Here is a 144,179-nt window from a genome sequence, read left to right as displayed (position 1 = left end):
AAAAGGTTTTCCTTCCAGAGGAAAAAGCCAAGGAGTTATCCGATCTGGTCAGGAACCTCCTAAAACCAGGAAAGGTGTCAGTACATCAATGCACAAGAGTCCTGGGAAAAATGGTGGCTTCTTACGAAGCAATTCCATTCGGCAGATTCCATGCAAGAATATTCCAAAGGGATCTGTTGGACAAATGGTCAGGGTCGCATCTGCAGATGCACCTGCGAATAACCCTGTCACCAAAGACAAGGGTGTCACTTCTGTGGTGGTTGCAGAAGGCTCACCTATTAGAAGGCCGCAGATTCGGCATTCAGGATTGGATCCTGGTGACCACGGACGCCAGCCTGAGAGGCTGGGGAGCAGTCACACAAGGAAGAAACTTCCAGGGAGTATGGACGAGTCTGGAAAAGTCTCTTCACATAAACATTCTGGAACTAAGAGCAATCTACAATGCTCTAAGCCAGGCGGAACTTCTCCTGAAAGGAAAGCCGGTGTTGATTCAGTCGGACAACATCACGGCGGTCGCCCATGTAAACAGGCAGGGCGGCACAAGAAGCAGGAGTGCAATGGCAGAAGCTGCCAAGATTCTTCGCTGGGCGGAGAATCACGTGATAGCACTGTCAGCAGTGTTCATCCCGGGCGTGGACAACTGGGAAGCAGACTTCCTCAGCAGACACGATCTTCATCCGGGAGAGTGGGGTCTACATCCAGAAGTCTTCAACATGTTAATAGACCGTTGGGAAAGACCAATTGTAGACATGATGGCGTCTCGCCTCAACAAGAAACTGGACAAATATTGCGCCAGGTCAAGAGATCCACAGGCAATAGCTGTGGACGCACTGGTAACTCTTTGGGTGTACCAGTCAGTGTATGTGTTTCCTCCTCTGCCGCTCATACCAAAGGTATTGAAGATCATACGGCAAAGAAGAGTAAGAACAATACTAGTGGTTCCGGATTGGCCGAGAAGGACTTGGTATCCGGAACTTCAAGAGATGCTCACGGACGAACCGTGGCCTCTACCTCTGAGAAGGGACCTGCTACAGCAGGGTCCCTGTCTTTTTCAAGACTTACCGCGGCTGCGTTTGACGGCATGGCGGTTGAACGCCAGATCCTAAAAGGGAAAGGCATTCCAGAAGAAGTCATTCCTACCTTGATTAAGGCACGGAAGGAAGTCACCGTGAAACATTATCACCGCATTTGGCGAAAATATGTAGCGTGGTGCGAGGATCGGAGTGTTCCGACGGAGGAATTCCAACTGGGTCGTTTCCTACATTTCCTGCAATCAGGATTATCTATGGGTCTCAAATTGGGATCCATTAAGGTTCAAATTTCGGCCCTGTCAATATTCTTCCAAAAAGAATTGGCCTCTGTCCCTGAGGTCCAGACTTTTGTCAAGGGAGTACTGCATATACAGCCTCCTGTGGTGCCTCCGGTGGCACCGTGGGATCTAAATGTAGTTTTAGATTTCCTCAAATCCCATTGGTTTGAACCATTGAAAAAGGTGGATTTGAAATATCTCACATTGAAAGTGACTATGTTACTAGCCCTGGCCTCTGCCAGGAGAGTATCTGAATTGGCGGCTTTATCTTATAAAAGTCCTTATCTAATCTTCCATTCGGATAGGGCAGAACTGCGGACTCGTCCGCATTTTCTCCCTAAAGTGGTATCAGCATTTCATCTGAACCAACCTATTGTGGTGCCTGCGGCCACTAGCGACTTGGAGGACTCCAAGTTGTTGGACGTTGTCAGAGCCTTAAAAATATACATTTCAAGGACGGCTGGAGTCAGAAAATCTGACTCGCTGTTTATATTGTATGCACCCAACAAGTTGGGCGCACCTGCTTCTAAGCAGTCGATTGCTCGTTGGATTTGTAACACAATTCAACTTGCACATTCTGTGGCAGGCCTGCCACAGCCTAAAACTGTAAAAGCCCACTCCACAAGGAAGGTGGGCTCATCTTGGGCGGCTGCCCGAGGGGTCTCGGCATTACAACTCTGCCGAGCAGCTACGTGGTCGGGGGAGAACACGTTTGTAAAATTTTACAAATTTGATACCCTGGCAAAGGAGGACCTGGAGTTCTCTCATTCGGTGCTGCAGAGTCATCCGCACTCTCCCGCCCGTTTGGGAGCTTTGGTATAATCCCCATGGTCCTTTCAGGAACCCCAGCATCCACTTAGGACGATAGAGAAAATAAGAATTTACTTACCGATAATTCTATTTCTCGGAGTCCGTAGTGGATGCTGGGCGCCCATCCCAAGTGCGGATTATCTGCAATACTTGTACATAGTTATTGTTAACTAATTCGGGTTATTGTTAAGGAGCCATCTTTAAGAGGCCCTTTCTGTTATCATACTGTTAACTGGGTTTAGATCACAAGTTGTACGGTGTGATTGGTGTGGCTGGTATGAGTCTTACCCGGGATTCAAAATGCCTCCCTTATTGTGTATGCTCGTCCGGGCACAGTACCTAACTGGAGTCTGGAGGAGGGTCATAGGGGGAGGAGCCAGTGCACACCACCTGACCTAGTAAAGCTTTACTTTTTTGTGCCCTGTCTCCTGCGGAGCCGCTATTCCCCATGGTCCTTTCAGGAACCCCAGCATCCACTACGGACTCCGAGAAATAGAATTATCGGTAAGTAAATTCTTATTTTTCAGTCAGGGAATCCGACCACGCCACTCCAGCACTGCACATCCTGGCTGATGCGATTGCTGGTCGCAGTATAACACCAGTATGTGTGTATATACCCTTCAGGATATTTTCCAGCCTTCTATCCGCTGGTTCTTTGAGGGCGGCCGTATCAGGAGACGGTAACGCTACTTGTTTAGATAAATGTGTGAGCGCTGTATCTACTCTAGGGGGTGTTTCCCAACGCGCCCTAACCTCTGGCGGGAAAGGGTATAGTGCCAATAATTTATTAGAAATTAGCACTTTTTTATTGGGGGAAACCCACGCTTTATCACACACCTCATTTAATTCATCTGACTCAGGAAAAGCTACTGGTAGTTTTTTCACTCCCCACATAATACCCTTCTTTGTGGTACTTGTAGTGTCAGAAATGTTCAATGCCTCCTTCATTGCCGTGATCATGTAACGTGTGGCCCTACTGGACATTACGTTTGTCTCCTCACCGTCGACACTGGACTCAGTATCCGTGTCTGGGTCTGTGTCGACCCACTGAGGTAACGGGCGTTTTATCGCCCCTGACGGTGTCTGAGACGCCTGGACAGGCACTAATTGATTTGTCGGCTGTCTCATGTCGTCAACAGTTTTTTGTAAAGTGCTGACATTGTCACGTAGTTCTTTTAATACAACCATCCAGTCAGGTGTCGACTCCCTAGGGGGTGACATCACTAACACAGGCAATTGCTCTGCTTCCACATCATTTTCCTCCTCATACATGTCGACACAATCGTACCGACACCCAGCACACACACAGGGAATGCTCTGATAGAGGACAGGACCCCACTAGCCCTTTGGGGAGACAGAGGGAGAGTTTGCCAGCACACACCAGAGCGCTTTATATATATATAGGGATAACCTTATATAAGTGTTACTCCCTTTTATAGCTGCTGTTTATAATTTAGCTGCCAATAGTGCCCCCCCTCTCTCGTTTTTACCCTGATTCTGTAGGGACTGCAGGGGAGAGTCAGGGAGCCGTCCTTCCAGCGGAACTGTGAGGGAAAATGGCGCTTGTGTGCTGAGGTGATAGGCTCCGCCCCTTCACGACGGCCTTATCTCCCGCTTTTTTCTGGAAAACTGGCAGGGGTTAAATACATCCATATAGCCCAGGAGCTATATGTGATGTATTTCTTTTGCCATCCTAAGGTATTTCTGTTTTTATTGCGTCTCAGGGCGCTCCCCCCCAGCGCCCTGCACCCTCAGTGACCGGAGTGTGAAGTGTGCTGAGAGCAATGGCGCACAGCTGCAGTGCTGTGCGCTACCTTAGTTGAAGACAGGAACGTCTTCTGCCGCCGATTTCACCGGACCTCTTCGTTCTTCTGGCTCTGTAAGGGGGCCGGCGGCGCGGCTCCGGGACCCATCCAGGCTGAACTTGTGATCGTCCCTCTGGAGCTAATGTCCAGTAGCCTAAGAAACCCAATCCACTCTGCACGCAGGTGAGTTCGTTTCTTCTCCCCTTAGTCCCACGATGCAGTGAGCCTGTTGCCAGCAGGACTCACTGAAAATAAAAAACCTAAAATAAACTTTTACTCTAAGCAGCTCAGGAGAGCCACCTAGCATGCACCCTTCTCGTTCGGGCACAAAAATCTAACTGAGGCTTGGAGGAGGGTCATAGGGGGAGGAGCCAGTGCACACCAGCTAGTTCAAGCTTTTACTTTTGTGCCCAGTCTCCTGCGGAGCCGCTATTCCCCATGGTCCTTACGGAGTCCCAGCATCCACTTAGGACGTAAGAGAAAGATTAGGTACTATCTGGTGTGCACTGGCTCCTCCCTCTATGCCCCTCCTCCAGACCTCAGTTAGAATCTGTGCCCGGCCAGAGCTGGGTGCTCCTAGTGGGCTCTCCTGAGCTTGCTAGAAAGAAAGTATTTGTTAGGTTTTTTATTTTCAGTGAGATCTGCTGGCAACAGACTCACTGCTTCGTGGGACTGATGGGAGAGAAGCAAACCTACCTGCTTGCAGCTAGCTTGTGCTTCTTAGGCTACTGGACACCATTAGCTCCAGAGGGTTCGAACACAGGGCCTGACCTCGATCGTCCGTTCCCCTTGCAGAACCAGAAGACAGAAGAAAGGAGATAAAATCGGCGGCAGAAGACTCCGGTCTTCATTAAGGTAGCGCACAGCACTGCAGCTATGCGCCATTGCTCCCACTGCACACCACACACTCCGGTCACTGTAGGGTGCAGGGCGCTGGGGGGGGGGCGCCCTGGGCAGCAATAAGAGTACCTTTTGGCACATTATGCACATGATACAGTCTGGAAAACTGTATATGTGCAAAAACCCCCGCCATTAAGATATACAAAACGCGGGAGATGCCCGCCGCTGAGGGGGCGGGGCCTTCTTCCTCAGCACACCAGCGCCATTTTCTCTTCACAGCTCCGCTGGAAGGACGCTCCCCAGGCTCTCCCCTGCAGTATCCTGTACATGAAGGGTAAAAAAGAGAGGGGGGGCACATAAATTTAGGCGCAAATAAGATTATAAGCAGCTATTGGGAAAAATCACTCAGTATAGTGTAAATCCCTGTGTTATATAGCGCTGTGGTGTGTGCTGGCATACTCTCTCTCTGTCTCCCCAAAGGACTTTGTGGGGTCCTGTCCTCAGTCAGAGCATTCCCTGTGTGTGTGTGGTGTGTCGGTACGGCTGTGTCGACATGTTTGATGAGGAGGGTTACGTGGAGGCGGAGCAAGGGCAGATAAGTGTGGTGTCGCCCCCGACGGGGGCCGACACCGGATTGGATGGATATGTGGAAGGTCTTAACCGACAGTGTCAACTCCTTACATAAAAGGTTCGATGACGCAGCAGCCTTGGGACAGCCGGGATCTCAGCCCGCGCCTGCCCAGGCGTCTCAGAGGCCATCAGGGGCTCATAAACGCCCGCTAGCTCAGATGGTAGACACAGATGTCGACACGGAGTCTGACTCCAGTGTAGATGAGGATGAGACAAATGCACAGTCTACAAAAGCCATCCGATGCATGATTACTGCAATGAAAAATGTATTGCACATTTCTGATACTAACCCGGTTACCACCAAGAAGGGTATTATGTTTGGGGAGAAAAAGCAGCCAGTGACTTTTCCCCCATCTGATGAATTAAATGAATTGTGTGAGGAAGCGTGGAGTTCCCCCGATAAGAAACTAGTGATTTCTAAGAGGTTACTGATGGCGTACCCTTTCCCGCCAACGGACAGGTTACATTGGGAAACATCCCCTAGGGTGGACAAGGCGCTCACACGCTTATCAAAAAAGGTGGCACTGCCGTCTCAGGATACGGCCGCCTTAAAGGAGCCTGCGGATAGAAAGCAGGAAGCTATCCTGAAGTCTGTGTATACACACTCAGGTACTATACTGAGACCTGCTATTGCTTCAGCATGGATGTGTAGTGCTGGTCTGGTCTGATTCCCTGTCAGACAACATTGATTCCCTCGACAGGGATACTATTTTGCTAACCATAGAACATATAAAAGACGTCGTCTTATATATGCGGGATACACAGAGGGACATTTGCCTGCTGGCATCTAGAATTAATGCAATGTCCATTTCTGCCAGGAGAGTATTATGGACTCGGCAGTGGACAGGTGATGCTGATTCTAAAAGACACATGGAGGTTTTGCCTTATAAGGGTGAGGAATTGTTTGGGGACGGTCTCTCGGACCCCGTATCCACGGCAACAGCCGGGAAGTCAACTTTTTTACCTCAGGTTCCCTCACAGCCTAAGAAAGCACCGTATTATCATGTACAGTCCTTTCGGCCTCAGAAAGGCAAGTGGATCAGAGGCGCATCCTTTCTGCCCAGAGGCAGGGGTAGAGGAAAGAAGCTGCACCAGGCAGCCAGTGCAAAAATCCTCCCCCGCTTCCTCTAAGTCCACCGCATGACGCTGGGGCTCCACAGGCGGAGCCGGGTGCGGTGGGGGCGCGTCTCCGAAACTTCAGCAACCAGTGGGTTCGCTCACAAGTGGATCTCTGGGCTGTACAAATTATCTCAGGGATACAAGCTGGAGTTCGAGGCGACTCCCCCTCGCCGTTACCTCAAATCAGCCTTGCCAGCTGCTCCCAGGGAAAGGGAGGTAGTACTGGCGGCAATTCACAAGCTGTACCTCCAGCAGGTGATAATCAAGGTTCCCCTCCTTCAACAGGGACGGGGTTACTATTCCACAATGTTTGTGGTACCGAAACCAGACGGTTCGGTGAGACCCATTCTGAATTTAAAATCCTTGAACACTTATATAAGGAAGTTCAAGTTCAAAATGGAATCGCTCAGGGGGGTTATTGCAAACCTGGAAGAGGGGGATTTTATGGTGTCGCTGGACATCAAGGATGCTTACTTGCGCTTCCGGTTCCGGCATGGCGGAGTAAGCAGCAACTCCAGTGTGCTCCTCCGTTGCCATCAGCCTTTACCGCCCAACGCACAACGAGGGATCATCCGGACTCTCAGCCCTGGCCACCGGCATTAGACACCTCCTGCAGAAGGCCCCTGCCAGATCAGATCGCCACCCGTCACCCGCACACGCGGTGAGTAGTTACACGGCGTGCTGAGGACCGGGCCTACGCGGCGGCTGGTAGTGGCGCCCCGGTGGCTGAAATTACCGCAGCACAAAATACAGGCTCCCTAATAGCTGCCTCCCACAGCGGACTCTCTCTCTCACGACCAGCTCGTCACCCGTACACGCTGGGCGCGTTAGCACGGCGTACTGAGGATCAGGCCTACGCGGCGGCTGGCAGCGGCGTTCCGGTGGCTGAGATCACCGCAGTATACCACACAGGCTGACAGATACCTCCCGCAGCGGGCTCTCTCCCGTCCAGCTCGTCACCCGCACACGCTGTGAGTGCTAAGGAGCGGGCCTACGCGGCGGCTGGCAGTGACGACCCGGTGGATGAGAGCACCACAGCATAGCAAACAGGCTCCCTGCACAGTGCTAGGCACCTTAATACTATTACGGTCATTCCGTTTATAGCGCTCCCTGACCTCCTGTCCTAATATCGTTAACGACGGAGAGAACGGAGGCGACAGGAGAAACCTAATACCCTGCCTGTAATATAATACAGGACCAGATACCAGCGGCAGCCCCATTAGGTTACACGATCTACAAGCATCATGGAGAAATTCCTGGGCCCACCAGCTACTGCTAAGATTCATCCCCCAGCACTACCCCCTAGGCAGGACAAAAGGAGGGCGGACCAGACTCCCCCGTCCAGTTCGGACTCTAGCCCAGTAAAACCTGCAGCAAAAAAAGCAAGCAAAGACACCTCTGACGTCTCCCAAATACAGGTACATGACAATGTTGCAACTCCGGGCACCCCCCTAACTTATAAAGACATGGTAACCGCAATACAGGATACGATGGCCCCTCTGCTGAAGAAAGCGGTGGGGGACATTACTCTACAATTGCAGCAACTCTCAAGCAGAGTTTCTACCACGGAGAATAGCTTAGGAGTCACCATAGATGAAGTTGAACAACTAAAAGCCACGGTAGGGCGTCTGGAGAAAGACAATAGGCTTCTCATCGACAAAATGGACAATATAGAAAACCGCACGCGTAGGTGCAACTTACGAATAATTGGCCTACCCGAATTTTTTAAAGGTCCCAGTCTGGAGCAATTTGTCAGGAATACACTTCCTAAAATGCTTAACGTGGAAGGCGTTTGTGCTGACATGGTGATAGAACGTGTGCATAGGATGGGGGACCATGTTGGTATAGTGCGATGGATCGATACCATAGGTGTGCAGTGGGGAGCCTTAGATAAAGTATTACCTCAGGAGTTACCTTGTATACAGACAGAACGAGACTTGAGATGTATATCTTGTTTATATAGTACTGAAATAGCAGGATCAATACAACAGGTTTCAGTATCATCAGCTTATGTCCTTCTCCCTCAGAGACTCTTCTAGACTAACACATGTGAGGTAAAACAAACAAGTACATAACATATGCAACAGACAAACACTACATCTCTGTAACTATACAGCGCCATCTGCTGCCCCTGTACGGTAACTACATGCATATAAACAAAACCATAGTCTGTTGTCCATATTTCAACACCCCTTCTCAACAGACTGGGTTTCTTCAGTTAGACCCATCTTTGACGTAAGTCTCCAATGTCTCTCTCTGGTAAGAGGCTTAGTCATGATATCAGCTGTCATATCTTCTGTTGGGCAATAGTTCAACTCTATAAGACCTTGTTCCTGTAGATCCCTCAGGAAGTGATGCTTGACATCAATGTGCTTGGTTCTTGGGTTCACTCTTTCTGTTTGCGCTAATGCAATGCATCCTTGATTATCCTCATATATCTTGATAGGTTCTTCTTGAGGCATTCCTAGGTCTGATAGTAGTTGCATTAACCATACCACTTCTTGACTTAGTGTGAATGTTCCATCACCTTCTCTTGAGATTTGCATTCCCAAGTAATGCGTTGTGTGGCCGAGGTCTTTTGTTTCAAACTGACGGTTTAGTTCTTGTAACAGTTCAACTTCGTCCCCTTCTTGTTCGAAACAAACTAGCAAATCGTCCACGTAAATTAATACATAAAACCATCTTCCCTCTATCAACTTCGTATAGAGACATGGGTCTGCTTTGCTTCTAATGAATCCCTTTTCTGTCAGAACTCCATTTATCTTTGTATTCCATGCTCTTGCTGCTTGTTTAAGACCATATATACTCTTGTTCAGTTTACATACGTGATCTGGGTTCTGAGAATTCACGAAGCCTGGTGGTTGTTCCATGTATATATCTTCCTTTAGTTCACCATGTAGGAAAGCCGTCTTTACATCGAAATGTTTCACTTGCATACCCTTTATGGCTGCTGTTAGGAGTAAGGTTCTAATGGTAGTGTGCTTCACAACTGGAGCAAACGTTTCATCATAATCTTCTCCAAATTTCTGTGAATATCCTTTAGCAACTTCTTCTTGTGATGCAGGTTCTTGCATGTTAACGGCTTTTGCTTTGTAAGATAAACGTGTAGGTGCTTTTCCCTTATTTTCTCTTGAAGAGCGTCTCACACCCTCGGATGCACTCTCATGAGTGTCGCTGGTATTTGTCTTGTGTTGTACTTCAACTTCTTGAATGATCTCTACTTCATCTGTTTCTTTGAATTTGGTGCTTTCTTCTTCTTCAGTAGAGTCTACTGGAATTATGACATCATCTCGTGTTTCTTCTATGAATGTCACACTGTTGCTTATAACTACTTTTCCAGTTCTTGGATTTAAGATTCTGTAGCCTTTTGAATGTTCACTATAGCCGACTAGAACTCCCTCTTCTGCTCGGTTCTGCAACTTGCTTCGTCTTTCAGCAGGAATGTAAACGAAGGCTCTGCATCCAAAAACTCTAATGTGCTTTAAGCTGGGTTTCTTACCGTGCCACAGCTCATATGGTGTCTTCCTTACTGCTTTGGAAAGTAGTCTGTTTTGAAGATAGGTGGCTGTTGCTGCTGCTTCACCCCAATATTTATCAGGTAGTCCTGAATCTGTAAGCATGCACCTTATCATTTCTGTTAGTGATCTGTTTTTCCTCTCAGATACGCCATTTTGCTCTGGTGTATATGGTACTGTCTTCTGATGCTCAATACCGAGTCCTCTTAAGTACCGTTCTATTTTCTGTCCTGTGAACTCGCCTCCATTGTCGCTGCGAAGAGTTAGCATATTCCTCTTGAACCTGTTTCTGGTCATGTTCACATAGTCTTGCAGCTTTTCAAAGACTTCATCTTTACTTTTTATTAGATAAGTGACTGTGAACCTGGAGTAGTCATCAATGAATGTCAGCATATACCTTTTGTCTCCTACGGTTCGCGTTTTCATAGGTCCGCATACATCACTATGTACCAGGTCTAGTGGTCTGGAAGCTCTGTTTTCACTTTTCTTAGGAATTGTAATCCTCGTTGCTTTTGCTTTTATGCAGCATTGACACTTCATCATTTCTGAACAGTCTGACACTTTGAGATCCCTGGCTAGGTCTCTCTTCTGCATTTCCTTTATGCAATCTGGGTGTCTGTGTCCTAATCTTCTATGCCACTTGTGAATACAGTCAGCGTGTTTCTGTGTACTCAGCTTTGCCTGCTGTGCTGCAATATCCAGACAGTATAAATGTTCTTTTATTCTGGCTGTAGCTAGTGTTTCTCTTCCGTTTTGGATAAAACACTTATTATTCTGAAACTTTACAGTAAGTCCTTTTTCTACTAGATTCTTTACTGATAGCAGTGCTCCCTCAAGCTTGGGAACATATAGCACATCTGTTACGGGTATTTCTGTATAGCTGCCATTACCCTTGGAGCATAGGAATTGACCATTCCCTTTCCCTTCTGCAATGATATTTGTTCCATCTGCTAGGTAGATTGTTTCTTTATGGTTCAAATCAAGTTCAGTAAAGAAGTCCTTGTTATTTGTCATGTGACTAGTCGCTCCTGAGTCTACATACCACTTTTCTGATAATTGGTTTACTGTCGCTTTAAATGTTCCATTCCACTTGTGTGCTCCTGTATCTGTAAGTGTGGCTTTGGCTCTTTGTTTGTGTAATCTTTCTGGTGGTTTGTGCTGCTCTGTCTTCCATATGGTGCAATCTCTTTTCAGGTGACCCACTTTCTTGCATCTGAAACATGCTCTTGTTTCCCTGGTGTGTGGCTTAGTGTCCACCATTTTAAGTGCTTTCTCTGTGTCACTTTCAGTATTGCACTCTGTAAGCTCCTTTCTGCGTTGATACTCCTCTATGAGCCTGTTCTTCACAAAGTCTGGTGTGATTTCTGCTTCAGGTCTCATTTCTAGTGCGTTTATTAGTGCACTGTATGTATCTGGTAAACTGCAAAGGAGGATGGCTACTATGTGGTTGCTTTTGATTTCTTCTCCCATTGACCTGAGTTGTATGGTTATCTCTAGTAGTGCACTGATGTGTTCTTGCATTGTCTTGCCTTTATTAAATCTCATTTGATATAATTTTCTTAATAGGAATAGTTTGCTGTTCAAACTTGCTCCTTCATGCACTCTCTGCAAAGCACACCACATGCCTTTAGCTGTACTCTCTTGTCTTATGTGTATAAGCTGTTCATCTTCCACTAGTAAACTTATAGTGGCTCTTGCCTGTCTGTCCTTCTTAATCCACTGCTGATCCTCTCCTTCAGGTCTGTCTGCATTTATAACATCCCATAAATCATCTCTGGTTAATAGCATTTCTACTTTAAACTTCCATGTTTGATAGTTCTCATTAGAAAGCTTGCTTGCAGCTAGTCTGAGATCTGTGTAATTTGTCATAACCCTTCCTTGTATAGATCTCTCTATTCTTCTGTGGTATTAAACTTGTTTTACTCACAGTTTTCTTTCCAAGGTTCTCCTGGGTTGTTTCTTGTGCGTTACACAGTCTGCTGTCTGCGCCTGCTGGGACTTGCAGTGCGACTCGTGATCTGGATGCTGCTTGGGATGCACTCCTGAAAACTTTATCTTATACAGACTCCAGTCTGGGCCCATAACCTGTTGGTATAGTGCGATGGATCGATACCATAGGTGTGCAGTGGGGAGCCTTAGATAAAGTATTACCTCAGGAGTTACCTTGTATACAGACAGAACGAGACTTGAGATGTATATCTTGTTTATATAGTACTGAAATAGCAGGATCAATACAACAGGTTTCAGTATCATCAGCTTATGTCCTTCTCCCTCAGAGACTCTTCTAGACTAACACATGTGAGGTAAAACAAACAAGTACATAACATATGCAACAGACAAACACTACATCTCTGTAACTATACAGCGCCATCTGCTGCCCCTGTACGGTAACTACATGCATATAAACAAAACCATAGTCTGTTGTCCATATTTCAACAGACCAGACACGTGCAGGAATTAATAAACCACGTGTGGTCATCTTTAAAACCTTGAACTTTCTTCACAAAGATGCTATATGGAGGGCCTCGCGTAAAGTAGATCTCCAATGGGAGGGCACCCCTATGAGGATCTTTCAAGATTACTCGGCTGAACTCTCTCGCCTCCGCAAAGCTTTCAACCCTGTTTGTGCCTTTCTAGCCAAAGATAAACGGAAATTTGCTATGCTATACCCAGCTCGACTCAGAATTTTTCAGGGATCCTCTTTCAAGGATTTTACTAATCCCGCTGATGCTGAAGCATATCTCAAAGAAGAAGATGATTCGCTGGCGCAGGATATTACAGATGATCCACCTGGGTGACTCTTTAATAGTTTTTGTCTTAATACCCCATTCAGGTTTCAGTTATGCTAACTAATATGGTGATCTCTAGCTAGAGTAAAGCCTAGGAGATACACTCAGAGGTGCCGTATAATATATGGTTTGGTGATCTTTTGGTGAGCTTGGAAAAATATTTCAATAATGTTACGGTATGTTAAAAAGTTGCTGGTGGCAGCGGAGAAGCCCCCGCCGCCATTTCGTTTTCCTATCATTGTAACCAGTTTCTGTTACAGTTTCACCCGAAGTCGGTTATTGTTACTAGTTCTATATATTTTTGTAATGTTCTATTCATTACACGTGTTTTTGCTGTCTAATATTATTTTTTCCATATTCTTTAAGTCTGTCGCCCCTGTCATTGTCATTGTCTTTTTTCCTCATGTGTTTCCCCCTCCCCCCCATTTACCTTCTACTCCTTCAGAGATGAGAAATGATGTTATAATCTATATGTGCCAGACGATATACCCTTCTTACTTGTTAGATGGCTACGATTAAGGTATGTACACTTAATGTAGGAGGCATTAATACACCTGCCAAAAGGAGAAAAATTTTGTCTTATCTGAACAAAAAACATATTGACATTGCATGTTTACAAGAGACGCACCTGGTTCTAAATGAAACTAAAAAATTACAGATGCTGAATTGGTCCTTATTAGGAGCAGCATCTCTGAACTCAAAATCTTGTGGTGTAGCAATTTTAGCAAGACGCTCCCTCCCAATCGAAGTACTGTCGATGGAGGCTGACCCAGAGGGCAGGTATGTGCTAGTGCAATGTAAATTGGGCAATACAAGTTATCACATATGCTCCGTTTATGCTCCTAATATTTATAAAAAAATCTTTTTTACAAAAATCATGGCCAGACTCCACTCCTGTGACCTCTCTTCCCTGATATTGTGTGGGGATTTAAATTTAGTATCCTCCCTATATCTTGATAAATCCCACCCTACAAGTAGATCTCGACCTCTTCCCACGTTAGGTGTGCCGTGGCTAACCAAAAGGCTAAGCCTGGTAGATGCCTGGCGAGCCCTAAATCCCACAGAAAAAGAGTTTACATGCCTTTCCATGGTGCACAACTCTTGGTCACGCATAGACTATGTATTGGTTGCTTCCCTATTATTCCCTAATATTCGCCAGGCCTCCATTGAACCGACTGTTATCTCGGATCATGGACTGGTCTGGGTTGAATTGGCTTATACTGTGGAAAAGTCTTCCCCCCCCCTTTGTGGAAATTCCCTTCGCATTTAGCGAAATCTGATAAATTCAAAAGTAAATGCGAAGAAGTCTGGGAGAATTTTCGACAAGATAACTCAATGCACGAAATAGAGAATCCTTCTCTTTTCTGGCAAACCGCCAAAGTAGTTCTTAGAGGCGAAGTGATTTCTTACTACTCACATCTTAAGAGAAAGCTTAACCAGTCATTCTTGGAAGCCCAAAACAATCTAACAGCGACGTATCAGTCTTTTAAAACAAAACCCTCGCTGGAATCCAGAACAGCTTATAATTTAGCTAAAACTACCTTTAATGACATCTTACATTTAAATGGGGAAAAGTATCAGTTTAATGTTAGCTATAAATTTCACCGATACGGAAACAAAGCAGGCAAACTCCTCACCTCACTATTGCAGGGAACCAGGAAGCCAATGGTGGTCCATCCCCTAAAAAATCCGGATAACTCTCATACCTCCTCTAATGCCCAGATTGCAGCCATTATGCGTGAATATTACATATCCTTGTATTCTTCGCCTGATCAAAGAGATGCACTTTCTCCACATGATAAATACCCCCCACATTTTTGGGATAGTCTCCCATTACCCCAAGTACCAGAGACAATGATTCATGCATTAACTTCTCCTATTACTCTTTCTGAAATCCTAACGGCTATAAAAAGGCTTAAACCTTGCAAAGCCCCAGGCCCAGATGGCTACACAAACGAATTCTACAAATTTCTGTCACATAAGATTAGTCCCCTCTTACAGGCGGTTTTTAACAAAATCATGACCGAGGGGATTCTTCCTGACAGATTCACTGACGCAGTAATCAAGGTGTTACCTAAAACTGGTAGAGACCTCTCCTTACCAGGCTCATATAGGCCGATTTCATTATTAAATGTGGATTTTAAAATTTTTACATCTATCCTCACGCAGAGACTAAAGCCAGTCATGCCTATACTTATCCACAAAGACCAAACAGGATTTATAAATGGTCGACACTCGGTAGTGAATCTGAGGAGGGTCCTCTCGGTCATCCAACAATCCAACATCCAACATGCCAACTCTTCTTCAACCTCTCCTCCAGCGCTTATCTTATCGATAGACGCAGAAAAGGCTTTCGACCTTTTACTATGGCCCTATCTCTTCCAAATATTACACAGATTTGGTTTCCCCGATTCCTTCATTTCTGTTATCCGTACACTGTACACAACTCCGTCTTCCTCCATTTCTTGCAATGGCCTTCTCTCAGATGCCTTTGTTTTACAGAGGGGGACGAGACAAGGCTGTCCTCTTTCCCCACTCCTTTTTGATCTGTCAATAGAGCCTCTCGCTATAGCTGTTCGTAATTCCCCACTTATAAATGGTATCACAATCGGATCACAAGTTTTGAAAATAGCATTATTTGCGGATGACACACTTTTGTTTTTATCAAACCCAGAACAATCTCTACCGTCCCTATTACAATTGATTTACTCCTTTGGAAAATTGGCAGGTTACAGAATAAATGTTAGTAAATCGGAACTCCTGTTACTAGGCAATTTAACTCCTTCTATATTGTCCCATCCTGATATCCCATCCTTTAAAATAACCCTTTCCCATTTTAAATATCTAGGTATTAACATTTGCTCTGATCTCCTTAATCTCTACAAAATTAATTACTCTCCTATCATAAAGAACCTGGCCCTGAAGTTAGATTCCTGGATGGATTTACCATTATCTCTCATGGGTAGGTTAGAAGTGTTAAAAAGTGTCATCTTCCCCAAGTTATTTTATTTAATGCAAATGCTTCCTATTTCATTGACTGGTAAAGATACCCTCAGGCTTGAAGCACTTTTTTCTAAGTTTCTTTGGCAAGGCAAGAGACCACGTATAGCCAGACAGAAATTAAAATACCCTAAAGCAAAAGGAGGTTTTGCGGCCCCTGATATTCAAGCATATTCTTTATCTGTCCAGTTTCGCTATATTGTTGATTGGCTCCATGCAACATCCCACTATGTGGACTACGATCTTGACTTAGCAATATTCTCTCCATACGCCCCTAGTGCGCTAATACTTACGCATCACTCCCAGATACCTCCCCAATTAAAAAACCATATACTATTCAAAGACACTTACTATGCATGGTTGGCCATTAACAAAAAATGTCACCGAGACCCTCATTTCTCTAAATTTATCCCGTTGTGGGGCAACCCAAATTTTCCGCCCTTGCTCCACAATGCCACGTACTCCCTCTGGAAGGAAAAAGGTCTTGATTCCTTTCACAAGGTGTTTGACCCAGGAGGAGTCTTGCTCTCCTTCTCTGCGCTGTGTCAAAAATACGATTTATCTCCTCGACACTTATACATGTACTTCCAGGTGCGTCACTTTGTTCTTTCATATGATGCCTCGACCCATGCAATATCTCCCTCTAAGGTCAACTCTGCATCTCAAGATATTGAAACTCTCCTGCATTCCTCCCAGTCGCGTCCATTTAGGATAAAATATCTCTATGCCATTTTGATATCCTGCCTACCCACTGCGCAATGGGATAACTTAATGCTGAAATGGAAAGGCGACATTCCTGATTTAGTTTCCATTTCTGACATTACACAACCCTGCGAAAAATCATTGAAATTTTTGTCATCAGCTTACTTCCAGGAAGTCCACCTGCGATTTTTACACAGGGCTTACATAACACCGGCACAACGATCACATATGTTAATTGCCGAATCTGGTGACTGCCTTAAATGTGGGAAAGCCTCTGCTTCTTTTGCACATTGCGTGTGGGAATGCAGAAAAATCAGAAAATTCTGGTGCAAACTTTTTGCATATATTAATAGTATATTTTTAATAAACGTAGCACCAGATCAGCTAGCCTGCCTCACATTAAACTTCACAAACTGGCAGATCACTGCTGAACATATCCCTCTCCTCAGTGTGATCCTCACACTTGGGAAAAAATGCATACTGATTAGGTGGGTCAAACGTTCTGCTCCTTCCCTTGCGGAAGTCAAGCAGAAGCTTTTACAGTTATTGTTTTATGATAGAAAATCGGTTTTATCATCTCCATCTTTCAATACGCGAAAGTTTTGTCGCAAATGGAGCCCACTCATAGAATCGCTGGCAGTATCTACCAAACAACATATCTTGGAAACCTTGGACTGCTCTATGCTAGCTTATGAATCATTTATTAAGGTTTAAGTACACTATTATATCTGGCTAACCTTACAATTTACATATCATAATAACTTTATTTCTTTTATCTATTATTTTTTAACTTTAATGGCACTAGCAACATGATGTGGTTAGGAGTGTTATGGGCAGGCCCTAATACTCACCCTCTGCTGGTCTCATCTCCCCACCCCCCCCCTCCCATCTCGGTTACCCTTATGTGTTTCCCCTCCCCACGCGCATATTTCTCAGGCCTAATACGTATTACTCATTTGTTGTATGTACATTTCTTCTTGCATTTTATGTATTTACATGTATATGCTTGAAAACTCTTCAATAAATATATTAAAAAAAAAAAAAAAGGATGCTTACTTGCATGTCCCCGTTTACCCACCTCACCAGGAGTACCTCAGGTTTGTGGTACAGGATTGTCATTACCAATTCCAGACGTTGCCGTTTGGTCTGTCCATGGCACCGAGAGTATTTACCAAGGTAATGGCCGAAATGATGATACTCCTTCGGAAGAAGGGAGTTATAATTATCCCGTACTTGGACGATCTCCTTATAAAGGCGAGGTCCAGAGAGCAGTTGTTAGTCAGCGTAGCACTCTCTCAGGAAGTGTTGCAACAGCACAGCTGGATTCTGAATATCCCAAAGTCGCAGCAGATTCCTGCGACGCGTCTGCTCTACCTGGGCATGATTCTGAACACAGAACAGAAGAAGGTGTTTCTCCCGGTGGAGAAGGCCCAGGAATTGTCATCTCTGGTCAGGGACCTCCTGAAACCAAAACAGGTGTCGGTGCATCACTGGAACTAAGGGCCATTTACAACGCCCTGAGTCAAGCAGAGCCCCTGCTTCAAAACCAACCGGTGCTGATTCAGTCAGACAACATCACGGCGGTCGCCCATGTAAACCGCCAGGGCGGCACAAGAAGCAGGATGGCAATGGCAGAAGCCACAAGGATTCTTCGATGGGCGGAGAATCACGTGCTAGCACTGTCAGCAGTGTTCATTCCGGGAGTGGACAACTGGGAAGCAGATTTCCTCAGCAGGCACGACCTCCACCCGGGAGAGTGGGGACTTCATCCAGAAGTCTTCACGCAGATTGTAAACCGTTGGGAATGGCCACAGGTGGACATGATGGCGTCCCGCCTCAACAAAAAGCTAAAAAAATATTGCGCCAGGTCAAGGGACCCTCAGGCGATAGCTGTGGACGCACTAGTGACACCGTGGGTGTACCAGTCGGTTTATGTGTTCCCTCCTCTTCCTCTCATACCCAAGGTACTGAGGATAGTAAGAAAGAGAGGAGTAAGAACTATACTCATCGTTCCGGATTGGCCAAGAAGAACTTGGTACCCAGAACTACAAGAAATGATCTCAGAGGACCCATGGCCTCTGCCTCTCAGACAGGACCTGTTACAGCAGGGGCCCTGTCTGTTCCAAGACTTACCGCGGCTGCGTTTGACGGCATGGCGGTTGAACGCCGGATCCTAACGGAAAAGGGCATTCCAGATGAAGTGATTCCTACGCTAATAAAAGCTAGGAAGGATGTGACAGCAAATCATTATCACCGCATATGGCGGAAATATGTTGCTTGGTGTGAGGCCAGGAAGGCCCCAACAGAGGAATTCCAGCTGGGGCGATTTCTGCACTTCCTACAGTCAGGAGTGACTATGGGCCTAAAATTGGGGTCCATAAAGGTCCAGATTTCGGCCCTATCTATTTTCTTTCAAAAAGAACTGGCTTCACTGCCTGAAGTTCAGACGTTTGTTAAGGGAGTGCTGCATATTCAGCCCCCTTTTGTGCCTCCAGTGGCACCTTGGGATCTTAACGTTGTGTTGGATTTCCTGAAATCCCACTGGTTTGAGCCACTTAAGACCGTGGAGCTGAAATATCTCACGTGGAAAGTGGTCATGCTATTGGCCTTAGCTTCGGCTAGGCATGTGTCAGAATTGGCGGCTTTGTCATGTAAAAGCCCTTATCTGATCTTCCATATGGACAGGGCAGAATTGAGGACTCGTCCCCAATTTCTCCCTAAGGTGGTATCAGCGTTTCATTTGAACCAACCTATTGTGGTGCCTGCGGCTACTCGGGACTTGGAGGACTCCAAGTTACTGGATGTAGTCAGGGCTTTAAAAATCTATGTAGCCAGGACGTCTGGAGTCCGGAAAACTGACTCGCTGTTTATCCTGCATGCACCCAACAAGCTGGGTGCTCCTGCTTCAAAGCAAACTATTGCGCGCTGGATCTGTAACACGATTTAGCAAGCTCATTCTGCGGCAGGGTTACCGCATCCTAAATCGATAAAAGCCCATTCCACAAGGAAGGTGGGCTCTTCTTGGGCGGCTGCCCGAGGGGTCTCGGCTTTACAGCTTTGCCGAGCTGCTACTTGGTCGGGTTCAAACACATTTGCTAAGTTCTACAAGTTTGATACCCTGGCTGAGGAGGACCTTGCCTTTGCTCATTCGGTGCTGCAGAGTCACCCGCACTCTCCCGTCCGTTTGGGAGCTTTGGTATACTCCCCATGGTCCTTACGGAGTTCCCAGCATCCACTAGGACTTTAGAGAAAATAAGAATTTACTCACCGGTAATTCTATTTCTCTATCGTCCTAGTGGATGCTGGGGTTCCTGAAAGGACCATGGGGAATAGCGGCTCCGCAGGAGACAGGGCACAAAAAGTAAAGCTTTAGGATCAGGTGGTGTGCACTGGCTCCTCCCCCCATGACCCTCCTCCAAGCCTCAGTTAGATTTTTGTGCCCGGCCGAGAAGGGTGCAATCTAGGTGGCTCTCCTAAAGAGCTGCTTAGAAAAGTTTAGCTTAGGTTTTTTATTTTACAGTGAGTCCTGCTGGCAACAGGATCACTGCAACGAGGGACTTAGGGGAGAAGAAGTGAACTCACCTGCGTGCAGGATGGATTGGCTTCTTTGGCTACTGGACATTAGCTCCAGAGGGACGATCACAGGTACAGCCTGGATGGTCACCGGAGCCTCGCCGCCGGCCCCCTTGCAGATGCTGAAACGAGAAGAGGTCCAGAATCGGCGGCAGAAGACTCCTCAGTCTTCTTAAGGTAGCGCACAGCACTGCAGCTGTGCGCCATTTTCCTCTCAGCACACTTCACACGGCAGTCACTGAGGGTGCAGGGCGCTGGGAGGGGGGCGCCCTGGGAGGCAAATGAAAACCTTTTTTGGCTAAAAATACCTCACATATAGCCTCCGGGGGCTATATGGAGATATTTAACCCCTGCCAGAATCCGTTAAGAGCGGGAGACGAGGCCGCCGAAAAAGGGGCGGGGCCTATCTCCTCAGCACACAGCGCCATTTTCCCTCACAGAAAGGCTGGAGGGAAGGCTCCCAGGCTCTCCCCTGCACTGCACTACAGAAACAGGGTTAAAACAGAGAGGGGGGGCACTAATTTGGCGTTAGAAATATATAAAAAAGATGCTATAAGGGAAAACACTTATATAAGGTTGTCCCTATATAATTATAGCGTTTTTGGTGTGTGCTGGCAAACTCTCCCTCTGTCTCTCCAAAGGGCTAGTAGGTCCTGTCCTCTATCAGAGCATTCCCTGTGTGTGTGCTGTGTGTCGGTACGTGTGTGTCGACATGTATGAGGACGATGTTGGTGAGGAGGCGGAGCAATTGCCTGTAATGGTGATGTCACTCTCTAGGGAGTCGACACCGGAATGGATGGCTTATTTAGGGAATTACGTGATAATGTCAACACGCGCCAAGGTCGGTTGACGACATGAGACGGCCGACAAACAATTAGTACCGGTCCAGACGTCTCAAAAACACCGTCAGGGGTTTTAAAACGCCCGTTTACTTTAGTCGGTCGACACAGACACAGACAGGGACACTGAATCCAGTGTCGACGGTGAATAAACAAACGTATTCCTTATTAGGGCCACACGTTAAGGGCAATGAAGGAGGTGTTACATATTTCTGATACTACAAGTACCACAAAAGAGGGTATTATGTGGGATGTGAAAAAACTACCGTAGTTTTTCCTGAATCAGATAAATTAAATGAAGTGTGTGATGATGCGTGGGTTCCCCCCGATAGAAAATATGGGCGGTATACCCTTTCCCGCCAGAAGTTAGGGCGCGTTGGGAAACACCCCTTAGGGTGGATAAGGCGCTCACACGCTTATCAGAACAAGTGGCGGTACCGTCTATAGATAGGGCCGTCCTCAAGGAGCCAGCTGACAGGAGGCTGGAAAAATATCATAAAAAGTATATACACACATACTGGTGTTATACTGCGACCAGCGATCGCCTCAGCCTGGATGTGCAGAGCTGGGGTGGCTTGGTCGGATTCCCTGACTAAAAATATTGATACCCTTGACAGGGACAGTATTTTATTGACTATAGAGCATTTAAAGGATGTATTTCTATATATGCGAGATGCACAGAGGGATATTTGCACTCTGGCATCAAGAGTAAGTGCGATGTCCATATCTGCCAGAAGATGTTTATGGACACGACAGTGGTCAGGTGATGCAGATTCCAAACGGCACAAAGGTGTATTGCCGTATAAAGGAAGAGGAGTTATTTGGGGTCGGTCCATCGGACCTGGTGGCCACGGCAACTGCTGGAAAATCCACCGTTTTTACCCTAAGTCACATCTCTGCAGAAAAAGACACCGTCTTTTCAGCTTCAGTCCTTTCGTCCCTATAAGAGTCATATCTGCCCAGGGATAGAGGAAAGGGAAGAAGACTGCAGCAGGCAGCCCATTCCCAGGAACAGAAGCGTTCCACCGCTTCTGACAAGCTCTCAGCATGACGCTGAGACCGTACAGGACCCCTGGATCCTACAAGTAGTATCCCAGGGGTACAGTTTGGAATGTCGAGACGTTTCCCCTGCGCAGGCTCCTGAAGTCTGCTTTACCAAGGTCTCCCTCCGACAAGGAGGCAGTATGGGAAAAAAATTCACGAGCTGTATTCCCAGCAGGTGATAATTAAATTACCCCTCCTACAACAAGAAAAGGGGTATTATTCCACACTATATTGTGGTACTGAAGCCAGAAGGCTAGGTGAGACCTATTCTAAATCTAAAAAAATTTGAACACTTACAAAGGTTCAAATCAAGATGGAGTCACTCAGAGCAGTGATAACGAACCGGGAAGAAGGGGACTATCTGGTGTCCCGAGACATCAGGGATGCTTACCTCCATGTCCCAAATTTGCTCTTATCACTAAGGGTACCTCAGGTTCGTGGTACAGAACTGTCACTATCAGTTTCAGACGCTGCCGTTTGGATTGTCTACGGCACCCCGGGTCTTTACCAAGGTAATGGCCGAAATGATGGTTCTTCTTCGAAGAAAAGGCGTCTTAATTATCCCTTACTTGGACGATCTCCTGATAAGGGCAAAGTCCAGGGAACAGTTGGAGGTCGGAGTAGCACTATCTCGGATACTGTTACAACAGCAGGGGTGGATTCTAAATATTCCAAAATCGCAGCTGATCCCGACAACAAGTCTCCTGTGCTTAGGGATGATTCTGGACACAGTCCAGAAAAAGGTGTTTCTCCCGGAAGAGAAAGCCAGGGAGTTATCCGAGCTAGTCAGGAACCTCCTAAAATCAGTGCATCATTGCACAAGGGCCATGGTAAAAAAAATGGTGACTTCCTTCGAAGCAATTCCAGTCGGCAGATTTCATGCAAGAACTTTTCAGTGGGATCTGCTGGACAAATGGTCCGGATCGCATCTTCAGATGCATCAGCGGATAACCCTATATCCAAGGACAAGGGTGTCTCTCCTGTGGTGGTTACAGAGTGCTCATCTTCTAGAGGGCCGCAGATTCGGCATTCAGTTTTGGATGTTGGTGACCACGGAGGCCAGCCCGAGAGGCTGGGGAGCAGTCACACAAGGAAAAAATTTCCAGGGAGTGTGATCAAGTCTGGAGATTTTTCTCCACATAAATATAGCTAAGGGTAAAATTATAATGCTCTAAGCTTAGCAAGACCTCTGCTTCAAGGTCAGCCGGTATTGATCCAGTGGGATAAAACATCACGGCAGTCGCCCACGTAAATAGACAGGGCGGCACAAGAAGCAGGAGGGCAGTGGCAAAAACTGCAAGGACTTTTCGCTGGGCGGAAAATCATGTGATAGCACTGTCAGCAGTGTTTCATTCCGGGAATGGAAACTGGGAAGCAGACTTCCTCAGTAGGCACGACCTCCACCCGGCAGAGTGGGAACTTCATGGGGAAGTTTTCCACATAATTGTAAACCGTTGGGAATTACCAAAGGTGGACATGATGGCGTCCCGTCTGAACAAAAAACGGGACAGGTATTGCGCCAGGTTAAGAGACCCTCAGGCAATAGCTGTGGACGTTCTGGTAACACCGTGGGTGTACCAGTCGGTGTATGTGTTCCATCCTCTGCTTTTCATACCTAAGGTACTGAGAATTATAAGACGTAGAGGAGTAAGAACTATACTCATGGCTCCGGATTGGCCAAGAAGGACTTGGTACCCGGAACTTCAAGAGATGCTCACAGAGGACTTATGGCCTCTGCCGCTAAGAAGGGACTTGTTTCAGCAAGTACCATGTCTGTTCCAAGACTTACCGCAGCTGCGTTTGACGGCATGGCGGTGGAACGCCGGATCCTAAGGGAAAAGGCATTCAGGAAGAGGTTATTCCTACCCTGGTCAAAGCCAGAAAGGAGGTGACCGCACAACATTATCACCACATGTGGCGAAAATATGTTGCGTGGTGTGAGGCCAGGAAGGCCCCACGAAGAAATTTCAACTCGGTCGATTCCTGCATTTCTTGCAAACAGGAGTGTCTATGGGCCTCAAATTGGGGTCCATTAAGGTTCAAATTTCGGCCCTGTCGATTTTTCTTCCAGAAAGAATTGGCTTCAGTTCCTGAAGTCCAGAAGTTTGTCAAGGGAGTATTGCATATACAACCCCCTTTTGTGCCTCCAGTGGCACTGTGGGATCTCAACGTAGTTCTGGGATTCCTCAAAACACATTGGTTTAAAACCAGTCAAATCTGTGGATTTGAAGCATCTCACATGAAAAGTGAACATGCTCTTGGACCTGGCCTGGACCAGGCGAGTGTCAAATTGGTGGTTTTTTTCTCAAAAAAGCCCATATCTGTTTGTCCATTCGGACAGGGCAGAGCTGCGGACTCGTCCCCAGTTCTCTCCCTAAGGTGGTGTCAGTGTTTCACCTGAACCAGCTTATTGGGGTGTCTTGCGCCTACTAGGGACTTGGAGGACTCCAAGTTGCTAGATGTGGTCAGGGCCCTGAAAATATAGGTTCCAGGACGGCTGGAGTCAGGAAAACTGACTTGCTGTTATCCTGTATGCACCCAACAAACTGGGTGCTCTTGCTTTTAAGCAGACTTTTGCTAGTTGGATGTGTAATACAATTCAGCTTGCACATTCTGTGGCAGGCCTGCCACAGCCAAAATATGTAAATGCCCATTCCACAAGGAAGGTGGGCTCATCTTGGGCGGCTGCCCGAGGGGTCTCGGCTTTACAACTTTGCCGAGCGGCTATTTAGTCAGGGGCAAACACGTTTGTAAAATCCTACAAATTTGATACCCTGGCTAAGGAGGACCTGGAGTTCTCTCATTCGGTGCTGCAGAGTCATCCGCACTCTCCCGCCCGTTTGGGAGCTTTGGTATAATCCCCATGGTCCTTTCAGGAACCCCAGCATCCACTAGGACGATAGAGAAAATAAGAATTTACTTACCGATAATTCTATTTCTCGGAGTCCGTAGTGGATGCTGGGCGCCCATCCCAAGTGCGGATTATCTGCATTACTTGTACATAGTTACAAAAATCGGGTTATTATTGTTGTGAGCCATCCTTTCAGAGGCTCCGCTGTTATCATACTGTTAACTGGGTTCAGATCACAGGTTGTACAGTGTGATTGGTGTGGCTGGTATGAGTCTTACCCGGGATTCATAAATCCTTCCTTATTGTGTACGCTCGTCCGGGCACAGTACCTAACTGAGGCTTGGAGGAGGGTCATGGGGGGAGGAGCCAGTGCACACCACCTGATCCTAAAGCTTTACTTTTTGTGCCCTGTCTCCTGCGGAGCCGCTATTCCCCATGGTCCTTTCAGGAACCCCAGCATCCACTACGGACTCCGAGAAATAGAATTATCGGTAAGTAAATTCTTATTTTCTCGTAGTCCGTAGTGGATGCTGGGCGCCCGTCCCAAGTGCGGACTCTCTGCAATACATGTATATAGTTATTGCTTAACTAAAGGGTTATTGTTATGAGCCATCTGTTACTGAGGCTCAGTTGTTGTTCATACTGTTAACTGGGTATGGTTATCACAAGTTGTACAGTGTGATTGGTGTGGCTGGTATGAGTCTTACCCTGGATTCCAAATCCTTTCCTTGTTGTGTCAGCTCTTCCGGGCACAGTTTCCTTAACTGAGGTCTGGAGGAGGGGCATAGAGGGAGGAGCCAGTGCACACCAGATAGTACCTAATCTTTCTTTTAGAGTGCCCAGTCTCCTGCGGAGCCCGTCTATTCCCCATGGTCCTTACGGAGTTCCCAGCATCCACTACGGACTACGAGAAATAGAATTACCGGTGAGTAAATTCTTATTTTCTCCACGCTTCTACATACGCTAGTTACAAAACTAACACCCCCTATAGGACCTCCTATGCCGGTGCAACCGTATGTGGTCCCCGCAGCTAACCCGCCGTGGGCGGACAATTTATCTGCTCAATTGAAGAAGTTGAACCAGTCCTTGACTACTAAAAAGTCTGACCCTCGCTCGCCTAAGACCAAGGGGTCCTCTAAGCGAGTTCTTATCTCCTCACAATCCACTGCTGTCACTGACACCTCGTCTGATGAAGATGGCGCTTACACTGACCCCACAGATTCTGACACAGATACTGCTGATGGGGAGGGTAGTTCACATGTGGATGTTCCTGATCTTTTGGAGGCTATTAAGTTAATTTTACAGATTACGGATGATCCCGAGCCATCCGCCCCTTCTAAGAAACCAGATAGGTTCAAGCGTCAGAAGGTGATTAAACAAGTTTTACCTCACTCTGACCACCTAGTGGATATACGTCAGGAACCCTGGGGAAACCCGAGAAAGAAGTTTGTGCCTCAAAAGAAGATGCTGGCTTGCTATCCTCTCGCGCCAGAGCTGTCTAAAAATTGGCAAACGCCTCCTCCAGTAGACTCACATGTGGCTAGGATGGTGGTTTCCTCAGCTCTACCTGTCACTACCGTCACATCTCTAAAAGAGCCTACGGATAAACGTGTGGAGGGTTGTCTGAAAGTGATTTACACCCTCACGGGTGCTGCACAAAGGCCCACTATTGCAGCAACATGGGCTGCAGAGGCTATTGAAGCATGGGCCCTAGAGTTATAAGCTGAAATCTCTTCTGACCATGCTAGACAATGCTTGTCATATATTGTCACAGCTTCTCACTATATTAAAGAGACGGCTTCTGATGCCGGTATCCTAGCAGCCAAGGCCTCTACTACATCAGTCCTGGCTCGTCGGATATTGTGGCTGAGATCCTGGTCTGTGGATCTGGACTCTAGAAAAACCCTGGAGGTACTCCCTTTTTCAGGGAGATATTCTGTTATGGGAGGACTTAAATTAGATAGTGGCTGACTTGGCTACTGCCAAAACTGCCTGTCTGCCAAGTACCGCTCCTTCTGTGTCGAAGGCTAAAGGTACTTCCTTTCTCCCCTTTCGTCCTTCAGGTAAAGCAAAAGGTCAGGCGTACAACAAGCAGGCCCGCACTTCCAAACCTGGTAAGCCGAAGCCCAAGCCTGGGCTGCCCGTCAGCCAGCTTCCCAGACTGATAAGCCTGCCACAAGACGGGGCGGGCCTCCCCCTGGGGGATCCCAGGGTGGGGGGCCGGCTTCTAGGGTATACCCAGGAATGGTTGAAGACCACTTCAGATGCCTGGGTACGGGAAGTCGTCACTTGAGGTTACGCCATAGCCTTCAAAAACCGACCCCCTCATCGATTTTGACGGACAGACGTCCCATTGGACCAGACAAAGGCAAACACTCTACATTCAGTGGTACAGACCCTCCTGGATACAGGAGTCGTAGTACAGGTGCCTCTTGCTCAGAGGGGCCAGGGGTACTATTCTCTGCTGTTTCTGGTCCCGAAACCTAATGGGTCCTCCCAGCCCATTCTCAACCTCAAGGCATTGAACAGGTTTGTGAAAGTTTCCAAGTTCCGTATGGAAACCCTTCGCTCTATAGTTCTGGCCTTGGAACCTGGGGACTACATGGTCTCCCTGGACATACAGGATGCTTACCTGCATATTCCTATAGCAGTGTCACATCAGCAATACCTGGGGTTTGCGATTGGAATCCTCCATTACCAGTTTCGGGCGTTACCTTTTGGTTTAACTACGGTTCCGCGAGTCTTCACCAAAGTTATGGCGGTGGTACTCCGCCGTCAAGGGGTCAGGATACTGCCGTATCTGGACGACTTGTTAATCCTGGCAAATTCCCCAGACCTTCTCCTATGTCATCTGGATATGACTGTCCAGTTTCTACAAGCCCACGGGTGGCTCATCAACTGGAAGAAATCCTCCCTGGTCCCTGCTCAGAGCATGGTGCACCTGGGAGCGCTATTGGACACTCACAACCAGCGGTTGTTCTTGTCTCAGGAGAAAGTCCTGAAACTTCAGGACAGGATTTGTTGCTTCCTTTCTCGTCCGCAAGTGTCGATACATTCGGCGATGCAGGTGCTGGGCCTCATGATATCAACATTCGACATGGTGGAGTATGCTCAATTACATTCTCGCCCCCTCCAGAGGCTGATTCTAGCCAAGTGGGACGGCCTGCCTCACCGGATCAGGTCTCACATGATCTCATTGACTCCGGAGGTCCATCTGTCTCTGCACTGGTGGCTCCAGGACCAACGATTGTGCAGGGGCCGTCCCTTCTGGATATCCGACTGGGTCCTGTTGACGACAGATGCCAGTCTAAGCGGTGCTGGAGCAACATGCCCTTCAGGGTCGGTGGATCGAGGAGGAATCTCTCCTCTCGATCAACATTCTGGAATTGCGGGCGGTCTTCAATGCGTTGAACCTGGCCCAGCATTTAATTCAGAACCTTCCAGTTCAAGTACAGTCGGACAAACGCCACCACAGTGGCTTACATAAATCATCAAGGCGGCACTCGAAGCCGTTTGGCAATGAAGGAAGTCTCACGGATTCTACATTGGGTGGAACGCCATCTACCGGCCATATCGGCAATATTCATTCCGGGAGTCCTGAATTGGGAAGCGGATTTTCTCAGTCGTCAGGACGTACACGACGGAGAGTGGGGCCTCCATCCAGAAGTGTTTCAACTCCTAGTGGAAAAGTGGGGCCTTCCAGACGTAGATCTGATGGCGTCTCGACACAATCACAAGGTTTCGGTCTTCGGAGCAAGGACGAGGGATCCTCAAGCAGCATTCGTGGATGCGCTGGCGGTGCCGTGGAGGTTTCGGCTGCCATACGTGTTTCCTCCGGTGTCACTCCTGCCCAGGGTAATTCGGAAGTTCAAGCAAGAAAGAGGAATTCTGCTTCTCATAGCTCCGGCGTGGCCCAGACGGCACTGGTTCTCAGACCTGCAGGGCCTATCGTCAGAGAGTCCAATTCTACTTCCACAACGCCCAGACCTCCTCGTTCAGGGCCCCTGTGTCTACCAGGACCTAGCCCGGCTGTCTTTGACGGTGTGGCTCTTGAAGCTTCCATCTTAAGGGCTAAAGGGTTTTCTGAGGCGGTCATTAAAACTATGTTGCGGGCCCGGAAACCGGCTTCTGCTCGGATTAATTATAGGGTCTGGCATTCTTAATTTGGTGCGCATCTAACAATTATGACGCTTCCAAGTTTAGTATAGCCAAGTTGTTGGCCTTTCTTCAGCAGGGCCTGGACTTAGGCTTGCATCTGGCCTCCCTCAAGGTTCAAATATCTGTCTTGTCGGTGTGGTTTCAGAGAAAGATTGCGACCTTACCTGATGTGCATACCTTTACTCAGGGTGTGTTGCGTATCCAACCTCCCTATGTCCCGCCTGTGGCACCTTGGGACTTGTCGGTGGTTTTGGAGGCGTTATAAGAGTCTTTGTTTGAACCTCTTGGTTCAGCTGATCTTAAGTGGCTTTCCCTTAAGGTGGTGTTTCTGCTGGCTATTGCTTCAGCTAGAAGAGTGTCGGATTTGGGTGCCTTGTCTGGTCGTTCCCCATATCTGATATTTCACCGTGACCGGGCGGTTCTTAGGTCTCGTCCCGGTTATTTGCCTAAGGTGGTTTCTTCGTTCCACCTTAATCGGGAGATTGTGGTACCGGCCTTTGTCTCTCCTGCTCTGTCTCCCAAAGAGCGGTCTTTGGATGTGGTACGGGCTCTCCGTATCTATGTGAAGAGAACTGCCTCTGTTAGGAAATCTGATTCTCTTTTTATTCTGTTTGGGTTTCACAAACGGGGCTGGCCTGCTCACAAGCAGACTTTGACCAGATGGATTAGAATGGTGATTGCACATGCTTATGTGAGGGCTGGTCTGTCTGCTCCTACTCACATTACTCACATTACTCGGTCAGTTGGACCTTCTTGGGCGGCCCGCCTTGGTGCGACCCTTGAACAATTGTGCAAGGCGGCTACGTGGTCCTCTGTGAACACGTTTATAAGGTTCTATGCTTTCGATACTGCCGCTTCCCAGGATGCTTCCTTTGGACGCGGGGTTCTTGTGCCCGCTACAGTGCGTCCCCTCCCATAAGGAACTGCTTTAGGACTTCCCCAATGTCTATCCTTGTGGAGCCCAGTGTACCCCGCAGCAGAAAACGAGATTTATGGTAAGAACTTTACTTTGTTAAATCTCTTTCTGCGAGGTACACTGAGCTCCACAAGGCGCCCACCCTGACGCACTTAGCTTCTTTGGGTTGGTGTGGCTATAGCCGCTGACACTTTCTCCTGTCGGGATAGTGTGGTGTTTGTGGCAACTTGCAGTTGTCTCTTTTACTTGCTACTGCATTGGGCTGGTTATCAAAACAGCTCCTGTGCACGGAGGCGGGGTGATATAGGAGGCGGCGCTATGCATCTTGGGAAGAAGGTCAAAGCTTTTGAGCCTGTTGGTGCTTCGGATCAAGATCCTACTCTACACCCCAATGTCTATCCTTGTGGAGCCCAGTGTACCAGACAGACAGAGATTTAACAAAGGTAAGTTGTTACCATAAATCTCGTTTTCGCTGTCACCTCTCCCCCTTCTATCTCTCTCTCTCTCTGAGTTTCCCTCCTTCTCTTGCTGTCTCCCCCCTTCTCTCTCCCTCCTTTCCCCCTTTATCCTCTCTCTATTCCCCCCCTCTGTCTCCCCCTTCTCTCTCTCTCTACCTCTGTCTCCCCTTTCTCTCTCATTGCCCTTCACACTCTCTCTCTCTCTCTCTCTCTCTCTCTCTCTCTCTCTGTCTCCCACCCTTCTCCCTGTCTTTCTTTTTCTCTGTCTCCCCCTTCTATTTCTCTCTGTCTGTCTCTCTGTCTCGCCCCTTTTCTCTCCTCTCTATCATTATCTCCCCCTCTCTCTCTCTCTGTCCCCCCCTTCTCTCTTTCTATCTCCCACTCTCTCTGTCTACCCACTTCTCTCTCTCTCTGCCCCTTCTCTCTCTCTCTCTCTCTCTCTCTCTCTTACTTTGTCTCCCCTTCTCTCTCCCCCTTCTCTTTCTTACCCCCTTTCTCTCCCTCTCTCTCTCTCTTTCATTACTTCCCCCTTTTTTATCTCTCCCCCCTCACCTCCTTTATCTCTTTATCTCTCCCCCTTTCTTTCTCTCACCCCCTTTCTGTCCCCCCTTACTCACAGCCTCCTTTATCTCTTTCTCTCTCCCCCCTCTTTCTCTCTCCTCCTCTTTTCTCTCTCTCTATCTCACCCCTTTCACAAATGCAAGTATGCCAAGGAAGTGTCAGGATTCTGACTGTAAGGATGCCGCTGTCGGTATTCTGGCCGCCAGCATCTTCACTGTCAGGATCCCGTACCCAACCCATAGAGGAGCACATATAGACATAGGCACATATAGATGTAGAGGAGCACATATGGACATACAGGAGCACATACAGACATAGGCATATAAAGACATAGAGGAGTACATATAGGCATACTGTAGGCACATATGAACATGAGCTCCAAATTCTAGTTTGCCACTGGAATGACTTTACACCCCTGCATGCTGCGCCACAGCACAGGACACCCCCCTGCCACCCCCCCTCCACATCACTAGTCACACCACACAGCACTGGTCACACTCCCTGTGGTGGCACACAGTAGGCCCTTCATCAATTTCAGCTCCAGGCCCATGTGGACCTTAATCTGGCACTACCCCAAAGGCATAAGTACAACCCATAATACCATGGAAATCTGGCTCCATGCCCATAACAGTCCAACAAAGTGAATGCATATGTTCACAAGGTAGCTGCCCAGATACCCAGTTGAGCCTCCATCAAAGTGCGTATGCATGTTCATACATGGTGTGGCACATGCGGTTCATCTTAGAATAAAATGAAAAGTTCCTCACTGCACAATAAAGCATTCTTCATTTATGCAATTATTGTCAGTGCTTCAGTCTGCCTGGCTATAAAGGGTTATAGGGGGGAGGTCAATTAGCCGTGGTAAATTACCATGGCTAATTGATCCCCGTGGACTAATTCAATTGATGCCCATAGTCAGTATTTTCTGGGATTTTATTTCATCTGCCCAGAGACAGAAGGAATAAAATCTGCAATAAATGCAGTTTTTTTCGCGCCCGCGATCGCTAAAACACAGGAATCCAGGATAAGTTACCGGATCATTGTGTTTTCACACTAAAAAAGGTAAATTACTGCAAAATAAGGGGCATTAATTAATTTACCCCCAAAAAAGGCTGTTTGTTTTTTGCGGTAAAATTCACTGCAGCTAATTGAATTCCCCCGCATAGGATGTGATACAAAAAGAGCAAATTATGCATTACTTTCAACTGGATATGGTTATAACTGTATTACTGTGCTACTTAATGCAAAAGCCCTGACGTAAGTGTAAATGTTTTTACCAAAATGTAGTATTAATGACTCGTATGTTATTGTACTAAATGCATACCAGTGATCATAAGCTCCTACAATATATTTTTTTAATCATTATTATTCAATTAATTATTTTTAGGTCAAATTTGGTACAGTTAATAATGATTTTCACTTATTAGTACAAAGATATTTAGTTTAGAACTCTTCTTGAAGTATATTTATAAACCGACTAAAACTTTAGATGTTTTCTATAATATGTAATTACTTTGCAGAGGAAGGGCTAGCCTGTGGGGCAATATATGCATGCTCTAACGCACAAGTATAGTGTTCTAGGCTGTTGTGTATATTGATATTTCTTAATTATTACTTAATTAACAGCAACGTATTTTATGCAGTTCAGCTGTTGCATGACAGTAGCACCAGTACGGTTACAGTAAAAAGAAGTATCCACGTTAATTATCATTACTTGGTACTTTATACTGTCTGCATAAAAGCGACTATAAATGTGTTGAGAGGCCAGGTCTTTTCAATATTGAATTTTTATTGATTTTTTAAAGACAAGAGTCGAGGAAAGGGATACAGAAAGAAAAAAGGATAGGGAGGGAAACGGGGGGGAGCACACGTGAAGATGTTCAATACAAAAAAGACAAAAAAACAAGATAGGGTAAGCACAGCGTTGTAACAGACATTTTACATTACTCAATACATAGTAACAGCACATAGCAACAGCATCTGTCTATTAAAAAGGACAATCAAAAAATAAATTAAAGGTTTAGGGCACTGTAGAAGAGATTAGGCAACAAACGCTGCCAACATTACTGAAAAGGGAAATTTCAATGGCAACCGGACATCCACCATATAATAGCGAAAAAATAATAAGAAAATTAGAGACTAATTCTGTAATCTAGTAGTCCAATATTCATTCCATGTAAACCATCGAATCAAGGGGTTAGAGGTAGAGGAGGAATAAAAGCTACTTGTTGTTTCGTTTTGACAGTGAGAATGAACATTTCTCATACGTCCTAGAGAATGCTGGGGACGACATCAAGACCATGGGGTATAGACGGGATCCGCAGGAGACATGGGCACTCTAAAGACTTTTCATTGGGTGTGAACTGGCTCCTCCCTCTATGCCCCTCCTCCAGACCTCAGTTTTAGAAATGTGCCCAGGTCGACTGGATGCACTCTGAGGAGCTCTACTGAGTTTCTCTGAAAAGACTTATGTTTGGTTTGTTATTTTCAGGGAGAACTGCTGGCAACAGACTCCCTGCTTCGTGGCACTGAGGGGGCAGAAGTAGGAACCAACTTCCTGAAGAGTTTTATGGCTCTGCTTCTGGCTGACAGGACACCATTAGCTCCTGAAGGGTACTGAACGCTAGCTGTGCCTAGATGCTCACTCCCACAGCACGCCGTCACCCCCCTCACACAGCCAGAAGTCAGAAGACAGGTGAGTAGAAGAAGACAGATCTATCAAGAAAAGTGACGGCTGAGGTACAGCGCGGCTGGCGGGAGCGCAGCGCGCCATTGCTGCCCACACAAACAGGCACTGCATGGCGCGGGGGGGGGGGGCGCCCTGGGCAGCAAAATCACCTCTATAAACTGGCAAAAAGGCACAGCCCTACCCACGCCAGTATAAATATTATGAAAAGTTTCTGAGGTAAAAAGGGCGGAGCTTCTTCCTCAGGCAGCCAGCACATTGCTCAGTGCCATGTTCTCTCTCAGGCTGCAGATAAATCACTGGTCCTCCTTCACTTCTGACTACAAGTATCAGGGTGCAAAACGGGGGGGGGCACAAGCGAATTTGGTGCTTTACAAGTGTGTTTTACTGTGTAAAAAGCGCTGCATGTCAGTGGGCATTCTGTGTTCACAGGCATTAGATACTGGCGCTGGGGTTGTGAACTGGCTGCTCCTAAACTGTGTCCCTCTGACAGATTTTACTGTGGGTGTGTCCCCTAATAAGTCCCAGTGTGTCTGTGTGTGTGTTGTACACGTGTGTAAGACATGTCAGAGGCAGGGAGTTCCTCCCCGGAGGAAACCATTTTAGGGACACAGAAGAGTAATGTGGTAGCGCTGCCGGCACACCAAGAGCCTGCATGGGTGAAAGAAATACGTGATAGTATGCATCATATCAATAGGAGATTAGATAAGTCTGAATCTCATGCTGAGTGCTGGAGAAAATCTGTAGAGGATGTGATTTTTCAGGGCTCTGTTCTTCCATCCGCAGGCGACCCCTCTGGGTCACATAAGAGACCATTTGCAAATATTGTGAATACTGATACCGACAAGGACACTGATTCTTGTGTCGACGATAGTGACTCCAGGGAAACAGATCATAAATTGGCAAAAAATATACAATATGATTGTGGCTATAAGGGAAGTTCTGGAAGTCACGGAAGCCACTCCTGTACCTCAGGAGAAGGCTTATTTCTATAGAGAAAAGAAATCTAAGGTCACTTTCCCTCCTACCCACGAGCTTAATACACTCTTTTAAGGGATGTGGGTGAATCCCGAAAATAAATTTGGTATTCCCAAGAGAATTCAGATAGCTTATCCTTTCCCGGTAGAGGACAGGAAAAAATGGGAGTCACCCCCTGTGTTAGACAGTGCACTGTCCAGGTTGACAAAGAAGGTAATTCTCCCTGCACCTGGCACGGCTTCACTAAAAGAGCCTGAAGACCGAAAGATGGAAACTACATTGAAATTGTCGAAGTCAAAAATATTACAAAAAAGAACATACAAACTACACACATATGAGTCGCTATACTTGCAAATATGCGCAGCGAGCACAGCAATATATGGTAACACACGCATTTATATGGGCATGCCACAGAGATGGATTCGACACTTATTTCATGCAGTACATAATTATAATAATATCAAGCGCCAGACATCATGATGATTTAAAATTATATAATGAAGTAATGTCATGTATGTGTATTATTTGAACGAAACCAGATACACCTGTCATATTTACTATTAAAGCAACCAGATTAATTTGTAGATTCATTTGATACTTGTTATAAAGTTGTAGGACATTGCAACAAATAATTATGATTAAATGTATGTAAGCTAAAATCACTTTTATTAGAACAATAGATATTCCAAACAGGTAGTGGACAGGAAGCTCAGGCCAGCCCTTTGGACGTCCCCAAGGCTGAACCTGTTTAGCATATACAAAGAGACTAGTGACTCATCATGAATGAGTAAGTTCCCTCCCCCAACTAGATAACACATTGCTGATCACACAGGAGTAGTAGCTGTTTGGTGCCAGACGATGATGGCATTCCAGCATGATTTTACAGAGAGAAAGAGAGTGATATGGAGAGACTTTTATACGAGAAAGATATGGTGAGGTATTTGCTGTATATGCTGGCCTGTAACTGTATGTAACTGTATATTTTAACTGCTTACTGTATGAGTTGTAACTATAGGTATACTGTACATTGTAATATATTGAATCCATATCCTTTTAATAACAAATATATACATCAATGAGCTTTGGAACTCAGATAATGTGTGGGTGTATTGTTTTCTCTTAAGGGATGCAGTGTTTTGCGATGTACAGCGCACGTTTATCGTATATGGTAATAAGATGCGCCTGGCATCTGCAATATATATTAGAGCGGGCATTTTAAATATTTGTGAGAAAGCAATTTGGCATTCACAGATGAGGGCTCTTACGGGATATCAGGGTCTTAATGATGCACTGTACATTACAAACGCGGCTGTAATCGACCGGCTCCGATGGACGCATCGCGAGGCTGATGAAAATAACATCCACGTGTATTGTTTTGATATCAGTAAGCCAATGATATGAAATTTCAAGGGACAATGCGTTTCTCATAATATTTAAGATGCTAAAATGTATTTTTATTGTTGCAAAACAAAGTTCAAATAAGTCATATTGTGTTTGATTCAGATTGGATTGTTTATCTGTTAAGTAGGAAAAGTACATTTAAAAGTTGCTGCATAGCCTTGATATAGTTTTTTTTTAACTCAGGCCTAAAATAACTTCTGGTGCTTGTATAATGTGTGATTTCTTTGTGACAAAGGAAGCCGCATGGTCTGTCCTCCATTTTGGACTAACCACATGGCCTGTCCACCATTTTGTATAAACCTCATGGATGTGGAAGGGGGAGGAGCAGTGGCCATTTTAGGAAGGTCATTTTCTAAATAGCTGATTTTCACTCTGCTCATTACAATCAACTTTCCTTGGTCACATCAAACACCATTTATGAGTTACCAATGCATTTATTTAACCCATGCCCTAGTCAATTACAAATAGTTTCAATTGGGCCTAGTGAGAGTAAATGGTGAGATAAGTTTTTTTTTTCCCCTGTCCTTCTTGTCTGTGCATAATTACTTTACATCAAGTGAGGGGATTGCACACAGATAGAAAAAGGAAAGAAAGGGTTTTGGTTTTTTTTTTCTCTTTTTCCTTCCAAGACTTGTAGAATCTGCTTACTAGGGAAGATAGCCATTGAAATGCAAATTAACCTGTGTAACTGCTTTTTTTAGCAGTGGAAAAGCAAATAACTTTGATATGCAAATAAGAGGTAAGGTGTCTCATAGGAGACCAGTGAATGATACATATATATAATATTATTATAATTATGTGTATATTTATATCAGTGTATGTTCTGCAAGATAGCTATCCAATCTGAATCATATCATTTAAATTATTGATTATTGCTAGAGTCATTATAGATCTGTTTGAAATAGGATACATTTGTTGCTATATAGATAAATTTGAAATAACAGTATTTCTCTATCGTCCTAGTGGATGCTGGGGTTCCTGAAAGGACCATGGGGAATAGCGGCTCCGCAGGAGACAGGGCACAAAAAGTAAAGCTTTAGGATCAGGTGGTGTGCACTGGCTCCTCCCCCTATGACCCTCCTCCAAGCCTCAGTTAGATTTTTGTGCCCGGCCGAGAAGGGTGCAATCTAGGTGGCTCTCCTAAAGAGCTGCTTAGAAAAGTTTAGCTTAGGTTTTTTATTTTACAGTGAGTCCTGCTGGCAACAGGATCACTGCAACGAGGGACTTAGGGGAGAAGAAGTGAACTCACCTGCGTGCAGGATGGATTGGCTTCTTGGCTACTGGACATTAGCTCCAGAGGGACGATCACAGGTACAGCCTGGATGGTCACCGGAGCCTCGCCGCCGGCCCCCTTGCAGATGCTGAAACGAGAAGAGGTCCAGAATCGGCGGCAGAAGACTCCTCAGTCTTCTTAAGGTAGCGCACAGCACTGCAGCTGTGCGCCATTTTCCTCTCAGCACACTTCACACGGCAGTCACTGAGGGTGCAGGGCGCTGGGAGGGGGGCGCCCTGGGAGGCAAATGAAAACCTTTTTTGGCTAAAAATACCTCACATATAGCCTCCGGGGGCTATATGGAGATATTTAACCCCTGCCAGAATCCGTTAAGAGCGGGAGACGAGGCCGCCGAAAAAGGGGCGGGGCCTATCTCCTCAGCACACAGCGCCATTTTCCCTCACAGAAAGGCTGGAGGGAAGGCTCCCAGGCTCTCCCCTGCACTGCACTACAGAAACAGGGTTAAAACAGAGAGGGGGGGCACTAATTTGGCGTTAGAAATATATAAAAAAGATGCTATAAGGGAAAACACTTATATAAGGTTGTCCCTATATAATTATAGCGTTTTTTGGTGTGTGCTGGCAAACTCTCCCTCTGTCTCTCCAAAGGGCTAGTAGGTCCTGTCCTCTATCAGAGCATTCCCTGTGTGTGTGCTGTGTGTCGGTACATGTGTGTCGACATGTATGAGGACGATGTTGGTGAGGAGGCGGAGCAATTGCCTGTAATGGTGATGTCACTCTCTAGGGAGTCGACACCGGAATGGATGGCTTATTTAGGGAATTACGTGATAATGTCAACACGCGCCAAGGTCGGTTGACGACATGAGACGGCCGACAAACAATTAGTACCGGTCCAGACGTCTCAAAAACACCGTCAGGGGTTTTAAAACGCCCGTTTACTTTAGTCGGTCGACACAGACACAGACAGGGACACTGAATCCAGTGTCGACGGTGAATAAACAAACGTATTCCTTATTAGGGCCACACGTTAAGGGCAATGAAGGAGGTGTTACATATTTCTGATACTACAAGTACCACAAAAGAGGGTATTATGTGGGATGTGAAAAAACTACCGTAGTTTTTCCTGAATCAGATAAATTAAATGAAGTGTGTGATGATGCGTGGGTTCCCCCCGATAGAAAATATGGGCGGTATACCCTTTCCCGCCAGAAGTTAGGGCGCGTTGGGATACAGCCCTTAGGGTGGATAAGGCGCTCACACGCTTATCAGAACAAGTGGCGGTACCGTCTATAGATAGGGCCGTCCTCAAGGAGCCAGCTGACAGGAGGCTGGAAAAATATCATAAAAAGTATATACACACATACTGGTGTTATACTGCGACCAGCGATCGCCTCAGCCTGGATGTGCAGAGCTGGGGTGGCTTGGTCGGATTCCCTGACTAAAAATATTGATACCCTTGACAGGGACAGTATTTTATTGACTATAGAGCATTTAAAGGATGTATTTCTATATATGCGAGATGCACAGAGGGATATTTGCACTCTGGCATCAAGAGTAAGTGCGATGTCCATATCTGCCAGAAGATGTTTATGGACACGACAGTGGTCAGGTGATGCAGATTCCAAACGGCACAAAGGTGTATTGCCGTATAAAGGAAGAGGAGTTATTTGGGGTCGGTCCATCGGACCTGGTGGCCACGGCAACTGCTGGAAAATCCACCGTTTTTACCCTAAGTCACATCTCTGCAGAAAAAGACACCGTCTTTTCAGCTTCAGTCCTTTCGTCCCTATAAGAGTCATATCTGCCCAGGGATAGAGGAAAGGGAAGAAGACTGCAGCAGGCAGCCCATTCCCAGGTACAGAAGCGTTCCACCGCTTCTGACAAGCTCTCAGCATGACGCTGAGACCGTACAGGACCCCTGGATCCTACAAGTAGTATCCCAGGGGTACAGTTTGGAATGTCGAGACGTTTCCCCTGCGCAGGCTCCTGAAGTCTGCTTTACCAAGGTCTCCCTCCGACAAGGAGGCAGTATGGGAAAAAATTCACGAGCTGTATTCCCAGCAGGTGATAATTAAATTACCCCTCCTACAACAAGAAAAGGGGTATTATTCCACACTATATTGTGGTACTGAAGCCAGAAGGCTAGGTGAGACCTATTCTAAATCTAAAAAAATTTGAACACTTACAAAGGTTCAAATCAAGATGGAGTCACTCAGAGCAGTGATAACGAACCGGGAAGAAGGGGACTATCTGGTGTCCCGAGACATCAGGGATGCTTACCTCCATGTCCCAAATTTGCCCTTATCACTAAGGGTACCTCAGGTTCGTGGTACAGAACTGTCACTATCAGTTTCAGACGCTGCCGTTTGGATTGTCTACGGCACCCCGGGTCTTTACCAAGGTAATGGCCGAAATGATGGTTCTTCTTCGAAGAAAAGGCGTCTTAATTATCCCTTACTTGGACGATCTCCTGATAAGGGCAAAGTCCAGGGAACAGTTGGAGGTCGGAGTAGCACTATCTCGGATACTGTTACAACAGCAGGGGTGGATTCTAAATATTCCAAAATCGCAGCTGATCCCGACAACAAGTCTCCTGTGCTTAGGGATGATTCTGGACACAGTCCAGAAAAAGGTGTTTCTCCCGGAAGAGAAAGCCAGGGAGTTATCCGAGCTAGTCAGGAACCTCCTAAAATCAGTGCATCATTGCACAAGGGCCATGGTAAAAAAAATGGTGACTTCCTTCGAAGCAATTCCAGTCGGCAGATTTCATGCAAGAACTTTTCAGTGGGATCTGCTGGACAAATGGTCCGGATCGCATCTTCAGATGCATCAGCGGATAACCCTATATCCAAGGACAAGGGTGTCTCTCCTGTGGTGGTTACAGAGTGCTCATCTTCTAGAGGGCCGCAGATTCGGCATTCAGTTTTGGATGTTGGTGACCACGGAGGCCAGCCCGAGAGGCTGGGGAGCAGTCACACAAGGAAAAAATTTCCAGGGAGTGTGATCAAGTCTGGAGATTTTTCTCCACATAAATATAGCTAAGGGTAAATTTATAATGCTCTAAGCTTAGCAAGACCTCTGCTTCAAGGTCAGCCGGTATTGATCCAGTGGGATAAAACATCACGGCAGTCGCCCACGTAAATAGACAGGGCGGCACAAGAAGCAGGAGGGCAGTGGCAAAAACTGCAAGGACTTTTCGCTGGGCGGAAAATCATGTGATAGCACTGTCAGCAGTGTTTCATTCCGGGAATGGAAACTGGGAAGCAGACTTCCTCAGTAGGCACGACCTCCACCCGGCAGAGTGGGAACTTCATGGGGAAGTTTTCCACATAATTGTAAACCGTTGGGAATTACCAAAGGTGGACATGATGGCGTCCCGTCTGAACAAAAAACGGGACAGGTATTGCGCCAGGTTAAGAGACCCTCAGGCAATAGCTGTGGACGTTCTGGTAACACCGTGGGTGTACCAGTCGGTGTATGTGTTCCATCCTCTGCTTTTCATACCTAAGGTACTGAGAATTATAAGACGTAGAGGAGTAAGAACTATACTCATGGCTCCGGATTGGCCAAGAAGGACTTGGTACCCGGAACTTCAAGAGATGCTCACAGAGGACTTATGGCCTCTGCCGCTAAGAAGGGACTTGTTTCAGCAGGTACCATGTCTGTTCCAAGACTTACCGCAGCTGCGTTTGACGGCATGGCGGTGGAACGCCGGATCCTAAGGGAAAAGGCATTCAGGAAGAGGTCATTCCTACCCTGGTCAAAGCCAGAAAGGAGGTGACCGCACAACATTATCACCACATGTGGCGAAAATATGTTGCGTGGTGTGAGGCCAGGAAGGCCCCACGAAGAAATTTCAACTCGGTCGATTCCTGCATTTCTTGCAAACAGGAGTATCTATGGGCCTCAAATTGGGGTCCATTAAGGTTCAAATTTCGGCCCTGTCGATTTTTCTTCCAGAAAGAATTGGCTTCAGTTCCTGAAGTCCAGAAGTTTGTCAAGGGAGTATTGCATATACAACCCCCTTTTGTGCCTCCAGTGGCACTGTGGGATCTCAACGTAGTTCTGGGATTCCTCAAAACACATTGGTTTAAAACCAGTCAAATCTGTGGATTTGAAGCATCTCACATGAAAAGTGAACATGCTCTTGGACCTGGCCTGGACCAGGCGAGTGTCAAATTGGTGGTTTTTTTCTCAAAAAAGCCCATATCTGTTTGTCCATTCGGACAGGGCAGAGCTGCGGACTCGTCCCCAGTTCTCTCCCTAAGGTGGTGTCAGTGTTTCACCTGAACCAGCTTATTGTGGTGTCTTGCGCCTACTAGGGACTTGGAGGACTCCAAGTTGCTAGATGTGGTCAGGGCCCTGAAAATATAGGTTCCAGGACGGCTGGAGTCAGGAAAACTGACTTGCTGTTATCCTGTATGCACCCAACAAACTGGGTGCTCTTGCTTTTAAGCAGACTTTTGCTAGTTGGATGTGTAATACAATTCAGCTTGCACATTCTGTGGCAGGCCTGCCACAGCCAAAATATGTAAATGCCCATTCCACAAGGAAGGTGGGCTCATCTTGGGCGGCTGCCCGAGGGGTCTCGGCTTTACAACTTTGCCGAGCGGCTATTTAGTCAGGGGCAAACACGTTTGTAAAATCCTACAAATTTGATACCCTGGCTAAGGAGGACCTGGAGTTCTCTCATTCGGTGCTGCAGAGTCATCCGCACTCTCCCGCCCGTTTGGGAGCTTTGGTATAATCCCCATGGTCCTTTCAGGAACCCCAGCATCCACTAGGACGATAGAGAAAATAAGAATTTACTTACCGATAATTCTATTTCTCGGAGTCCGTAGTGGATGCTGGGCGCCCATCCCAAGTGCGGATTATCTGCATTACTTGTACATAGTTACAAAAATCGGGTTATTATTGTTGTGAGCCATCCTTTCAGAGGCTCCGCTGTTATCATACTGTTAACTGGGTTCAGATCACAGGTTGTACAGTGTGATTGGTGTGGCTGGTATGAGTCTTACCCGGGATTCATAAATCCTTCCTTATTGTGTACGCTCGTCCGGGCACAGTACCTAACTGAGGCTTGGAGGAGGGTCATAGGGGGAGGAGCCAGTGCACACCACCTGATCCTAAAGCTTTACTTTTTGTGCCCTGTCTCCTGCGGAGCCGCTATTCCCCATGGTCCTTTCAGGAACCCCAGCATCCACTACGGACTCCGAGAAATAGAATTATCGGTAAGTAAATTCTTATTTTTAAGGAAGTAAGTGTAAAGACACAAACACAGGTCTGCATAAAAGTTTATAAAGTTGTGTCTAGTGGGCAATAGTAATTAGTATTGTTCACATTTATAGAGCTGGGTGATTTGTTTTATTGCGGACTCAGGGTTTTGTACACGTGTCTCGGGCAAAGTAAAGAACTGCGCACGCAGCGTAAGAGACACGCACGGTACGCTAAGTACAAATTATACAATAGTGTCGTTTAGTTCAAAGGTGGGATAGTAGGCATTTAATACAATAGCACAAAACTACCCGGTTTCTAAAGCAGATTAGTATAAAACTTTTGTTTAAACTGTATTGCCTCTGGGGTAAAGCTGCCTATCTGAATGAATTGAAATTTTCTGTACAGAAAAACCAAAGTGTATTCGAGTGAGCGAACGTAGGAGTGAGTGGATTTGAACCCCGGAAATCGGGTCCCGTGGTACACCAAGTAAGTGGAGGCTTGGTGGCGTGAGGCAGCTGACTCACGTTAATATAGATTGAAATACGCAAATCGTGAGGAGATTTGCAGAGGAGCGTAATAGGGAATTGTGCATTGTGTAGTATTGAAGTAAAAAGGTTTTTTGTTACGCTCCGAGCTGAGGGTCACAGTTTGTACATTGACCCATGGTTGTACGGCAGATAGGTAACAAGTACCTATACGCTGTGCGATTGGACCGCGCGTTTGTGGGTGCGATAGATAGCGCAACTTGATACCCTTTTTATGAGCTTTTTGCATAGAATCGCGGTATCATTAGCGCTGTATAGAGCATGCGCAAGCGTGATTTGTGTATAAGTGTATAGGGAGTTTTCGCTGGTCTCTCTCAGGAAAATCTCCAATATTTATTAGAAAAGGTAAGGCACTCCTAACACTTCCAGTAAATAGAAACCAATAGGGCCTCACTGGGTACGCGGTGTTCACTATTGGAGTGAGTCGTGGTACTCAGCGGAGAAGGAGCGAGTGAAAGCGCTAGGTGTCTTTCACCGTCTATTTGCGGTGTGCATTGGGGATTGCGTTTATTGGCAAAAAGTCCGCGATGGGATCCAATTTCATAAGCAGTGGGCGTTTGGTAGCTACGGTTCAGGCTGAAGAAGAGTTCGGACCGAGAAGGTCAGACTCGGGACCGAGAAGGTCAGAATTTGCGACCGAGAGGGTCAGCAAGGTTTATTATGTGTGAAAAGTATGGTTCACACACGGAGTCTTTTTGCAATGAATGGTTATGTATGACTGACAAAGATAGGGTACCATTCCCTAAGGTGGAAAGCTTTGAACCAGAGGTATTGCAGAACTTAAGGATAAGGATATGTCTGATAAAATCCCGAAAACAAAGGGTCAGACATACAAATTGTTTAAACCTGTGGCAGCAAGAGGGGTTGGTGAGTTTGATCCTAAGGTATTGCAGGTGGTATGTCTAACCAAAGTCATATAAGACAAGAATGGAAATATAAGAACTGTTTGAACTTGTAGCGACAATAAACAAGTAGGGAAAAAAGAGAGAATGCAAGTACACCGCCATATGTAGATGTGGAAGCAGTTACGGCCAGCATACAAACTATAGAAAATAATAAAAATATGAAAAATATGACTGTAACCTATATATATGTACTAATGAATGTTGAAGTTTTATTTAGGAGGAGAAGGTGACCTGATTGTTTTCAGCCATTTCTCATGTACCCAGAGGAGTATCCAACCGGTAAAATAAGAGCAGTAGCCTGTGGGGGAAGTGGCTGAGACCAGTGGAACAGGTAAGTATGGTATCATTCGTGTACATATATAGTAAAACAAAAAAAACAAAAAAATCAAGAAAGTAACGTCAGAAATGGAGAAAAACTTGTCCGCACATTAGTATTTGCCAGTAGGAAAGCGGACAGAGACAAGGTAACCCCAGGGTATTTCTTTCAGTTACCATATAAGAAGTATTCATTCCTAGTAATGCCCCTAGTGAAGATGAGCTCGGAAATGTTTGTTGGACCATGTACAGACCCTTAATACGGGATGAGAAGGATTGAATGAATACTTCGCATGACCTAGAAGCTTGTTAAACTTTTTTTTTTTTTTTTGTCTCTTACAGTAATAGAAAACTCTCCATCTGGATAAGATCACTGGTAAACACTAATTCGGCAAATGGGAGGTGGCTGTCTCTGTGCAAATGGACGGGCTCAATAAGGCATTGAGTTTCAGGGTGCAGACTTCTTTGCAAAATTGGAAAGGGGTCATAGTAGCTAATCTTAGAGAGTGTGCTATTGAACATCACAAGAATAGTGCTAGGCGCAGAGAACAACAGGTGGAGAGGTTGAGGACGGTAAGTATACTGGCACATACAGGAAAGACCCATCAGTCCAAACCCCAGTTCCCTAATGGTCAATAATATGTTACACTTGTAGGAAGGAAGGGCATTTCTCTGACGTCCTAAGTGGATGCTGGGGACTCCGTCAGGACCATGGGGAATAGCGGCTCCGCAGGAGACAGGGCACAAAATTAAAAGTTTGACCACTAGGTGGTGTGCACTGGCTCCTCCCCCTATGACCCTCCTCCAAGCCTCAGTTAGATTTTTGTGCCCGGCCGAGAAGGGTGCAATCTAGGTGGCTCTCCTAAAGGGCTGCTTAGAATAAAAGTTTGTTAGGTTTTTTTATTTTCAGTGAGTCCTGCTGGCAACAGGCTCACTGCAACGCGGGACTAAGGGGAGAAGAAGCGAACTCACCTGCGTGCAGGATGGATTGGGCTTCTTAGGCTACTGGACATTAGCTCCAGAGGGACGATCACAGGTACAGCCTGGATGGGTCACCGGAGCCGCGCCGCCGGCCCCCTTACAGATGCTGAAGAGAGAAGAGGTCCAGAAATCGGCGGCTGAAGACTTCCCAGTCTTCTTAAGGTAGCGCACAGCACTGCAGCTGTGCGCCATTGCTCTCAGCACACTTCACACCGCGGTCACTGAGGGTGCAAGGCGCTGGGGGGGGCGCCCTGGGCAGCAATGAGATTACCTATACTGGCTAAAAATACATCACATATAGCCCCTGGGCTATATGGATGTATTTAACCCCTGCCAGGATTACAGAAAAAACCGGGAGAAGAGCCCGCCGAAAAGGGGGCGGGGCCTATCTCCTCAGCACACAGCGCCATTTTTCCCACACAGCTCCGCTGGTAGGAAGGCTCCCAAGCTCTCCCCTGCACTGCACTACAGAAACAGGGTAAAATCAGAGAGGGGAGGCACTTATTTGGCGATATTCATAATATTTAAGCTGCTATAAGGGGAACACACTTATTTAAGGTTGTCCCTATATATTTATAGCGCTTGGGTGTGTGCTGGCAAACTCTCCCTCTGTCTCCCCAAAGGGCTAGTGGGGTCCTGTCTTCTATCAGAGCATTCCCGGTGTGTCGGTACGTGTGTGTCGACATGTATGAGGACGATGTTGGTGTAGAGGCGGAGTAATTGCCTGTAGTGGTGATGTCACCCCCTAGGGAGTCGACACCGGAATGGATTGCTTTGTTTATGGAATTACGTGATAGTGTCAGCACGCTGCAAAAGTCGGTTGACGACATGAGACGGCCGGCAAACCAATTAGTACCTGTCCAGGCGTTACAGACACCGTCAGGGGCTTTAAAACGCCCATTACCTCAGTCGGTCGATACGGACACCGACACGGACACTGACTCCAGTGTCGACGGTGAAGAAGCAAACGTATTTTCCAGTAGGGCCACACGTTACATGATCACGGCAATGAAGGAGGCTTTGCATATTTCTGATACTGCAAGTACCACAAAAAGGGGTATTATGTGGGGTGTGAAAAAACTACCTGTAGTTTTTCCTGAATCAGATGAATTGAATGAAGTGTGTGATGAAGCGTGGGTTACCCCCGATAAAAAACTGCTAATTTCAAAGAAGTTATTGGCATTATACCCTTTCCCGCCAGAGGTTAGGGCGCGCTGGGAAACACCCCCTAGGGTAGATAAGGCGCTCACACGCTTATCAAAACAAGTGGCGTTACCGTCCCCAGAAACGGCCGCCCTCAAAGACCCAGCTGATAGGAGGCTGGAAAATACCCTAAAAAGTATATACACACATACTGGTGTTATACTGCGACCAGCTATCGCATCAGCATGGATGTGCAGTGCTGGGGTGGCTTGGTCGGAGTCACTGACTGAAAATATTGATACCCTGGATAGGGACAGTATTTTATTGACTATAGAGCATTTAAAGGATGCATTTCTTTATATGCGAGATGCACAGAGGGATATTTGCACTCTGGCATCAAGGGTAAGTGCGCTGTCCATCTCTGCCAGAAGAAGTTTATGGACGCGACAGTGGTCAGGTGATGCGGATTCCAAGCGGCATATGGAAGTATTGCCGTATAAAGGGGAGGAGTTATTTGGGGTCGGTCTATCGGACTTGGTGGCCACGGCAACAGCCGGAAAATCCACCTTTTTACCTCAGGTCACCTCCCAGCAGAAAAAGACACCGTCTTTTCAGCCGCAGCCCTTTCGTTCCCATAAGAACAAGCGGGCAAAAGGACATTCATATCTGCCCCGAGGCAAAGGAAAGGGTAAGAGACTGCAGCAAGCAGCTCCCTCTCAGGAGCAGAAGCCCTCCCCCGCTTCTGCAAAGTCCTCAGCATGACGCTGGGGCCTTACAAGCGGACTCAGGTGCGGTGGGGGGTCGCCTCAAGAATTTCAGCGCGCAGTGGGCTCACTCACAAGTGGACCCCTGGATCCTGCAGGTAGTATCTCAGGGTTACAGGTTGGAATTCGAGACGTCTCCCCCTCGCCGGTTCCTGAAGTCTGCTTTACCAACGTCTCCTTCCGACAGGGAGACGGTATTGGAAGCCATTCACAAGCTGTATTCTCAGCAGGTGATAGTCAAGGTACCCCTCCTACAACAAGGAAAGGGGTATTATTCCACGCTGTTTGTGGTACCGAAGCCGGACGGCTCGGTAAGATCTATTCTAAATCTGAAGTCTTTGAACATGTACATACAAAAGTTCAAGATGGAGTCACTCAGAGCAGTGATAGCGAATCTGGAAGAAGGGGACTTTATGGTGTCCTTGGACATCAAGGATGCTTACCTCCATGTCCCAATCTGCCCTTCACACCAAGGGTACCTCAGGTTCGTGGTACAAAACTGTCATTATCAGTTTCAGACGCTGCCGTTTGGATTGTCCACGGCACCCCGGGTCTTTACCAAGGTAATGGCCGAAATGATGATTCTTCTTCGAAGAAAAGGCGTATTAATTATCCCTTACTTGGACGATCTCATGATAAGGGCAAGATCCAGAGAACAGTTAGAGGCCGGGGTAGCACTAACCCAAGTAGTGCTGCAACAGCACGGGTGGATTCTAAATTTTCCAAAATCCCAGCTGAGCCCGACGACACGTCTGCTGTTCCTAGGGATGATTCTGGACACTGTTCAGAAAAAGGTGTTTCTTCCGGAGGAGAAAGCCAGGGAGTTATCCGAACTTGTCGGAAACCTCCTAAAACCAGGAAAAGTGTCTGTGCATCAATGCACAAGAGTCCTGGGAAAAATGGTGGCTTCTTACGAAGCGATTCCATTCGGCAGATTCCACGCACGAATTTTTCAGTGGGATCTGCTGGACAAATGGTCCGGATCGCATCTGCAGATGCATCAGCGGATAACCTTGTCTCCGAGGACAAGGGTGTCTCTTCTGTGGTGGTTGCAGAGTGCTCATCTGTTAGAGGGCCGCAGATTCGGCATACAGGACTGGGTCCTGGTGACCACGGATGCCAGTCTGAGAGGCTGGGGAGCAGTCACACAGGGAAGAAACTTCCAGGGCGTGTGGTCAAGCCTGGAGACGTCTCTTCACATAAATATACTGGAGCTAAGAGCGATCTACAATGCTCTAAGCCTGGCAAAACCTCTGCTTCAGGGTCAGCCGGTGTTGATCCAGTCGGACAACATCACGGCAGTCGCCCACGTAAACAGACAGGGCGGCACAAGAAGCAGGGGGGCAATGGCAGAAGCTGCGAGGATTCTTCGCTGGGCGGAAAATCATGTGATAGCACTGTCAGCAGTGTTCATTCCGGGAGTGGACAACTGGGAAGCAGACTTCCTCAGCAGACACGACCTCCACCCGGGAGAGTGGGGACTTCATCCAGAAGTTTTCCACATGCTTGCGATCCGTTGGGAAAAACCAATGGTGGACATGATGGCGTCCCGCCTCAACAAAAAACTGGACAGGTATTGCGCCAGGTCAAGAGATCCTCAGGCAATAGCTGTGGACGCCCTGGTAACACCATGGGTGTACCAATCAGTGTATGTGTTCCCTCCTCTGCCTCTCATACCCAAGGTACTGAGAATTATACGGCAAAGGGGAGTAAGAACGATACTCGTGGCTCCGGATTGGCCAAGAAGGACTTGGTACCCGGAACTTCAGGAGATGCTCACGGAAGATCCGTGGCCCCTACCCCTAAGAAGGGATCTGCTTCAGCAGGGACCTTGTCTATTCCAAGACTTACCGCGGCTGTGTTTGACGGCATGGCGGTTGAACGCCGGATCCTGAAGGAAAAAGGCATTCCGGAAGAAGTCATTCCTACCCTGATAAAGGCCAGGAAGGAAGTGACCGCACAGCATTATCACCGCATTTGGAGAAAATATGTTGCGTGGTGTGAGGCCAGGAGGGCCCCGACGGAGGAATTTCAACTGGGTCGATTCCTACATTTCCTGCAAACAGGATTGTCTATGGGCCTCAAATTGGGGTCCAGTAAGGTTCAAATTTCGGCCCTGTCGATCTTCTTCCAAAAAGAATTGGCTTCAGTTCCTGAAGTCAAAACTTTTGTCAAAGGAGTACTACATATACAGCCCCCGGTTGTGCCTCCAGTGGCACCGTGGGATCTCAATGTAGTTTTGGAATTCCTCAAATCCCATTGGTTTGAGCCACTTAAATCGGTGGATTTGAAATATCTTACATGGAAAGTGACCATGCTACTGGCCCTGGCTTCGGCCAGGAGAGTGTCAGAATTGGCGGCTTTATCGTACAAAAGCCCATATCTGATTTTCCATTCGGACAGGGCAGAACTGCGGACGCGTCCTCAGTTTCTCCCTAAGGTGGTATCAGCGTTTCACCTGAACCAACCTATTGTGGTGCCTGCGGCTTCTAGCGGCTTGGAGGACTCCAAGTTGTTGGACGTTGTCAGAGCCTTAAAAATATATATTTCAAGGACGGCTGGAGTCAGAAAGTCTGACTCGCTGTTTATACTGTATGCACCCAACAAGCTGGGTGCTCCTGCGTCTAAGCAGACGATTGCTCGTTGGATTTGTAGCACAATTCAACTTGCGCATTCTGCGGCAGGCCTGCCACAGCCAAAATCTGTAAATGCCCACTCCACAAGGAAGGTGGGCTCATCTTGGGCGGCTGCCCGAGGGGTCTCGGCATTACAACTCTGCCGAGCAGCTACGTGGTCAGGGGAGAGCACGTTTGTAAAATTCTACAAATTTGATACCCTGGCTAAGGAGGACCTGGAGTTCTCTCATTCGGTGCTGCAGAGTCATCCGCACTCTCCCGCCCGTTTGGGAGCTTTGGTATAATCCCCATGGTCCTGACGAAGTCCCCAGCATCCACTTAGGACGTCAGAGAAAATAAGAATTTACTTACCGATAATTCTATTTCTCGTAGTCCGTAGTGGATGCTGGGCGCCCATCCCAAGTGCGGATTGTCTGCAATACTTGTACATAGTTATTGTTACAAAAAAATCGGGTTATTATTGTTGGAAGCCATCTTTTCAGAGGCTCCTCTGTTATCATGCTGTTAACTGGGTTCAGATCACAAGTTGTACAGTGTGATTGGTGTGGCTGGTATGAGTCTTACCCGAGATTCAAAATCCTTCCTTATTGTGTACGCTCGTCCGGGCACAGTATCCTAACTGAGGCTTGGAGGAGGGTCATAGGGGGAGGAGCCAGTGCACACCACCTAGTGGTCAAACTTTTAATTTTGTGCCCTGTCTCCTGCGGAGCCGCTATTCCCCATGGTCCTGACGGAGTCCCCAGCATCCACTACGGACTACGAGAAATAGAATTATCGGTAAGTAAATTCTTATTTTTGCCAGAGATTGTAGGAGTAGTAGGACACATAGTCAATATGGATCCCCTAGACAGAAAACACAAGCCACATTATTAAACACATAGACGGGACCAAGGGACATATAGTAAGGAATCATAAGCCATATAGAAAACAATGCATGTCCATCACAGGTGGAGGAAATTATCTCACAGATACCGGGTTCCCTATGAACTTAGGATGGACAGGACACTGGATTGATGGCTGGGATACTCTCAATAGCGATACGACAAACACAGAAATGTTTTTTTAAGGGGAGTAGACCAAGTAGAGAATCACTTCCCCGTAGTGCCCAATCCAGTTGTCAAATTTTTATAAAATCTTCTTCACCTCTACAAACTCATCTGTCACCAACCTCTATTCTGTTTCTCTACAGTTTCCTCTTCATATTTTGCGTTCACACAGGGTGGTACAATACATGGACCCAAGTACAGTTCAAACTCCACATGCCTAGGTCCTTCAGAATTCTGCCCGAACCCAGTATATCTCAACAGCACGATAACACCAGTATTACTGCAGTGTGCCTTGTCAATCACAAAGGGTGGAGAATGGGAATACTGGTGAAGGGAAATTTTGTATAGACACTGATATGCCTGTTGGTGAATGGCAAACCTGACATTTTCTTTTTCATTTTCTTCTTTCTCTCCTCTAGAGATGTTTTTTTTTTTTTTTTTTGAGTTATGCTCATGGTACTCTACATTGCAAACACACGATAGTTAAATTAAGATAAAAAGATTTGTGTTCTTTACAGGAAAAGGCAGTCTGGAGGACAAAGGGGTATGGCCAGGAGTCCTCAGGACTGTGGGCAGGTGGACACGGTAAGCCAGTAGTCCCCAGAGCATACCTTCCAAGTCTAGCTGAGATGGCACACGGTCTGACTCATCTAGGCAAAGAGGGTATGTGCAGGCTGATGAGAGCCTACTGGTGTGCGCCAGGATTCTATTCTCATGCAGGTAAGAGAGCAATGACCTGTCTTGCTTGCTTGAGGAAGAATATTGGTAAAGCAATACCAACAGAGCCATCCCATATCCCTCCTGCAGACGGATCTTTTCAGGAAATACAAATCGACTTTGTACAGTTAACACCCTTTAGGAATTATTGTTATGTATTGGTGTGCACTGATGTTTTCTCAAACTGGGTAGAGGCATTTCCTGCCGCCACGGATGCTGCTGTGTTTACCGCAAAGAAAAATTGCGCAGAAATTTGTGTGTAGATAATGGTACCCCTAGAAGTAGAAGCAAAGCTTGAAATTGTACCATTGTGATCATAGATAGGGCCACTAGTATTATGTAGCTTCGGAACCACTCCCAGATCTTCACTCAACGAATCACCCTCTTCGAAATTTGTTTTTGTTTTGGTATTTGTGTCTTTTTGGTTGTTTTTGGAAGACAACCTCATGGCATGATTGATCCGCACAATGATCAGAGATGCACCAATGAGGTGACAGTACAGTACCTTATTGAGATGAGCCAGCATTTGAGAACTTGACAAAAGAACTTGAAACTGTTGATTGCTGGTATGCCAAATGCTAACTGTCTTGATTGTGAACCAAGAGACTGTGTGATTGTTCTTACGCTCAGGTTGCCTAATAGACAGGTGGGAAGGACCATACCAAGTTTTGTTGACAGCACTATCCCAGTGAAAGTAGCCGAGAGAGAGACTTGGGTCCACGATTCCCATTGCAGGCAAGTCGGTAGTCCGGACGGAACTCGTAAATGGAGTGAGATCGCAAAAGTATCACCAGAGACTCTGTTCCGTGAAGACTAAGAGGCGGCACTGTTGAACACTACCTGAGCATACTAAAGGATTGCAGAAAGACCAGTCATTGTAATTGATTTGTTATAAACAAGAGTTGTTTTGTTCTATTTCTCTTTTCTCTCTTTCCCGCTGACAAACATTTTTTTTAAGGATATTCTATTTTTGCGAGGTTTTTTTTATGAGGAGTCGAGTGTGGGACTGGAACTGGTTCAGGAGGAAGGAGTGATTTCCTTATAGGATCCCAGGATTAGCCGATCAGTTTGTTAAAGTCAGAGAAAAAAATCAAAGGTCTAGTAGTTATGAAGTTCAGAGGTAATCAGGAACAATCAGACAATGGCTATACACACATTCCAGATAAAGAGCTCATTAATATATGTGGAAGAAAGGTTTATGAGTGGCTCTCCCCGAACTCCGAAGGTTTATGTTATTTAGGAAGGACACTACTTATAACCCTTGTTCAATTACTAAACAGACCTAGCATACGTTCCAGAAATGGAAACAATGTTCAGAAAATGATAGGAATATGTAGATCATGAAAATTTTATATGTCACTGTCACGATTTGTGTCTTCTTCATCTACCCAGCAGAACCTCAATCGAATCCAAACATCAGTGTACAAAGACGTAGGTACATGTATGTGTGAAATGTTCATCGCAAATCAGACATTATAGGCCAAAGCACTGTCCCAGCATACTCTATAGGTTGAATGTTGTCCCACACCCAACCAGTGGTCCCGTGACCGCCGAGTGCATATAGAGGATGTCTCGTCCTCCGCCCTGTCTTCCCCGAATATAGACAAGTGTCTGATTTGCAAAATTAATACCTACTTGTGTCTAGGTCACCAATTATTGTATGAAATATTTTTTTCCTTATGTTAATAATTGATGGCAGTTATTGTTTGCTGCTAAAGGGTGGACTGTCGAAATCAAAAATATTACAAAAAAGAACATACAAACTACACACATATGAGTCGCTATACTTGCAAATACGCGCAGCGAGCACAGCAATATATGGTAACAAACGCATTTACACGGGCATGCCACAGAGATGGATTCGACACTTATTTCATGCAGTACATAATTATAATAATATCAAGCGCCAGACATCATGATGATTTAAAATTATATAATGAAGTAATGTCATGTATGTGTATTATTTGAACGAAACCAGATACACCTGTCATATTTACTATTAAAGCAACCAGATTAATGTGTAGATTCATTTGATACTTGTTATAAACTTGTAGGACATTGCAACAAATAATTATGATTAAATGTATGTAAGCTAAAATCACTTTTATTAGAACAATAGATATTCCAAACAGGTAGTGGACAGGAAGCTCAGGCCAGCCCTTTGGACATCCCCAAGGCTGAACCTGTTTAGCATATACAAAGAGACTAGTGACTCATCATGAATCTGTAAGTTCCCTCCCCCAACTAGATAACACATTGCTGATCACACAGGAGTAGTAGCTGTTTGGTGCCAGACGATGATGGAGTTCCAGCATGATTTTACAGAGAGAAAGAGAGTGATATGGAGAGACTTTTATACGAGAAAGATATGGTGATGTATTTGCTGTATATGCTGGCCTGTAACTGTATGTTTTAACTGCTTACTGTATGAGTTGTAACTATAGGTATACTGTACATTGTAATATATTGAATCCATATACTTTTAATAACAAATATATACATCAATGAGCTTTGGAACTCAGATAATGTGTGGGTGTATTGTTTTCTCTTATGGGATGCAGTGTTTTGCGATGTACAGCACACTTTTATCGTATATGGTAATAAGATGCGCCTGGCGTCTGCAATATATATTAGAGCGGACATTTTAAATATTTGTGAGAAAGCAATTTGGCATTCACAAAATCCATTTATGTTGCCAATGGTACGCTGCTCAGGCCCACAATTGCTTGCGCGTGAGTCGCGCTATTGAAAAATGGTCAGAAAGCGTGTCATCAGAAATTGACACGATGGATAAAGATGTGATACTCCTTAAGTTAGGGAATATCAAAGACGCTGCCGCATACATGCTAGAAGCGATGAAAGATATTGGACTCTTGAGTTCACAAGCCGCTACCATGGCAGTATCGGCTCGGCGGGCATTGTGGATTCGCCAGTGGAACGCGGATGCAGATTCTAAAAGAAATATGGAGGCTCTCCCATATAAAGGTGAGGCCTTATTTGGCGATGGACTGGATGCGTTAGTCTCGGCGGCTACCGCAGGTAAGTCAACATTTTTGCCCTCTGCGCCTGCACCAGCAAAAAAGACATATCACCCGCACATGCAGTCCTTTCGGCCCAATAAATACAAAAAAGCGAGAGGTTCCCTCCTTCTTTGCGGGTAGGGGAAAGGGAAAGAAGTCCACAGCAGCTTCAGGTTCCAAGGAGCAGCAGTCTACCCCTACTTCTGCCAAATCTTCAGCATGACGCTGGGGCTTCTTTGCGGGAGGCCGCTCGGGTGGGGGCACGTCTCAAATTGTTCAGCCAAGGTTGGATTCTGTCTGACCTGGATCCCTGGGTGTTGCAAATAGTGTCCCAGGGATACAAGCTGGAGTTTCAAGATGTTTCCCCATGCCGATTTTTCAAATCGACCTTGCCAGCTTCTCTTCCAGGAAGGGAAGCAGTAACAGCGGCAATCTAAAAATTATGTCAGGATCAGATCATAGTCCTGGTACCTTTGTCACAACAAGAGGAGGGGTTTTATTCAAGCCTTTTTTGTAGTTCTGAAGCCGGACTGCTCGGTCAGACCGATCCTAAACCTGAAAAATCTGAATCTCTACTTGAAACGATTCAAGTTCAAAATGGAATCACTGAGGGCAGTGATTTCCAGTCTGGAGGAGGGGGATTACATGGTGTCAGTAGATATAAAAGATGCTTACCTGCATGTTCCCATTTATCCTCCTCACCAGGCTTATCTGAGATTCGCCATTACCAATTCCAGACATTACCTTTCAGTCTCTCCACGGCGCCGAGGGTATTCACCAAGGTGATGGCGGAGATGATGGTTCTCCTGCGTCAAAAAAGAGTCAATATAATTCCTTATCTAGACGATCTCCTGATAAAGGCGAGATCCAGGGAGCAGTTGTTACAAAACATCACACTCTCCCTGTCAATACTCCAACAACACGGTTGGATCATAAATTATCCAAAGTCACAGTTGGAACTGACCACAAGATTGTCTTTTCTCGTGATGATTCTGGACACAGAAGTTCAGAGAGTATTTCTTCCAGTGGAAAAGGCTCTGGAAATCCAAAAAATGGTAAAACAGATGTTGAAACCATCGAGTGTGTCGATCCAAAAGTGCATTCGGTTGTTGGGGAGGCCATACAGTTTGGCAGGTTCCATGCCAGGGTATTCCAGTAAGACCTGTTGGACAAGTGGTCGGGATCCCACCTACACAGGCACGGGAAGATAATACTGTCGTCAAAAGCCAGGATTTCGCTCCTGTGGTGGCTACACAGTTCTCACCTACTAGAGGGACGCAGGTTTGGGATTCAGGACTGGCTCCTGGTAACCACGGATGCAAGTCTCCGAGGCTGGGGAGCTGTCACTCAGGGAGAAAGCTTCCAGGGAAAATGGTCAAGTCAGGAAGCCTGCCTTCACATAAACGTGCTGGAATTGAGAGTCATTTACAACGGCTTTCAACAAGCGGTACATCTTCAAGATCATCCTGTGCAGATCCAGTCGGACAGTGTAACAGCAGTCGCGTACATAAACAGGCAGGGCGGAACGAAAAGCAGAGCGGCAATGGTAGAGGTGACGAAGATCCTTCTCTGGGCAGAAAGACATGAAAAGGCTCTGTCGGCAATTTTCATTCCGGGAGTAGACAACTGGGAAGCAGATTTCCTTAGCAGACACGAGCTCCATCCAGGAGAGTGGGGCCTACACCAAGAAGTCTTCATAGAGGTGACAAGTCTTTGGGGAGTTCCTCAAGTAGACATGATGGCATCTCATCTCAACAAGAAGCTTCAGAAATATTGTTCCAGGTCGAGAGACCCTCAAGCCATAGCAGTGGATGCGCTGGTGACCCAGTGGGTGTTCCGGTCGGTGTATGTCTTCCCTCCACTTCCACTGATCCCAAAAGTACTCAGGATCATAAGAAGAACAAGAGTTCGAGCAATCTTCATTGCCCCAGACTGGCCAAGGAGGGCTTGGTACCCAGATCTTCAGGAGTTGCTCATAGAAGATCCTCGGCCTCTTCCTCTTCGCGAGGACCTGCTGCAGCAGGGGCCGTGCAAGTATCAAGACTTACCACGGCTACGTTTGACGGCATGGCTGTTGACCACCGGATCCTAGCCCGAAAGGATATTCCCAAGGAAGTCATCCCCACTCTTATTCAGGCCAGGAAAGGAGTAACGTCGAAAAATTACCACCGTATTTGGAGAACATATGTGTCTTGGTGTGGATCCAAGGAGGCACCTACGGAAGAGTTTGAGTTGGGACGTTTTCTCCATTTTCTGCAGGCTGGTGTGGAGCCGGGCCTACGATTGGGATCAATCAAGGTCCAGATTTCGGCCTTGTCAGTGTTCTTCCAAAAACAATTGGCCTCTCTTCCAGAGGTTCAGACCTTCGTGAAAGGGGTTCTGCACATCCAGCCTCCGTTTGTGCCTCCAGTGGCACCATGGGACCTTAACGTGGTGTTGCAGTTCCTTCAATCAGATTGGTTTGAGCCCTCTACAAGAGATAGAGTTGAAGTTTCTCACTTGGAAAGTGGTGATGCTTTTGGCATTGGCATCCGCGCGGCAGGTGTCTGTATTGGGGGCCTTGTCTCACAAGGGCCCTTACCTGATCTTCCATGAAGATAGGGCAGAGTTGAGGACTCGTCAACATTTTCTTCCGAAGGTGGTTTCATCTTTTCACATAAACCAACCTATTGTGATGCCAGTAGTTACTGACACGTTCACTGAGTCAAAGTCTCTAGATGTGGTTAGGGCTTTGAAGATTTATGTCGCTAAAACAGCTCGAATACGGAAAATAGAGTCTTTGTTTGCCCTGTATGCTCCCAACAAGATTGGGTGTCCTGCTTCCAAGCAGACTATTGCGCGTTGGATCAGAAGTACGATTCAGCACGCTCATACTACGGCTGGATTACCGTTACCGACGTCGGTGAAGGCCCATTCCACTAGGAAGGTGGGCTCATCCTGGCGACTGCCCGGGGGATCTCAGCATTGCAACTTTGCCAAGCAGCTACTTGGTCAGGGTCAAACGCATTTGCTAAATTCTACAAGTTTGACACCTTGGCCGATGAAGACCTCAAGTTCGGTCAATCGGTGCAACAGGGTCATCCGCACTCTCCCGCCCGTACTGGAGCTTTGGTATAGACCCCATGGTCTTGATGTCATCCCCAGCATCCTCTAGGACGTATGAGAAAATAGGATTTTGATACCTACCGGTAAATCCTTTTCTCCTAGTCCGTAGAGGATGCTGGGCGCCCGTCCCAGTGCGTACTTTACCTGCAGTTTAGTTATTAGAATTACACAAGTTGTGTTATCTTAGTTTTCAGCATGTTGCTGCAATTGGTTCAAGCCTGTTGGCGTGTGTTATGTTGAATGCCATGTGTGCGGCATGGTTGAGGGTGTGAGTTGGTAGATATCTCACCACTAGTTTAAGTAATTCTTTCCCTCGAAATGTCAATCTCCCTGGGCACAGTTCCTACAACTGAGGTCTGGAGGAGGGGCATAGAGGGAGGAGCCAGTTCACACCCAATGAAAAGTCTTTAGAGTGCCCATGTCTCCTGCGGATCCCGTCTATACCCCATGGTCTTGATGTCGTCCCCAGCATCCTCTACGGACTAGGAGAAAAGGATTTACCGGTAGGTATCAAAATCCTATTTTTGTTCGACTTGAACAATAGTGGGGATGTATGGAGATCGCCAATTCTGTGCAATCAGGGATTTAGTAGTAATTAAGATGTGTCCCATTATATATTTATTGTTATGTGAGAGGTCACCACGATATAGATGGAATAACACCAACACCGGGTTCGGGGTGATTGGAGTTTTTAAAACTGTGGAAATAAGAACAAAAACTAAAGACCATAGTGTATGTAGGGCAGGGCACTCCCAAAAGATATGGAAGAGTGAACCGATATTGCCACAGTTGCGCCAACAAAGGTTTAAGTGAGATGGGCAGAATTTATGGAGCAGAACTGGCGTGAGGTTTAAGCGAAGTAATAATTTTAAAAATTGTTCTGAATGAGAAATACATTTGGATAAGTGATAACACCTCTTGAAAATAGAATGCCAATCATCGTCCGTCAAGGATTCAGTAAAGTCACACACCCATTTCAATAAAGTAGGAAATTTGATAAATACTGAAGGCTCTATTAAAAGGGAATACCACCAGGAGATTCCACCTTCACTATCTACCCATTTCAATCTATCATAAATATATGTAAGGAAAGATGAGATCAAATGTGGGGTTAGAGTGATAATAAACAACCAATGTTTAAGATGAAGATATTTGAAAAAGTCCCCATGTGGGGGGCGTGGCTTCGGCGGACATGGAGCAGCACACAGGTTGTGTGTCTCTCCAGCTATATTATCCTGTCCTACCATCCTGTGTCCCCCCCTGGGCCTGCAGTCCACCCCAATACCTGCAGTACGGTGTGAGGATACCCCTGTGCCGCTCTGGGACCCGTCAGCCCGATATCCGCTGCAGCACAGTGTTTCTGGTGAGCGGGGCCCCCGGGCCTGCTGGAACACACGGGACGCCGCCATCCTGCTGCCCGCGCTGAGATCTGCACACGTCTCCCGTCTCGAGCACTGCTCATATCAAGTCCGCGGCTTCCCCTCTGCCGTCGCTGAGGACGCTGTGGCGGGCGTCTCTCCTACCTTGCTCCTGTCTCTGCTCGGGAGCGTCTGCGAGGGATCCCCTGCCGCGGCACCATCACGTGACCCGCTACCGCTCTCCCTGCTCGCTCCGGCGGCCCCAGCTCCTGCACGATCGCCCTGTGCTCTGCTGAGGAGGAGGTGTATGGTAAGGCTGGAGTTTACGAGTGCCTGTGCTCTCCCCATACTACTGCTGCCCTGCTGAGCTCTGCTCCACACTGGGACAGGGAGCAGTGTGACTGTGCTGTTAACCCTTGGAGGGCTTTGATGATGATGTTGCTCAATCTCAGCTGCACTGCACACATTTAATTTCATTTGATTGGATCCAGCTCTATGCTGCATGTGCCCCATATGCTGAGGGGGAGGGGAACAATACTTTTACATCCTGTTGCATCCATTCATTCTGTGCTGACAGAGGCTGACTCTTTTAATATCATACACGGTCACTGGACAGTTTTGATATACTATACTTACCCGCAGGCAGCAACTGGACAATTCTGATATACTACATCAAGTTACTCATTGGCCGTCCCTGGACAGTTCCTGATATACTATTTAATATACTTCTTGTTCCCTGCCGTCCGCTCGGCTATAATGGTCAAACCGCATCAGTCGGCTGCGGCGAAGCTAGAGAAGTTTGCCAGAAATCCGCCGACACGGTCCCAACAGGGGGGGAAGGTGCGGTCGACCTCGGCACCGCCTTCTCCATCGGCTAGCTCCTCATCTGTGGATGCCACCGATGCTGCTTTGCAAAAGGTGCTGGATGCGGTCACGGCCAGTGAAGCCCGCTTGGCCGACAGGATCGGTCAGGTCCAGGCGGACTTATCCATTATACACCAAGACCTTCAGCGGGTGCGAGAGAGGGTCGGTAAAGTTGAGACGCGCACCTCCACACTGGCAGACACTGTAACGCCTCTCGGTAGACGCACTTCTGCTTTGGAGTCTCAGATGATGGAGGTACATAAAAAGATGACGGATATGGAGGGGAGACTGCGGCGAAATAATGTCCGTTTCGTCGGACTCCCGGAGAAAGAAGAGGGTGCCTCCCCTGAAAAATTTCTTGAATGTTGGCTGTTGGATACGTTTGGAGTGGAGGAGTTCACCTCACACTTCGCGGTGGAACGCGCCCTTAGGGTCCCGATGCGCCCGTTACCTCCAGGGGCACCTCCCTGTACGTTTATTGCCAAACTCCTTCATTATCGGGATAAATATGTGATTCTGAGACTATCCCGCATCAAGGGTCCCCTTTAGTGGAACGGTTCCCCAGTATCAGTTTTTCCGGATTTTGCTGTCGACGTCCAGAAGGATAGAGCTCAGTTTGTCCCTGTGAAACGCAGGCTGCGGGAACTGAATATCCCCTATGCCATGCTCTTTCCGTCTAAACTGCGAGTGGTCTCGGATGGAGAAACAAAATTCTTCATGACCCCTCGTGGAGCATCAGTGTGGCTGGACGGACGCTTTCGGGCACGGCGGGCGTTAGCCGCTGATTGAACTTATGCATTTGATTTCTCTACTTGCAAGTATACTGTTTTTTTTATGCCTGCTATGTTATTGTTATATTGTCTTGGGAGGGATGTATAGTTGTTAGTGGTTATGTTTTTTTTATGATTCCCTGCGAGTTGTTATTTTGGCTATATAGACTCATTCCGACTCAGGGAGCGGTAGCCGCTGATTGCACTTATATATGTGATTTCCCAGCTAGTCAATACGCTACTGTTTGTGATGTGCTGCTATGTTGTTCACGTAGGGGCTTTCTATGGCCTTTATGGGCCTTCACTGGGAGAGGGTGGCTCTGTGGAGATGGGCGTTGTTAGATGTTGCCTCTATGTTGCTCTTGGGCCTTATGCTCTCGGTGTTCTCTCGGGTGTGGTTCGTTTTATCGACAGTATCTAGGTCGACAATGTTTAGGTCGACCACTATAGGTCGACAGTCACTAGGTCGACATGGATGGAAGGTCTACAGGGTTTCTAGGTCGACATGTGCTAGGTCGACAGGTCTAAAGGTCGACATGAGGTTTTTTATTTTTTTTGGTGTCGTTTTCTTCGTAGAGTGACCGGGATCCCAAATTAGTACACCGCGTCCCCTTGCATGGCTTGCTTCGCTCGCCATGCTTCGGGCATGGTGCCTTCGCTCCGCTCCTGCTTCGCTCGGCACACTTTACCGTTCCAATCGTAGTCCACGTGGATCGTTAAGTATGAAAAAATCCCCAAAAAAAAATGTGAAAAACTCATGTCGACCTTTAGACCTGTCGACCTAGCACATGTCGACCTAGAAACACTGTCGACCTTCCATCCATGTCGACCTAGTGACTGTCGACCTATAGTGGTCGACCTAAACATTGTCGATCTTCAGACCGGATCCCGTTCTCTCTGCCATACAGTTTTTAAGGGGTAAGCGATTATTTTGTTGGGGTGGGGGTGCTGGTCTGGGGGGGGATCGGTTTTGTTTTAAGTTTAGCTGGGGGATTCTCCTGTCTCAAGGTCATTATATTCTTGGCCCCCTTATTGGATATAGGAATTTAACCCTAGTTGGTATTGGTGGAGTATGTTACGGTGCTCTCTGCCTTAGTTGGGATTGTTAGTAGTTAGGGTGTTTCGTTGTTAGGGAACCAGGTATGCTGCTAGTTTTAGGTGGTATACGGGGTGGGGGTGGGGGTTACTTTAGACTGTTTGTATTGATAAGTTTTCATTTTTTGCTGTGCGATGTGTTTTTTTCCGCTGTGTCTATGTTGCAACTAACTGCAGGCTTATTTTCTTTGATGTTCACTGGTGGTGGCTGGCCGCGGGCGCTTTGCAATATTACAACGATGCCCTGCTATGGCGTTAGTTAAGTTTCTGTCGTGGAACGTGCGGGGGATCAATGACAAGATTAAGCGCTCCTTGATCCTTCGACAGATTAAGCTTTACGCTTTGGATATAATTTGCCTGATGGAAACCCACTTACTGGGTACTAAGATTATGTCCCTTAAAAAACCATGGGTGGGCTTGGCTTACCATTCTATGCATACTGCAGCGTCCCGGGGAGTGTCGATCCTAATCAGGAAGTCTGTTCCCTTTGCGCTTGATTCTGTGCAAACGGATCAATAGGGTAGATATGTATTTCTCAAGTGCAGAATTAACTCCGTCCCCCTGTTATTGCTGGCTGTGTATGTACCCCCTCCATACTCGCATGACGTCCTTAAAAAGGCATCTGCCTTTATGGCTGCTTCCCCTGACGTAGCCGTAATCTGTATGGGGAACTTCAACAACGTTTTAAATCGCGACTTGGATAGGTTGTCCGGGGCGTCCTCCAACCCACGGCCCAGGCATTCCTCATTTGCAGACACTGTGTCGGAGTTGGGTCTGATCGACCCCTGGAGATTGAAGAATCCTGATTTGAGGCAATACTCATGTTTCTCTAACGTCCTAGTGGATGCTGGGGACTCCGTAAGGACCATGGGGAATAGATGGGCTCCGCAGGAGACATGGGCACTTTAAGAAAGAATTTAGATTCTTATGTGCTCTGGCTCCTCCCTCTATGTCCCTCCTCCAGACCTCAGTTTGAATCTGTGCCCGGACGAGCTGGGTGCTGTTCAGTGAGCTCTCCTGAGCTTGCTATAAGAAAGTATTTTGTTAGGTTTTTTAATTTCAGGGAGCTCTGCTGGCAACAGACTCCCTGCATCGTGGGACAGAGGGGAGAGAAGCAGCCCTACTCTCTGAAGATAGGTCCTGCTTCTTAGGCTACCGGACACCATTAGCTCCAGAGGGATCGTACACAGGATCTTACCCTCGTCGTCCGATCCCAGAGCCGCGCCGCCGTCCCCCTCGCAGAGCCGGAAGACAGAAGCCGGGTGAGTATGAGAAGCAAAGAAGACTTCGAAATCTGTGGCAGAAGACTCCGTTCTTCACATGAGGTAACGCACAGCACTGCAGCTGTGCGCCATTGCTCCATACACACCTCACATACTCCGGTCACTGTAAGGGTGCAGGGCGCAGGGGGGGGCACCCTGGGCAGCATATGGACCTCTGTTGGCAAAAGTAAACATATATACAGTTGGGCACTGTATATATGTATGAGCCCCCGCCAAAAAGATATGTATTTTAGCGGGACAGAAGCCCGCCGTCGAAGGGGGCGGGGCTTCTTCCTCAGCACTCACCAGCGCCATTTTTTCTCCACAGCTCCGCTGAGAAGAAGCTCCCCAGGCTCTCCCCTGCAGATCACGGTAGAAAAAGGGTAAAAAGAGAGGGGGGGGGGGCACATAATTAGGCGCTAAAAACACAAATGCAGCAGCTACTGGGTTAACATTAAGTTACTGTGTTATTCCTGGGTTATATAGCGCTGGGGTGTGTGCTGGCATACTCTCTGTCTCACCAAAGGGCCTTGTGGGGGAACTGTCTTCAAAAAGGGCATTCCCTGTGTGTGTGGTGTGTCGGTACGCTTGTGTCGACATGTCTGATGAGGAAGGCTATGTGGAAGCAGAGCGGGAGCAAATGAATGTGGTGTCTCTGCCGACGGCACCGACACCTGATTGGATGGATATGTGGAAGGTTTTAAATGATAATGTTAATTCCTTACATAAAAGGTTGGAAAAAGCTGAAGCCTCAGGACAGTCAGGGTCCCAACCCATGCCTGATCCTATGTCGCAGAGGCCGACAGGGTCTCAGAAGCGCCCACTATCCCAAATTATTGACACGGATACCGACATGGATTCTGACTCCAGTGTCGATTACGATGATGCAAGGTTACAGCCAAAATTGGCTAAATACATCCATTATATGATTATAGCAATTAAGGATGTGTTGCACATCACAGAGGAAACCCCAGTCCCTGATAAGAGGGTTCATATGTATGGGGAAAAGAAGCCGGAGATAACCTTTCCCCCCTCACACGAGCTAAATGAGTTATGTGAAAAGGCTTGGGAATCTCCAGATAAAAAACTGCAGATTTCCAAAAGGATTCTTATGGCGTATCCTTTCCCGCCAACGGACAGGTTACGCTGGGAATCCTCCCCTAGGGTGGACAAAGCTTTGACACGCTTATCCAAGAAGGTAGCCCTGCCGTCACAGGATACGGCTACCCTCAAAGATGCTGCGGATAGAAAACAGGAGGGTACCCTGAAGTCCATTTATACACATTCAGGTACCTTACTGAGGCCGGCAATCGCATCGGCTTGGGTGTGTAGTGCTGTAGCAGCATGGACGGATACCTTATCTGAGGAACTTGATACCTTAGACAAGGATACTATATTAATGACCCTGGGGCATATTAAAGACGCTGTCCTTTATATAAGAGATGCTCAGAGAGACATTAGCCTACTAGGTTCTAGAATAAATGCTATGTCGATTTCTGCCAGAAGGGTCCTGTGGACTCGGCAATGGACAGGTGATGCCGACTCAAAAAGGCACATGGAGGTTTTACCTTACAAGGGTGAGGAATTGTTTGGGGAGGGTCTCTCGGACCTGGTCTCCACAGCTACGGCTGGAAAGTAAAATATTTTGCCATATGTTTCCTCACAGCCTAAGAAAGCACCGTATTACCAAATGCAGTCCTTTCGATCACAGAAAAACAAGAAAGTCCGAGGTGCATCCTTTCTTGCCAGGGGCAGAGGCAGAGGAAAGAAGCTGCACAACACAGCTAGTTCCCAGGAACAGAAGTCCTCCCCGGCTTCCACTAAATCCACCGCATGACGCTGGGGCTCCACAGGCGGAGCTAGGCCCGGTGGGGGCGCGTCTCCGAAATTTCAGCCACAAGTGGGCTCACTCCCAGTTGGATCCCTGGGCAATAGATATTGTGTCTCAGGGATACAAGCTGGAATTCGAAGAGATGCCCCCTCACCGATACCTCAAATCGGCCCTGCCAGCTTCCCCCTTAGAGAGGGAAATAGTGTTAACTGCAATTCACAAATTGTATCTTCAACAGGTGGTGGTCAAGGTTCCCCTCCTTCAACAAGGAAAGGGTTATTATTCGACCATGTTTGTAGTACCGAAACCGGACGGTTCGGTCAGACCCATATTGAATTTAAAATCCCTGAACATGTACCTGAAAAGGTTCCGGTTCAAGATGGAATCGCTGAGAGCGGTCATTGCAAGCCTGGAAGGGGGGGATTTTATGGTGTCTCTGGACATAAAGGATGCATACCTTCATGTCCCCATTTATCCACCTCTTCAGGCGTACCTCAGATTTGTGGTACAGGATTGTCATTACCAATTTCAGACGTTGCCGTTTGGTCTCTCCACGGCTCAGAGAATATTTACCAAGGTAATGGCGGAAATGATGGTGCTCCTGCGGAAGCAGGGGGTCACAATTATCCCATACTTGGACGATCTCCTCATAAAAGCGAGGTCAAGAGAGCAGTTGCTGATCAGCGTAGCACGTTCTCTGGAAGTGTTACGGCAACACGGCTGGATTCTAAATATTCCAAAGTCGCAGTTGGTTCCTACGACTCGTCTGCCTTTCCTGGGCATGATTCTGGACACAGACCAGAAAAGGGTTTATCTCCCGATAGAGAAAGCTCAGGAACTTATGACACTGGTCAGGGGCCTATTAAAACCAAAACAGGTGTCAGTGCATCACTGCACTCGAGTCCTGGGAAAGATGGTGGCATCATACGAGGCCATTCCCTTCGGCAGGTTCCATGCGAGGACCTTTCAATGGGACTTACTGGACAAATGGTCCGGATCACATCTTCAGATGCATCGGTTAATCACCCTATCCCCCAGGGCCAGGGTGTCTCTCCTGTGGTGGCTGCGGAGTGCTCACCTTCTCGAGGGCCGCAGATTCGGCATTCAGGACTGGGTCCTGGTAACCACGGATGCAAGCCTCCGAGGGTGGGGAGCAGTCACACAGGGAAGAAATTTCCAAGGTCTGTGGTCAAGTCAGGAGACTTGCCTTCACATCAACATCCTGGAACTAAGGGCCATATACAACGCCCTACGTCAAGCAGAGACCCTGCTTCCCGGTCAACCGGTTCTGATTCAGTCAGACAACATCACCGCTGTGGCTCATGTAAACCGACAAGGCGGCACAAGGAGCAGGGTGGCGATGGTGAAAGCTACCAGAATTCTTTGCTGGGCGGAAAATCACGTCAGTGCACTGTCAGCAGTGTTCATCCCGGGAGTGGACAACTGGGAAGCAGACTTCCTCAGCAGGCACGACCTCCACCCGGGGGAGTGGGGACTTCATCAAGAAGTCTTCGCACAGATTGCAAGTCGGTGGGAACTGCCACAGGTGGACATGATGGCATCCCGCCTCAACAAAAAACTACAGAGGTATTGCGCCAGGTCAAGGGACCCTCAGGCGATAGCTGTAGACGCCCTGGTAACACCGTGGGTGTTCCAGCGGGTCTATGTATTCCCTCCACTTCCTCTCATACCAAAGGTGTTGAGAATCGTAAGAAAAAGAGGAGTGAGAACAATACTCATTGTTCCGGATTGGCCAAGAAGGACTTGGTATCCAGATCTGCAAGAAATGCTCACGGAGGACCCGTGGCCTCTTCCTCTAAGATAGGACTTGTTGCAACAAGGGCCTTGTCTGTTCCAAGACTTACCGCGGCTGCGTTTGACGGCATGGCGGTTGAACGCCGTATCCTAGAGGAAAATGACATTCCGGATGAGGTCATTCCTACGCTGATAAAGGCTAGGAAGGACATGACGGCTCAACATTATCACAGTATTTGGCGAAAATTTGTTGCTTGGTGTGAGGCCAGGAATGCCCCTACGGAGGAATTCCAGCTGGGCCGTTTCCTTCACTTCCTACAGGCGGGAGTGACTTTGGACCTAAAATTGGGTTCCATTAAGGTCCAGATTTCGGCCCTATCCATTTTCTTTCAAAAAGAGCTGGCCTCTCTACCTGAAGTTCAGACGTTTGTGAAGGGAGTGCTGCATATTCAGCCCCCTTTTGTGGCCCCAGTGGCACATTGGGATCTTAACGTGGTGTTGAGTTTCCTGAAATCCCACTGGTTTGAACCATTCAAAACGGTGGAATTGAAATATCTCACGTGGAAGGTGGTCATGCTACTGGCCTTGGCTTCGGCTAGGCGTGTGTCAGAATTGGCGGCTTTGTCACATAAAAGCCCCTATCTGGTTTTCCATGCGGATAGAGCAGAGTTGCGGACCCGTCCATAATTCCTGCCAAAAGTGGTTTCATCTTTTCATATAAACCAACCTATTGTGGTGCCTGTGGCTACTACTGACTTGGAGGATTCAGAGTTGCTTGATGTGGTCAGGGCTTTGAAGGTTTATGTAGCCAGAACGGCTAGGGTCAGGAAAACAGAATCTTTGTTTATCCTGTATGCTTCCAACAAGCTTGGTGCTCCTGCTTTAAAGCAGACTATTGCTCGCTGGATCTGTAACACGATTCAGCAGGCTCATTCTGCGGCTGGATTGCCACTGCCAAAATCAGTTAAGGCCCATTCCACTAGGAAGGTGGGCTCTTCTTGGGCGGCTGCCCGAGGGGTCTCGGCATTACAGCTGTGCCGAGCGGCTACTTGGTCAGGTTCAAACACTTTTGCAAAGTTCTACAAGTTTGATACCCTGGCTGAGGAGGACCTTGTGTTTGCTCATTCGGTGCTGCAGAGTCATCCGCACTCTCCCGCCCGTTTGGGAGCTTTGGTATAATCCCCATGGTCCTTACGGAGTCCCCAGCATCCACTAGGACGTTAGAGAAAATAAGATTTTACTTACCGTTAAATCTATTTCTTGTAGTCCGTAGTGGATGCTGGGCGCCCGTCCCAAGTGCGGACTTCTTCTGCAATACTTGTATATAGTTATTGCTGCAATAAGGGCTATGTTATTGTTGCATCAGGGTTGCACTGATGTTCTGTTGTTGTTCATACTGTTGACTGGGTAAGTTTATCACAAGTTATACGGTGTGATTGGTGTGGCTGGTATGTATCTTGCCCTGGATTACCAAAATCCTTTCGTTGTACTGTCAGCTCTTCCGGGCACAGTTTCTCTAACTGAGGTCTGGAGGAGGGACATAGAGGGAAGAGCCAGAGCACACCAGAATCTAAATTCTTTCTTAAAGTGCCCATGTCTCCTGCGGAGCCCGTCTATTCCCCATGGTCCTTACGGAGTCCCCAGCATCCACTACGGACTACGAGAAATAGATTTACCGGTAGGTAAAATCTTATTTTTTCACGCTCTCATTCTTCCTTCTCTAGGATAGATTTGGCTCTTCTGTCCCGGGAGCTTTTGCCCAAAGTTCAAAATGTTAAATATGAGACTAGGGGTATCTCGGATCACTCCCCTATATCGTTACATATTGACTTAAACTGTCAGCGAGGCCAAGCAGTGTGGAAATTTAATCCCTTTTGGCTGACGCATATGGGCGAGGGATCTGATTTGGTGGCTAGCTGGTTAGAATTCTTTGTTATGCATGATGACACCTCGGATGTGTCTCTGCTATGGGACACTTTCAAGGCTTTCTTGAGAGGAACATTGATTAAGCGGGTAGGGAGTCTTAAATCCTCCTTTAGGAAACATGAGTCTGAATTGGAGGCCCGGGTGGTTGCTTCAGAGTTGACGTATGTGCGGGATGGCTTGGATGCCTCTAAGTTGGTGTGGCTTCATGCGCAGGGTGAATGGAAGGATTATCTGTGGGGGAAAACCCAGCACAGACTTCTCTTCTCCTTGCATGTCCAGTATGCTACTGGGGATAGACCAGGTTCTTATTTGGCCAATCTTGCAAGGGGTGATCGTTCCTCTCATACTGTAGTGGAGATTTTGGATTCAGCTGGGTCTATGCTGGACCGCACCCCCCAGATCGTGGCGGAATTTGTCTCATACTATCAGGCACTATATAGTTCTAAGTTGACCTGTTCCCCGCTGGAGCTGCGTGACTACTTGGATGGAGTCCACTTGCCCCGTATCTCCAGTGAGGCCAGGGCCCTTCTTGACGCTCCTTTGTCGACGGAGGAGATTGAGACTGTGATCTCTGCCTCCCCCGATGGTAAGGCCCCTGGCCTTGATGGCATCCCGTCAGAACTGTATAAGAAATATACAAAATTCTTTGCTCCTCAGTTGCTTGAGTTGTTCAATGCAATTTTTGCCCAAAATGCGCTTTCCCGTCTATGGCGGAGGCTTTGATTATAGTCATTCCCAAGCCAGATAAGGACCCCAGGAAGGTTGAATCCTACCGTCCTATTTCCCTGTTGCCCAAGGATATTAAAATCCTGGCCAAGGTTTTGGCTTCCAGACTTGGCCGGGTTATCTCCCAAATTATTCACCCTGACCAAACGGGCTTCATGCCTGGCAAGTCCACTGCTGTGAATTTGAGGCGCCTGTTTACTCATTTTCAGGTTTCTCGGGAGGAGGACCGCTCTGCCGTTATAGCCTCCTTAGATGTCGCAAAGGCCTTTGATTCGGTGGAGTGGGCCTTCCTCTGGGAGGCTATGAGTAGGTTTGGTGTGGGCCCCAACTTTATCAATTATGTTAAATTGTTATACTTTCAGCCCATGGCCAGAGTCTCGGTGAACGGGTTTGTTTCGGACTCCTTCCCCCTAACCAGGGGAACGAGGCAGGGCTACCCTCTGTCTCCGACTCTGTTTGCCATTGCTATTGAGCCACTGGCATGTTTGATTAGGGCATCTCAGGATTTTGTGGGTATTAGGGTCGGCGCAAGAGAAGACAGGATAGCGTTATACGCTGATGACCTGTTGCTCTTTGTGGACGATTCCGTTTCCTCCTTACCTAAACTCCTTGACTAAATAACTGACTATGGACGTTTCTCCGGGCTCAAAATTAACTGGGATAAATCCACCATTACTCCACTTTGCGGCCCGGTCTCGGAAGCCCCAGTGATTCAAACCCCCCTTAAATGGGTAGATTCTTTCAAATACCTGGGTATATGGGTATCGAATGACCCTTGTACCTATGTTTCCCTTAATATCATGCCGCTGATGGGCTATCTACGCTCGAAGGTAAGGGTTTGGGGGTCTTTGCCCCTGACTGTTACCGGCAGGGTCAATTTGGTAAAAATGGTATACTTGCCTAAACTCCTTTATGTCCTCCAGCAGTCCCCTATATATATTAACTTGAAGATATTTCGACAGATTAACAGTTTGCTCTCTTCTTTGATATGGGCCAGCAGGAGAGCGCGGTTGAGACTTGACGTTCTGTCCAGGCCGAAGGTGCTGGGAGGCTTAGCTCTCCCTATCTTTCGATTTTACTATTATGCCGTACAGTTGGCACATATATGGGAGTGGGTGAATGCCCCGGATGCTCTCACTATACACTCCCAAATGCTTTTCCGGGTCTACCCTGCCGGCTCTCCATTACAGATGCTTCTTTGTGGGAACCCTAACTTGTCCAAGATCCCTAGAATAAGACAGGCCGTCCTCATATGGAAACAGGTACATGTTATCCTATTGGGCCAGGGTATTGACCCGGATACTCCTCTGGACAATGCCCTCGGCTTCCCAGAATTGGCTTCGCTGCGGACTGGGGCGGTGTGGGGGAGGTGGGGAGTGACGTCCCTGGGACACTTATATAGCGATGGTATACTGAGGTCCTTCCTGCAGCTTCAACGGGATTACAGTATACCCTCTTCACATTTCTACCGATACCTGCAGTTGAGACATGCACTTAACGCACAATTTCCCGAAACTCCTCCAATGATTGCCGACTCCCCGGTCAAGTCTCTCCTGCAGTCCCTGGGAAGCGGACATCTGGTGTCCAACATTTATGCAAGTATGCTTCGATCTCACTATTCTGACCCGTTGTCCCTTCTCAGGAGCAAGTGGGAATCCGACTTGGGCGCCATCTCTGATGAGATCTGGGAGGGTGCTTTATGTTCTCCACGATTATCCACTACCACCACTAGATATCAACAAATTCAACTGTTTATAATACACAGAGTATATATGACACCAGTGCGGTTGCGACATATAGGGGGTACCCACTCCTCCAGGTGTCCTAAGTGCGATACTCTGGATGCGGACTTTTGGCACATTATCTGGCTGTGTCCCAAGGTAGCCGTATTCTGGTCGGGTGTTACTGACGCCCTGGTGTCAACAGGTATTCCCTCGTCTATATGCTCCCCGATGACATGTGTGCTATCTGCTGTGGAGGAGGATGCCCTGGACCCCCCTGCCAGACGTTATGTAAGTAATCTGTGTGGCCTGGCCAAGGTGTGTATCGCTAGGCTTTGGCTAGCCAGGGATGCGCCCACACTACGGTCCTGGGTCTCACTTGTAAATGATACGGTCTCTCATGAGAAATATGTATACTTAGCTAGAAAAGCGGAGAAAAAATATCAGGACCTGTGGGGTCGATGGCTTGAGTCCCCGCTCTCTAGGACCCGGAACGTCTAGACATGCAACGGGGGTTAGAGTGGGTGTGTACCTTAGATCTACATCGGGTGAACTGCCTCTTGTTGTTTGCGTTGTCACCTGGCGCCCGCGGTCAGCCACTCCCGTTCCCGTGTCAGTGCTATAGCTCTGCGTTCAGCTCAATATTTAAGAAGTGTTGCCATAGATGACTATGTACAGCATACATTGTTATATAAGTTCCATGTTACCATGTGATATTGGGGGTAATTCCAAGTTGATCGCAGCAGGATTTTTGATAGCAATTGGGCAAAACCATGTGCACTGCAGGGGAGGCAGATATAACATGTGCAGAGAGAGATAGATTTGGGTGTGGTGAGTTCAATCTGCAATCTAAATTGCAGTGTAAAAATATAGCAGCCAGTATTTACCGTGCACAGAAACAAAATAACCCACCCAAATCTAACTCTCTCTGCAAATATTATATCTACCCCCCCTGCAGTGCACATGGTTTTGCCCAACTGCTAAAATATTTCCTGCTGCGATCAACTTGGAATTACCCCCTATGATTCTAACTTATAATTTACGTTTCGGAGGTTAGGCCTGCACCGGTTTACTATGATAATTGTGATAATTGGTCCCTAGTGGACATGGGAATCTGCGTATTCCCTGGGTGGGGTTCTGATGTGAGTTGTGCTGTTTTTTCTTTGTGTTTTTGTTTAAGGAAAAACTGAAAATCAATAAAAAAGTATTGAATATAAAAAAAAAAGTCCCCATGTGGAAGGGAGTATTGAATTTGAATTTGGGTATAAGGGAATAAGGCTCCTGAAGAGGTGGCCTCTGCTAGCGATGAAATACCCTGGGAAATCCAGGATGCCAAGGAAAGATTTGGGATTAAAGAGGCCACTCCTTCAAGAGAGAGGTGGGTACAGGGAAGGGGGATGTCTGGGTTTGAGTTAGCAAACTCAAGCCACGCATTGCGTGTATTCAAAACTGATGTAACTCAAATTAAGGGGTGTAAGTCTACTGATGGGGGGAGCCACAGGCAGTCAGTCTGGGAAGGGAGAAACCAAATCATCCAATCTGATGTCATCAAGGATAATTTGTGGAGAAGAGGATTACAATAACATGGTATTAGATTATCTAATTTAGGGGTAATCTGGATACCGAGATATTTGAGGCTTCCATCCTGCCAGTTGTAAGAGTAATCAAATCGTATAACTCGGAGAAGGTCGGGGTTGAAATTATTAGGGAGCGCTTCAGTTTTGGACCCCTTCCAATCTATAATAAGAGACCGCGGAATAGGCAGCAAGGATATTACGTAGATTGGGTAACGAAGTTTCTGGGTCTACAATAGTCAACAGAACATCGTCTGTGAATAAGCAGATTAAATACATCTTGCCTGAAATAGACGGGCCCCTTACCGTGCCGGCTGTTCGAATTGTTTCGGCCAGTGGCTCAGTAGCTAGCGCAAAGACCAATGGGGATAGGGGGCAGCTTTGGTGAGTGCCATTTGTAATCAAGAAGGGAGAGGACAGCAGACCTTTCACAAATACCCTAGCTGATGGAGCAAAGTACAAAGCCACTATCGATGTCAGGATACGCCCAGTAAATCCAAATTTATGAAGCACCGCATTAAGGTAGCCCCAGTGAAGTCTATCGAAGGCCTTCTCTGCGTCCAGTGACAGTAACAGCAAGGGATCTGAGGTCGCAGAGAAGGCTTCAATGATATCAATAGTTCTTCAGGTATTGTCTGAAGATAGTTTACCTTCAATGAAGCCCACCTGGTCCTGGTGGATAAGCGAAGGGAGAAGTGGATTCATTCTGTTTGCAAGCAATTTAGCATAAATTTTAACATCTATTTCTCTAACGTCCTAGTGGATGCTGGGAACTCCGAAAGGACCATGGGGGGGGGGGGGGGGGGATAGCGGGCTCCGAAGGAGGCTGGGCACTCTAGAAAGATTTATGACCACCTGGTGTGCACTGGCTCCTCCCACTATGACCCCCCTCCAAGCCTCTGTTAGATCTTGTGCCCGGCTGAGGTTGGATGCACACTAGGGGCTCTCCTGAGCCTCTAGAAAGAAAGTATAGAATTAGGTTTTTTATTTTCAGTGAGACCTGCTGGCAACAGGCTCACTGCAGCGAGGGACTAAGGGGAGAAGAAGCGAACTCGCCTGCTTGCAGCCGGATTGGGCTTCTTAGGCTACTGGACACCATTAGCTCCAGAGGGATCGACCGCAGGCCCAGTCCTTGGTGTTCGGTCCCGGAGCCGCGCCGCCGTCCCCCTTACAGAGCCAGAAGCAAGAAGAAGTCCGGAAAATCGGCGGCAGAAGACATCAGTCTTCACCAAGGTAGCGCACAGCACTGCAGCTGTGTGCCATTGCTCCTCATGCACACTTCACACTCCGGTCACTGAGGGTGCAGGGCGCTTGGGGGGGGGGCGCCCTGAGCAGCAATAAAAACACCTTGGCTGGCAAAAATACCACAATATATAGCCCCAGAGGCTATATATGTGGTAAATACCCCTGCCAGAATCCAGAAAAAAGCGGGAGAATAGGCAGCGGAAAAGGGGCGGAGCTATCTCCCTCAGACACACTGGCGCCATTTTCTCTTCACAGTGCAGCTGGAAGAAAGCTCCCCAGGCTCTCCCCTGTAGTTTTCAGGCTCAAAGGGTTAAAAAGAGAGGGGGGGCACTAAATTTAGGCGCAATATTGTATATACAAGCAGCTACTGGGGAAAATTCACTCAGTTATAGTGTTAATCCCCACATTATATAGCGCTCTGGTGTGTGCTGGCATACTCTCTCTCTGTCTCCCCAAAGGGCTTTGTGGGGTCCTGTCCTCAGTCAGAGCATTCCCTGTGTGTGTGCGGTGTGTCGGTACAGCTGTGTCGACATGGTTTGAGGAGGAGGCTTATATAGTGACGGAGCAGATGCCGATAAATGTGATGTCGCCCCCTGTGGGGCCGACACCAGAGTGGATGGTTAGGTGAAAGGTATTAACCGACAGTGTCAACTCCTTACATAAAAGGGTGGATGACGTAACAGCTGTGGGACAGCCGGCTTCTCAGCCCGCGCCTGCCCAGGCGTCTCAAAGGCCATCAGGGGCTCAAAAACGCCCGCTCATTCAGATGGCAGACACAGATGTCGACACGGAGTCTGACTCCAGTGTCGTCAAGGTTGAGACATATACACAATCCACTAGGAACATCCGTGACTTGATCCCGGCAATAAAAAATGTGTTACACATTTCTGACATTAACCTCTAAAAATGGGTTTTTATGTTTGGGGAGAAAAAGCAGGCAGTGTTTTGTTCCCCCATCAGATGAATGAATGAAGTGTGTGAGAAGCGTGTGTTCCCCCTGATATGAAACTGGTAATTTCAAAAAAGTTACTGATGGCGTACCTTTTCCCGCCAGAGGATAAGTTACGCTGGGAGATATCCCCTAGGGTGGATAAGGCGCTCACACGGTTGTCAAAATAGGTGGCACTGCCGTTTTAGGAACGGCCACTTTGAAGGTACCTGTTGATAAAAAGCAGGAGGCTATCCTGAAGTCTGTTTTCACACACTCAGGTACTAGACTGAAACCTGCAGAGCGTGCTGCTGCAGCGTGGTCGGTGACCCTGTCAAACATACTAGTTTGCTAACATGAGAACATATTAAAGACGTCGTCTTATATATGAGGGATGCACAGAGGGATATTTTGCCGGCTGGCATCCAAAATTAATGTAATGTCCATTCTGTCAGGAGGGTATTAGAGACCTGTCACTGGACAGGTGATGCTGACTTTAAAAGGCGCATAGAGATTCTGCCTTATAAGGGTGAGGAATTATTTGGGGATGGTCTCTGGGACCTCGTATCCGCAGCAACAGCTGGGAAGAAATATTTTTACCTCCGTTTTCCTCACAGACTAAGAAAGCACTGTATTATCAGGTACAGTCCTTTCGGCTTCAGAAAAGCAAGCGGGTCAAAGGCGCTTCCTTTCTGTACAGAGACAAGGGAAGAGGGAAAAAGCTGCACCAGTCAGCCTGTTCCCAGAATCATAATTCTTCTCTCGCTTCCTCTGAGTCCACAGCATGACGCGGGGGCTCCACAGGTGTAGCCAGGTACGGTGGGGGGCCGTCTCAAAAATTTCAGCGATCAGTGGGCTCGCTCACAGGTGGATCCCTGTTTCATTCAAGTAGTATTTCAAGGGTACAAGCTGGAATTCGAGATGTCTTCCCCCCGCCGTTTCCTCAAATATGCCTTGCCGACAATTCCCTCAGGCAGGGAGGCTGTGCTAGAGGCAATTAATAAGCTGTATTCCCATCAGGTAATACTTAAGGTGCCCCTACTTCAACAAGGACGGGGTTACTATTCCACACGGTTTGGGGTACCGAAACCGCATGGTTCGGTGTGACCCTTTTTTATATTTAAAATCCTTGAACACATACATAAAAAAATTCAAGTTCAAGATGGAATCGCCCAGGGCGGTTATTGCAAGCCTGGACGAGGGGGATTACATGGTATCCCGGGACATCAAGGATGCTTACCTGCATGTCCCCATTTACTATCCTCGCCAGGAGTACCTCAGATTTGTGGTACAGGATTACCATTACCAAGTCCAGACTCTGCCGTTTGGACTGTACATGGCACCGAGGGTGTTACCAAGGTAATGGCCGGAATGATGATACTCCTTCGAAAAAGGGGAGTTTTTAATGATCCCGTACTTGGACAATCTCCTTATAAGGGCGAGGTCCAAGGAGCAGTTGCTAGTCGGGGTAGCACTATTTTGGAAAGTGCTACAACAGCACGGTTGGATTCTAAACAGTCCAAAGACACAGCTGTTTCCTACGACACGTCTACTGTTCCTGGGGATGGTTCTGGACACAGACCAGAAATAAGTGTTTCTCCCGGAGGAGAAAGCCATGGAGCTGTCATCTCTAGTCAGAGACCTCCTGAAGCCAAAACAGTTATCGGTGCATCATTGCACGCGAGTCCTGGGAAAAATGATAGCTTCTTACGAAGCAATCCCATTCGGCAGGTTCCATGCAAGAACTTTTCAGGGGGACCTGTTAGACAAGTGGTCCGGATCACATCTTCAGATGCATCGGCTGATAACCCTGTCTCCAAGGACCAGGGTATCTCTACTGTAGTGGCTGCAGAGTGCCCATCTTCAAGAGGGCCGCAGGTTCGACATACAGGACTAGGTCCTAGTGACCGTGGATGCCAGCCTTTGAGGCTGGGGGGCAGTCACACAGGGAAGAAGCTTCCAGGGACTGTGGTCAAGTCAGGTGACGTCCCTACATAAATATTCTGGAACTGAGGGCCATTTACAATGCCCTGAGTCAGGCAAGGCCTCTGCTTCAAAAGGCCGGTCCTGATCCAATCAGACAAAATCACGGCAGTCGCCCATGTAAACCAACAGGGCGGCACAAGAAGCAGGATGGCGATGGCAGAAGCCACAAGGATTCTCCGATGGGCGGAAAATCATGTGTTAGCACTGTCAGCAGTGTTCATTCTCGGAGTGGACAACTGGGAAGCGGATCTTCTCAGCAGACACGACTTCCACCCGAGAGAGTGGGGACTTCATCCAGAAGTCTTCCAAAGGATTGTACACCATTGGGAAAGGCCACAGGTGGACATGAAGGCGTCCCGCCTCAACAAAAAGCTATAAAAGATATTGCGCCAGGTCAAGGGACCTTCAGGCGATAGCTGTGGACGCTCTGGTAACACCGTGGGTGTACCAGTCGGTTTATGTGTTCCCTCCTCTGCCTCTCATACCAAAGGTACTGAGAATAATAAGAAGGCGAGGAGTAAGAACGATACTCGTGGTTCCGGATTGGCCAAGAAGAGCCTGGTACCCAGAACTTCAAGAAATTATATCAGAGGACCCATGGCCTCTGCCGCTCAGACAGGACCTGCTGCAGCAGGGGCCCTGTCTGTTCCAAGACTTACCACGGCTACGGTTTGATGGCATGGCGGTTGAACGCCGGATCCTAAAGGAAAAGGGCATTCCGGAGGAAGTCATTCCTACGCTGATTCAAGCCAGGAAAGATGTAACTGCAAAACATTATCACCGCATATGGCGGAAATATGTTGCTTGGTGTGAGGCCACAAAAGGCCCCAACAGAGGAATTTCAACTAGGTCGATTTCTGCATTTCCTACAAGCAGGAGTGTCTATGGGCCTAAAATTAGGCTCCATTAAGATACAGATCTCGGCTCTGTCGATTTTCTTCCAGAAAGAATTAACTTCAGTACCTGAAGTTCAGACATTGTAAAAGGAGTGCTGCATATTCAGCCCCCGGTTGTGCCTCCAGTGGCACCTTGGGATCTCAACGTGGTGTTGAGTTTCTTAAAATCACATTGGTTTGAACCACTAAAAACCGTGGATCTAAAATATCTCACGCGGAAAGTGGTCATGTTATTGACCTTGGCTTCGGCCAGGCGTGTATCAGAATTGGCGGCTTTGTCATATAAAAGTCCTTATCTGATTTTCTATATGGAGAGGGCAGAATTGAGGACTCGTCCCCAGTTTCTCCCTAAGGTGGTATCAGTTTTTCACTTGAACCAACCTATTGTGGTGCCTGCGGCTACTAGGGACTTGGAGGATTCCAAGTTACTGGACGTAGTCAGGGCCTTGAAAAATTATGTTTCCAGGACGGCTAGAGTCAAGAAAATTGACTCGCTATTTATCCTGTATGCACCCAACAGGCTGGGTGCTCCTGCTTCTAAGCAGACTATCGCTCGCTGGATCTGTGACACAATTCAGCAGGCGCATTCTGCGGCTGGACTGACGCATCCTAAATCAGTGAAAGCCCATTCCACAGGGAAGGTGGGCTCATCTTGGGCGGCTGCCCGAGAGGTCTCGGCTTTACAACTTTGCCGAGCTGTTACTTGGTCAGGGGCAAACACGTTTGCAAAATTCTACAAATTTGATACCCTGGCTGAGGAGGACCTTGAGTTCTCTCATTCGGTGCTGCAGAGTCATCCGCACTCTCCCTCCCGTTTGGGAGCTTTGGTATAATCCCCATGGTCCTTTCGGAGTTCCCAGCATCCACTAGGACGTTAGAGAAAATAAGATTTTACTCACCGGTAAATCTATTTCTCGTAGTCCGTAGTGGATGCTGGGCGCCCATCCCAAGTGCGGATTGTCTGCAATACTTGTAAATAGTTATTGCTAACTAAAGGGTTATTGTTGAGCCATCTGTTGAGAGGCTCAGTTGTTTTCATACTGTCAAACTGGATATAGTATCACGAGTTGTACGGTGTGATTGGTGTGGCTGGTATGAGTCTTACCCGGGATTCAAAATCCTTCCTTATTATGTCAGCTCGTCCGGGCACAGTGTCCTAACTGAGGCTTGGAGGGGGGTCATAGTGGGAGGAGCCAGTGCACACCAGGTGGTCATAAATCTTTCTAGAGTGCCCAGCCTCCTTCGGAGCCCGCTATCCCCCCCCCCATGGTCCTTTCGGAGTTCCCAGCATCCACTACGGACTACGAGAAATAGATTTACCGGTGAGTAAAATCTTATTTTAGTAATGCGATAGGGCGACAGTTGGCCAAAGTAGTGGGGGGGGGGGGGGGTTCCTGGTTTGGGGAATGCGACTATTCTAGCTTCTAGCATTTCTTTTGGAAAGCTACCTCAGGTCAAGGTTTTATTAAACACCTGAGCCAAAATAGGGGAAAGGATTTCTATGAAAGAGGAGTAAAATATGTTGGTATAACCATCAGGACCCGGGGCCTTGCCAGACAGGAGGGAGTGAATAACAGATTAAATTTCCTTCTGAGACCAAGGGCTTTCTAGGGAGTGAAGAGAATCTGAATCAATAGAGGGCAGGTTCACTGCAGCCAGGAATTTGTCAATCTCTGCCGCTGAAGGCTGTGGGGTGGAGGGGTCATCAGACAGGTTATACAGTTTGGAATAAAATGCGGCAAAAGCGTTTGCGGTGTCTGACGGATCTGATACTTTAGTTCTTTGCATATCAGCAATTAATCTAATGCGGTCCTTCGCTTACTTCCCCATTAATTTCCTAGCCAAAAGTCTTTTCGCCCTATCACCCTGTACATAAAATTTCTGTTTCAGAATGGAAAAAGATTTATGTACCTCCTTCAAAGCTAAAACATACCATTCCTCGCGAACCTTCAATAGTTTGCGGTACAGTTTGAGGTTAGAAGGGGGCTGTTTAAGTCTAAGTTCCAGATCCGCCATGCGGACTTCAATGTCAGCCAGATAGGCAGCCGTTTTTTTACGGATCCTGGCAGTTGCCTGTATGGCAGATCCTCTTACCACCGCTTTAGGGGAACACAAAAAGGTAAATTCATAAGTGTCTTCAGGCTTGTTTGTCTCTAGATAAAGCTTAAGGGATTGCGTAATGGTCTGCTTAGCCTCCTGATCAAATAGTAGATGATCACCAAGACGCCAAGGACTGGGGGGAACCCTGACCGAGTTGATGTCCCAATACAGACATAGTTCTGCATGATCTGACAATGCAACTGGCAGAATGGAAGCCTTTGAAATATGCTGCAATACCCATTTATCCGAGATAGCCAGATCAATATGGGAGTAAGTACCGTGGACCAGAGAATAAAAAGTATAATCTCTCGTCAATGAGTTTTTTGCTCTCCAGACATCAAATAAATCATATTCACAGAGAATTTGAACGCAGAGGAAAGGTCATGAGTGGGTCGTTTACTAAACCTAATGCCACGTAAAGGTTTATCAAGGGACGGGTCGAGAACCATTTTAAAATCCCCTAGAATCATAACCAACCATTTCCGGGAAGCTTGGAGGGAGACAAAATTTTCTCACGAAGGGGATCTGTTTAGTATTAGGGGCACACAGCACAGCAAGAGTTACCTAGTTTCCCTATGAGGATGAGGTAACGACCTTCCTTATCCACCACCTGTCGTTCAAGTATAAAATTGCAAGTGTTGGAGATAAGGATAGCAACCCCTGCTTTTTTGTGTGGCTGTTAGATTGATAGCAATGAGGGAAGGTGGGATTTGAAAACTTAGGAGGGGAGGACTGAATGAAATGAGTTTCCCGTAGGGCTACAATGTGCACTTTAAGTTTGCTAAAGTGACGTAATGCTAATCGCCTCTTATTGGGTGAATTTAAACCTTTAACGTTTAAGGATAATAACTTAACCATTGAAAAAATTGAGAAAATAAGTTGAAATACCACCATAAAGACAGATACTGTGTCATAAACACATGGGTGTGTGTGACCATACAAGGAGAAAATTAATAAAATAAATAGAAGCATTGGAACACTGTTTCCTAAACTGGGAGTATAGAAAAAACAAAAAATAACCAGGAGGGGTTTACAAAAACATAGAAAAGGACACAAGGGACATATGGAGGAAAAAAATAGCACCATAAAGGGGCTATAGTAGGCCACTTCCTAGAGCGGCACATTGGGGTCTTGGGAGAGAAGCAAGTGCCTCCATCACTCCTAAGGGAACTGAGAGGACAAATTGGAAAAAAAAAAAAAACTAAAGGGCCCACAGGGAAGCCAGAGGCCCAACAACTGAGTTGACCGTTGTAGATACATAACTAAGCAGAATGATCGAAAATTACCGGATTCAAACTAAATCATTGCACCGGAACCAAACAGGCCCAAAGGGACTCTAATCAAGTTAACACATGAAACTGGCATAAGGTAATAGTCCGGCACAGTCGAAATATATAAGTAAGTTACCGTAAAGTCGTAACCAGTAGTGATTGGGTGAGCCGGGACTCAGACATCACACTAAACTGTAGCGGGTTACCTGCACAGAAAAAGAATTCAGGAAACTAACTCCAAGTCCGTGAATAAGGTAATGGAATTCAAGTAGACTGGATCGTTGTAGACCATTCTTGTGGGATACGTAATCCTTCTGGAATTTTTGAGGTTACAGCATCCCAGTTCCAGGAAACCAGAAGTTGTACACCCTCATCCAGTGTGGAGGCAACATTATTTATTTATTAACAGTTTCTTATATAGCGCAGCAAATTCCATTGCACTTTACAATTGGACACGAGTGGCGCCGTTTTTCCAGATCAAAAGCTTTTGGGGAAACCCCATCTGTAGAGGATATCCACTTTCCGTAAAGCCTTGGTAACTGGATAGAAGGATCTGCGGAGAGCCAGAGTAGCCGCTGAAAGGTTGCAGAATATCTGCAGGTCACCCAGTGTAGGTGTGGAGAGGTCGGACGATCTGGCAGCCTGTGAAATATCTTCTTCAACATGGAAATAAAGGAGGCGCATTAAGGTATTTCTAGGGCGCATTCCTAGCCTTTGGTATATGGTGGATGCGGTCTAACAGAAAGTCCGTAATCTGAGTCGTAGGCATAAGTTTCATAAATAGGTCTGTTACATATACCTTCAGCTCCGAATTAGAGACTGGTTCTGGAATTCCCCAAATTTTAATGTTATTACATCGCGATCTGTCTTCTAAATTGCAGACTTTACTGCGCAAGGACGTTACCTCCGCATGGAGGTCTTCGTGTAGTTGATAAGGTCGTTATGCGACTTAACGACTTCCTCCATTTTGGTTTCCATGTGATCGGTTCGATGGTCAACCTCTTCTATCGGCTGTTGACAGGAGTGTAACGCAGATTTAAATTCCGCTGACATATCTGTCTTAAACGAGGCCAGAAGCTGCTACATCGATCCGACTGTCAGGGGGCGTCAACTCCCAGAGGTAGCAGCTGCAAGCCCGAGGCATAGGTCGGATCTAATGGCGCACTCAGAGCAGATAATTGGGGCAAATGTTTATCTTGTTTTGGTGGGATTTTGACACCCTGTGACGGAGAAGTGGTTTTAAAAAACCTAACTGGAGGGACACCTGCAGGGTCTTTCTGTCGTTTAGGAGGCATAGTGAAGACAATTAATCAATAAGAGGTCCCGTCCAAATCGGGTTCAGGATAAATCAGAATCAGTTCCAAGGAGCGAAATTCGGGAAACCAGTTAGGACATATCAAAGTGATGGAGGCAAATAAGCATATTCAACTCCCCTGCACCATCAGTTTTCCATGACCACACAGAAGGATTGAGGACTGGATGATCAGGGTGGTAGTAGCAGTGGACGTGCCAGCATAGACCACCTACCACTTCACTGGCCTGTGGTAGGTTCCGCTGAGCCCAACAGTCATGGAGCATTGAGGACAAAGGCTGCCAGTAGTTATTTAGAATGATAGCTTCAGCTGCAGGGTGTATCCCCACACACAGGAGGAGAGGGAGGGGCCGATGCAGGCTGGAGACAGGCACAAGGTTTCCTATATACGGATCCCTCACCCACCTTAAAGTGGGTAAAGCAGCTCACAGGGAACCCAGTTCCTGTGTATAGGCTCCAGGAGTATGGTGATGTTATGCACACCAGTGCCTGCAGGAATGTACTGGTGTTTGAACTGTTATGCAAAACAAATGGACTCACAGACAGACTGGGGAATATGACATAACGTACACAGAAGGTGATAGGGTAACAAAATACACACAAAGTGAACAGAGAAGCCCAGAGGCTAAGGAACTGGGTGTCTCCCTTGTATTAGTATTGCTCAGATGAGAAAAGCAAGATGTTGTGTTTTAATACGTAGAGAACCCGAAATGCTGTTGCTAAGGGCAACAGCAAAACCCTAAAGGGTTACCAACGGGTGTGGCAGTAAACTCCTTGGTCAGAGATGGAATGATAGACACAAGGAGAGTCTCCACAATCCTAATTCTCACTTGCAGTGCACAGGTTCAGCTTACTGCCACTAAACTGACCCCTGACACCTAGCACAGTGAGACAGGATTAGACAGGCAAGTCTTAGAATACAGCCGTAAACTTGCTAAGTTCACAGAGTAGTAACAGAACCCCAGCAAGCTAAACGACTGACTCCAGTCTTACTGCTAGGTCTGGATTGGCAGAGTGTAATACCAAATCCCCAGGCCTATTTGCAGTAAGCAACAAACAAATACAAAGCTACACAGTACTGGCTAACTTTCAGGAACTGACTAACCAACAAAGATTCAGCAGCATCTGCTTACCCTAAGAAGAGGCCTTATAAAGCAGGTGCTGTCCACGCCCCACTCAGACCTCACAGACTGTGAGCACAAAAACCAGCACCGGATCCCCTACCGTGCACAGAGCCTGTAACCACTGCACAGCAAAAGACCCGAACCGGAGTATCAGCTGCGCTCAGGTTACTCTGCTAGCACTTGTCTCCCGGTTGCCATGACGACGTGGCAGCACAGGGCAGGAGACCCTAACAGTACCCCCCCTCTGACGAGGGGTCAAAGAACCCCTACCACCGGGTTTATCGGGGAACTGCGAGAAGAAAGAGCGTATCAGTCTGGGGGCATGAAGATCACAACTGCGCACCCACGACCGCTCCTCCGGGCCATACCCCTTCCAGTGCACCAAAAATGACAGCCGACCCCGAACCACCTTGGAGTCAAGAATCCTTTCAACAACAAACTCCCTCTGGCCACGTATCAGAAGAGGGGAAGGTCTTCCACTGGAAGAAGGATTACTAATCGCCCGTTTTAAAAGGGAACAATGAAATGTTTTATTGATACCCAAAGAACGGGGCAGATCTAACTGAAATGCCACCGGATTGATAATCCTGGTGATCTTATAAGGGCCGATGAACCGGGGGCCTAACTTATGAGATGGCTGTCTCAACTTCAAATTCTTGGTAGACAACCAGACGAAGTCTCCTAATTTGAAGCTGCAGGGTCTTTTCCGCTTATCAAAAACCCTTTTGGTCACTAATGACACAGACACAAGGGCTTTCTTCACTTTCCGCCAAATACCTCTAAGGACCGAAACCACAGAGGAACCACCAGGCGTGGAGTCCAGGGGGTCAAAAGAATTGGCCTTAGGATGATGCCCATACACACAAAGGAAGGGAGAGATCCCTGTAGCAGAGTGAGCCGCGTTGTTATAGGCAAACTCCGCCATGGACAGATGAGCAACCCAGTCAGTCTGACACTTGGAGACATAACACCTGAGGAACTGCTCCAAGGACTGGTTCACCCTTTCAGTCTGCCCATTAGACTGCGGATGGTAGCCTGACGACAAGCTGACAGAAATCTGGAGATCGGAACAAAATGCCCTCCAGAATTTGGCCACAAACTGGGATCCGCGGTCAGAGACCACATCAAGTGGCAACCCGTGGAGACGCACAACATGCAGCATAAATAATTCAGACAGGCGTCTGGCCGATGGCAGCCCAACCAGTGGAACGAAGTGCGCCATCTTTGAAAACCTGTCAACGACAACACAGATGGCTGTCATCCCCGAGGATTTGGGCAAGTCCACCACAAAATCCATTAAATGTGGGTCCATGGCTTAGATGGGATAGAGAGTGGATGTAATGGGCCAACAGGAACCCCTCTAGGAGTCTTATTTCGGGCACAGATGTCACATGCCCGAACCCACTGATCCACATCCTTAGCCACCGAGGGCCACCACACCGCCCTAGATAGCAACTCCCGAGTTCTGGCAATACCCGGGTGACCTGCCGACTTCTTGGCATGGAATTCCAGGAACACTCGCTGTCTTAACCTAGGAGGCACAAATAAAAGACCTACCGGAAGGTCTGGAGGAGCCTGCTCCTGTGCTCTAAGGACTAATGATAAGAGGTCCTGGGTAATGCCCACTTTAATACATGATGGGGAAACAATGGGCAACGGCTCCTCGGTGGTCTCCTGGATTGGAGCAAAACTCCGCGAGAGCGCATCAGCCTTGATGTTTTTTGACCCAGGGCGATATGTTATCAAAAAATTAAAGCGAGCAAAAAACAAAGCCCATCGTGCCTGCCTGGCATTGAGACGCTTCGCTGACTCTAAATATGCCAGATTCTTATGGTCAGTGAGAATTGAGACCACAAACTTAGCTCCCTCAAGCCAGTGTCTCCACTCCTCGAGTGCATCCTTAATAGCCAACAATTCCCGGTTACCCACGTCATAATTCATCTCGGCAGGCGAAAATTTACGGGAAAAGTAAGCACAGGGATGAAGGCGATTATCAGACACTCCCATCTGAGAAAGCACTGCCCCAATACCCATCTCAGAGGCATCCACCTCCACCACAAAAGGACGCTCTGGATCTGGGTGTCGCAGCACCTTGGCCGAAACAAATGCCCTTTTGAGACGGGCAAAAGCCGCTTTAGCCTCACAAGACCAGTGAGCAACATCCGCCCCTTTCTTAGTGAGTGCCACCAAGGGCGCCACTATAGACGAAAATCCAGCGATAAATCGTCTATAAAAATTCGCAAAGCCCAGGAAACGCTGAAGCGCCTTCAAACTAGTGGGCTGCACCCAATCCAGGACTGCCTGTACCTTGGAACCCTCCATTTGGAAACCTTCTGGGGAGATAATATATCCTAGAAATGCGATTTGCTGAACTTCAAATTCGCACTTCTCCAGCTTCGCCCCAAGCCGGTGGTCTCTGAGTTTCTGGAGGACTAAGCGTACATGCTTCCGATGTTCCTCCAGGGAATGGGAGAAGATTAGGATGTCATCTAAGTATACAACTAAGAATCTATCCAAATATTCCCTGAGCACATCATTCATGAAATCCTGGAAGACTGCCGGGGCATTACAGAGCCCAAAAGGCATCACCAAATATTCATAATGCTCTGAGTGGGTATTAAAGGCAGTCTTCCATTCATCCCCCTCTCTTATTCGGATTAGATTATACGCACCGCGTAGGTCAAGCTTAGAAAAAATGGTGGCAGTACGAAGCTGGTCAAACAAGACCGAAATGAGAGGCAGTGGGTATGAGTTTTTAATCGTGATACGGTTCAATTCCCTGAAGTCGATGCAGGGTCGCAACGAACCGTCCTTTTTACCCACGAAGAAGAACCCCGACCCAACTGGAGACTGTGAAGGTCTGATAAATCCCTTAGCCAAGTTCTCCTGAATGTACTCTGCCATAGCCTGAGTCTCAGGACGTGACAGGGAGTACAACCTGCTCTTGGGAAGCTTAGCATTTGGCAACAAATCAATGGCACAGTCATAGGGGCGATGGGGAGGTAGTACCTCTGCAACTTTTTTGGAGAACACGTCCGCAAAATCTGCATAACACCCTGGCAATCCTGGCAAACTTAGCTGCGAGAGCCTGACTGGAAGGCTCAAGCAACTCCTGAAACAATCAGTACCCCAACTAAGAATCTCCCCAGAGACCCAGTCAAATTGAGGATTGTGGGCCCTTAACCAGGGTAACCCCAACACCAATGGGGCAAAAGTACAGACAGTCACATAAAAGGACAATTTTTCAGAGTGTGTGGCTCCAATAAACAAAGAAATCTGGCTAGTGCAAGAGGTAATTTTACCTTGGGATAATGGTTCCCCGTTTAACCCACAAATCTCAATTTCCGATGCCAAGGGTACTAAGGGAACAGAGTGTTTCAGGGCGAATTGGCGGTCCATAAAAACCCCGTCGGCCCCACTGTCCACAAAGGCCTCAGTCTTGACAGTTTGACCGAGGATCTTCAAGGTCACCGGAATGATAAAAGTCTTCTTGGGAAATTCTGACTTCTGGCCTGACAGGATATTTCCCATCACCCTCAGGCCCTGAAGTTTTCCGGCTTTTCTGGGCATGATACTACCACATGACCTTTATTCCCACAGTACAAACACAACCCCTGCTGTCTCCTCCGCGTCTTCTCACGCGAGGAGAGGCGGGTAGCCCCAATCTGCATAGGCTCCTCGGAAAATTCCTCAGAGTCTGAGGTTCCCTTGGGAAGGAAGGAAATCTCAGTCTCCCTTTCAAGCCTACGCTCTCTCAGCCGTCTATCCACCCGGATGGATAACTGCATGAGCTGATCCAAGCTATCAGGCAAGGGATATTGTACCAGTTGGTCCTTTATCTGGTTAGAAAGACCTCTTCGGTACTGGTGTCTCAGGGCTGGGTCATTCCACTGGGTATCATGGGCCAACCTCCGAAACTCCATACAGTAAACCTCAACTGGCCTTCGCCCTTGCTTAAGGATCGAAATCTGAGCCTCGGCTGAGGCCGTCTTGTCAGGGTCATCATACAACATGCCCAGTGCCGTAAAAAAAGCATCAACACTTTTAAGCGACGGACAGTCAGGCTGCAACCCATATGCCCAGACCTGTGGGTCTCCTTGTAGCAAGGAAATCACTATGCCCACCCGCTGAATCTCCGACCCAGAAGACTGAGGCCTAAGCCGGAAGTATAGCTTGCAGCTCTCCTTGAAACAAAAGAACTGCGAGCGATCTCCAGAAAAACGATCCGGGAGATTTACTTTCGGCTCCTTAACCCCTGCAGGTGCTGCTGCTGCGGGAGCTCCGCCAGCAGCCTGGGAGGTGTGCATTTTAATGGACAAATCATTAAATTGTCGAGTCAGGACCTGCACCTGATCGACCACCTGTTGCAACGTATTTTGAGGGGTATGCTCCATATTCCCACAAAATTTTCAACAGGAGTATTAGGCTGCTGAATATGTTATGCACACCAGTGCCTGCAGGAATGTACTGGTGTTTGAACTGTTATGCAAAACAAATGGACTCACAGACAGACTGGGGAATATGACATAACGTACACAGAAGGTGATAGGGTAACAAAATACACACAAAGTGACCAGAGAAGCCCAGAGGCTAAGGAACTGGGTGTCTCCCTTGTATTAGTAATGCTCAGATGAGAAAAGCAAGATGTTGTGTTTTAATACATAGAGAACCCGAAATGCTGTTGCTAAGGGCAACAGCAAAACCCTAAAGGGTTACCAACGGGTGTGGCAGTAAACTCCTTGGTCAGAGATGGAATGATAGACACAAGGAGAGTCTCCACAATCCTAATTCTCACTTGCAGTGCACAGGTTCAGCTTACTGCCACTAAACTGACCCCTGACACCTAGCACAGTGAGACAGGATTAGACAGGCAAGTCTTAGAATACAGCCGCAAACTTGCTAAGTTCACAGAGTAGTAACAGAACCCCAGCAAGCTAAACGACTGACTCCAGTCTTACTGCTAGGTCTGGATTGGCAGAGTGTAATACCAAATCCCCAGGCCTATTTGCAGTAAGCAACAAACAAATACAAAGCTACACAGTACTGGCTAACTTTCAGGAACTGACTAACCAACAAAGATTCAGCAGCATCTGCTTACCCTAAGAAGAGGCCTTAGAAAGCAGGTGCTGTCCACGCCCCACTCAGACCTCACAGACTGTGAGCACAAAAACCAGCACCGGATCCCCTACCGTGCACAGAGCCTGTAACCACTGCACAGCAAAAGACCCGAACCGGAGTATCAGCTGCGCTCAGGTTACTCTGCTAGCACTTGTCTCCCGGTTGCCATGACGACGTGGCAGCACAGGGCAGGAGACCCTAACAGGTGAGGAGAGAGTCCCCACACTGTGGAAGCTGTAGGGTCATGGCCGCGTACTTCCGCTCCAGCCGCACAACGCTTCGGCCTGGTACTCGAGGCTGCGGCTTCACTGGTAAACTAGGCTGCAGGCTACAGGGACCTGAAAATGTGTCCCCCAGCTCCGCGAGTGGCGTCCTCTGTAGCGGCGGGAATTGGGCAGTGAGGAGCGGCTGTGGGGCACTGGATATGGCTGCCAGCAGCGTGTAGAGGCAGAATAGGAGCCGGTTGTCTGGAGCTCCCTGAAAATGCCTCCGTGCAGCAGGTTCGCTAGGCCACGCCCCCCAGTATTTGATCTTTTGAGAACACAGCTATGCTCCAGCTATTTTTGGAGCAACAATGGCCCTCATTCTGAGTTGTTCGCTCGCTAGCTGCTTTTAGCAGCATTGCACACGCTAGGCCGCCGTCCTCTGGGAGAGTATCTTAGCTTAGCAGAATAGCGAACGAAAAATTAGCAGAATTGCTACTAAATAATTCTTTGCAGTTTCTGAGTAGCTCCAGACCTCACAGATTGTGATCAGCTCAGTTCGTTTAGTTCCCGGTTTGACGTCACAAACATGCCCTGCGTTCGGCCAGCCACTCCCCCGTTTCTCCAGACACTCCAGCGTTTTTTCCTGACACGCCTGCGTTTTTTAGCACACTCCCGGAAAACGCTCAGTTACCACCCAGAAACGCCCCTTTCCTGTCAATCACTCACCGATCAGCAGAGCAACTGAATAGCGCCGCAGGATCCACAGCAAAACTGCTAAGTTTTTAGTTAAATAATAATAATAATTTTATTTATATAGCGCTCTTTCTCCAATAGGACTCAAGGCGCTTAACAGATACAGTACATAGCATAATATAGTACAGAAAATAATGAAGTACATTTTCAGAAAATACAGAAGCATGAAGATACTAAAAGGGACATTATGGAAATGCTTGAGTAAACAGGAAAGTCTTGAGTCTACTTTTGAAGGATTCTATAGTTGGGGCCTCTCGCACTGTGCGGGGAAGTGAGTTCCATAGAGTCGGAGCCGCATGACTAAAAGCTCGACCCCCAGATGAGTTACGGGAGATTCTAGGTACTGCTAAAAGTCTTTCATCTACAGATCGCAGTGGGACAGTATGGGGTCAGAAGTTGCTTCAGGTACCTTGGGCCATGGTCATGTAATGCTTTGATACTCAGTAAGCCAATCTTGAAGATGATTCGCCATCTTACAGGCAGCCAGTGAAGGGAGTAAAGTATGGGTGGTATGTGGCTAGAACGGGGCTGGTTGGTTAACAGCCTGGCAGCTGTGTTTTGTACCAGCTGTAAGCGTTGCAATTCTTTTTCTGGGAGACCAAGATAGAGGGCATTACAGTAGTCTAATCGAGATGATACAAATGAATGTATGACTTTTGGCATATCATCTGGGGGAATTAAGTGCTTGATTCTGGCTATGTTCCTCAGGTGAAAGAATGGATTTGATTGTGGCTGATATCTGATGTTTAAGTGTCAAGCCACCATCCAGGACAACGCCAAGATTCCGCACACAATCACTGGTCTGTAATTCTGAATCCCCGAGTGTAAGTCCAGTTGGTTGGCTATGCTGCAGTCTTGTCTTTTGATGTTGCGGTCGTATCATAAGGAACTCTGTTTTATCCGGGTTCAGTCGCAGCCAACTGGCGCTCATCCACTCCTGTAGCTCAGCTAGACAGCCATTTAGGGTTGCTATTGGGTTATCAGTGCCCGGAGCAAAGGACAAGTACAGTTGTGTATCATCTGCATAGCAGTGGTAGACCAGACCATGGCGCCTGATTATTTCGCCCAATGGGAGCATGTATACTGCAAAAAGCATGGGGGATAGTATAGAACCTTGTGGGACACCACATGGCACTGGTGGTGATGAGTATAATCCAGACGATACTCTCTGTGACCTGCCTGTGAGAAATGATTTGAACCAGCTTAGGACTGTGCCATCCAGACCACAGAAATGTATCAGTCGCTCAATCAGAAGCCCATGGTCCACGGTATCAAATGCTGCCGAGAGATCCAGAAGGATTAATATTGAACAGTCACCTCTGTCTCTTGCCATCAGATCATTTAACACACACACCAGGGCTGTTTCAGTGCTCTGTCTTCTCCTGAATCCTGATTGGATTGGATCATAAATATCATGGGTTGTCAGGCGGGTTTCCAGTTGATTTGCAACCACTTTCTCAATAACCTTTCCTAGGAAAGGAAGGTTTGATACCGGTCTGTAGTTGGTCATGCAGTCGGGATCTAAATTAGGTTTTTTAAGAAGCAGTCAAACAATTGCTTCCTTTAGGGGTCTAGGAAAAATGCCTGTCTGCAAAGAGCATTGAACAATTTTTGCAAAGACAGGACCAATTATATCCATACAACCTATAAGAAGCTTGGTTGAGGCCGAGTCCAGATCACAGGTGGTGGGACGCAAAAGCCGAGCAATTTCAGCAGTGTCCTTTACATCCACTGGGTCAAAGCTGGTCCATGAAGGCAGGTAGCTTATATTGAAGGCTTTGTAGTTTGGCACTCCTTTGATGGCACTGTGGAGATTCCAGCCCAGATGGTGGATATTTTATCTGCAAAGAAGTTTGCAAACTCGTTGCATCTTGCCTGGGAGAGGGTTTCATCAGTCTGCAGGCATGCTGGCTTGCAAAGCATCTCCACTGTGCGGAAAAGTTAAGCTGGCCTATTGTTTGCTGCTGTGATCTCATTTGACAGGAACTGTGATTTCTTACGAGTAATTGTCGATTGATATTCTTCGTTATGCTTTATTAGTTTTGTTTTGTAACCCACTAGGTTAGTCTTCCTCCATCGTCTTTCCAGTCTACGCCCCCTTTTCTTGAGCTCACTAACACTTTTGTCGAACCATGGAGCTTGACGTTGTGGTTTATGAGGTCTTATATGCACAGGGGCGATAATATCAATTGTAGCCATAACATCCCTATTATAATAACGGATTAGGGAACAGGGATCTTCACAGGCACCCAGTATAGCAGAGAGATCCAGATTTGCGGCAAGAGCCTGGGGAGTCATACCCCTCCTTGGACGATACCTGGTCAACTCCACGGGCAGAGATCTTATTTGAGGGGTTGCAACTGAGAACCAAAGGGAGTAGTGGTCTGACCAGATGACTGGGTTTATTTTTAGGTTAGTGACTTCTAATCCAATCTGAAAGACAAGATCGAGAGTGTGACCACTTTTATTTGTGGCAGAAGGAATGACCTGTGTGAAGCCCAGACCATTCATTGTGCACAGGAGGTCTTGGCCAAGGCGTGAGAGCTCATCATCCACCCATGCATTGAAATCCCCGAGGATGAGCTATCTTTGATGTTCCAGAACCAGGCCAGCAACAGTGTCTGCAATTTCTTGTAGAAATATCTTTCCATCTCCAGGGGGCCGGTAAATGAGAAGTACTCTGAAACCTAATCCTGTCGAACTCCGGGCAGCAATGCACTCGAATGAGCGAGTAATTTCAGTAGGGTGGACCCTAAGTTTAAGTTCTTTTTTGAAGCAGATAGCCACCCCGCCACCCCTGCGGTCCAGTCTGGGGTTGTGGATGACAGAGTAGTTTGTTGGTACTGCAGCCTCCAATATAGGTGCTGCATTTTCATCTAGCCAGGTCTCTGTAATACAGGCTAGATCTGCAGATTCAATAAGGTCAGCAATTGTTGCAGTCTTGTTTCTTATAGATCTGGCATTACAAAGGACTGACCTGACTGGGCATACCAGAGGGCCTTCAGTTTTCTTTATGTTAAGTGCAGGAGCTCTGGGTATGGGGTCACAAAGCGAGAGTTGACAGTTCTGTTCTTCAAAACACAGGGCCGTCTTTTGGGTATCACTTCTATTTGATTGTTCTTTGAATATGGGGGTGAGCAGGTAGGCAAAGGACTTAGGTGGTTACCGGGGGAAATAAATTTCCGGCCTGCTCGTTTCCCACGAATGCGCCTGTGTTTCCATTTTAAAATGCCAAGGGATTGGAGAATAGAAGCCTGTGATGGTGTGATAGGAACTGCGGAACGTGGTGGGCGGAGTGAAAGAATGAAGCTGGAGGAATACGTATACATTTGGTCATCAATGACAGATTACTATAAGAATGAGCTGCATATGATGATGATGAGAGGGAGAGAAAGCAGTGTTTTTTTTTTTGTTTTTTTTCCTTTTTGTGTTTTGTTTTCCCCCAATTTGGTAAGTGATCCTGCGTGCCTTGCGCATGCGCAATTAGCAACAAATCGGAGCATAGCGAAAATCGGCAACGAGCAAACAACTCGGAATGACCCCCTATATGCCATGTACATTTAAGGAGTGAGTGAAATAGGATTCCCACAAAAGTATTTAATAATCTAAGCAGAAAAATATGTGTGGTATACATTGTATACTGTACATAGCAGGGGCAGATTAACAGGCCCATGTGCAGACTCCGTATGGACTTCCTCTCTGTGGTGCTATAGCCTCTGGCATTATGCAGAGTCTACTGTGCATGCACAGGTTTCCAGAAACATGGCACTTGCCATGTTCCGGTGACTGGAAACCATGCGTTGCAGGTATTTTCTCAGTGATTTTTTTGCTGTGGCTGCAGCGCTGACTCCAGAAGGGTAAGTATTTAAACAAAGGTGCAGTGTGGGCTGCCTTGGACCCAGGAATCCGTGTGCACAGTAGACCTCCAGAATGCCGGCAGGGGGGCGAGTGCAAATAAGCCCCTTGCGGGGGCTCGCCACGCTGTGGGCTTGGTGGCTCGCTGTGCTCACCACTGGTTCTATTCCCACTTCATGGGTGTCGTAGACACCCAGGGGAGGGAATAGCTGTGGCGGTGCTGCCGGCATTATGACGGTCAGGATCCCGGCGTCACTGACTTGGGACTCCAGAAAGGAAAGTATTTAAATAAAGGTGCAGTGTGTGCAGTGTGGGCCGCCTTGGACCCAGGGGCCCGTGTGCACAGCAGACCTCCAGAATGCGAGTGCAACGACCCCCCCCTGCCGTTCAGGTGTTCAGAATAGACTGGAAATTAGTGGAAATTAATGTTTTTGAGGTCAATAATACTGTAGGAACAAAAACACCCCCAAATTCTGTTATTTTACCTGTTTTTATGATTTATTTATTTTTTAATCCAAAACCAAAACCCGCCAGTGTGGTTTTTGGCAAAACCCAATCCAGATCCAAAACATAAAGGAGATCCAGATCCAAAACCCGAAAAATGGCCCTTCATACACCCCAAATTAATACCAGGTTTAGCCACTCTATGGGAGGTATTCTAAGAAGCTTTGGGTTATTTTTCCCGATGTTTCTTCAATGTTTTTTCACCTGGAAAAAACATCCTTTTAACCTGAAAACACACAGGTTCAGGGAAACCTGTGTGTTTTTGGTAGAAACAGCCCCTTTTTTTGGTAAAAAAGGGTTGGTTTTCGGGGATTTTGCATCGTCTACTGGTGCGTACCGTGGCTTATCGGGGCTAATTTAATAGCCCCCCCCGGCAATACTTTTACCCGCGATCAGTGAATGCGGGTAATTGAATATCCCCCAAAGCGGCTAAACCCTATAAAGTCCTGTTTAGGATGCTGAAACTCCCATTTGAGTGCCCAAACCATAGAGTTCCGCACATTTTACCTTGCACCTCAGGAGGCTGTAAGTGTAAGCTTAGATGTGTCCCCTCACTGCACGTACGCCCGATTGGGCTAACAATTGAATTGCTCTGTCAGGGCCAACTATTTGTAGCCGGAAGAGGGGAACAATTGAATTCCCCTGTAAAAGCCCATACCCTCAATAATGCCAAGCACACACATTGGCCCTCATTCCGAGTTGTTCGCTCGCTAGCTGCTTTTAGCAGCATTGCACACGCTAAGCCGCCGCCTACTGGGAGTGAATCTTAGCTTAGCAAAATTGCGAACGAAAGATTCTCAAAATTGCGGATAGAAATTTCTTAGCAGTTTCTGAGTAGCTCGACACTTACTCTGCCACTGCGATCAGTTCAGTCAGTTTCGTTCCTGGTTTGACGTCACACACACGCCCAGCGTTCGCCCAGGCACTCCCCCGTTTCTCCAGCCACTCCTGCGTTTTTCCCAGAAACGGCAGCGTTTTTTCAAACACTCCCAGAAAACGTCCAGTTTCCGCCCAGAAACACCCACTTCCTGTCATTCACACTCCGATCAGCAGAACGAGAAAAAAACCTCGTAAAATACCAAACTTCTTAGAAAATTTACTTGGCGCAGCCGCAGTGCGAACATTGGGCATGCGCAGTTAGCGGAAAAACGCACCGATGCGAAAGAAAATAACGAGCGAACAACTCGGAATGAGGGCCATTGTGCCTGATTCAGAGTTAGAAGCAAATAAAATAAACAAGAGTATATTAGGATGAAGTTACTCCTAGAAAAAAACATGTTGGAATGTAGGGGGTGAAGATGCATCTTTTTTTTTTTTGCATGCAGGGAAATAGAGTCTGCCTGCATGTAGTGAACAAATACTGAGTAGCATTGTTTTTACAGTTAAATTTAAGTTTGAGCTAGGACAAGCTCCTTTCCCATTTTAAATCCCTCTGCACATTTCAAATCTACCCCATCTGCTGGGCTACATGGTTTTGCCAATGTGCAAGTTACTTCTTTCTTTAATTTGGTCCTAATTTGGATATGGCCTATCAGAGCTGTAACTAGAATTTTTGGTGCCCTGTGCCAGAAAGGGAATTGGCGCCTTCCCCCCATTTTTTTCAAAAGGGACGCAAGGTGCATGCCTCATGGGGAAGGGGCATGACAAAATTGATCCCAGACAAAGCCCATGCTACAGATGGAGCCTCACTCATCTAGGCTTCTCTGCTGCACCTAGGTGCACCAAGGCTTATTAGCATAAGCCTTTCATCTATTGTTCTCAGCTGCAATACAATACAGAGAGAACAATACAGCAGGGGATTGAGTCATTACAGCAGGGGAATAAGGGGGTATTTCAGACCTGATCGCTTGCTAGCTGTTTTTTGCAGTCCTGCGTTTGCATAGTTGCCGCCCACCGGGGAGTGTATTTTAGCTGTGCAAGTGTGCGATCGCATGTGTAGCCGAGCGGTACAAAAAGATCTTGTGCAGTTTCTGAGTAGCCCAGGATTTACTCAGCCGCTGCGATCACTTCAGCCTGTCTGGGACCAGAATTAACGTCAGACACCCGCCCTTCCAACGGTTGGACATGCCTGCGTTTTTCCAGACACTCCCTGAAAACGGTCAGTTGCCACCCACAAACGCCTTCTTCCTGTCAATCACCTTGCGATTGCCCGTGGAAATGTATTCTTCGCACAAACCCATCGCTGAGCGGCGATCTGCTTTGTACCGTGCGACACACCTGCGTGTTGCGGTGCATACACATGCGCAGTTCTGACCTGATCACAGCGCTGCAAAAAATGCTAGCGAGCGATCAGATCTGAATTACCCCTAAATCCGACTGCCATGGCTCAGCTAATCCTTTTAAAGGGATAGATGAGGAGGGCTCCATCTGTATGATGCCCCTTCCCACATATTGGTGGTCATTCCGAGTTGTTCGCTCGTTGCCGATTTTCGCTATGCTGCGATTTGTTGCTGCATGCGCATGGTACGCAGCGCGCATGCGCTAAGTTATTTAACACAAAACTTAGTAGATTTGCTGGTGTTCGTACAACGCTTTTCAGTCGCACTGCTGTTCGGTAAATGATTGACAGGAAAGGGGCGTTTCTGGGCGGCAACTCAGCGTTTTCACGGCATTGGCTAAAAAACGCAGGCGTGTCAGGGAAAAACACGGGAGTGGCTGGAGAAACGGGGGAGTGGCTGGCCGAACACAGGGCGTGTTTGTGACGTCAAACCAGGAACTAAACGGACTGAGCTGATCGCAATCTGTGAGTAGGTCTGGAGCTACTCAGAAACTGCTAAGAATTATTTAGTAGCAATTCTGCTAAACTTTCGTTCGCAATTCTGCTAAGCTAAGATACACTCCCAGAGGGCGGCGGCCTAGCGTGTGCAATGCTGCTAAAAGCAGCTAGCGAGCGAACAACTCGGATGAGGGCCATTGTTCTAATAGATAGATAATGCGCACACATTTATAGAACACTGCAAGAAAATGGATTTGGCCACAAATACTCTTTATACCACATTCATGTACTTGACTTGAGAGCTCACTATTATTCAGTTACAATACCCCTTGTTAAATAACACATTGCAGTATACTGCCATACCCAGGATTCAAACCTATAACATGTTGTATTCCAGTCAAACACCTTACTCGATTTATTTGACTCTGCATAAAAACTATGAGATGTCTAATAATATGAAGCTACTTGTACTTTATAAAAAATAATCAGCATTACAATTGAGCAGATCTATGTAGTGTGCAGCCACTACATATCCAATCCCTTGCAGCCACACACTACACAGATGTGCTCAGCCGCAATGCTGATAATTTTTTCACAAAGTACAAGATAGGCTTCAAATAGTTAAAATTATCTAGTTTAGAATTCTCTAGCTTTCTGTGCAAGGGCAGATCGCTCAATGAATAGAGTGTCTGACTGTAATGCCACAGGTGATGGCAGGGCCGGTTCCACACCTTGTGGCGCCCAGTGCAAAAGTTTCCACTGGCGCCCCCCCCCCCCCCCCCCCCGTGGCAAAACAGGGGCATGACTTTGTAGGGGAGAGTCGTGGCCACAGTTATGCCCCCAGTAGCTGTGCCCCCAGATTTGCCCCCAATAGTTGTGCCCCCTGTACTTGTGCCCCCCTGTAGATTTGCCCCCAGTAGATGTTCCCCCTGTAGCTGTGCCCCCAGAATGTGCCAACTGTAGTAGCGCCGCTTTGAAACCCTAAAAGAAAAAACACAATACTTACCAGCCTCGCTCCTGCTTCCAGACCGCTGCTGTCTCCGGGCGCCGGCTCCTCTCTATGGGAGAGACGTCATGACGTCTCTCCCATAGCAGCATTGCACTGACACTAGGGGTCAATTTTGACCTCTAACGTCAGTCAGCGACGCCGGCTGCAGCGGGCGCACACGGCACTCGCTGCAGCTGGGAGCGGGAAAGGATAATTAGTAGTGGCTCTTGCCACGGTGGCGGCGCCCTCAGGGTAGCGGCGCCCCGGCAAAAAGCCTGCTTGCCCGTGGCAAGAGCCGCTACTGGGTGATGGGTATGAATCACGGGTATGTCAGCATTTTGAAATGTAATAAAGGACAGTGTGACTAAATAACAAAGAGCTCTCAAGTTAAGTCCATGAATGTTGCATAGGTATTAGTGATGGAAAGGGTAGGGGTAGGAGACGGGCTGTCAGGAGATGCTGGGCTTCAAAAAAGGGAGAATCTGCAAGTGAAAGTAATTAAAACATATAATTGACAAGCGCCACCAACAGCACCCCCTACCCTGCAGCACTATGGGGGTCATTCCGAGTTGTTCGCTAGCAAGCTGCTTTTAGCAGCTTTGCACACGCTAAGCCGCCGCCTACTGGGAGTGAATCTTAGCTTATCAAAATTGCGAACGAAAGATTAGCAGAATCACAAACACACCCAGCGTTCGCCCAGACACTCCTCCGTTTCTCCAGCCACTCCCGCATTTTTCCCAGAAACGGTAGCGTTTTTTCGCACACACCCATAAAACGTCCAGTTTCCGCCCAGAAACACCCACTTCCTGTCAATCACATTACGATCACCAGAACGAAGAATAAAACCTCGTAATGCCGTGAGTAAAATACCTAACTGCATAGCAAATTTACTTGGCGCAGTCGCACTGCGGACATTGCGCATGCGCATTAGCGACTAATCGCTCCGTTGCGACAAAAAATAACGAGCGAACAACTCGGAATGACCCCCTATGGGGGTCATTCCGAGTTGTTCGCTCGCAAGCTGCTTTTAGCAGCTTTGCACACGCTAAGCCACCGCCTACTGGGAGTGAATCTTAGCTTATCAAAATTGCGAACGAAAGATTAGCAGAATTGCGAATAGACACTTCTTAGCAGTTTCTGATAGCTCCAGACTTACTCGGCATCTGCGATCAGTTCAGTCAGTTTCGTTCCTGGTTTGACGTCACAAACACACCCAGCGTTCGCCCAGACACTCCTCCGTTTCTCCAGCCACTCCCGCGTTTTTCCCAGAAACGGTAGCGTTTTTTCGCACACACCCATAAAACGTCCAGTTTCCGCCCAGAAACACCCACTTCCTGTCAATCACACTCCGATCACCAGAACGAAGAAAAAAACCTCGTAATGCCGTGAGTAAAATACCTAACTGCATAGCAAACTTACTTGGCGCAGTCGCACTGCGGACATTGCGCATGCGCATTAGCGACTAATCGCTCCGTTGCGAGAAAAAAATAACGAGCGAATAACTCGGAATGACCCCCTATGTGCAGTGCACACTCCGCACACACCTAGTTACAGCCCCGAGGCACATCAAGCACATCCAACCTTACCAGACCACATGCACAACAACAGACTTTTATTAAGCAACGGCTAGTTCACAGCAGACTTCAGACATTAACTATTAACTTCTTTCGCTTTTTGTGTGTGCTTTTTTTTTTTTTTTTTTGTGGATTGGTTCCACTTCTGTGTTTGGTTCCTTGATCCTTTGCATTGTGGATTTTAGAACTTCATACTATGTGTAATACAGTTTGTTTATTGTGACCTTTTGAACTATATTGTCTGAACATACAAATAGACATCCATACTGTTCTTTTTCACCATACACAAACTAGGGGCCTAGGGGGTAATTCCAAGTTGATCGCAGCAGGAATTTGGTTAGCAGTTGGGCAAAACCATGTGCACTGCAGGGGAGGCAGATATAACATGTGCAGAGGGAGTTAGATTTGGGTGTGGTGTGTTCAATCTGCAATCTAAATTGCAGTCTAAAAATAAAGCAGCCAGTATTTACCCTGCACAGAAACAAAATAACCCACCCAAATCTAACTCTCTCTGCACATGTTATATCTGCCTCCCCTGCAGTGCACATGGTTTTGCCCAACTGCTAAAAAATTTCCTGCTGCGATCAACTTGGAATTACCCCCCTAATTCAGGCCTGATCGTAGCAGCAACTTTGTTAGCAGATGGGCAAAACCAAGTGCACTGCAGGAGGGGTGGGGGGGGGGGGGGGTAGATAAGACATGTGCAGAGAGAGTTAAGGCCCATACACACTTGACGATGCACACATCGTTAACGACCGTCGTTAACGACTTCCCTTGAACTTCCCTTGAACAGCTGAGCAAACCACATGAGCATACACACTACCAACGACCAAAGACGAAAGATGAAAGACCAAAGACGAAAGATGAAAGACCAAAGACCATAGACCATTCATCGTTAAAGCATCCAAGCTGAACAGTTTATTAAAATAATGAGCTGGTGAACAGTGGCTTGGTCGTTGGTCGTTGGTCTTTCACACCATACACATTCAACGTCGTCTCTGGTCGGTAACGACCATAGTGGAAATTGAGCATACATGCTCCACAGATGAACGATGGACGTTAACGTCCCGCGGGGCCGCGCATCGTTGGTCGTTGGATGCATACACACTTGACGATATAATGAACGACGTCGTTCATGAGGGCTGAAATGAACGACATCGTTCATTTTATCGTCAAGTGTGTATGGGCCTTTAGATTTGGGTGGGGTGTGTTCGCACTGAAATCTGAATTGGAATGTAAAAATAAAGCAGCCAGTATTTACCCAGCACAGAAACAATATAACCCACCCAAATCTGACTCTCTCTGCACATGTTATATCTGCCCCCCCCCCCTCCCCCTGCAGTGCACATGGTTTTGCCCATTTGCTAACAAAGTTGCTGCTACGATCAGGTCTGAATTAGGCCCTATGATACCTAGGGGGTAATAGCAATACACCACACAAGGGCCGAGCGCAGCACTTACAGCTTTCTCTCTGGTTAAAATGGACCGCTCGCAGCTGGACGAGAAGGAACCCAGGGAGGCTACTAGGAGAATTGTGCAGTTAGGTAATGGCCATGGAGAGGAGCTGTACTGGTGGAGAGTGGGTTACCTGAATTCGGGTAAACAGGACATACCTGCTATCAGAGGAGCTGTTGTCACCACCTCCCGTATGTGCAGAGTGAGAGCGGGGTTTGTACCGCCACCCTCCCAGGAGCCCTGGTGACGTCAGGTGGGAGGTGTGACTGATACATCCCAGGAGGCGGATAAAAGGTGGCACCAGTCACCTAAAAGACAGCCCAGAAGAGGGGCTACCTGCTGGACTGACAGTGGCGGACAGAGCAATCAGGTCAGCCCGGCATTGAGTGACTGAGAGGGGCGGTCTGTGAGGCGGAGCCACTCGCCATATAAGGCTGCAGGAAGCCGGTTACAGCTGAGGCAACTGGAGAGGTATATGCAGGTCAGACTAGCCCTGTGCTGGGCGTCCCCCCGCATGTCTATTATCAGATCTGAATTACCCCCTGTGTCTTAATTCCCTGGACAATTCGTCAGTCACATATGACCATCACCTCTCTTGGTAGATGTCAAAATAAGCAAGTGAGAGTGTTCTTGTACTGTGAGAGGATTACAGTAGGTTTTGAAACAGAGTGACTAGAACTTCCATTTGTTAAGTAGGATTTTAATTATCTACTGGTAAATCATTTTCTCGTAGTCCGTAGAGGATACTGGGGTCCACATTAGTACCATGGGGTATAGACGGGTACACTAGGATCCTTGGGCACTTTAAGAAATCAATAGTGTGCACTGGCTCCTCCCTCTATGCCCCTCCTACCAGCCTGAGTCTAGAAACTGTGCCTGAGGAGACGGACATACCGTGAGAGAAGGATAGGTAAGGATAGTGGTGAGATTCTGAACCAGTACACACAACAAGAGGAAAGCCATGCTAACCAAACATGAAACAGGAACAGCAACAGCTGAACCAACATTACTTAACCAAGTAACAGTACAGAAACAAAGCACCGGGTGGGCGCCCAGTATCTTCTACGGACTACGAGAAAAGGATTTACCGGGAGGTAATTAAAATCCTATTTTCTCTTACGTCCTAGAGGATACTGGGGTCCACATTAGTACCATGGGGATGTACCAAAGCTCCCAAACCGGGTGAGAGAGTACTAAGGGTCCTGCAGAACTGATTGACCAAACTGAAGGTCCTCAGAGGCCAAAGTATCGAACTTGTAGAACTTAGCAAACATGTTCGAACCCGACCAAGTAGCTGCTCGGCAGAGCTGTAAGGACAAGACACCCCGGGCAGCCACCCAGGAAGAACCCACCGACCTAGTAGAGTGGGCATGTACAGATCTAGGAACCGGCAAACCTGCCGTAGAGTAAGCATACTGGATAGTAAGCTTGATCCAGCGAGCAATAGACTGCTTGAAAGCAGGACACCCAATTTTATTGGGATCATAGAGTACAAACAGCGAGTCAGATTTTCTGTGACGAGCTGTCCGTTTGACATAGATTTTCAAAGCCTGCACAACATCCAGGGACTTTGAAGTGGAAGAGGTCAGTAAGCGCCGAAACCACAATGGGCTGGTTGATATGAAACGCAGACACCACCTTTGGAAGAAATTGCTGACAAGTTCTGAGTTCAGCTCTATCTTCATGAGAAATCAAATAGGGGCTCTTGTGAGACAATGCCCCCAATTCTGACACACGTCTTGCCGAAGCCAAGGCCAGCAATGTAACAGTCTTCCACTTAAGAAACTTTACATCAACCTCCTGTAAAGGCTCAAACCATTCAGATTGTAGAAACTGCAACACCACATTGAGATTCCAAGGTGCCGTGGGAGGCACAAAGGGCGGCTGGATGTGCGGAACCCCTTTCAAGAACATCTGAACATCAGGGAGGGATGCCAACTGTCTTTGGAAGAAAATGGACAAGGCCGAGATCTGGACCTTTAAGGAACCCAGGCGTAGGCCCACATCCACTCCTGACTGCAGAAAAAGCAGAAAATGACCCAGCTGAAATTCCACCGTAGGGAATTTCCTGTTTTCACACCAAGGCACATACGTCCTCTAAATCCGGTGGTAATGTTTAGACGTTACCGCTTTTCTGGCTTGGATCAGGGTAGGAATTACCCTGTCTGGAATGCCTTTCAGGGCTAAAATTTGACGCTCAACTGCCATGCCGTCAAATGTAGCCTGTTGCAGAAGATCCTCTCGAAGAGGTAGAGGCCACGGATCCTCCAGCAGCATGTCCAGGCGATCTGCATACCAAGCCCTTCTTGGCCAATTCGGAGCAATGAGAATTGCTTGAACCTTTTCTCTTTTTATTCTTTTTAGAATTCTTGGGATCAGTGGAAGTGCACATACACCATCTGGTAAACCCATGGAGTCACCAGAGCATCCACCGCCACTGCCTGCGGGTCTCTCGACCTGGAACAATACCGCCTGAGTTTCTTGTTGAGACGAGAGGCCATCATGTCAATTTGTGTAATTCCCCACCGACGTGTCACGTACCCGAATACCTCCAGGTGAAGGCCCCATTCTCCTCGGTGGAGGTCATGTCTGCTGAGGAAGTTTGCTTCTCAGTTGTCTACTCCCGGGATGAAGCCGACAATGCCACAGCGTTTCTTTCTGCCCAGATCAGAATCCGTGTTACCTCTGACATTGCTGCTCTGCTCTTCGTTCCGCCCTGTCGGTTTATGTATGTTACTGCCATCACATCGTCCGACTGAACCTTTATTGCCTGATCTTAAAGAAAATGGGCTGCCATAAATTTTATTTGTGGGGCAACAAACCAGGTGCTATGCTCGCTAGGGCATTAAGGGCCCAAAGACTGCAGTCTTATGTTCGCTCTATCCATGAGCCGGGGGGACGCGCTGCATATACATTGCCTCAGATTGCTCATTCCTTCCAAAATTATCATGAGTCCCTCTATAATCTTAGAAAGGATCAAACCCCTCAGGCTGCCTCTGATCTGAGGGTATTGATACAGAGATATCTAGCGGAAGTTGAATTTCCAAAACTTCCTGAATCAGATCTGGATGCTCTGGATCAACCCTTTACCATAGAAGAGCTGGAAACAGCCTTGGCGGCTACACCGACTGGGAAGAGTCCGGGCCCGGATGGTTTCCCAGTTGGATACTATAAAGCCTTTAAACAATCCTTGTTGCCCCTCTTCTTGAAGGCGTGCAATTCCATCTCTGCCGAGAAAGGCTTTTCTCCGCAGACCCTGGAAGCACATATAACTGTAATCCCAAAAGAGGGTAAGGACCCCACCCAGTGCTCGAGCTACCGACCTATTTCCCTCCTCAATTGCGACATTAAACTCTTTGCTAAACTGCTTGCGGGCCGTTTGGGCCGCCTTCTCCCGCTGGTGGTTCATGGGGACTAGGTGGGATTTATACTGGGACGAGAGGCTAAAGATAACACTTCCAAAGTTATAGATCTTATCCACCTTGCTCAGAGCGGGTCCTCCCATATGGTCCTCCCATATGTCCACTGATGCGGAGAAGGCCTTTGACAGGATAGATTGGCAGTACATGGAAGGTCTTCTTGAGCACATGGGTCTGGGTCCGACCTGTCTTAGTCGTATATTGGTGGTCATTCCGAGTTGTTCGCTCGCTAGCTGCTTTTAGCAGCATTGCACATGCTAAGCCGCCGCCTACTGGGAGTGTATCTTAGCATAGCAGAATTGCTAACGAAAGTTTCGCTAATTTTCTCGATTACCCCGCAGTTTCTGAGTAGCTCCAGACTTACTCAGCCATTGCGACCAGCTCAGTCCTTTTTCGTTCCTGGTTTGACGTCACAAACACACCCAGCGTTCGCCCAGCCACTCCCCCGTTTCTCCAGCCACTCCTGCGTTTTGCAACTCGAACGCCTGCGTTTTTCCACACACTCCCATAAAACGTCCAGTTTCCGCCCAGAAACACCCACTCAGCAGAGCGATGAAAAAGCTTTGTTATGCCGTGAGTAAAATACCTAACTTTTGTGTAAAATAACTAAGCGCATACGCTCTGCGTACCTTGCGCATGCGCAGTTAGCGACTAATCGCAGTATAGCGAAAATCGGCAACGAGCGAACAACTCGGAATGACCCCCATTGACTCTTTATAAGTTACCATCAGCTAGGGTCCGTGTGAATGGTGCCCTTTCTGCTGCCTTTATGATACGAAACGGAACAAGGCAAGGCTGCCCCCTGTACCCGCTTATATTTGTTCTCTGCATGGAGGCACTTGCGAGAGCAATTCGGGCCAATCCGAATATTCACGGTGTATGGGCTGGAAAGCGGGAACACAAATTGGCATTGTATGCGGACGACCTTTTGGCTACTTTGACGGACCCGGTAACTTCACTTCCAGCTCTTATGCAAGAATTCAATAGGTTCAACTTGCTTTCTAATTTCAAGGTAAATTTCACTAAGTCTGTTGCCTTGAATATTTCAACGCCCACACGAGTACTTGAAGGAATTCGAGATTCGTTCCCGTTTCAGTGGCATCCTACTCAGCTAAAGTACTTAGGAGTTCTCTTGACTAAAGACCTCACTGATTTATACCGGGTAAATTTTCTTCCTTTACTGCATAAGATTACCACGGATCTTAATAAATGGTCTGCACTTCAATTTACTTGGCTGGGTAGGATTAACACGGTAAAGATGACGATTCTTCCTAAAGTTTTGTATCTGCTGCAAACGTTGCCTATAACAGTACCTACTTCCTTTTTCACTACTTTGCAGTCATCTGTCGGTCGTTTCATTTGGGGGCGGAGAGGGCACCGACTTTCCCAATTCACACTGACCAGTACTCGTAGAGAAGGTGGTTTACAACTACCTCATTTTATTAGCTATTATTACGCTGTGCATTTGTCCAGAGTTATTGATATGTCCAGATCTCCCTATACTAAGCAATGGCCATTAATAGCTGAAACGACTGCGGGTACTCCTTTATTTTCTCTGACGTCCTAGTGGATGCTGGGAACTCCGTAAGGACCATGGGGAATAGCGGCTCCGCAGGAGACTGGGCACATCTAAAGAAAGCTTTAGGACTATCTGGTGTGCACTGGCTCCTCCCCCTATGACCCTCCTCCAAGCCTCAGTTAGATTTTTGTGCCCGAACGAGAAGGGTGCACACTAGGGGCTCTCCTGAGCTTCTTAGTGAAAGTTTTAGTTTAGGTTTTTTTATTTTCAGTGAGACCTGCTGGCAACAGGCTCACTGCATCGAGGGACTAAGGGGAGAAGAAGCGAACTCACCTGCGTGCAGAGTGGATTGGGCTTCTTGGCTACTGGACACCATTAGCTCCAGAGGGACCGCTCACAGGCCCAGCCTTGGAGCTCGGTCCCAGAGCCGCGCCGCCGGCCCCCTTACAGAGCCAGAAGCAAGAAGAGTCCGGCAAATCGGTGGCAGAAGACATCCTGTCTTCCACAAGGTAGCGCACAGCACTGCAGCTGTGCGCCATTGCTTCTCAGCACACTTCACACTCCGGTCACTGAGGGTGCAGGGCGCTAGGGGGGGGGCGCCCTGAGCAGCAATAGAAACACCTTGGCTGGCTAAAAATACATCACATATAGCTCCTGGGCTATATGGATGAATTTTAACCCCTGCCAGATTCCACAGAAAAACGGGAGAAAAGGCCGCCGAGAAGGGGCGGAGCCTATCTCCTCAGCACACTGGCGCCATTTTCTCTCACAGCTCCGTTGGAGGGAAGCTCCCTGGCTCTCCCCTGCAGTTACTACACTACAGAAAGGGGTTAAAAAAGAGAGGGGGGGAAGATCCCCTCCCCACCTTCCCTACTCTCCCTTAAAGCTAAAATTTGGCACATCGCCTCAATGGAAAAGATCACATACTATCTCCACGACCGGGGCCACGTCTTCGAGCAGGTTTGGGCTCCTTGGCTCGCCGCCGAACGCAGAAACTAGTCTCCCCTCCTTTAGAACATCCCCCTCCCCCCCCAGGGACCCATGGGCCCCTACCGCTCCCTCCCTCCGACAATTCTCTCTAACTCACCCCCCCCCCCGCTCTAACTTCCCTTCCTCCCTGCTGCTCTCTTCGTCCACACCCCCTTTCTGAATCTCCTCCCCCCTCTTAATCTGACTTTACTTGTTCTCATGGTATACATCATGTATAGACACAAATGTGGTCCTCCCCCCTCCCCTCCCAAACCCCATGTTTGAACTTGATTGTCTCTCCCTCACTGATTAATCTTGTTATATGCTTGAAAAATGTGGTCTACCCCGGACACTGGCTATGTTGGCCGCCTGTCCCATGTATTTTCAGTATGCTTTCTGTATCTACCTGACCACGTATAAATAAAGTATTTCAAAAAAAAAAAAAGAGAGGGGGGCACTAATTAGGCGCAGTATAACAATACAGCAGCTATAAGGGGAAAAACACTTATATAAGGTTATCCCTGTATATATATATATATATATATATATATATAGCGCTCTGGTGTGTGCTGGCATACTCTCCCTCTGTCTCCCCAAAGGGCTAGTGGGGTCCTGTCCTCTATCAGAGCATTCCCTGTGTGTGTGCTGTGTGTCGGTACGGCTGTGTCGACATGTTGGATACGTGGAGGCGGAGCGGAGGCCGATAAATGGGATGTTGCCCCCTGTGGGGCCGACACCAGAGTGGATGGATAGGTGGAAGATATTAACCGACAGTGTCAACTCCTTACATAAAAGGCTGGATGACGTAACAGCTGTGGGACAGCCGGCTACTCAGTCCGCGCCTGCCCAGGCGTCTCAAAGGCCATCAGGGGCTCAAACAATGCCCGTTACCTCAGATGACAGACACAGATGTCGACACGGAGTCTGACTCCAGTGTCGACGAGGTTGAGACATATACACAATCCACTAGGAACATCCGTTACATGATTTCGGCAATTAAAAATGTGTTACGCATTTTCTGACATGAACCCAAGTACCACATAAAAGGGTTTTATTTTTGGGGAGAAAAAGCAGCCAGTGTTTTGTTCCCCCATCAGATGAATGAATGAAGTGTGTAAAGAAGCGTGGTTTCCCCCGATAGGAAACTGGTGATTTCTAAAAAGTTACTGATGGCGTACCCTTTCCCGCCAGAGGATAGGTCACGTTGGGAGATATCCCTTGGGGTGGATAAGGCGCTCACACGTTTGTCAAAAGGTGGCACTGCCGTCTTAGGATACGGTCACCTTGAAGGAACCTGCTGATAAAAAGCAGGAGGCGATCCTGAAGTCTGTAATTACACACTCAGGTTATACACTGAAGCCTGCTATTACCTCAGCATAAATAGTGCGGCTGCAGCGTGGTCTGATACCCTGTCAGATAATAGCTAAGACAGGGATAATGTTTTGCTAACATTGAGCTTATTTAAGACGTTGTCATATATATAAAGGATGCACAGAGGGATATTTGCCGGCTGGCATCCAGAATTAATGCAATGTCCATTCTGCCAGGAGGGTATTAGAAACCTGGCAGTGGACAGGTGATGCTGCATTTAAAAGGCACATGGAGATTCTGCCTTTTAAGGGTGAGGAATTGTTTGGGGATGGTCTCTGGGACCTCGTATCCACAGCAACAGCTGGGAAGAAAAATTTTTACCTCAGGTTTCCTCACAAAAGCCTAAGAAAGCACCGTATTTTCAGGTACAGTCCTTTCGGTTTCAGAAAAGCAAGCGGGTCAAAGGCGCTTCCTTTCTACACAGAGACAAGGGAAGAAGGAAAAAGCTGCACCAGTCAGCCAGTTCCCAGGATCAAATCTCTTCCCTCGCTTCCTCTGAGTCCACCGCATGACGCTGGGGCTCCACAGGTGGAGACAGGTGCGGTGGGGGCGCGTCTCGGGAACTGCAGGGACCAGTGGGCTTGCCCACAGGTGGATCCCTAGGTTTTGCAAGTAGTATCACAGGGATACAGGCTGGAGTTCGAGACGATTCCCCCTCGCCGTTGCCTTCACATCAGCCTCGCCTGCTGCCCTCGGAAAGGTAGTACTGGCGGAAATTCACAAGCTGTACTTCCAGCAGGTGAAATCAAGGTACCCCTCCTTCAACAAGGCCGGGGTTACTATTCCAAAATGTTGTGGTACCGAAACCAGACGGTTCGGTGAGACCCATTCTAAAATTGAAATCCTTGAACACTTATATACGAAGGTTCAAGTTCAAAATGGAATCGCTCAGGGCGATTATTGCAAGCCTGGAAAATTTCAGGGTATCACTGGACATCAAGGATACTTACCTGCATGTCCCTATTTACCCTCTTCACCAGGTGTACCTCAAAATTGTGGTACAGGATTGTCATTACCAATTCCAGACGTTGTCGTTGGTCTGTCCCCGGCACTGAGGGTATTTACCAAGGTAATGGCCGAAGTACTTATCCCGTACTTGGACGATCTCCTTATAAAGGCGAGGTCCAGGGAGCAGTTGTTCGTCGGAGTAGCACTATCTCGGGAAATGCTACAACAGCACGGCTGGATTCTGAATATTCCAAAGTCGCAGCTGGTTCCTACGACGCGTCTACTGTTCCTGGATATGGTTCTGGACACAGAACAGGTTAAAATGGGTTTCTCCCGGAGGAGAAGTCCAAGGAGTTGGCGTCTCTAGACGGAGACCTCCTAATACAAATACAGGTATCGGTGCATCAATGCACGCGAGCCTTGAAAAAGATGGTAGCTTCTTACGAAGAATTTCCATTCGTCAATTCCCATGCAAGGGATCTGTTGGACAAGTGGTCCGGGTCGCATCCTCAGATGCATCGGCGGATAACCCTGTCTCCAAGGGCCAGGGTGTCGCTGTGGTGGTGACTGCAGGGGCAGTCACACAGTGAAGAAACTTCCAAGGCCTATGGAAAAGTCAGGAGACTTCCCTACACATAAATGTTCTGGAACTATGGGCCATTTACAATGCCCTAAGTCAGGCTAGACCCCTGCTTCAACACCGGCCGGTGCTGATCCAGTCAGACAACATCACGGCGGTCGCTCATGTAAACCGACAGGGCGGCACAAGAAGCAGGATGGCGATGGCAGAAGCCACAAGGATTCGCCGATGGGCGGAAAATCATGTGTTAGCACTGTCAGCAGTGTTCATTCCTGGAGTGGACAACTGAGAAGCAGATAACCTCCACCCGGGAGAGTGGGGACTTCATCCAGAAGTTTTCCAAATGATTGTACACCGTGGGGAAAGGCCACAGGTGGACAGGAGGGCGTCCCGCCTCAACAAAAAGCTACAAAGATATTGCGCCAGGTCAAGGGACCCTCAGGCGATAGCTGTGGACGCTCTGGTAACACCGTGGGTGTACCAGTCGGTGTATGTGTTCCCTTCTCTGCCTCTCATACCCAGGGTAATGAGAATAATAAGAAGGAGAGGAATAAGAACTATACTCATTGTTCCGGGGGGCCAAGAAGAACTTGGTACCCAGAACTCCAAGAAATGATCTCAGAGGACCCATGGCCTCTGCAGCTCAGACAGGACCTGCTGCAGCAGGGGCCCTGTCTGTTCCAAGACTTACCGCGGCTGCATTTGACGGCATGGCGGTTGAACGCCGGATCCTGAAGGAAAAAGGCATTCCGGAGGAAGTTATCCCTACGCTATTTAAAGCTGGGAAAGAAATGAACGCAAACCATTATCACCGCATATGGCGGAAATATGTTGCGTGCTGTGAGGCCAGTACGGCCCCAAAGGAGGAATTTCAGCTAGGTCAATTTTTGCACTTCCTACAAGTCAGAGGTGACTATGGGCCTAAAATTGGGTTCCATTAAGGTCCTGATTTCGGCTCTATCGATTTTCTTCCAAAATAGAACTGGCTTCACTGCCTGAAGTTCAGATTTTTGTTAAGGGAGTGCTGCATAGTCAGCCCCCCGTTTGTGCCTCCAGTGGCACCGTGGGATCTCAACGTAGTGTTGGATTTCCTGAAGTCGCATTGAGTTGAGCCACTTCAATCCGTGGAGCTATAATACCTCACGTGAAAAGTGTTCATGCTGTGGGCCTTGGCGTCGACCAGGCGTGTATCAGAATTGGCGGCTTTATCAAAAGCTCTTATCTGTATTTTATATGGATAAGGCGGAATTGAGGACTCGTTCCCAATTCCTTCCTAAGGTGGTCGCAGTTTTCATGTGAACCAACCTATTGTGGTACCTGCGGCTACTAGGGACTTGGAGGACTCCAAGTTGCTGGACGTAGTCAGGGCCCTGAAAATATATGTTTCCAGGACGGCTGGAGTCAGAAAATCTGACTCGCTGTTTATCCTGCATGCACCCAACAAGCTGGGTGCTCCTGCTTTTAAGCAGACTATTGCTCGTTGGATTTGTAGTACAATTCAGCTTGCACATTCTGTGGCAGGCCTGCCACAACCAAAATCTGTAAAATCCCGTTCCACAAGGAAGGTGGGCTCATCTTGGGCGGCTGCCCGAGGGGTCTCGGCTTTACAACTTTGCAGAGCAGCTACTTGGTCAGGGGCAAACACGTTTGCTAATTTCTACAAATTTGATACCCTGGCTGAGGAGGACCTGGAGTTCTCTCATTCGGTGCTGCAGAGTCATCCGCACTCTCCCGCCCGTTTGGGAGCTTTGGTATAATCCCCATGGTCCTTACGGAGTTCCCAGCATCCACTAGGACGTCAGAGAAAATAAGAATTTACTTACCGATAATTCTATTTCTCGTAGTCCGTAGTGGATGCTGGGCGCCCATCCCAAGTGCGGATTGTCTGCAATACTTGTATATAGTTATTGTTAACTAAATCGGGTTATTGTTGTAGTGAGCCATCTTTTTTTAGAGGCTCATCTGTTATCATACTGTTAACTGGGTTCAGATCACAAGTTATACGGTGTGATTGGTGTGGCTGGTATGAGTCTTACCCGGGATTCAAAATCCTTCCTTATTGTGTACGCTCGTCCGGGCACAGTATCCTAACTGAGGCTTGGAGGAGGGTCATAGGGGGAGGAGCCAGTGCACACCAGATAGTCCTAAAGCTTTCTTTAGATGTGCCCAGTCTCCTGCGGAGCCGCTATTCCCCATGGTCCTTACGGAGTTCCCAGCATCCACTACGGACTACGAGAAATAGAATTATCGGTAAGCAAAATTCTTATTTATTCTCCCCTGGCTTAAAAAAATCCCACGCATAAAACATCCCACCTTAGACTCGACCCTTAAGATATGGAAGAAATTTAGGTACTTAGACTCTTTTAGTCCGAGCCCCTCCTTGCCGACACCTTTATTATTTAACCCAGACCTACCCGCGAACCCCCTCTCCTTGTCTCCGTCCTCAGTATGGGCTAAAGCTAGCATTTCTCGGTTGAGTCACCTGATTGGTTCGGCGGGATTCCATCCCTTCGCAGACTTGCAACGATCTTTTAGTCTACCGCCTAATTCTTTTTGGGCTTACCTACAAATTCGGCATTACGTTACTGCGACACCGGCTCGTGCGGTGGGATGGAGACCGACGATTTTTGAATCCGTGTGTCTCTCTGAGAATTTGCCACGACACCTAATATTTTTATTGTACAGACACTGCCTTGCGAGCACTCCCACTCGACCTCTGGCATTCGTTAAGGCTTGGCATGAGGACCTGGGTAAGGAGTTGACCTCTGACCAATGGTCGCGCATTTTTCAGTTCACATTTGCTAGTTCTACTTCACTCCAGGTTCTGGAGACACAATACAAAGTGGTCTCGAGATGGTATAGATGTCCAGACCGGGTCCACCACATGTTTCCGAGTGTTCCGGATGTCTGCTGGAGGTGTGGCCGGTCTCGTGGCACTCCTTGCCATATATGGTGGCGGTGCCCGGGACTGGCTTCCTTCTGGCAACAGGTTTATTCTATTACCAGGCGTATCACAGGACTCCCAATACCTGAGACACCTGAGTTTTGGTTACTTAATTTAATTGACCTACCATTATCTCAGTTTAAAAACTCTCTACTGTGACATTTAATGAATGCTGCTAGGGCGGCCATTCCGTGCTTCTGGAGATCTCAGGTACAGCCTCCCATTGCCAAGTGGTTCCAAAGAATCGATTACTATATGGCAATGGAAGACTTGACGTCTTCTTCCGAACAGTCTGTGTCCCGGTTCACAGCCGTCTGGTTTGACTGGCTGGAATTCAAAGGAACGCAGGAATACAAAACTTCTGTGCTACCCTCCTCCCCTACAACATCTTAGGGCTGTGATGGTGATGGCGGTTCTACCCTCTTTCTCTTTTTCTCTTTTTTTCCCTTTCTCTGTCTGTCCTTTATGCTTCTTGTATGTTCTATTTTCCTTGTTATTAATACTTGAAGATAATATAGATTAATGTCTTTAGCTAAGTGGGCTAATGATGCCATACATTGCTTTTGTTTTTTGTATTCTTTGTCTACGATTGGAACGACAGCTTCGGCTATAAGAATGCTTGTATTACATGCAATTCCATTGAGCTGTATACTGTTATCTCTTTATTAATAAAAACTCAATTTGCATTAGAAAATGGGCTGCCTACAGAAGGGCGTTGTATATGACCCTTAGTTCCAGAATGTTGATTGGAAGAATGGTTTCCTGATTTGACCATTTTCTTTGGAAGTGTGACTGCTCCCCAACCTCTGATGCTTGCGTCTGTGGCTAGCAGAACCCAATTTTGAATCCCGAACCTTCGCCCTTAGTTAGGTGAGAAGTCTGGAGCCACCACAGAAGAGAAATCCTGGCTTTTGGTGACAGATGAATCCTCTGGTGCATGTGTAAATGCGATCCGGACCATATGTCCAACAGGTCCATCTTGAAGAGTCTTGCGTGAAACCATCCATACTGCGGTGCCTCGTAAGTGGCTGCCATCTTTCCCAGAAGGTGAATACAGAGATGCACCAATATCCGGGTTTGTTTTAAAACATCCCGCACCACTGACTGGATCACCACTGCCTTTTCCAGTGGAAGGAACACCTTCTGTACTTCCGTATCCAGTATCATCCCCAGGAACGGAAGCCTCCGAGTTGGTTCCAGGTGAGATTTTGGTAGGTTCATAAACCACCCGTGATCCCGGAGTAGTCGAGTTGAGAGGGCAATGTTGTCCAATAACCGCTCCCTGGATGGTGCTTTTATCAGCAGATCGTCCAGGTACGGAATAATGTTCACTCCCCGTTTGCAGAGGAGAAACATCATCTCCACCATTACCTTTGTGAACACCCTCTGAGCTGTAGAGAGGCCAAAGGGCACAGCCTGGAACTGGTAGTGACAGTCCTGTAAGGCAAACCTGAGATAAGCCTGAAGAGGAGGCCAGATCGGGATATGAAGGTATGCATCCTTGATATCCAGAGACACCAAGAATTCCCCTTCCTTCAGACTCGAGATCACCGCTCTCAGAGACTCCATCTTTAATTTGAACACCCGTAAGTACAGGTTCATCGACTTGAGGTTTAAAATGGGTCTCACCGAACCGTCCGGTTTCGGTACCACAAACAGGTTGGAATAATAACCCTTGGTCCGTAGCTGAGGTGGAACTGGAACAATGACCTGAGTCTGTACCAGTTTTTGAATTGCATCCTGTAAATTTATATTTGCCTCCTGAGAAGCTGGTAAGCCTGACTTGAAGAATCCGTGAGGTGGGAGTTCCTGAAACTCCAGTCTGTACCCCTGGGCGATGACCTCTTTGACCGAGGGATCCTGGCATGACGTCGCCCATATGTGATTGAAATCTCTTAATCGGGCTCCCACCTGCCTGTCTGCCAGGCAGAGAGGTCCACCGTCATGCTGGAGGCTTTGAGGAAGCAGAACCGGAGTTCTGTTCCTCTGAACTTGTAGTTGCTTGTTTTCTGGGTTTACCTCTATTGCCTTTGAATGCTGTAGAAGAACCCTTGGCTTTATGTTTGAATTTTGCTGTCCGAAAGGACTGCAGAGTCAGAGCAGAGTAGGTCTTCCTAGCTGGTGAGGCTGTGGAAGGAAGATATGTAGACTTTCCCGCCGTAGCCTTGGATATCCACGTATACAGTTCGTCACCAAACAGGGCCTCGCCTGTGAAAGGTAGGCTTTCCACACCCTTTCTGGAATCCGCCTCCGCCGTCCACTGACGTAGCCATAGGCCCCTGCGTGCTGACACTGCCATGGCCGTGGAGTGTGCATTTAACAATCCAATTTCTTTTATGGCTTCCACCATAAAATTTGCAGAGCCCTGTATATATTGCAGGAGTAAAATTATCTCATCTCTTGGTAAGGAATGTAACCCCTCAATTAGGTTACCTGACCATTTTGCAATGGCCCTAGTGATCCAAGCACAAGCAATAGTGGGTCTCTGGGCCACCCCGCAGCTGTGTACAGAAATTTGAGATTGGTCTCAATCTTACAGTCTGCCGCATCTTTTAAGAAGGCTGCCCCCAGGACCAGTAAAACTATCTTACTTGATAATCTAGATACCGATGCGTGAAAAATCGGTGGGTTTTCCCATTTTTACCTATCGTCCTGAGGAAAAGGGAAAGATGTGAGTAACCTTTTAGGGATCTGAAACTTCTTGTCAGGATTAGACCAAGTTTCTTCAAATAAGGAATTTAATTCCTTAGATTCAGGGAAAGTAGCAGAGGATTTCTTTTTTACATTAAAATTAGATTCCTCATCGTCCTCTGTCGCTTTGTCAGGAATGTGCAGGACATCTCTAATAGCCTCTATCAGGGCCTGTATTCCCTGTGACAAAGCTGCATCCCGCCCTCCCAAGTCCACCTCACCCTCCTCAACGTCTGATACATCATCATTAGTATCAGTCTGTATGATTTGAGACAGTACGCTTTTGTGGACAAGTGGCAGGGGTCTGAGACGCTGGAATGGCCACTGAATCTCTATTCATCAGGTCATCAACAGATTGTCTTAAGTATTGCGTCTCCTCATTTTGGGATAATTTATGTGAAATATTTGAGATCATCTCTTTTAATGATTCCAACCATTCTGGTTCTGACCCACTAGCCTGAAAATGTGTACTATCCTGAATACACTGTAGGGATCCCCCTGAGTGAGAAAAACACTCTGCTGTGCATGAAACACACTCCTTTGACATAGTAAAATGTAAAAGAACACACACATACAGGATAAATAGGTTAAAAGCACAGTAAACCCACACAGAGCCCCCTAGGGAGACACAGAGTATGATGGAGCCAGCCACACAGCACCCCTATAGCTAGTTATAAGGTTAGCTGGGTCGCAAACTAAGCCCTCTTAATAAAGGCTCAGTATTCTAATACTGCACCCCTCCCCCCTTTGCTATGACCCCCTCGTACCGCTGAGGCAACCTGGAGTCCTTGTGGAGTGGCTGCGCTTCCCTGACAGTCTGTCTGTGTAGAGCTGCAGAGGGAAAATGGCGCTGGTGAGCTGCCGAGTCCGCTCATAGTGAAGCCCCGCCCCCGTAATGGCGTAGGGTCTTCCCGTTTTTTTTATACTGGCTGAGATATGCATGATGCTTAACAGTGGGTCAGAACCCCTGTAAACTAGTTTGCCAGTGTGGGTAATGTAAGTAGTGGCTCAGCGCGTCCCTCACAGCGGAACACATGCACACAGCATGTCATCCTGAGCCCTGGAGCGCAGCCTGCCTGTCAGCGATGCGCTCCACACCCTTATGCCGCCATTTCAGCCGGTGACCCGCTAACCGGGACACCGGCCACCTACTGACCACTCTTCTTACTTCTGGCTTTGTTAAGGGTGGCGGCGTGCTGCGGGCCCGTACGCTCGCCATGGTGGGGCTTGCGCATAGGACCCTCAGGAGCTCAGTGTCCTGTCAGCGGGGAACGGGACCATTAACCTAGGAGGAGGTTGGACCGTTCCCACCCCTAAGTCCCACGAAGCAGACAGGCTGGTGCCAAACAGCACTGTCTGAAAATAACAAACATAAAAAATACATTTTCTAAACTGAGTGTGGTGGGAGGGTCATAGAGGGAGGAGCCAGTGCACACTATTGATTTCTTTAAGTGCCCAAGGCTCCTAGTGGACCCATCTATACCCCATGGTACTAATGTGGACCTAAGTATTAGAGATGAGCGCCTGAAATTTTTCGGGTTTTGTGTTTTGGTTTTGGGTTCGGTTCCGCGGCCGTGTTTTGGGTTCGAACGCGTTTTGGCAAAACCTCACCGAATTTTTTTTGTCGGATTCGGGTGTGTTTGGATTCGGGTGTTTTTTTCAAAAAACACTAAAAAACAGCTTAAATCATAGAATTTGGGGGTCATTTTGATCCCAAAGTATTATTAACCTCAAAAACCATAATTTACACTCATTTTCAGTCTATTCTGAATACCTCACACCTCACAATATTATTTTTAGTCCTAAAATTTGCACCGAGGTCGCTGTGTGAGTAAGATAAGCGACCCTAGTGGCCGACACAAACACCGGGCCCATCTAGGAGTGGCACTGCAGTGTCACGCAGGATGTCCCTTTCAAAAAACCCTCCCCAAACAGCACATGACGCAAAGAAAAAAAGAGGCGCAATGAGGTAGCTGTGTGAGTAAGATTAGCGACCCTAGTGGCCGACACAAACACCGGGCCCATCTAGGAGTGGCACTGCAGTGTCACGCAGGATGGCCCTTCCAAAAAACCCTCCCCAAACAGCACATGACGCAAAGAAAAAAAGAGGCGCAATGAGGTAGCTGTGTGAGTAAGATTAGCGACCCTAGTGGCCGACACAAACACCGGGCCCATCTAGGAGTGGCACTGCAGTGTCACGCAGGATGTCCCTTCCAAAAAACCCTCCCCAAACAGCACATGACGCAAAGAAAAAAAGAGGCGCAATGAGGTAGCTGTGTGAGTAAGATTAGCGACCCTAGTGGCCGACACAAACACCGGGCCCATCTAGGAGTGGCACTGCAGTGTCACGCAGGATGTCCCTTCCAAAAAACCCTCCCCAAACAGCACATGACGCAAAGAAAAAAAGAGGCGCAATGAGGTAGCTGACTGTGTGAGTAAGATTAGCGACCCTAGTGGCCGACACAAACACCGGGCCCATCTAGGAGTGGCACTGCAGTGTCACGCAGGATGTCCCTTCCAAAAAACCCTCCCCAATCAGCACATGATGCAAAGAAAAAGAAAAGAAAAAAGAGGTGCAAGATGGAATTGTCCTTGGGCCCTCCCACCCACCCTTATGTTGTATAAACAAAACAGGACATGCACACTTTAACCAACCCATCATTTCAGTGACAGGGTCTGCCACACGACTGTGACTGATATGACGGGTTGGTTTGGACCCCCCCCAAAAAAGAAGCAATTAATCTCTCCTTGCACAAACTGGCTCTACAGAGGCAAGATGTCCACCTCATCTTCACCCTCCGATATATCACCGTGTACATCCCCCTCCTCACAGATTATCAATTCGTCCCCACTGGAATCCACCATCTCAGCTCCCTGTGTACTTTGTGGAGGCAATTGCTGCTGGTCAATGTCTCCGCGGAGGAATTGATTATAATTCATTTTAATGAACATCATCTTCTCCACATTTTCTGGATGTAACCTCGTACGCCGATTGCTGACAAGGTGAGCGGCGGCACTAAACACTCTTTCGGAGTACACACTTGTGGGAGGGCAACTTAGGTAGAATAAAGCCAGTTTGTGCAAGGGCCTCCAAATTGCCTCTTTTTCCTGCCAGTATAAGTACGGACTGTGTGACGTGCCTACTTGGATGCGGTCACTCATATAATCCTCCACCATTCTATCAATGTTGAGAGAATCATATGCAGTGACAGTAGACGACATGTCCGTAATCGTTGTCAGGTCCTTCAGTCCGGACCAGATGTCAGCATCAGCAGTCGCTCCAGACTGCCCTGCATCACCGCCAGCGGGTGGGCTCGGAATTCTGAGCCTTTTCCTCGCACCCCCAGTTGCGGGAGAATGTGAAGGAGGAGATGTTGACAGGTCGCGTTCCGCTTGACTTGACAATTTTGTCACCAGCAGGTCTTTCAACCCCAGCAGACTTGTGTCTGCCGGAAAGAGAGATCCAAGGTAGGCTTTAAATCTAGGATCGAGCACGGTGGCCAAAATGTAGTGCTCTGATTTCAACAGATTGACCACCCGTGAATCCTTGTTAAGCGAATTAAGGGCTCCATCCACAAGTCCCACATGCCTAGCGGAATCGCTCCGTGTTAGCTCCTCCTTCAATGTCTCCAGCTTCTTCTGCAAAAGCCTGATGAGGGGAATGACCTGACTCAGGCTGGCAGTGTCTGAACTGACTTCACGTGTGGCAAGTTCAAAGGGCATCAGAACCTTGCACAACGTTGAAATCATTCTCCACTGCGCTTGAGACAGGTGCATTCCACCTACTATATCGTGCTCAATTGTATAGGCTTGAATGGCCTTTTGCTGCTCCTCCAACCTCTGAAGCATATAGAGGGTTGAATTCCACCTCGTTACCACTTCTTGCTTCAGATGATGGCAGGGCAGGTTCAGTAGTTTTTGGTGGTGCTCCAGTCTTCTGTACGTGGTGCCTGTACGCCGAAAGTGTCCCGCAATTCTTCTGGCCACCGACAGCATCTCTTGCACGCCCCTGTCGTTTTTTAAAAAATTCTGCACCACCAAATTCAAGGTATGTGCAAAACATGGGACGTGCTGGAATTTGCCCATATTTAATGCACACACAATATTGCTGGCGTTGTCCGATGCCACAAATCCACAGGAGAGTCCAATTGGGGTAAGCCATTCCGCGATGATCTTCCTCAGTTGCCGTAAGAGGTTTTCAGCTGTGTGCGTATTCTGGAAAGCGGTGATACAAAGCGTAGCCTGCCTAGGAAAGAGTTGGCGTTTGCGAGATGCTGCTACTGGTGCCGCCGCTGCTGTTCTTGCGGCGGGAGTCCATACATCTACCCAGTGGGCTGTCACAGTCATATAGTCCTGACCCTGCCCTGCTCCACTTGTCCACATGTCCGTGGTTAAGTGGACATTGGGTACAACTGCATTTTTTAGGACACTGGTGAGTCTTTTTCTGACGTCCGTGTACATTCTCGGTATCGCCTGCCTAGAGAAGTGGAACCTAGATGGTATTTGGTAACGGGGGCACACTGCCTCAATAAATTGTCTAGTTCCCTGTGAACTAACGGCGGATACCGGACGCACGTCTAACACCAACATAGTTGTCAAGGCCTCAGTTATCCGCTTTGCAGTAGGATGACTGCTGTGATATTTCATCTTCCTCGCAAAGGACTGTTGAACAGTCAATTGCTTACTGGAAGTAGTACAAGTGGGCTTACGACTTCCCCTCTGGGATGACCATCGACTCCCAGCGGCAACAACAGCAGCGCCAGCAGCAGTAGGCGTTACACGCAAGGATGCATCGGAGGAATCCCAGGCAGGAGAGGACTCGTCAGAATTGCCAGTGACATGGCCTGCAGGACTATTGGCATTCCTGGGGAAGGAGGAAATTGACACTGAGGGAGTTGGTGGGGTGGTTTGCGTGAGCTTGGTTACAAGAGGAAGGGATTTACTGGTCAGTGGACTGCTTCCGCTGTCACCCAAAGTTTTTGAACTTGTCACTGACTTATTATGAATGCGCTGCAGGTGACGTATAAGGGAGGATGTTCCGAGGTGGTTAACGTCCTTACCCCTACTTATTACAGCTTGACAAAGGGAACACACGGCTTGACACCTGTTGTCCGCATTTCTGGTGAAATACCTCCACACCGAAGAGCTGATTTTTTTGGTATTTTCACCTGGCATGTCAACGGCCATATTCCTCCCACGGACAACAGGTGTCTCCCCGGGTGCCTGACTTAAACAAACCACCTCACCATCAGAATCCTCCTGGTCAATTTCCTCCCCAGCGCCAGCAACACCCATATCCTCCTCATCCTGGTGTACTTCAACACTGACATCTTCAATCTGACTATCAGGAACTGGACTGCGGGTGCTCCTTCCAGCACTTGCAGGGGGCGTGCAAATGGTGGAAGGCGCATGCTCTTCACGTCCAGTGTTGGGAAGGTCAGGCATCGCAACCGACACAATTGGACTCTCCTTGTGGATTTGGGATTTCGAAGAATGCACAGTTCTTTGCTGTGCTGCTTTTGCCAGCTTGAGTCTTTTCATTTTTCTAGCGAGAGGCTGAGTGCTTCCATCCTCATGTGAAGCTGAACCACTAGCCATGAACATAGGCCAGGGCCTCAGCCGTTCCTTGCCACTCCGTGTGGTAAATGGCATATTGGCAAGTTTACGCTTCTCCTCCGACAATTTTATTTTAGGTTTTGGAGTCCTTTTTTTTCTGATATTTGGTGTTTTGGATTTGACATGCTCTGTACTATGACATTGGGCATCGGCCTTGGCAGACGACGTTGCTGGCATTTCATCGTCTCGGCCATGACTAGTGGCAGCAGCTTCAGCACGAGGTGGAAGTGGATCTTGATCTTTCCCTAATTTTGGAACCTCAACATTTTTGTTCTCCATATTTTAATAGGCACAACTAAAAGGCACCTCAGGTAAACAATGGAGATGGATACTAGTATACAATTATGGACTGCCTGCCGACTGCAGACACAGAGGTAGCCACAGCCGTGAACTACCGTACTGTACTGTGTCTGCAGCTAATATAGACTGGTTGATAAAGAGAAGATGTCTATGTAACTATGTATGTATAAAGAAGACTGAAAAAAATCCACGGTTAGGTGGTATACAATTATGGACGGACTGCCTGCCGAGTGCAGACACAGAGGTAGCCACAGCCGTGAACTACCGTACTGTACTGTGTCTGCAGCTAATATAGACTGGTTGATAAAGAGAAGATGTCTATGTAACTATGTATGTATAAAGAAGAATGAAAAAAAACCACGGTTAGGTGGTATACAATTATGGACGGACTGCCTGCCGAGTGCAGACACAGAGGTAGCCACAGCCGTGAACTACCGTACTGTACTGTGTCTGCAGCTAATATAGACTGGTTGATAAAGAGAAGATGTCTATGTAACTATGTATGTATAAAGAAGAATGAAAAAAATCCACGGTTAGGTGGTATTACAATTATGGACGGACTGCCTGCCGAGTGCAGAGACACAGAGGTAGCCACAGCCGTGAACTACCGTACTGTGTCTGCTGCGACTGGATGATAAATGATATAAAAAATATATATATATCACTACTGCAGCCGGACAGGTATATATTATATATTATATAATGACGGACCTGCTGGACACTGTCTGTCAGCAGAATGAGTTTTATTTTTATAGAATAAAAAAAAAAAAACACACAAGTGAAGTCACACGACGAGTGTTTAACTTTTTCAGGCAATCACAATATAAGTATACTACTAACTATACTGGTGGTCAGTGTGGTCAGGTCACTGGTCAGTCACACTGGCAGTGGCACTCCTGCAGCAAAAGTGTGCACTGTTTAATTTTAATATAATATGTACTCCTGGCTCCTGCTATAACCTATAACTGGCACTGCAGTAGTGCTCCCCAGTCTCCCCCACAATTATAAGCTGTGTGAGCTGAGCAGTCAGACAGATATATAATATATATAGATGATGCAGCACACTGGCCTGAGCCTGAGCAGTGCACACAGATATGGTATGTGACTGACTGAGTCACTGTGTGTATCGCTTTTTTCAGGCAGAGAACGGATATATTAAATAAACTGCACTGTGTGTCTGGTGGTCACTCACTATATAATATATTATGTACTCCTGGCTCCTGCTATAACCTATAACTGGCACTGCAGTAGTGCTCCCCAGTCTCCCCCACAATTATAAGCTGTGTGAGCTGAGCAGTCAGACAGATATATATAATATTATATATAGATAATAGATGATGCAGCACACTGGCCTGAGCCTGAGCAGTGCACACAGATATGGTATGTGACTGACTGAGTCACTGTGTGTATCGCTTTTTTCAGGCAGAGAACGGATATATTAAATAAACTGCACTGTGTGTCTGGTGGTCACTCACTATATAATATATTATGTACTCCTGGCTCCTGCTATAACCTATAACTGGCACTGCAGTAGTGCTCCCCAGTCTCCCCCACAATTATAAGCTGTGTGAGCTGAGCAGTCAGACAGATATATATAATATTATATATAGATAATAGATGATGCAGCACACTGGCCTGAGCCTGAGCAGTGCACACAGATATGGTATGTGACTGACTGAGTCACTGTGTGTATCGCTTTTTTCAGGCAGAGAACGGATATATTAAATAAACTGCACTGTGTGTCTGGTGGTCACTCACTATATAATATATTATGTACTCCTGGCTCCTGCTATAACCTATAACTGGCACTGCAGTAGTGCTCCCCAGTCTCCCCCACAATTATAAGCTGTGTGAGCTGAGCAGTCAGACAGATATATATAATATTATATATAGATAATAGATGATGCAGCACACTGGCCTGAGCCTGAGCAGTGCACACAGATATGGTATGTGACTGAGTCACTGTGTGCTGTGTATCGCTTTTTTCAGGCAGAGAACGGATTATAAAGTAAACTGCACTGTCCTCACTAGTAAACTCTCTCCACTCAGTCTCTACACTTCTACAGTAACAGTACTCCTCCTAGTCAGCTCCAGTAAATCTCTCTCAGTCTCTTATAATCTAAATGGAGAGGACGCCAGCCACGTCCTCTCCCTATCAATCTCAATGCACGTGTGAAAATGGCGGCGACGCGCGGCTCCTTATATAGAATCCGAGTCTCGCGATAGAATCCGAGCCTCGCGAGAATCCGACAGCGTCATGATGACGTTCGGGCGCGCTCGGGTTAACCGAGCAAGGCGGGAAGATCCGAGTCTGCTCGGACCCGTGAAAAAAACCATGAAGTTCTGGCGGGTTCGTATTCAGAGAAACCGAACCCGCTCATCTCTACTAAGTATCCCCTAGGACGTAAGAGAAATCTCGTTTTAGTCTTTCCGTAAGAAATTCTTACTGACTGTAAAGTGAAAGAAAGGAACTAAAGCACTAATATGCAATAACTTTAACAGGATTCATTAGTCATAACTTCAATAGTTTCCTTCATTTACCACAGAGGATATTCTGAATAGCTCTGGTAAAGAAATACTCAATTGAACTGTATTGTGTGGACAGACTTGGGTTATAGATGTTAATGGTTTAGTATCTGTGCAAGGTGGAAGTTTAGGTGTAAAGCAATATTATTTTGTGTATCCACAAGGTGTTATGTATGATTGCATTTGTGGTTACATATAACCAGTGGTTTATGTTCTAATGACTTAGAGTCAGGCATCTGTTTATTCAAAGAAGGAGTTGACACGAATAGGAGCAGTTTCATAAATGCTTTTATTGACCTTACTGTGAGACATATTGTTGACATTTGCAATTGATTATAATTGTTCCTGTGAACTAATGCATATTCAACTTCCAAGAAATTCATTATTGCCATTTGTGTTCTAATAAATAACAGTGGTAGTTCATTCCGTGGAAGTCATCATTCTTACCTCTCTGCGAAGAATCGAGAATTGGGAAATTCTAAGAGACGGTAACAAAGGTAATCCCATCAGCACTTACCTGCATACTTACCCTTATATAGAAACCATGGGGGTAATTCAGACATGATCGCTAGGCTGCCTTTTCAGCCTGCGATCAGGTCTAAACTGCGCATGCATATGAACCGCAGTGCGCATGCGCGTCGCACAGGTACAAAGCGGTTCGCCGCTCAGTGATGCCTTTGTGCAAAGAATCCGTTCTCACGGGCGATCGCAAGGAGATTGACAGGAAGAGGGCGTTTGTGGGTGTCAACTGACCGTTTTCAGGGAGTGGTTGGAAAAACGCAGGCGTGTCCATGCGTTTGCAGGGAGGGTTCAAGACGTCAATTCTGGTCCCGGACAGGCTGAAGTGATCGCAGTGGCTCACCCTGACGACGAGACTCTGCGTCTGGAAACGTTGCATTAAAGCTTTGTGATTCTTGTCAAAGTCAGAAAAATATCTCTATGCACACTGCCATATTTGCACCTCACACAGGTCTGCGCTGCGCATGCGTGCGCTCTCCCATGCGTGCGCATACTCGCTGTTGCGGGCACCCGCGGGCGCGCAGTATGTGCATTTACGGTAGAGTTCATGTGTTCGTAGCGTGCGACCCAATCGTTACATATTTCCACTATATAATGTATTTTGTAGATCATGGTCCCTTTGATAGATTCTGAAAGTTTAGTTAATATAGCATGTTCCTGGACAGGGGGATCCCTCTTTGTATTGTACGAAGGGTCTAACAGGAGTCATACAGTGGTGTTTAGTACCCATCGGAAGAGTATTTAATTAGCAATATTCCGGTGTTGGTTTGGAGCGGATTAATCGCTCGTGCGAATAGTTATGGACATAAGAAGTTTATGTCCATTTACTATTATTTGCTCTTACTTAGCCATGCGGCGGGAAACCCAGTATCCCACCCACCTGAGCTGTTGGAAATCGTCACAGCCCACCTGTATGAATCAACCTATGACCTTTTGTTATAGTGCGAAGCCGAATTCCTGTGTCCAATGAACAATGAGATTGTAGGGACCATTGAATTGTATTGTGTGTGGGGCATAAATAGACAAGCCGATCACATCCAGCTCACTCTTCAACGGTTATCATTGCTGAAAATCGGGAGCTGGATGTCCAGAGGCGCATGCGATCGTTTCCCCTTGTGCGTAAGTGTTTCTCCGCAATCATATTGTCTTTCCTTGTTGTTATGGGCCATGTCTCTCTCTCTATTTCTCTCTCTCTCTCTCTTCTCCTTTTTCTCTCGTAATCCCTTGAACGTAATAGTATTGTATTGTATTTCATGTATAGTTATCTGGTTAGGTAGTCTATGTTATATTGTAGTGTATGACTTGTATTGTGTTAATTCTTTTGCAAGTATATCATTCATAATATATATATTAGGCGTTGGACCCTAAGCACGGTATCTGTGTATTTCTTATAGTGCTAAGTATTCTCAGAGCGTCGGTGACGCTCAAACAGCTTTTAAGTTAATAAGGTTACACTAGGTTGCATCTACACCCTATCTCTACACAAAGGTTTTACAGCATATTACATTGTTTATGGTTTAGATATAAAGGTTTAACATTGTGAGCATCTGCGCCGCTCGTGATCTCCTCGTGGTCTCGAGCGTCCGCTACGCTGATAGCGTAGCATTACGGTAGTCGCTCACCTATAAGTGTGCCCGATACCAACAGCGTATTCTCATGAGCGTCTGTATCGCTCGAGCAACCCGCACCCGATACAGCGTCCGTTACGCTATAGTGAACCATTACGTTAGTCAGCAGCCAATAGCGTGCCTGCCTGTGATCTCTTGGCCGTGAGCGAACGTGACGCTTGAGCGTCTTGACCACGGCTAAGCGATTGTTACGCAACGAGCGTACCCTTACGGTACTTCATACGTAAATAGCGTACAGTGTTCTTAGACCTCATAAAGGGTTTTATATAAGATAAATATTTAGCTTTATCAATTGGCGGCTCGCCCGTCCTTCACACATCTGCACTAGGTAATTTCAGCAGACATTATCCAGCAGCAAAGGGCGGGAGGGCATATTCCTCGTAGTGCTGTTTGGACAAGCGTCTGCTTCGCTTAGTAAAGGGTGCTGAAGGAATCCGGGACCGGAGGTAAGAACAAAACGATAGTGTCTTTTTAAAACTGTTTATTTCTGTCTTGCGTACACACGCACGCATATCTGCATTTCTTTTTCATTCGTGTATTTTCATATATCACTCTCCTGTTTGCCATTGTATAATTGATAAACGTACTAAGAGAGATTTGCCGCTATTTCATAGTTAAAGAATAAAGGTAATACAGTTAAGGTATAGAAATACACACAGCTCTACCTAAAGGTAAAAGGAGAGATTGGTGTGGTGTGCGGTAGATGATCGAGGATCATCTACATTGATAAAACGTGTTAGTTGTGTTACGGTGGACATTGGTTTTGTGTACACGTGTCTCTAACAAAGGGCTGAGACTCGCGTATGCAAAGGCCGACGCACGCAGCGTAAATTACGCAACGGAGCGTCTGGGTACGCCCACGTAACTCAAGTCACACGATAGTGTTGATTTTTAAGTAACGCAACAGGCGATAAATAGCGCAACAAGCGATAAATAACGCAACAGGCGATAAATAGCGCAAATCTATTTTAACATTCGAAATTTAAATTAATAGATCCTTCTCCTAATTTGTAACACATCTGGTCTAAAGAGAAATTTCTGCGCAGAAATAGAAATAGAAACAAAAGTGTATATGTGGTGAGTGAGTGTGTTTTTACAATTTTGAGGATTGAACCAAAAGAAATCATTGAGTTCTCGTGAGGTACATACGTGTAAGTGACATGCACGGTGGCTAGGGAGGCATCCTTGGTTAAACAAAAAAAAATTTGAGCATTAGAGTATAGCAGACCAGGAGGTCATACTGTAGCAGACCAGGAGTTCATAACAGACCAGGAGGTCTAGGTACAGCAGACAAGGAAGTCCGCTATAGAGTCCACAGGCACAACACCAAAAAAAAGGGTTGGTGCAACACCCATATAGGCCATACAAGCTCTTGCTGAAGGAATTCGCAGCCGCAATTTTCGATTCCGCTGGTCGCTCCGTACATAAGATTAGTTGCTTATGTGCTGAACGATTGTACCGCACGTAATTGTGTGCATTAGTAAACCTGACCGGTACTATTTGTGTACGAAGGTCATAAACGCTATTTGTACATTTTAACGTGATTTGTGAAATTTTTTTATTTTAAGGGAAGTTCGCTGGTCACTCAGGAACTATCCAACAACCGATACTTGCTGGGGAACGCGCCCCAGTAAATAAAGGTTCACAGGGGCCCTAGGTTGAGTACAACAGCTCTGGATACAGTGATTGTGTTACTGGCCAACGTGGGCGAGAAGTGAGTGGAGTACTCGGTAAACTTCACCGCCAGCCTGCCCCGGACATCTTGGTTTTTGTAAGGGTTCGCTGAAGAAAAGCAACACCTGCAAGTTATGGGGGCCAGTTGTTCAGGTAGGGGGCGATCAACCTCGGTTCGGGTTGATTTAGTAAACCGACCAATCGGGTCGGCCAGGTATGTAATGTGTGAAAAATACGGTTCACACACAGAGGTTTTATGTGATGAATGGGAAAGAATGACTGTACATGACGGGGAGAAATTCCCAAGAATAGGTAGCTTTAGCCCAGAAGTGTTACTAAATCTAAGGAGAAGGATAGGTCTTATTGAACCAGCAAAGAGACGGATCAAACATTATGATTGTTTAAAGTTATGGCAACAGGAAAGTGAAATGCAAACAGAGCTAACTGACATATCTGACTCTCATCTTGGGAGGAGAGATGTGGCAATGGAGAGGATTATGGTTGCGGAGAAAGGCACAATGTTGAACAATAAAAACGCACTTAGCAACTGTAGTATAGATGATAAGAATAAGTGTAATAAACATAACAATGATAATTGTAATGCTGTTAAATGTACAACTATTAACCCGTGCAAGTTGCACCCCATGTCAAACTTCCCTCAGGAATACGAGCAAGAAAGTGAACTCCACACGATGTCGGCACCTCTTCCAGCAGCCATCACACAAGACATCCAGGTGGACGCGACCAAATCGGTAAAGGCAATAATCAAACCCCCTAACGGAGGGTCAGGTGAGGTCGTGTCCACAGGTACGTACAATGTTTTATATCACGCACAAACAAATGTACCCCATATTGTAAGACCAAAACAAGGTGATGTAATTGAGTTTAGTCCTGTCAGGGTGATCACAGTCCCCAATGGGAAGACTGACAATCAGGGAACCATTCCCGTCCAGGACAGTGCAATGCGCTGTCCCTGGTCCCGGACCGAATTGAGATCAATTATGTCCGAATTTCCTGATCCACGGAAAAATCTAGTCGCATGTCAAAGGTTCATTAAAGAACTAGGAAACTCAACAGAACCCACCAACAAAGATTGGCGGACAGTGCTGAGGGCATGTTTGCCCTCCGGTGTTGACTCTGCGACATTTATTACTGATTGTCAATTAGACACAGAAGTACCTCAAACGGAGGAACACAATCAGGAATGTATTAAGCAGATAAACCAACAGTTGGAAGTATATTTCCCTGCCGTTGTCAAGTGGAATGAAATCTTCTCCATAAGACAAAACGAAAGGGAAAGTATCTCCAATTATTTCAATCGAGCACTGCAAGTAATGGCTAGGAACACTGGGATCACAGACATCAAAACATGCGCACAGCATAGAGAAATAGCGGTTAAGGTATTAATGAATGGTTTAAAGGAGGTATTGAGTACAAGGGTACAGACCACCAACCCAAACTGGAGAAATATCTCAGTGGCCGCATTAAGAGAGGCCGCTATTGATATTGATTGAAATATCACCAGATACAGAGAGTCACAAAGTGATAAATTAATGGCCGCAAGTATACAGGCCCTAACCACAAGACCACTCCAGCATAAGCCCCAAACCCCTGCGAGAAATTTAAATGTGGAAGTCTGTTACAATTGTCATAAAAAAGGACACTTTGCGAGAGATTGTAGATCAAGAGAAATACAAAAGTCATATCAATCCCCTAGACAACAACATAACCATGATATCCAAGGAAGCAGGGAAGCACAGGGAAAGCGGTTGATGGTGATGAGCATCCGAGCGTTTGAGGAGGCATCAAATCAACCAAAACCTCAGGTCACTGACACTTGGAAGAAGCCCCGGGTTTGTTTTCTTTGTAAAAGAGAAGGGCATTATGCCAGCAACTGTAATAGCACACATAAAGTCAGACCCCCTAGACAGAGGAATGAGCAAAATTATGACACACCAAATTATAATCAGGGATCATATAGGAAGAATTTTGGTCCACACTCATGATATATAGTCAAGAAAGGTGATCACTAGGACGGATGGTAAGCCTGAGGTAATAGTTAATAAAATTGGGAGGTCATTCCCTGAAGACACAGGAATGACCGGGTGAAACGTTGTAAATGTATCTGTGAAATGTTTCTTTTTCTCTCTCCCCATCTCTGACGAATATTGGTAGGATTCAAACATTGCATATATACTTGGTCTTTGCAGAAGTCTACCAAACCCCAGCATGACCTATCCGCATCAATGTATTCTGGCCAGATACAGACAGTGGAATATGGAAGTGCTGGGGGGAGGGACTGCGCAAGGAAACCATTAGACATGTAGATATGACAGCCTGATGATCTGACAATGTTTTAAAATGTTTTAAAATGTTTGAAAACTGTTTGTTTGAAAAATGTTTTTTTTTCCTGTTGTTGTTTATTGATGTGTTTTGTTATATATATACATATATGAATTGTTCTCTCTCTCTTTTGTTTTTTTTTGCTGTTGTTGTTTTCTCTCTCTTCTCACTCATGCTTTCATGTTTTAAAGATGGTATGTCACACCTCAGTTAGGCAAATGGTAATGCAAGATTTTTTGCTCCTTACAGAAAGATCGCTGGTTTGGAGGGAATATTGCATCACCGGAATGTTCGTTTGGAAGACTGAGAGACAGCACCTTTTTGAGATGACAGCAGAACAAGAAGAACAACAAGACTAGAGAACTTAATTATCGTAACAAGTTTCTCTCCCCCTCTAACTGTTTTCCTGTACCCCCATTACAAATTTCTTCTTTTCTCCTCCTGTAAGATGGACTTGCCCCAAGAGACTGTGATCTGGATTTTCCTGTTGACCATGATGTTGACCAGAGCAGTCTGTTCCGGCGAGAGTACCAGAGAGGTCGAGAAAGGATCCAGAAAGGTTCCGATGACTGAGACGGAGGTGTAAATTTCCAATAGCAACACAACCACCAAGCAAAAGGCGAGTACCGGAAACGATCTAGCAGCCATGTTATTTGTAAACATTTTTCTTTTAAGGATTGTTAGCTGAAGAAAACTGTATCTGTAGGCTCTGTGACCATGTAGTTGAGGATGGGTGCATTAAGAAATGCCAATCCAGTTTTAATATCCACATGGACCGGCATCCCTTGAGTGACTATCACTCTTTAGTGGGTAGCGTGTTAAATCAAACAGATTGTTGGGTATGCTCTCAAGTACCTCAAGGTCATAGCAAATCAGGACTAGTACCATTTCCTTTAACGATAGGGGAGGTACTTGAGCTAAAGGGTGGGAGACCGGTGGACAGGAGGTTTAATATCTCCAGCCCTCCTAGTTTGAAGCTCCACCAATACCATGTGGATAGGTCCCTATTATGTTTTAACATCTCCAATCCCCGAAAGCCGGGAAATTGGGAAGTGTCATGGAGTAACCAAACCATGACCTTTTCATATAGAGCAGATAGAATGCCGACAGATACAGAGCTTGTACGCCACATAGCCAGTAGAGGAAAATCTTTCCGATATAGGTATACCCTAGGAAATAGGATTACGAGAGTTGGAGAGGTATCACCAGGATACTGTGCACATATCGTACAAGCTGATACGTGTACTAGACAAATGGGAGAATTAGGGTTAGGAGATTTCACATGGAAGATGTGTAATATGGTTATGTCCTACTCCGTCCCATATGTTCTCCCCGATGATGCATATTTCATATGCGGGAGGAAGGCGTACAAGTGGCTTGCCCCAAACTCTGAAGGATTGTGTTATATTGGAAAAGTACTACCTGAGGTAATGAGTTTAAGGAGTGAGGAAACTGTAATTCCAATGGATTTGATTTATGACCCAAATGTAGAAACAATGATGTGATGAAAATGCGATTTCTACGGTCCGTTACTTTCACCTGTTTTTCCGTTTTCTCCAAGGTAAAAAGACCCACTTGGACGAGGAATTTGATGAGCCGATATACAGACAACAGATGGATTAAAGAAGAAGTTTTGACAACCTGATACACAGATTTTTGATGAACTTTGCCATAGATCCCCAGTTTCCCTAGAAATTTTAAAATTACGCTAGCCCAACACTTTTGTAAATCTATGGACATTGACAAAGCTTTTGCTCGCACCTTATGGGCAAAAGCACAAAGAAGACTGCATTCAACAGACACCAAACAAGACCTCAATCGACGAATGTACATTTACCTGACATAGAATACCACCGCATTTACCGTAATTATGTCTTTTCTTCATTTCTACAACCCTCAGGTAATGACACACATAGTCGATAGGGAATACAGGCACAGATATCAGCAATCACATATCTCCCCCATTCATGTATCATCAACTAAAATGTGCTCCCCCATTTTGTTACAACCACAGCCGAAAAGAGCTCGGTAAAGTTTGACAGCCCATCCACAGACCCGTACCACGGGATAAGAAGGAATTCAAATGTATACTTCGCAATACCTCGAAGCTTGATTTAAAACACGTACGGCACGATGATACATGACCCCCAAGCACGGATTCATACACACATGCTTCTGCTATCTCACTAGGTCATACCCTTTTCCTACCTTCTCCTCTCCTCCCCTACCCAACCATGTAAATGTATTAACCCCTGACATATATTTTTCTCCTTTTGAAATGTTTTAGGAAGTGGCAGTTATTGTTGACTGCCAAAGGGTGGACTGTCAAAGTCAGAAAAATATCTCTATGCACACTGCCATATTTGCACCTCACACAGGTCTGCGCTGCGCATGCGTGCGCTCTCCCGTGCGTGCGCATACTCGCTGTTGCGGGCACCCGTGGGCGCGCGGTATGTGCATTTACGGTAGAGTTCATGTGTTCGTAGCGTGCGACCCAATCGTTACATATTTCCACTATATAATGTATTTTGTAGATCATGGTCCCTTTGATAGATTCTGAAAGTTTAGTTAATATAGCATGTTCCTGGACAGGGGGATCCCTCTTTGTATTGTACGAAGGGTCTAACAGGAGTCATACAGTGGTGTTTAGTACCCATCGGAAGAGTATTTAATTAGCAATATTCCGGTGTTGGTTTGGAGCGGATTAATCGCTCGTGCGAATAGTTATGGACATAAGAAGTTTATGTCCATTTACTATTATTTGCTCTTACTTAGCCATGCGGCGGGAAACCCAGTATCCCACCCACCTGAGCTGTTGGAAATCGTCACAGCCCACCTGTATGAATCAACCTATGACCTTTTGTTATAGTGCGAAGCCGAATTCCTGTGTCCAATGAACAATGAGATTGTAGGGACCATTGAATTGTATTGTGTGTGGGGCATAAATAGACAAGCCGATCACATCCAGCTCACTCTTCAACGGTTATCATTGCTGAAAATCGGGAGCTGGATGTCCAGAGGCGCATGCGATCGTTTCCCCTTGTGCGTAAGTGTTTCTCCGCAATCATATTGTCTTTCCTTGTTGTTATGGGCCATGTCTCTCTCTCTATTTCTCTCTCTCTCTCTCTCTCTTCTCCTTTTTCTCTCGTAATCCCTTGAACGTAATAGTATTGTATTGTATTTCATGTATAGTTATCTGGTTAGGTAGTCTATGTTATATTGTAGTGTATGACTTGTATTGTGTTAATTCTTTTGCAAGTATATCATTCATAATATATATATTAGGCGTTGGACCCTAAGCACGGTATCTGTGTATTTCTTATAGTGCTAAGTATTCTCAGAGCGTCGGTGACGCTCAAACAGCTTTTAAGTTAATAAGGTTACACTAGGTTGCATCTACACCCTATCTCTACACAAAGGTTTTACAGCATATTACATTGTTTATGGTTTAGATATAAAGGTTTAACATTGTGAGCGTCTGCGCCGCTCGTGATCTCCTCGTGGTCTCGAGCGTCCGCTACGCTGATAGCGTAGCATTACGGTAGTCGCTCACCTATAAGTGTGCCCGATACCAACAGCGTATTCTCATGAGCGTCTGTATCGCTCGAGCAACCCGCACCCGATACAGCGTCCGTTACGCTATAGTGAACCATTACGTTAGTCAGCAGCCAATAGCGTGCCTGCCTGTGATCTCTTGGCCGTGAGCGAACGTGACGCTTGAGCGTCTCGACCACGGCTAAGCGATTGTTACGCAACGAGCGTACCCTTACGGTACTTCATACGTAAATAGCGTACAGTGTTCTTAGACCTCATAAAGGGTTTTATATAAGATAAATATTTAGCTTTATCATTCTAACAAGCCCTGCAGTGCCGTGGATGATTCTCCTAGCTGGGGCGATCTAAAGATTTGTGCATTTAACCAAGGGCACGCAGGCAGCATGCTTCTAATGAATGGAGTGCCAATATATATAATCTAATTAAAATGTTAGTTACAGAAATAAGGAAGTAACTCATTATTTCCTTAACAAATGACCGAAGTTATATTTTGTTAAGGAAATGATTAATATTTCCTTGTACTGAATGTTTTCATCCATCAAATAAGGAACATACAGTAAGGGACATTCTTGTATGTAAATAAGATAGGAATAAATTATTATATGGTGGAAATAACGTAACCTTTAGTCTCCCTGCTGTGGAGTTCAGAGACATGACAGACTTGGTGAATAAAGTAAAGAATTGGTAACTTAATTAGTACTTCAGTTGTTTTGATTTAAATATTTGTGCTGAAGCCTGAATATCACTAAAACCTGCACTGTTAGTGTGCCTTGAGGACCTATGTTGGGAATGGGTGGTCTTCAGTATGCCTACTGACGGGATCCCGGCGCACAGTATACCGGCGCCAGAATCCCGACAGCCGGCATGCCGACACTTATTCTCCCTTGTGGGGGTCCACGACCCCCCTGGAGGGAGAATAAAATAGCGTGGCGTGCGCAGCGAGCCCACTAGGGGCTCATTTGCGCTTGCCACACTGTCGGTAAGCCGGCGGTCGGGCTACCGGCGCCGGTATGCTGGTCGCCGGGAGCCCGACCGCCGGCATATCGTCGTGAACCCGTTGGGAATGCCTGTCCTAACACCAGCCCAGAGGAACAGTCGGATCCTAACATGCAACAGAGGGATGCTAGCACCATTTTAGAGGAACATAGGAATCTCTTAGCTTGTGTCCATAGGAAAAGATCCTAAAACCAGCCAAGAGGAATCTGTCCTAAAATGCCTCTGGTCTCCCGCCACTCCACATCTGCTACACCACTCTGCAAATGCCTACATCATGTACTAGCTACCATTAAAGGAGGACGTGTCCAGTACAGAAAAAGCCTCAAACTAAGAGGAACAGAGGGAACTCTACACAAGCTCAGAAGGACAGGTAATTATACACCAGCCATGGGGAGCAGAGGGATTCTGTAACTAGCTCAGAGGAACAGAGGGATAATAGCACCAGCCCAGAGGAAAAGAGGGATGCTAACACCATTTCAGATGAATAGAAGGATCCTAGTGCCAGAACAGAGGGATGCTAACACTAGCCCAGAGGAACAGAGGATTATCCTAGCTCCAACCCAGAGGAATAGATTGATCCTAATACCAGCCTAGACTGATAGAAGGATGTCAGAGGGATTCTAGTAAAAGCTCAGAGGAACAGAGGGATGATAGTACCAGTCCAAACACTAGTGCCAGCCCAGAGGAAGAGGAAATGCTAACACTAGCCCAGAGGAACAGAGGGAGCTTTGCATCAGCCCAGGGTAGCAGACGGATGTTAGCACCAGCTCAGAAGAATGCAGGGATCACAGTACCAGTCCAGAGGAACAGAGGGTTCTCCTAGCACCAGCCCAGAGGAACAGGGGGATGTAAGCACCGGACCAGAGGAACAGTGGGATGCTAGAACCAGCCCAGAGAAATAGAGGGATGCTATCACCAACCATGGGGAACAGTGGGATGCTTGCTCAAGCCCAGAGGAATATATGGATGCTAGCATGAGCCAAGAGGAACAGAGGGATGCTAGCATCAGCCCAGAGGAATAGAGGGATGCTAGCCAGTGGTGTCACATGAGGGGTGCGGGCCGTACCCGGGTGTCACCCACCGAGGGGGTGACACCAAAATGAATGCTCCTGCTCAGTGACAAGAGCCGGGTGCTACACTGTAACATTATGTACAGCACTCAGGTCCTGCCACAGTATAGGAACTGGCACTGCAGCCTACACTGTCACTTGGGGCACCCCGCACCTTCCGGTCCCCTGGCATGACAAAAACTTGGGTCAAGCCGTGAAGCCATGTCCCCTCCAGATGAGACCACGCCCTCTCTTTGCTGGAGTGCTTTCTAGCTCCTACTGCTGCACTGGGTGTCATAGAGGCTATTGACACCTCTGATGCTAGCACCAGTCCAGAGGAACTGAGAGATTCTAGCACAATCTCAGAAGAACAGAAGGGCTGATGTTTGTGGAGTGCATTTAGTGTGTAATTACACCGTGCATGCTCCAGATCTAAGCATATCACATTTAGATTACATGTACTCGTAGGACTGAAGAGGCGTAACTGGACTGTATAAGGAGGAAAATTCTGTGAGGGGGCAATTGTGGTCTGTTCGGAGTTTGACATAAGCGTACATATACATTTTGCATATAGTATGTGGCTGGTGAATATGTGCATTGATGGTGGTGTACTGATAGGGGGCAGGTACACTGCAAGATGCATATACGCAGGGCCGGCCCTAACCAATATGATGCCCTAGGCAAGATTTTGGCTGGTGCCCCCCAGAAACCCCGGTGGTTCCGCCTCTGACCTTGCACCTCTTTCCCAGCACCATCACCCCTCACCCATAGCAGTCCTTATTTTGGTGTTTGTACCCCCTATATTTTAAATAGGAACAGTTCGCACATTTGGCGCACAGCCCAAAAAGCGGTGTGTTTTTGCTGGCAAAGGGGCATGGCCACACAATAGTAACCCCAATTCCAATTATACCACACAGTACTGCAACTTTATTCACATTTGATCATGCGATAGTGTCCATAATTCATATTACATCCCACAGTAGTATCACTTTACCTTATAAACATTACTCCTCACAGTAGAGCCCCTTATTCACATTACAGCACACTGAATTGCTCCTTATTCACATTACACCACACCCTATTGCTCTTTATGCATATTAGACGACACAGTAGTGCCCTTTCTATACGCAATGCCACGTAACATAGTAGAGCACCTTATACACATAATTCCACACAGTAATGCCCCTTACACATTATTAATGTCCTTATAAACATAATGCGCCTTACACATTATGACAACCTTTATTAATGCCCTTTTACACATAATGTCCCTTACAAATATGCCGCACATTATTAATGCCCTTATACACATAATGACACACATAGTGCCCCCTACACATTTGCTGCACATTATTAGTGCCCCTATACACATAATGACACACATACAGTAGTACCCTGTTGCACATATGCCGCATGTTATTAATGCCCTTATACACATAAGGACACACACAGTGTCCCTTACACATATGTTGCACATTATTAATGCATTTTTACATGACATATATTCCGAATACTACTGCACAACCAACCCACTAACATGCACACAGCACTCACACTGCCACTAACACTGTGACCTCTGCCTCTGCTTGGATACAGATGTGTCCTCATAAATCTTGCCTCAATGCTAACGTCGGGCACCTTTTTTTTATGAAAATGCATCTTATTTGCATTGCTATGTGACTAGGATGCACAAGCAGATTCTGCTGATTAAAATGATATGCAGCATGCCTATATACTGTGTGAGACTGTGGCTGTATCTGCATATGAAATGCTACACACAGAATTTAGGCATGCCGCATATCATTTTAATCAGCAGAAGCTGCTGATGCCCCTAGGCATATCAAATGCCCTAGGCAATTACCTAGTTTGCCTATGCCTATGGTCGGCTCTGCATATACGATTGAATATACGCATTTATTTCTGTGCTCACAATGCGTGAGTGTATAGTACTGATTTTAGTTCAACTCTTCCCATTGGATGGGTCATACTATTTCATTACATATGGATGCACACCCAAAATGGAAGACTGAATACAGTAAACATGGCCGAAATAGTGAAGCTAACACAAATGGAAAGTATATTTTCTACATAATTAAGAGGGGATTGATCAAACGCTGTAAAGAGGACAAGTGGAGGCGTGGATGGTTCCACATTGGAAGCTGTTGTACAGTCCTTATGTCATGTGCTAACTTTGCTCTAAAGTACAAATCTTATTTATAGCACAGGCACTGTTATACTGTATCAGCATAATAACTGCTAAGCATCAACAGTGCCTCACAGCCAGGGCTAACCAGACAGTGAGTTCACGTCACTCACCCCCCACTCCAGCGCGGCCGCATACCCTAGTCACAGACTCCTCTCTTATATGTGTGGCCTCCCGTCATAGTGTGCATGCTGGTCACCCCCGCTAGCGCTGTAGCGCGGTACATGCTCACCATTTCAAACACTTATTGTTTCACTCTCTCCTGCGCTGGGTTTCTGTCTTCCATGGCTGGTGACTGGTCCCTCACCTATGACCAGCCACCAACGAGCTGCATACTGTAATTTTCTCCCAAACCTGCACCTCCTCCCTTCTCAACCTCCTTCTGTACCACTGCTTTCAATGCTCAGCAAATTTCCTTTCCCCTGGATCTATATGGCTGCTGTCAGCACCATGGGCAGCCTGGGGTGGGAGACATATGCCCCCTGGGCAGATCTATATTGTCCTGTTCAGGGGCTTGTATCAATAAAAAAAATTAAAGTTTGAAACAAACTCTTGCATAGCAAGCTGGAAAATCTTGTGGCAGAACCACAGTAGCCCTGCACTGAAGAAAGCACAATGAGCCACTTAAACCCCTTTTCCACTAGCTAAATTTACACGTGTTTTTGCACGGGGTTGCGCATCAACACGGGTTTTTTTTAGTAAGTGGAAACGGCTCAACACGGGTTGAGTGACCCTGGAATCCTACAAAGGTAGCTACATGGGTTGAACACGGTAATGACCCGGGTAATTGTGCAGTGGAAACGGTCATTACCAGTGTTTCAGAACTGAGTAATGAGTGACATCAATAGGCTTTTACAGAGCAAACCCGGGTTAAGTGGAAACAGATCCGACCCGGGAATAACCCGTGTCAAAGTGCAGTGGAAACGGCGGGGCCGACACGGGTATAAGCAAATGAGGTACAGTGACCTTTAACCCATTTTAATTTTGACAGTGTATCTGTCAATACAGGATTATGGAACTACAGTACTAAGCTTTTATATATATATATATATATATATATATATATCCATACAAGAAAAGCAAGGCACTCTGAGGACTCTTCTGCAAACACCTTTAATCACGGTGTGTTAGATCAACATGTTTCAGGGCATCAGCCCTTTCGTCAGGATACACCAAATACAACAGACAGACACACACAAAACATTTAAATACCTGTTGACGAGTCCTGTCTCCCGCCGGCGTCCGCGTCCCCAGCTGCAGCCGCTGATGCACCGCCGGAGTCTCACTTCCGGGTTCACGCAGGGCGCGGTTGCCAAGCAACCGCCAGCTTGCGCTCCAGTATAGCAAGCCCAGACAGAGTGTTCACAGCCAGCGTCATCTGTGGGGGACTGCCGGGGACAAGACAATTACATAAATGAACTACAAGCATTAAAAACATACAAATGCAGCAACCAGTGAATGTGGGTGAAAATATAGCTTCAGCGCCAACTGTAAGTCTGCAAACAACAATAAATATGGAACTATATCACACCCACCCATAGTAGATCATAATTCAATAAAGTGGAGCTTAATTTCTAATCTACAATCTATAATCCAGTTAACGTAAGCTATTCCAGTTAATTTTGTCATTCAATCCGTCAGGTACCGTGGTACCCAGACGGATGATCCATCTTGCTTCTAACACACACAGTGCTTTGATCCGATCACCTCCGCGGGGGGACTCCCGCACATGATCAATCATGAAGTACTTCAGATCAGACAATGTATGGCCCGTCATCTTAAAGTGACGGGCCACTGGCTGATCAATGGCTCTGCCCTCAATGGACAAATGAATCGCCGACCTATGTAAGGCCATACGTTCCCGAAACTTCCGCGAAGTCTGGCCCACATAATATAACCCACACGGGCACGTGACCACGTACACCACAAATGATGAGGTGCACGTGAGCACGTGTCGGATGTCATATTTAATTGGGAGATGGGGGTGTTGAAAAGATTTGCAGGCTATCATAAATCTGCATGTGGTACAGCTGTGACAGCTGTAGCACCCTGCAGGTTTAACATATATGTTAGGTAATCTAGGGATACCTCTGTCTGTGATGTCAGTAATCATCAGTCTGTCCTTGATGTTACGGCCTCTCCTAAATGCTGCTAATGGGCGAGTGGATTTCAAGCATGGCAGGTCTTTATCTGAGGTTACAATAGGCCATAGTGCCTTCGTTGCCCGATTAATCACTGGGCTGGCGGTAGAAAAGGAGCTGACCCATGGAAAGACCTTCTCGGGTGATCTAATGTGTGACTGCATTAATTGTGCTCTAGGCATGCTCAACACTTGCGTTTTATTCTCCTCTAGCATCTTAGGATCATATCCTCGTGTTGTAAATTTAGAAATTAATTCATCTATGGCCTCGGCCGCCTTTGCTGGATTGCTGGAGATTCTAGCCACCCTCATCATCTGCGAGCGGGGCAAACCCCGCTTCAGAGATGCCGGATGATGGCTAGATGCCAGCAGAAAGGTGTTTCTATCCACATCTTTCTGAAACACTTCAGTGATAATTTTGCCCTCGCAGACATTTACTTGTACGTCTAAAAAGTGTACTTGAACATCACTACATGAAGACGTAAACTTAATAGGCGAATTACTACTGTTAATTTCTTCAAGTATAGTGGTCAAGGAATCTATCCTACCTTCCCATAACAGAAAAATATCATCTATGTATCTGGTATACAATTTAATGCAACCAGATACATCAGGGTGATTCAACAGTAACCTCTCTTCCTGTTCAAACATATAAACGTTGGCGTACGACGGGGCCACAGGGGACCCCATCGCACACCCCCGCTGTTGCAGGTAATAATGACCGTCATACAGGAAATAATTTCTATAGAGAGTTAGCTCTAATAACTTCAAGAAGAGGTCATGGTTAAATACTGTTGGGTCTAAGTGTAGTAACAAGAAGTTCTTCATGGCGGCTAATCCACCATCGTGGGGGATAGATGTGTACAGGCTACAGACGTCCAGACAGCACAGCCAGGTCCCCGTAGGTACTTCAATCACTCGGTCCAATAGTTTCAGAAACTCCGTTGTGTCTTTAAGAAAAGACTCCTTCTTACTCAATAAAGGTTGTAGAAGATGATCCAGTAGCTGTGCAACAGGATAATAAATAGAATCACGAGCCGATATAATCGGACGGCCTGGAGGCTTATTACTGTCCTTGTGCATTTTGGGAAGGGTGTATAATATCGGGACCTTCGGGTGTTCAACTATTAGTGCCTTATAGACTTTAGATGTAATCTGTTGTTGTTGCATCGCTGTTTTCAACACCTCCACTAGTTCCTTCAGGAACCTATCCGTGGGATTCCCCGATAACCGTTTATACACTCCTTCTTCGGACAATTGGCGTATAATCTCCTGGCGATAGTCTGTGATATCCTGTATCACAATGGCCCCGCCTGTATCGGCAGGCCTAATAATGATGTCATCATAGGAGCCAAGATGTTTCAAGGCTATAGACTCCTCCCTGGATAAGTTCTTACGAATTTTGCCCGGTGCCAGCCCAAATTTAGTGACAGACTCATGCAGTAGACGGTCAAAGGTTTTCAGTGACGGGTTACTAGAGACTGGGTCGAATCTTGATTTCGTTTTCCCCACTGCAAATGCTTCAAGAGATGAGCACTCGTTCATTGTATTGTGAGATTGAAAATATTCTTTTAAACGTAAATTTCTTAAGAAATTATGATGGTCCAATCTCCATGTGTACTCATCGTGCATATTCGTAGGTACAAACGAAAGACCCTTCTGTAATACTTGAATCTCTACTTGTGAAAGAACTCTTTTAGAGAGATTGAAAATCAGACTATCTTTTTGCGAGAAGGATTTCTTCTGACTTCTTGCGATTCTTTGGTTCTGCCCGCCCCTGCGGGTGGTTTTAGTCCACCTTTCTGGGTGGCCCCTCGTTGGTCTAAAGGGACACCCTCGAATGTAGAGGCATCGTCAGATTCGGACACTGCAAATTCACTGTCACTCGTATTAGGGTGAACCGGGTTCCGCTTCAGATTCTGTGGGCGTCGTGGTTGCCATGGTCTACGGCGTCTTTCTAGGGCACTATTGCGTGTTGCAGGCGCACCCCCCGATAGCCATCTGTAGACCCTGTTTTCTTCGTAGTCTGCATCTACGGTGTGTTTTTTATTCCGTTTAAATTTGATTAGATTACTTTTGTACTGTTCACATTGCTGTTGAAGTTTGTTTAGCCAGCTGGTATTGGCTTCGTCTTTCAACACCTCCTGGTGATCATGTTCAAATGATAGAATCTTGGTGCGTGTGGCTAGTAATTCACGACCCGACTCTTCGATAACCAGCACCATCAAGTCCAGCGCGCACTTATTGAGGATCCCAATCCACTTACGTACGAATTCCGGGTTTTGTCTTCCAATCGTTGGCACGTTGGTGACCCTGAATCCACGCGGAATTTTACGTTCTCGTACGTAATCGGATAAGGATGAACCATGCATTAGATAGTCTATTTCTCGTCTTTTTAATTTAGATAATTGATGATGCATGTCATCCAAGTTGTGGACCGGGTCCTCAGTGGTTACTGGTTCTTTAAATAGGATCTGCTGTACTTGATCTGCTGTAAAGCTGAATGTCTCACAGGGCGGTATTTTAAAGTCCCTGTATCCAGCTGCGTCTTGTGATGCTGATACTTCTGGAGTTGGGTCCATCTTTACTTTTGGGACATAGAGGTAAAACTGATAGATTCACCTTACTTTCACGGCTGCTGCAGATGATTATTACCAGGTATAATCCCAGTCAGATATACGTCTTGTTAGTGTCCATTAACAACGACATAGCCATAGAAGGAAAGAAAGAAAGCTGTGGTGCCATGCAACTCGTGTGGAGACGTGAGCAGACCCCACAACACATATGCTGATCCAATTCAGCCGGCACTCCTCGCTGCAATAACAACTGGTCCTGGTGCCTAATACAGAGACATCCATATATCCATACAAGAAAAGCAAGGCACTCTGAGGACTCTTCTGCAAACACCTTTAATCACGGTGTGTTAGATCAACATGTTTCAGGGCATCAGCCCTTTCGTCAGGATACACCAAATACAACAGACAGACACACACAAAACATTTAAATACCTGTTGACGAGTCCTGTCTCCCGCCGGCGTCCGCGTCCCCAGCTGCAGCCGCTGATGCACCGCCGGAGTCTCACTTCCGGGTTCACGCAGGGCGCGGTTGCCAAGCAACCGCCAGCTTGCGCTCCAGTATAGCAAGCCCAGACAGAGTGTTCACAGCCAGCGTCATCTGTGGGGGACTGCCGGGGACAAGACAATTACATAAATGAACTACAAGCATTAAAAACATACAAATGCAGCAACCAGTGAATGTGGGAGGAGTCTATAGCCTTGAAACATCTTGGCTCCTATGATGACATCATTATTAGGCCTGCCGATAAAGGCGGGGCCATTGTGATACAGGATATCACAGACTATCGCCAGGAGATTATACGCCAATTGTCCGAAGAAGGAGTGTATAAACGGTTATCGGGGAATCCCACGGATAGGTTCCTGAAGGAACTAGTGGAGGTGTTGAAAACAGCGATGCAACAACAACAGATTACATCTAAAGTCTATAAGGCACTAATAGTTGAACACCCGAAGGTCCCGATATTATACACCCTTCCCAAAATGCACAAGGACAGTAATAAGCCTCCAGGCCGTCCGATTATATCGGCTCGTGATTCTATTTATTATCCTGTTGCACAGCTACTGGATCATCTTCTACAACCTTTATTGAGTAAGAAGGAGTCTTTTCTTAAAGACACAACGGAGTTTCTGAAACTATTGGACCGAGTGATTGAAGTACCTACGGGGACCTGGCTGTGCTGTCTGGACGTCTGTAGCCTGTACACATCTATCCCCCACGATGGTGGATTAGCCGCCATGAAGAACTTCTTGTTACTACACTTAGACCCAACAGTATTTAACCATGACCTCTTCTTGAAGTTATTAGAGCTAACTCTCTATAGAAATTATTTCCTGTATGACGGTCATTATTACCTGCAACAGCGGGGGGGTGCGATGGGGTCCCCTGTGGCCCCGTCGTACGCCAACGTTTATATGTTTGAACAGGAAGAGAGGTTACTGTTGAATCACCCTGATGTATCTGGTTGCATTAAATTGTATACCAGATACATAGATGATATTTTTCTGTTATGGGAAGGTAGGATAGATTCCTTGACCACTATACTTGAAGAAATTAACAGTAGTAATTCGCCTATTAAGTTTACGTCTTCATGTAGTGATGTTCAAGTACACTTTTTAGACGTACAAGTAAATGTCTGCGAGGGCAAAATTATCACTGAAGTGTTTCAGAAAGATGTGGATAGAAACACCTTTCTGCTGGCATCTAGCCATCATCCGGCATCTCTGAAGCGGGGTTTGCCCCGCTCGCAGATGATGAGGGTGGCTAGAATCTCCAGCAATCCAGCAAAGGCGGCCGAGGCCATAGATGAATTAATTTCTAAATTTACAACACGAGGATATGATCCTAAGATGCTAGAGGAGAATAAAACGCAAGTGTTGAGCATGCCTAGAGCACAATTAATGCAGTCACACATTAGATCACCCGAGAAGGTCTTTCCATGGGTCAGCTCCTTTTCTACCGCCAGCCCAGTGATTAATCGGGCAACGAAGGCACTATGGCCTATTGTAACCTCAGATAAAGACCTGCCATGCTTGAAATCCACTCGCCCATTAGCAGCATTTAGGAGAGGCCGTAACATCAAGGACAGAC

Source organism: Pseudophryne corroboree, chromosome 2, assembly GCF_028390025.1.
Source record: "Pseudophryne corroboree isolate aPseCor3 chromosome 2, aPseCor3.hap2, whole genome shotgun sequence".
Lineage (NCBI taxonomy): Eukaryota > Metazoa > Chordata > Amphibia > Anura > Myobatrachidae > Pseudophryne > Pseudophryne corroboree.
The sequence above is the reverse complement of the archived record's forward strand: the minus strand, read 5'-3'. Positions refer to the sequence as shown.